The sequence below is a fragment of the Staurois parvus genome, unplaced genomic scaffold (genome assembly GCF_062004578.1).
Source record: "Staurois parvus isolate SC_StPar_1 unplaced genomic scaffold, SC_StPar_1.0 ptg000149l, whole genome shotgun sequence".
Taxonomy (NCBI): Eukaryota; Metazoa; Chordata; class Amphibia; order Anura; family Ranidae; genus Staurois; species Staurois parvus.
This window is the reverse complement of record NW_028317945.1, coordinates 8,395,199-8,526,218: the sequence shown is the minus strand read 5'-3', so window position 1 is coordinate 8,526,218 and position 131,020 is coordinate 8,395,199. Positions and strand designations below refer to the sequence as shown.

Here is a 131,020-nt window from a genome sequence, read left to right as displayed (position 1 = left end):
CTATTCCCTCCCTTTTCTTTCTTTTTTTTCCTTCCTTCCTTCCTTCCTTCCTCCACTCCCCTTACCTTTCTTCCTTCCCTCCCTTTTCTTCCTCCATCCATTCACTCCATCCCTCCCTAACTTCATCCCTTCCCTCCTTTTCCTTCATTTCTTCTTTCATCCATTTTTTCCTTCCTTCCTCCATCCATTTCCCTCCCTCCCTCCATCCCCTTCATTCATTCTTTCCTCCCACTCCTCCTTTCTTCTCTCCCTTCCTTCCTCCATCCCTCCCTTCATTCTTTCCTCCCACTCCTCCTTTCCTTCTCTCCCTTCCTTCCTCCATCCCTCCCTTCATTCTTTCCTCCACTCCTCCTTTCTTCTCTCCCTTCCTTCCTCCATCCCCTCCCTTCATTCTTTCCTCCCACTCAACCTTTCTTCCCTCCTCTTTCTTCATCCATTCCCTCTCTCCCTTTTTATTCCTTCATTCCTTCCTTCCTTCCTCCATCCATTTGATTTCTTTCCTTCATTCCTTCCTTCCTCCATCCATTCCCTCCCTCCTTTCTCCATCCATTCCCTCCCTTCCCTTCCTTCCTCCATCCCCTCCCTGCATTCTTTCCTCCCACCCATCCTTCCTTCCCTCCCATCCTCCCTTCCCTCCCCTTCCTTCCTCCATCCATTTCCTTCCTCCCTCCCTCCCACCCTCCCTTTTCTTTCTTCCTTCCTTCCCTCCATCCATTCCCTTCCTTCCAATATAAGGGGGTACAGGTTCTGTTTATTCATCCCAATTTAATGACAGCCCAACATATACTAGTGCTCCCTGTTCACTCCCTACTGACACTGTCCACTGCCCCCACAAAATCATTGTGAAAAAAATAATACAGAAATAAATTGTAAAAATAATTAAAAATTAAAAAATACAAATTTTAAAATTTCTGACACCCACACCTTTGCTCTACTGACACCATCCACTGGCCACCCAAAAGCATTTTGAAAAAAAATTATAAAAATAATAAAACATTAATTTGTTAAAAAAAATCATAAAATTGTAAAGAAAAATAAAATAATACTAATAAAAATGAAGAACTACAAACACCACCTACTGACACCATCCTAAACATATTACCCACTGTCATACACTCCACACTGTACATTCCCTATTTAACATTACCTCATTCTGCACTACTATCGCAGACACTATTTAACACACCCCTTTTGAGCCATGCCCAATTTTTTGTGCAATTTAAAACACACCCCTCCTCTCTCTCTCTCTCTCTCTCATCCCTCCTCTTTTTCACCCTCTCACTCCCCTCTATTTCAGTTCCCCCACATGGCAGCCATCTTTAAACCTGGAAGTGCCCAGTGGCTTCTACGGAAAGAAGCCAGGAACATTCATGCAGACTTTGCTGCAGTAAATATTTAAATGCCCCTTCTATGCAGCTGAGCTGCACTATGTAGGTAGGGTCTTTTCATAGACTTTTTTGAGTTTGGGCAAGGACACAGGGGCCCTATGATCCCCTATTGCCTGGGGGCCCCATGAGTTGTCAGTCTGCCCCTGATAGTAACCATAATGCACTGCCTTGCCTTTGAAATTAGGTCAGCGTGCCTAGAAAAGCCAATAAGGGGGCTTTGGATAAGCCAGCACCCTCACTATAAAATAGAGATTTCAAAGCAGCCAACTGACAATGCAGTTTAGCTGTCATAGGGAAAGTGTAGCAGGTACTGCTGATAATGTGCATAGGGAGAGATTAGTGAAGGGCTTGAAGGTATTGGCAGGTGTGATGAAAGTAGAGCTAAACCTTGTCATGTTGGTAGCAGATTGCTGTGTATCTTGTTTCTTTTTAATGCTGATGATGGCCCCGCTGCCTCTTTATGGCCTGTCCCTATCCACATGTACTACAGTGATAACAGGTTTCATGTGTTTTTCTTCACAGGGCATATTTCCTACTTGTTAGTTGCAATTGTTTTTTGCACATGCTTTTTTCTTTAAACAGACCTTGCAGAAAAATGGGAAGTCTTTTCTCTACTGAAAGCCCCCTGTCCCCAAGGTCAAATAGCTTGCTGATTTAAACATAAACCTGTTACTTAGGAAAAAAGAACTTATGATCTCAGCATCTAATGTTTCTAGGAGATGCAAGTGATATCACCATGCCCAACTGCTGCCCCCTGTGCTAGCTGAGCACTCAAAATCCTGTGAGAATGCACTTTTGATCCAGCAGCAGATACATTAAACACTCTGTGGTCCTGGGGCTAACAGTGGCCTTTACCTGTGAGCAGTGCAACCAAATGGATTAGATTGGCTATCCCCTCCAGTCCTCTGCAAACTGCCCCTGAACAAAATTCTTCCTCTCTGCTGTTCTGCACTATTTTCAAAACTGCCCCTCATTGGTAGCACACATAGATGGTCTGCCACCTCATTATCCACCCCCTCCTCATGTTGGAGTCCCCCGCAGTAAACACCTTAGCAGTATCTTTGCTGGGAGGTCACTTCCTCTTGCTGTTCCCTGCCTGATGTTCCTTGACTGCTGTGTGGCTGAAGCTTCCTCTTCCTCTATGGTCATGGCACTGTCTTCCTCATCCTTAATATTTGAAAAAAAAAAAGCTTGCCCATGACCTATAGCATTCTACTACAGTGAATCAGCAATTTTGATCAAATAATTTCGCCAACTCCTCATAGCTAATTCGCAGGGCTATGGTTGGATTGGTAGAAGAGGAGGAGGAAAAGGGCACATTAGCATCACTTGCAGACAACTGGCTTTGGCAGGATTAAAAAGAAAAGCTTTGACAGCCACTTAACCTCCCACTGTGTGGTGTGGTTATCTTGAATGGCTACTTTGAGGCAGATAAGCAAACATGCCCTGACTCTAGACAGCTTATCCCGACCACCACTTTGTGCTGCCACCTTGAATCTGCTCGCCACCTCCATGTGCACAACCTCTGCCTCTTACTTTAGACTTGCCAATCTTTTTTTTAATTAAAGGCATTGGCAAGCTTGCCCCTAATGATGTTATCTATGATGAAACGCATTGGGGGAGCTAGGATGCAAGAAAGCAGCCTGGTCAGTCAGTCTCCATATTGGATAGTAGAATGTGTACAAACAGACTAAGTAGACATTGGAGTCTATGTGAGTGATATACTGTGGTTTTAATAAAGTGATTTACAGATTGTACATTTTTGGGAATGATTCCCCTGTATTCTATGCCTGCATGTCATTCTGATCTACCGAGGAGAGGAGCATTATGAGCTGATCTGGTATACATCTGGTTTTGTTCAGTGGGGCCGCTCTGGGCTCAGAACAGCTGTGTTTTTTTACAGCGCAGTAGGTCCTCCCAGAGGTGCCTCATGCCATTCCATGGATACATCTGATATAACACCTGTATGACCACTTTAGCATGGGGGGGGTCATATTTTTCCGGTAAGAGACTTTGCAATCACAGCGGTGTGGTGGCAACAGATTTTACTCCTACATCTGGAGTTAATGCACCTTATGAGCACTTTTATGGATGGTGAATGCACTGCATAGTTGAATCTTAACCACATACCTGGTACGTCACTAGAATTCAAGTGGTTGTATCAAGATAACGCCTGCAACTGCCACCTGCAATTGCAGGCATCATCCTGGTACCGTTCGTTTTTTGTAATAGCAGTCAGAGTGGACATCTGCTCAATTGCTATTACAAGCAGTGGGTGCAGATGTCCCACCTCTCTCTCTGCCTTCTGGGATCTCCCTTCCCACTGGGAGTCACGATCACCCATGGTGGCTTTGTTTGACTCTGTGATATAGTAACTCAGAAGCTATGACCTTACATCATTTTCGGTTTACTCGGGAATCAACAGCGCCATTTTTAAAAAATAAAATCATTTAATCACACCGATCTTGGTGTGATTAAATGCTTTTAAGGGCAGAGAAGGGTCTTACTGACCCCAGATATCTTCATAAAAAGTACCTGTCACAAGGGATCCGCTCATGGATGGATGCTGGCAGCGTGTCTCCCCTCTACTAGCACCAACAGACACAAGTATGACAGGCACCGATGAGTGACAGATGGGCGGGCCACGACACATTTCCAAGGCTCCACCTCCTTTATCAAGCTGGTCTTTTTTTTTCTTCTAGGGAGTCTTTGGAGAGTTTTTTTTATAAGTGTGCTGGTCAGAGAGTAGCCTCTCTACTTCCCTAATATATTCTAACTTGTTTTGAATAATATCCCCCCCCCCCTCGTTTATCAGCTTGTTTGATAACTAGCTTTGTATTATCTGCTAGATATTCCAAAGCCAGTTGTTCCGACTTCCTAAGGTCATGATGACAAGAATGGGATTCACTCAGGGGCGGACTGACAACTCATGGGGCCCCCAGGCAATAGGGGATCATGGGGCCCCTGTGTTCTTGCCCACACCCAAAAAAGCCAATGAAAGGTAGCAGGGGCATCTCATGGGGCCCCCTACTGACCCCAGGCCCTCGGGCAGTGCCCGAGTGTGGAATGGTCAGTCCGCCCCTGGATTCACTACATAATTTGAGTAGGTCTGCATATGTGTCCTGATAGAATGTATCAATGTAAGATCATTTGGCATGAGTAGGATAAAAATGGGATGTTGGTTTTAGACCAGTGTGTACAATCAGAGCATTCAGAAAGAACACACTGGTCTGCTCCTCAGGACAAAGGCCTTCGGCCAGAAGACCCTCCAAGGTATCCAGAGCCATAAGCTCTTCTGAATTCAATATATTATTCTTATCACTAATAGATGGGTGGCCTAAATCATCCTGGTGGGTGTTCATGGAATAAAAACACTTTAAAGTAAGATTGCAGATGAATCTATTTAGATCTTTAAATAATACAAAATAATTGGGGAAGTTAGTGGGAACAAAATTTAAACCTTTTTTAAGAAGAGAATATTCTTCAGGGGTGAGTTCATGAGAAGATAAATTAAATATTTTTATTGTGTCTGGGGTGGTTCTACATGATGTTTCTTTCTTATGCTGCCCATCTCATCTCCCTCTTCTCTTAACTTTCTTTTTGTGACCTTGTCCTGTGGGTGACAGGGTGGGGTAAGGACTAAAAAAGGTTCTATATGGACAGGAACAGAAGAACCCTCACCAGTGATAATATCTGTGTTGGTGATGGAACTAGGAGAACTCCCAAATGAGATGGCAGGTGGTTTATGGGTAACACTGACATGGTCAGGTTCGAGAACAACATGGGGCTCTGTAACCCAAGATGTACAATCAACATGGAAGAGATGTGACTCCCCCTTGGGATGTACTTCCAGACTGGTATGATCACTTGCTAGCGAGGGAGGTGTATGATTACCAGCCTCCTGTGTAGAAATGTCTTCATGAACCATGGTGGAGGAAACTGACATGATAATGGAGGTAGGTGATACACTACTCTCAGAAGAATTAGGTAGTGAAGAAAATGCAGCTATGTAATCTTCCTATGCGTAACCAATGAAACACTGTAACGAATAGATAGGGGTACAGTACCCTCAGAATGATAAATTTTATTACATTTAGGAATAATTGAAGTAAAAGGGCCCTTCGTGTTGGAGGGCCTATTCCTAGGAGTATATCCAATTGCCTCTCAGGGGATCAGGAAGGAATTTTTTCCCCTGCAGGAGCAAATTGGATCATGCTTTTCTGAGGGGACTTTTTGCCTTCCTCTAGATCAGTGGTGGGCAACCTTTTTTTTCAACTGAGCCAAATCTCGCCAAAACCATGATTGAAATTTATTTTGAGAGCCACATTTTTAAAACTGAAAATACATCTCCCATATAGTAATTCATCCCCCATAGTGTAATTCATCCCCCATATAGTAATTCATCCCCCATATAGTAATTCATCCCCCATATAGTAATTCATCCCCCGTATAGTAATTCATCCCCCGTATAGTAATTCATCCCCCGTATAGTATTTCATCCCTCGTATAGTATTTCATCCCTCATATAGTATTTCATCCCCCCATATAGTATTTCATCCCTCATATAGTAATTCATCCCTCATATAGTATTTCATCCCTCATATAGTATTTCATCCCCTCATATAGTATTTCATCCCCCCATATAGTAATTCATCCCTCATATAGTATTTCATCCCCCCATATAGTAATTCATCCCTCATATAGTAATTCATCCCTCATATAGTATTTCATCCCTCATATAGTATTTCATCCCCCCATATAGTATTTCATCCCTCATATAGTAATTCATCCCTCATATAGTATTTCATCCCCCCATATAGTAATTCATCCCCCATAGTAATTCATCCCCCATATAGTATTTCATCCCCCATATAGTATTTCATCCCCCCATATAGTATTTCATCCCTCATATAGTATTTCATCCCTCATATAGTATTTCATCCCTCATATAGTAATTCATCCCCCATATAGTATTTCATCCCCCCATATAGTATTTCATCCCTCATATAGTATTTCATCCCTCATATAGTAATTCATCCCTCATATAGTATTTCATCCCCCACAGTACTATTCCCCCCCCCTTCTAGTAAGCCAAGTCCCCCGTGTCAATTCACTTACCTTTTGCGTTCCTCTCGCTGTCTTCCCGCGCCGTTCGGGTCTTCAGGGCGGACTGTGAGAGGAGCCTAGCTCCCCTCACGTTCGGCACGCTGCCCCGCCTACACACATCCTGACAGCCACATCCGCGGGCCGGATTAAAAGGTCCGCGCGGACTTTTGGGGCTGCCAACCGAGAGGAGGCAGGGGAGCGGCCGACCGAGAGGAGGGAGGGGAGCAGGCGCCCGGCACACAGAAGAGCCGCATTAGAGTGGGTAAAGAGCCGCATGTGGCTCGCGAGCCGCGGCTTGCCGACCACTGCTCTAGATCAACTGTGGGTATAGGATTATAACTTTTTTGTTTTTCATAATGGTTGAACTGGATGGACTTTTGTCTTTTTCAGCCAGACTAACTATGTAACTATATGTAACTATGATGTGTCACCCAGGTTAAAACCCTATCTAATTTATGATCTTCTAGATCTGTATCCAATTTTTTTACTTTTACAGCAATGGTTTTGTTCTCTTGGGTGATAATTGTATGAAGTAATGTGTCAAACCAAACAAAAGGATTGATGTTGTTCTATAGGATGATATGTCTTATCTAATAGCTTCCTATATCTCTGTTGTATCCACTTGATCCACTTTGCAGTGCAAAGTAAAATAGCTACTTGAAACAATAACAAGCCAGCCAAATTCAGCACTCATAGACTAGAATGAAAACAAATAGGTGTAAAACGCTAAAAACGCTGAAAAACTAGTATTTAACGTGACTTTACACAGCTAACGTTACCAGCGTTATTAAAATGCTCAGTGTGCATGGTACATGAAAACAAAAATTATATACTTAAATATAAACAGTGCAAAATACAGTACATTATAGTCCATAAAAGGATCTGCATCAGAGTGGGGCAGCTCATGGATGGATGTCAGTAGCATGTCTGCCCTCTACTACTGCCAACAGACACAAGTATGACAGCTTGATAAAGGAGGTGGTCATACTTGTATCTGTTGGTGGTAGTAGAGGGGAGGCACGCTGCCCGGCATCCATCCATGAGCGGATCCCTGTCTGTGCCTCACAGCTGATCACAGTTCACACCCACAAGCGGACCCTGTCGGAGTCTCACAGTGGATATCCATCCATCCTCATGGGAGAGAGCTGAATTTGCACGCCATCTTGATCTATTGAGCTGTTCACAGGTTGCTCCATGTAAGTGTGCTACATTAAAGTATTGTTGTTTTTATTACACATTCATCTGGTGCCCTGCTCTTTTCTTTTGTATGTCCATGAGGGATTCCCCATATCTTTGGCAAGGTGCTGCTGGAATTGTTTTTGTTTCACTCCATAGTGATCTAGCTGCCCCACTCTGATGCACTATAATATATTTTGTACTGTTTATATGTATTTATTCAATTTTTGTTTTGATTTACACCGATTTGTTTCCATTGCAGTCTATGAGCGCTGGATTTGGCTGGCTTGTTATTGTTTCAAGTAGCTATTTTACTTATTATTTGTGGATTTCATAACTTTTTATTCATATTTGAGTTTAAAAATGTGTTGTTTGCACTTTATGTATTGGCAATAGGCTAATAATTTATTTATTGATGTTTACCAATTGTTTTGTCATATGCACGAGAGCACGTTTATGTAGTGAACTTTACATGCAGTCATGTTTATTTTGATATTTTGTCACCACTTTTAATAACATTTCTGTTAGCACTTTGAGGTATTTATGTGTACGCACATATTTGCACTCATTAGTTAACTTCTCACTGGGTATTGCACTTGTTTTATCTAAGTTATGAGACTACTTAGCACCACACTATTAGGATTTTATTCATGATATGTCATGCATCAAGGTATTCTGTTGGCAGCTTCTCTTTCGGTTCTTGATCCAAGTGCTGATTTTCTTTGAATTGGGTTGCAATTTCTACCAAACACACACCTGTAATTTATATTTTGCATATTTTATGAATAATGGGATTGGGGGGATGGGAGGGAATTCGAAGGAATAGGAATCGGTTGTGATGTTTAGGTGTTTTTGTACACTTAAGATTTTATTAAACTTTTAGGACAAAGCAGTGTAATACTGTGAAATTTATGGCATTAGCTTTTTTTTTTTAAGGCTGCACTGGCACAAGCGTTTACCATGCTGCGAATTCCAGCAGCAAGAATTTACTGACAGGGATTATTCTAGCCAAAATGAAATAAAAAGTTTTGCAATTAGTTATACTTTAAGAATAATAATTCTTAATTGAACAAGACTGCTTCTTTTTAATGCTGTGATGTAGATGGCTTTGAGATGATTCATAGCAATTATGTAACTACTGCCTTTTATTCTCTAATCTCTCTAAACTCTAGCAACTAGGAAGAAATACACTAAGGCTAGCCATACATGTTGATGTTTCTGTTCTTCAGCTCAAAATCAGTGATTACTCCATCAACGCTAAACAGCATGGATGGAAGAATTTTCCCCACCAGCCATTGCATTCTGACAGCTGCTGCTCCTGTGGCTGCCAGAATACCTGAACAATGACTTCATTTTATCATCTGAGAATTTTCCACTGGGCTCCTTTACTTTTTTCAGACTGAAATTTGTCAAGCTAGGTGATGCCGACAGGAACCAATAACTGAAATTTGAGCTGTGTTTGGCCAGCATAACTGCTTGTTACACAGAGCACAGTCCGTTCTTCTTTCAGGCATTTTCAGTAATAAAGTCTAAAATGATATAACACTGGCCGAGCTGCCAGATAATTCTGTTTGTAAGTATAATCTGGCAATAATAATGGTATAGAAATTAAAGAATTTCATTTATTCTCACACTCAGAACACATGGGGAAAGCATAAAAACTTCAAGAAAATTTAAACAAACACAAGTCTTTATTTCCAACACTGATATTTTACAAAATAGACACAATTCAGTCCACAAATGTACCAAAAAAGCAAGCGACGTGAAGGATTTTAACAAATGAATAATAATGGTGAGCAAGACCTAAGCAAAGGTAGGTTGTCTGAATGTGGACTGAGACATATACTTGTCCCATCAACTGAAGGTTAAGGGAAACTTTAAGGCTAAAGCAAGATACATTTAGGATAGAAGGTGGGGGGTCCTGGGAGTGGTGAGACATGGCAGTGATATCTGATGTCACAGTGCATCAAAGTTGTAATTTCACAATACAGAACCACAGAGATTGCATGATTGCTCTTAATAGCCCCATGATGTTTGTCCTTGTACTTGGGAAAATCAAAGAAATTTTAGTAATGTCCATTAATAAACTAACTCCCATTAAGGGCTTACATCTTACAGCAGCAATCTTTAAAAATAAAAAAGTATTTATTTTATACTATATTTCTTTTTACTGTATATAAATATTTTCCCCATATAGTGTTAATATACCAACTAGTCTTCCATAATGGCTTGTACTTTTTATATATATATAAATATCTCTGTTTTGAAAGAAATCAAAGTGCGCTGTTGCTTGGAAAAAGGTTGTTGCTCACAGAGAATGAGCAGAACGCAGAAGTCTATATAAAAAATAAATACATATGTTTTCCCCATATCTGATCCTTCTGCTTTTATAAGGATTAGTAGGAGAGAAATGGCTTGTGCTATCAAAGTCTACTATTTGGGGGTATATTTAAAGGGACGGTAAACACATAATTATCTACTGTATGCTATATAACGGATAATAACATTTGCTGATATGTATGTAATGGCGGCAATGATGGAATCTTGCCAAGTTGAGTACTTAGAGTACTTCTTTCAGAGGGAGTATTAGCTCATGGTCAGCTGTTTTTAGGACTAAATCTCTTACTAAAATATCATATTTATCACAGTTATCTTGAAAACAAACCTGTATTCTTATCAAACCTCTGTAACAGCTGCTTACATCCAACAGCAGGCTCATCCAGGTTACTGCAGACAGCTTTTTCTTTTTCATAAGGTAGAATTCCAGGCTATACCTAGTTAATCTTATAAATGCTCTCCCCTCCTAACACCTATGCCGGCTAACCTCTGTAAGAAAGATGAATAGAACTGTTTTCAGGCCACTCCAGTCTAGTCACATGCTCTAGCTCCCCTGTTTCAGTATGCGGTGGCTGCAGCAGAGAAGAGGAACTGTTGACAACAGCTGCGACACAGGAGACTATGGGTGATGTCACTGCTCCTAGGCAATAGCAGTCATCAAGTGCCCTCTCCTCTGCAGCCACCACTTGTTGCCACAGGGGAGATCAGATGACCGGACTGGAGCAGCCTGAAAATAGGTAAATAAATATATAAATATATATATATATATATATATACAGTATATACAGTGGTGTTCAAAATAATAGCAGTGTGTTGAAAAAAGTGAATAAAGCTCAAAATCTTTCTAATAGCTTTTATTTCCATACACACAAATGCATTGGGAACACTACACATTCTATTACAAATCAAAACATGAAGAAAAATATATCAAATTTGTGTTGTTCCTCTAAAAGAATTGAAGAAAAGTGAATATTAGACTGTTCAAAAAAATAGCAGTGTTTGTATTCTTCTTTACAAACTCAAACATTCACTATATAAACTGAAAAATGTTTGAAGATTTTGCTTTCCTTTGAATCACTTAATTCATATTTAGTTGTATAACCACTGTTTCTGAGAACTGCTGTACATCTGTTGCATGGAGTCAACCAACTTCTGGCACCTGTGAACAGGTATTCCAGCCCAGGATGATTGGACTACATTCCACAGTTCTTCTCTATTTCTTGGTTTTGCCTCAGAAACTGCATTTTTGATGTCACCCCACAAGTTTTCTATTGGATTAAGATCCGGCGTTTGGGCTGGCCATTCCATAACGTCAATCTTGTTGATCTGGAACCAAGATGTTGCACGTTTACTAGTGTGTTTGGGGTCGTTGTCTTGTTGGAACACCCATTTCAAGGGCATTTCCTCTTCAGCATAAGGCAGCATGACCTCTTCATGTATTCTGATGTCTTCAAACTGATCCATGATCCCTGGTATGCGATAAATAGGCCCAACACCGTAGTATGAGAAACATCCCCATATCATGATGCTTGCGCAACCATGCTTCACTGTCTTCAGAGTGTACTGTGGCTTGAATTCAGTGTTTGGGGGTCATCTGACAAACTGTCTCCGGCCACTAGACCCAAAAAGAACAATCTTACTTTCATCAGTCCACAAAATGTTGCGCCATTTCTCTTTTAGGTCAGTCAATGTGCTCTTTGTCAAATTGTAACCTCTTCAGCACATGTCTTTTTTTCAACAGTGGGACTTTGCGGGGGATTCTTGCAGATAGCTTGGCTTCACATAGGCGTCTTCTAATTGTAACAGTACTCACAGGTAACTTTAGACCTTCTTTGAGCTGATAGTTGGCTGAGTCCTTGCTATTTTAGCTATTCTTCTATCCATTTGAATGGTAGTTTTTTGCTTTCTTCCACGTCTCTCAGGTTTTGGTTGCCATTTTAAAGCATTTGCGATCATTTTAGCGGAACAGCCTATCATTTTCTTCACTTCTTTATATGTTTTCCCCTCTCCAATCAACTTTTTAATCAAGGTACGCTGTTCTTCTGAACAATGTCTGAAACGACCCATTTTCCTCAGAATTTCAGAGAGAAATGCACTGTAACCAGCATGTACAATATTTGCTGCCTTCCTTCCTTAAATAAGGGCAATAATTGCCACCTCTTTTTCAAAGAATAAATGACCTCACTAATAGAACTCCACACTGCTATTATTTTGAACATGCTCCTTTCAATTAGTGATTCAATTACACAGAATCAGCAGCATGCATGTCATGACTGTTAGGTCTGTTGGATTTCTATTACTCTACTACACCTGTTGGTAAATTATTTGCCATGTAGAAATATCATTTCTACCAAAAACAGTGATTGATGAGGTTAGTGATGTCTGACTGCTATTATTTTGAACACAACTGTGTATATACTTTTTTTTTCCCTTACACAAGTTAGTCAGCGTAGGTGTTAGGAGGGTTGAAGGAGTACTTTTAAGATTAGTTAGATATAGCCTTGAATTCCACTTTAAGTGCTCTGTGCTTCACCTTAGATAATGGTGCTTGTGCTGCTTCCCCTCCTGCAACTCTGGATTGGTCAGTGAAGCCAATCATAGTGATGAGCAAGTACACAGGCATTGGGAGGTAGAACAGGCAGAGCCAAGCAATACATTTTTTTAGTGGAGGTTGAGATATGGACAATTTCTGGTTTTTAGGTTCTCGGGGCTCAGTGAACCCATTTTCTGGTGAAAGTGGATATTTGAAAGGTTTAATAAGAGTAAAGGTACAGTTTAAAGCAAACCTGTTGTAATAAAGTGCTCTGAACTAACAAAAGCATGGTGAAGCTGACAGCTTACTTTTCCTTTAGTGGGGTTTGGGACCCACTTCCTAGCTGTGGAAAATAGTCATTTCCTCTGCCCACATCCCACTTTGTTTTGCCCTGTGCCTTATCATCAAGTCATCAGAGATAGGCACTGCCACTATGGTGAGTAATGATGGCTATATAAAAAAGCCTCTAGGATAAAGTTTCTATTTTCATAGCCTCTTTGGTATGAGTCTGAGCTTTCAAATCATGCAATTATAGGTTTGTTCTGACAGCTTCTGCTGTCAGAGTTGTCCTGCATTAAGTTAGTTTAGCATATTTTTATTTACACATGGTTTGCTTTAAGTTTTGTAGAGCATGTGATCTGATTTTTAGTAATAGCACCTTTATTGTAATTTGTGTTTATTGGCTGTTATGAAAATGGCGAGCGAGCATTTAACAGATTAACCAACAGAAGCTAATCAGCTGAACTATGATTGGTTGCTCTTTGTGCTGTGCTTATTGAATAATGCCCTACAGAGTTTTCCCATCCTGCATACAGCTCAATGGCTTAAGGTGATAGGCTATACTGTGATCAACAACTGATAAGCTGCAGGAAATGTTTTTGAAAACCATGTAATTGTGAAGAGCAGTGCTGGAGAAGCAATATAAAATGCTGTTTAGGAACAAATAAACACTTGTGATATATGACATTTAAATAAAGATAGCCCCTCTATTTAGATCTGCTTTACAAAATCTGATGTATTAAACTGTAACACTGAAATGTATCTAGGTCACTTTTGTACCTTACTCTTCCTGAAAGTGCTAAGTAACCAACCATGATCTCCTGCTGGAAATGAAGACAAAGAATCTGTACATGTTTATGTAAAAATTTTCAAGTGACGGTATTAAGCAACTGCTAAACTCTTTTCATAGTAAAGTTGGTTGCAGACCCCAAACACAGACACACAGTGTTTTATGATTATCTTGTGATGATTAACACAAGCTGGTGCTGCTTTCACACCCACTGGTTGGGAAGCTGTGAAATCCTGCTATGGTGACACTGAGGGATAGATAGGGGATGTGGGAGATCCGGATGCTCATGTATATCTCAGTGACCCAAACGCTCCTCACAGCTTTCAAATGGACTCTTGGTTGCACCGCCAAAAATATCCACTTGGCGATCATCCCAATGGATGAGGTTTCCAGACAGAGGCATTGTGCAGTTTGCGATTCCTTCTATTTCACTGTTGGTCAGGACGCGATCCCACATATTGAACTGTGACACTTCTCCTACAAATGCCTGGGTAGCGTCAAATCGACCACCTACGGCATCCTGTACAGAAGAAAAAATGCTTCAGTATACTCAGTCTCAAACTCAGCCTACCAACAAAGATTCAGAATATCTTGCTGAAGTTGAAGTTATCATTTTAGGTAGAAAGAAGGAACACAGGTTGAATTAAATGGTGAAAATAAACTTAGAAACAATTAAAATGTTGTAGTAGCAGATACCTGTTCTTGTCCAAAAATGATGACTCCATTAGGTTTGATTGGGTGCCAGGCAGACAGGTTCTCATTTGATCCCTTCTTTTTCCCATCTTGGAAGGCTGTCCACATTCCATCTCTTGTAGTCCAGGCCACACAAATATGATGCCACATTCCATCTTTTAAGCTAACTGGTAGTTGAGTTACCTATTGGAAGTAAGAAAATATTTCACTTTCCCTGTGCCATGTGATTTTCATTGGATCATGTTCTCACATTAAGTTATAGTTTCACTTTTGTGGCTGAATTTTAGAAACCTCGCTATATGTTTATTATGTATTCCCAATAACACTGCATACCTAAAAATATTGGGCTGGCCACCCCATTGAAATCTTGCCTGGCCGCTGAGCTCCTATCCCTGTTCCCGCACTCAGGGCAGGGACAAAGTGAGGGGGCAGGGAGGCAGCCAGCAGCAGGGAACTAAATCAAAAAGTCAGAGAGAACTCACAGCGACAGAGTGGGGGAGGAGGTGTGGTCTGTGCTCCTCCTGTCAGAACAGCGATCTTCCATGTAGCAGGTTACATAGTTACATAGTTAGTCTGGCTGAAAAAAGACAAAAGTCCATCCAGTTCAACCATAGAAAAAAAAAAGTTATAATCCTATACCCACAGTTGATCCAGAGGAAGGCAAAAAAACCCCCAGCAAAGCATGATCCAATTTGCTCCTGCTGGGAAAAAAAATTCCTTCCTGATCCCCTGAGAGGCAATCAGATATTCCCTGAATCAACTTTACCTATAGGTGTTAGTATCCAGTTATATTCTGTGTATGTAAGAAACAATCCAGGCCTTTTTTTAAACAATCCACTGAGCTGGTCAGAACCAACTCTTGAGGGAGTCTATTCCACACTCCAAACCTTTCAGTGTTTGGAGATTAAATTTCTTTTCCTCCAGACGTAAAGAGTGCTCTGTGATGACCTCAGGGTGAATAGCTCTACACCAAGTTTACTATATGAACCACTGATGTATTTATATATGTTGATCATATCCCCCCTTAATCTCCTTTTCTCAAGAGAGAATAAATTCAGTTCCTCTAATCTTTCCTCATAGCTGATCTCCTCCATGTCTCTTATCAGTTTATTTGCCCTTCTCTGTACTTTCTCAAGTTCCCCAATGTTCTTTTTGTGAATTTGTGCCCTCTGTCCTGCTGACCCTCTGTACTCGGTCCTGCTGACCCCCTACTGACTCCTATACACTGCCCCGCTGACCATGCATCCTCTGCCCCTCTGACATTTTTACTGCACCTCCATATCAGACAGGCTAGATCCAGCCCTGCTTTAGGGTGATTTGGATACTGGCAAAAAAAAAGCAGGTGATAGAGGATCGCTAGATTGGACTGTGCATGGTTTGACTACCCGCCCCCAATCCACATTACGTGCTGCTGGGAGATGGGCAGCCCTTGGAGGACATAGGGGGTGGGTAATCAAACCATATGTGTACAGCCCGAAGAGCAATCCTGTATCATCTGCTGCATGGTGGATTGCTGTCATTACAGGAGGAGGAGAGCACAGCTCAGCACACCTCCTCTGGCTCTGTAGAGGATCTCCGCCTCTAACGTTTTGGGCGGGGGGGGGGGTTAGAACATGCAGGTGGGGAAGTGTACTGGGACCAATCATTTGTGCTTGGATTCAGATGAGAGGTTTGTGGAGGAGATGGGATGGGGGCTATTTGTGCTGAGAAGGGTAATTTTGGGGGGGATATTGTGCAGCTAGGAGGAGGAATGGGAGGGGTATGTGTTAGGAGGAGGGACAGGGGGATTTGTGCTAGGAGGGGCTGGGGGATTTTGATCAAGAGGGGGAATGGGGGGGGGGATTTAACTCTCTGTACCCTGTCCTGCTGATCCCCTGTCCTCCATCCTACTGACCTCCTGTCCTCCATCCTGCTGACCCCCTGTCCTCTGTCCTGCTGACCCTCTGTCCTCTGTCCTGCTGACCCCCTGTCCTCGGTCCTGCTGACCCCTACTGACTCCTATACACTGCCCCGCTGACCTTGCATCCTCTGCCCCTCTGACATTTTTTACTGCACCTCCATATCAGACAGGCTAGATCCGGCTCTGCTTTAGGGTGATTTGGACACTGGCAAACAAAAAGCCAATGGCCAGCCAAGTAAAATCCTTGCCACTTCCTTGATGTTTTAGTTGTTTGCTAGTTTCCTAGGAGTATGGGTGTCTTTACAGAAAAGCAAACCCATTCTTTGTAGACATTTTTACTTATATTAAGGCTATTTTTACTTATATTAAGGCTATTTTATCTTTGTTCAAGATTCTTAACCGCTTCCCCACCACCCTATAGCAGAATTACTGCTACAGGGCAGGAGGGCTGCTCAAAATCACGTATATACAGTATATATATATATATATATATATATATATATATATATACTGTCTTTTGTAGATGCTATAACTTTCACGTAAACCAATTAATTTACACGTATTGGGATTTTCTTTTAGCAAAGACATGTAGCAGAATACATTTTGGCCTAAATTTATAAATTTATGATGAAATTAGATTTTTTAAATTTTTTTACTGGATATGTTTTATAGCAAAAAGTAAAAAATATTGTTTTGTTTTTTCAAAATTTTTGGTCTTTTTTTGTTTATAGCTCAAAAAATAAAAAATGCAGAGGCAATCAACTACCGCTAAAAGAAATCTCTATTTGTGGGAAAAAAAGGACAAAGAGAGAGGAAGGAAGGGGAGGGAAAGAGAGAGGAAAGAAGGGGAAGGAAGGGAGGGAGGGGAGGGCGGAAAGGATGAAGGGAGGGGATGGCAGAAGCAAGAAAAGGAAGGGAGGAAATGGAGGAAGGAATGAAGGGAGGGAAGGAAGGAGGAAAAGGGAATGGATAGAGAAAGGAAGGGAAGAAAAGGAAAGGGGAGGGAAGGAGGGAAGGGTAACGGGAGGGGATGGAGGAAGGAAGAAAAGGGAGGGAGGGACTGGATGGAGGAAGGAATGAAGGAAAGGGAGGGAAGGAAGAAGGGGAGGGAGGAAGGAAGGAAATGAAAGGAGAGGAGGGAGGAAAGAAGGAAGTAAATGAAAGGAGAGGAGGGAGGAAAGAAGGAAGTAAATGAAAGGGGGGGAGGGAGGAAAGAAGGAAGTAAATGAAAGGAGGGGATGGAGGAAAGAATGAATAGAGGGGATGGAGGAAGGAATTAAGGGAGAAAGGAAGGAAGGATTGAAGGAAGGGGAGGGAGGGGGGAAGGAAGGATTGAAGGAAGTGGAGGGAGGGGGGAAGGAAAGAATGATTGAAGGATGAGGAGGGAGGGAATGAAAGAAGCGAGGGGATGGAGGAAGGAATGAAGGTAAGGAAGAAAAGGAATGGAGGGAATGGAGGAAGGAAGGAATGAAGAAACGGGAGGGAAGGAAGGAGGGGAGGGAAGAAGGAAGGAAGAAAAAAGAGGGAGGAAATGGATGAAGGAAGGAAGGAAGTAAGGACAGAAGGGGAAGGAAAGAAGGGGAAGGAAGGAAGGAAAGAAGGGGAGAGAGAGGGAGAAAAGGAGGAAAGCATGAAGGGAGGGGATGGAGGAAGGAAGAAAAGGGAGGGAGGGAATGACTGCCATCTCATAGTGACTAAGCCACTTCCAATGATATAACTTCTGCTTTTTCCGTAGCCTTCCTAGCGATCTGATTATGTCCATATTTCTGTGCTCATAGTGGTACATTTTTTTGCATGGAAATATGTAGTTTTTTTATTGTAGGTCTGAAATTTTTAGGAATAACTCACTGAAATCTGTCCGAACAAGAGTCTAGTAAACATTCTGGGTATGTTAAAATTTGAAACATGAAATCATAAATTATAATTTAATAAATAATCATAAAAAATAATACTATAATAAATGTAATTCAATAATATAATCAAACCAAAAACACTGAAATTTGAAATAGAGTGCCAGTTCACATATCACTGAGCAAAGTCGCAAAATCGTTTTCAGCGTCTGATGACAAATTTCCCCACGAATCATTATCACTCAATTCTGCAAGTGGTTCTGATTTACTATTGGTGTTCTCTAGCTGGTCTAAAACCGCTGTTGACCTAAAGGGATGCTTTTTGGATGCCATGGACTTTTCTCAGTTTCCAGGTAGAAAGAACAGTAAAAATGCCAGCAGGGCACAGGACAAAGCACTCGGGACAAAATGTATGTGAAATGGTTTGAAACAGTAATATTTTACTATGTGATTTTAGTGAATTTAGTGACTGTCACTTTTAAAATTTTAAAATTTCCCGCCAGTTCCGTCCCGTACGTCCTGACATCGCAGGGAACGGAACCAGGAAGACAGATGCCGGCATCGGCCGGAGGACATTGCCAGGGACACTGCAGGGGGGACATTGTGGGAGTGCAGGACAAGGTAAGTGAAGAAGAGATCCCGGAGCAGCACTGCAGGGTATTCCCTAGTGTAGCTCAAGGTTACCGCTTGTGGTGCTGAAACTTTATCCTAAGCTACACTCGGGAATACCTCCAGGGAGGTTAATTGTAACAGATTCTGAGTGCAAAGGGAGCAGTTCCCTGGGCCTTACCAGTTCATAATTAATCTTTGGTGTCAAACTGGTGGCCCTCCAGCTGTTGCAAAACTACAAGTCCCATCATGCCTCTGCCTTTGGGAGTCATGCTTGTAACTGTCAATCTTGCAATGCCTCATGCAACTTGTAGTTTGGCAACAGCAGGAGGGCCAGCAGTTTGACACTGGATTCTAGCAGCTCTGGAGCAGGCTGCAGCATTCCTTCTTACCTGACACAAACACCCATTCATTGGAATCTTCCCTAGCTCCCTAAGGTTTGGGTCTCTCTTCTGCCCTGTCCATGGAGGAGTTTTTTTCAGCTCTGCAGGATTTAATTACCAAAGTCTCTGTCATGATAGCTGAATCAGGGCACAGGGGCAGTAAGCAGACTTTTACATCCTTCAGAGTCTGTCTTTGACATTCTTGTAGCTGCAGTGGCCGCGGCACAATCAGCTGCAGATGAGAAGCCGCACTATTCTTTTTGGATGAATTAGTACCTGAGGGGAATCAGTCTGCTGTCTACTACATTTAAAGATACAATTTCGGTTCTTATTGATGCCGTGCCAAACATTTAAAACTGAAGCAACTTGTTTTTCCAACCACGGTTGTTACTAGTCTGAGTTTCCTTTTAGTTGCTACAAGCTTTCTAGTAACTTTGGTATTTGTAATATTGGATTACCTCTAACAAATGATGTATTCCTCTGAAATGCTTTACTGAGCAATAGCCCAAAGAGGAAGAGTTTAAAAAGTTGTGAGCTGTTCCCCTTTCTAAAAAGAGTCAACGACATTCACAAAAAGCAGAAATGTAGATTCATTCAGCAGGAGATGCTAATGGAACATCTGCTGTATTGTAACATTCACCACTCTAAACTCTAAGATAAACAAATCAGGCAGTTTCGAATGAGCCCCACAACCAGTGCCACTTGTTGCCTAAGTTGCCATCTACTGTAATTCACTGCACAGCATTGGATTCCTTCAATTTTATTCACTCTTTCTGCAACATTTTTTATAAATCTGCCAAATGTTGTGGGCGAATGTGCGTAGGTTTATAGATATTCCTCTAAGTTACATATGTACTAGAGATGTACAGTTGTAGGTCACATATGTACTGAAGCTTTCTGCCTTTCTTAAATGGGCAATGTATTCACTCTAGAACAGTGTTTCTCAACCTTTTTTGCTTTCGAGGAGCCCTTTGCAAAAAGTTTGAGAACTCAGGGAACCCCTGAAAAAATTTTTCAGATCTACAGCTCACAGAACATTAGTTCTGATCAGCGAGCTGTAGATGAAGAACATGGCTGGATGAGGAGGTGACATTCAGTGTATGGCAGCGCTGAATTCAAAGAGTGGGAGCAGAGAGTGGGAGCATGTGGCTGGATGAGACTGAATGTAGCAGAGGAGAGATCATAATAGCTCTATGTACATTTATGGCATAATAACAAAAAGCTAGCATCATCTCACATCTTGCTACATTCAGCCTGATCCAGCTTTGTGCTCCAGCTCTCTGCAGTCTTCATCACTACTGTTTTCTCCCATTTCTCTGAGGATTGCAGTGGGCAGCACAGTGGCTGTGGGCAGCACAGTGGCTAAATGGTTAATACTTCAGCCTGGCAGTATTAGGGTCATTGATTCAAATCCCAGCCACGGCACCTCCTGCCTGGAGTTTGCATGTTCTCCCTGTGCCTCTGGGTTTCCTCCGGGTACTCCGGTTTCCTCCCACACTCCAGAGACATGCTTAATTGGATCCTGTCTAAATTGGCCGTAGTATGTGTATGTATGAATGTGAGTTAGGGACCGTAGATTGTACGCCCCTTGAGGGTTAGGGAATGATGTGAATGTACAATATATATGTAAAGCGCTGCGTAAATTGACGGCGCTATATAAGTATCTGTAATAAATAAATAAGTAAATCTATCAGCCTTCTGGACCGGTGTTGCGCTTTCTTGATGATTTCTCCGTCTGGCTACCCTACTTTCTCTCCTCTGAACTACCTACTATCATTCTCGGAGATTTTAACATCCCTATTAATGTCAACAACCCGGCTATATCCCAACTCTTCAAACTAACCTCATCTTTTGCATTAACACAATGTATACAGTACTCCACTCTGATGGGAATACATTAGACCTTGTTTTCTGCCATCTTTGCACTCCCTACAACCTCACAAACACCCCCTTTCCTCTCTCTGATCACAATCTCATCACCTTCACAGTGTCCTCGTCTTCAAGCACCTATCCCTCCAAGCAGCAAACAATTACCCGCAGAAACCTTCACAACTTGAACCCTGCTCCTTTCCACTCTGCAACTGACCAACTCTATGACAGAATCTCTCCCCTATCCTGTCCTGACCTGGCCATTGCTGTCTACAACAGTTCACTTTCATCCACATTATACTCACTTGCTCCTCTAACAATAAAAAAAGCATCAGGCCCCGACCGTTACAACCTTGGCAGACTGACGACACCAGAAATCTTAAACGACATAGTAGTGCGCTGGAGCGATTGTGGCGTAAAACCAAATCCCAGCAAGCATTCACCCTATATAAATCTGCTTTTTAACATACAATTCCTTCCTTCATGCTGCCAAACAAGCCTACTTTGTCAGTCTTATTAATACCTTGTCATCCAGTCCTCGTCGTCTCTTCTATACTTTTAACTCTCTACTTTCTCCACCTCCACCCAGTACCTCACTCACTGCTCACGAGATTGCAAATCATTTCAAAAACAAGATTGACGCAATTCGTAGGGGCATCGCCAATGCACAGACATCCATCCCACTTAGCATACCTTATACTAAACCTCCCTCAACATTTTCCTCTTTTGACCTTGCTACTACCGAAGAGGTCACTAAGGTTTTCTCAGAAGCCCGTCTCACCACCTTCCCCCTGGATCCTGTCCCCTCACAACTACTACAGTCACCCTCTTCTTCCATCCTATGCTCCCTCACTCACATCTTCAATCTTTCCCTCTCTACTGGTGCCTTCCCCTCCCCTCTAAAGCATGCGCACATCACTCCCATACTTAAAATGCCCTCCCTGGAACCCACCAACATGAACAACTTAAGACCCATCTCCCTGCTGCCATTTACCTCTAAACTCCTAGAACGGTTAGTCTACAATCGCCTGGGCTCCCACCTCACCGACAACAACCTTCTTGACCCTTTACAGTCTGGCTTTCGCTCACTACACTCCACTGAAACTGCCCTACTAAAACTCACTAATGATCTACTAACTGATAAACCAATGGCCACTACTCCATACTCTTACTACTTGACCTCTCTGTGGCTTTTGATACCATTGACCATCCCCTCCTCCTCAAAAAACTCCACTCTCTTGGCCTCAGAGACTCTGCTCTCTCCTGGTTATCCTCCTACCTATCGCAGTGCTCTTTCAGCGTTACCTATAACGCTGCCTCCTCCTCTTCACTCCCTCTTTCTGTAGGGGTCCCTCAAGGTTCTGTCCTTGGACTCTTCTCCATCTACACCTCCTCCCTTGTTCACTTGATAAACTCCCATGGCTTTAAGTACCCTCTCTATGCTGATGACACACAAATCTATCTTTCTACCCCTCACCTCACCCCTTCAGTCTCCTCTCGCATTACTAAACTACTAAGTGACATATCGACATGGATGTCACTCCACTTCCTCAAACTCAATCTTTCCAAAACTGAGCTCTTAGTATTCCCCCCAGCCCGTGCCCCCTCCCCTGACTTCTCCATCAAGATCAATAACACAATCATCATTCCCTCCCCTCATGCCAGGGTACTAGGTGTAATCCTAGACTCCCATCTGTCCTTTCACCCCCAAATCCAATCACTGTCCAAATCTTGTAGACTTCACCTCCGCAACATCTCCAAGATACGTCCGTTCCTAACCTCGGAAACCACTAAGCAACTTATTCACTCCCTTGTTATATCTCGCCTTGACTATTGTAACTCCCTCATTGGCCTACCGAATCGCAGGCTATCCCCTCTTCAGTCTATCATGAATGCTGCTGCCAGACTCATCCACCTTACTAACCGTTCTGTATCTGACACCCCTCTCTTCCTATCCCTCCACTGGCTTCCCTTTGCTCAACGGATAAAATTCAAAACATTAACAATAACGTATAAAGCCATTTATAACTCTGCCCCAAATTACATCACCGATCTTGTCTCTAAATATCACCCAAACCGTACTCTCCGCTCCTCGCAAGACCTCCTGCTCTCTCTCCCTTGTCTCCTCCTCCCATGCTCATCTCCAGGACTTCTCCAGAGCTTCCCCCATCCTCTGGAACTCTCTACCCCAATTTATCATACTATCGCCTACTCTGCTCACTTTTAGGCGATCTCTGAAAATCTATCTCTTCAGGGAAGCCTATCCCGCCCTCAGCTAATAATGGAATCTTCTACTCTTCCAACCAGTCCATCACCCACAGTTACTACCTTTTGTACTACTAGCCCCTCCCTCCTAAATTGTAAGCTCCAAGTAGCAGGGCCCTCCTTTCCCTCTTGTATTGAACTGTATTGTTGCTGTATTGTCTCCCATTATATTGTAAAGCGCTGAGAAAACTGTTGGCGCTATATAAATCCTGTATAATAATAATAATAATACTGTCATACACTGGATTTCACCTACTGCCTCCTTTCTGCCCCTCCTCCAGCACTCTGCACCTCTAAGAAGATCTCACCTCTCAGATAGCCCCTTGCTCTGGCGGCGCTCTGCTTCCTCCTCCCTGCACTCTGCAATACTGCGGCTGTAACAGGATCTCTCCTCCTGATCCAGCCATGTGCTCCAGCGGCTAGTGGCTCTCTGCCCACCTCCTTCCACCACCCTTTGCACTTTGTGTCTCTGTAGCTGTAGGATCTCATCTCCCAATGCAAGCCACTTGCTCCTGCTCTGTGCTCAGCGCTGTCACAGAAAGCTGCCACCTCCTTCTTCTGCTCCCGCCCTCTGCACTACTCCTGGCCCCACCCTCTGACTTTATAGGGGCTGGAACTATAGAGAAGGCATCGGGTATCAATGTGCACTGACACTACTGACTGTCAGTGTGCATTGCGAACAATACTGGAAACAAGATTAGATGGTATACATCACCATAATGTTGTTTCACGGTGGAACCCCTGGGGACTTCTTGCGGAACCCCGGTTTAGAAACACTGCTCTAGAATAATGTAAAGCAACCTAAAGTTAAAAAAACTTAAACTGCCACTTGCATCCAACAGTAGGCACCTTCAAGTGCCCCAAATCCCAGTGTGCTATTCACACATCAACCCAGCTTTCATAATCTAGGGCCTTGCCCTGCCCTGCCCCCATCTTCTATGCCACACTAATAGCAAGTGAAATCTTTCTGATGGCCAGTTGTGAGACTCAGGTATATGGAGTGGGTACAACCAGATTCTCATTTAGGGAAACTGGGTCAATAGTTACATATCATAGTATCCAGTTTTCAGGATATTCAACCTAGGAAATGGGGTAACTACCCTAAATAAAAGTTTCTAAAGCTGAAGCCCAAGCACACAGCCTGTTACCTGCAAAAGGATATTTGTAGCATTTATTGAGACCTAGGAACCCCAATTAGGCAGCACAACTTGGTCAAGAACACACCTCAAATCGGATGACTACACAGTTATGGGCAACAGCACAGTAATAATCTGTTTCTTTTGCTAGTCTGCACTCTCCCCTCCTGTCAGCATGTTTATTTCCTCTTTCAGTCTGAGTTCTACTTTGCAGCGATATACGGGAGGCAGCTACCCAGATAAATTAAGGTACTAGCTGCAGTCAAAAATACATCTAAAGAGTTTAATGAATACATTACAACAATTATTTGTGTAACTTCTGCCAGAAATTCAGCTTTAATCTGACCAAAAATCAAAACATATATGGGTATCTTTTATGTCCCAAGGCCTTAGGAAATGTAGTGTAAAATGCTAACTTCAAATATGAATGGAAGAATGTGAACATAGATGATCTATAAGCGTTCCAAAAAACCGCTCCAAAAAAGGTGTATGCATTTTTTTTTTATATACTCAACACTTTGCGGTGTATTTATTAATGATTAGCTGGTGAAATTACCTAATAATAAATAGCAAAGCAATTTCTGGCAATATTTGGCCTATGTAACATATGACATTCACTGGGTAAATCTTATTAGTTCAATTCCTGCCAGGACAAATCTTCATAGATTCAATAGCAGCTATTTTCACCTTTGAAGGAATCGTTGTGGGAATGTTTTGAGCACATATTTCTAAATAACATGACAGTCCTTTCACTTTTGTTGCCGACATGCTTCCTCTGGTGTTTATATAAGGTTTCAGCTCTAGGAGGATTTATATAATTTTGTTAAATAAAAAATATTTTTAAAAACCCAACTACTAGCACCTGAGCCACCTTTTCCTGCAAGCCAGGCATGCTGATTTGTACCCCTATAGCAACGGAGCTATGAGCGTGCAGCTACCTTTCTATGTGCATTCCAGCCCGAATGCCTTTCTGCATTGGGCGGGCTTTTAGGAGGGTTTCCTCAAATATTCATAGTCCCTCCCTAAGCACCTCAGCCTGATGCTGACTGGCATTGTGTTTGTTAGCACCCTCAATGCCCAGAAAAGGGTGCTGGCAACTGGGTCTCATGTTCCACCTACCTGTACCCCCATGGGGAGAAAGTAGGTGTTCACCTCCTCCCAGGTGAATGGTTTTAGGGATCCCCTGGACCTCTAAATAATCCACTGATGTGTGCAGCTAAGAGAAAAATTTAAACATCACACAGAAAAAGTACTCTGTTATTGATTTTTTTTCAAAAATGTTAACTTTTCCATGTTACATTGAAGTCCAAAGGTGGACCTTCAGCAATGGCAAGAGTTTTGGGGAGCATGGTATCAACTTGTCACTCGCTTGCTATGGGGATACCTAGGAAAGGGAGGGGGATGCTGTTTTATTTTATAATTTTTTATTCATTCCTATATTCTGTTTTTTTACAGAAAAACATACCCCAAAAATGACCCATGGAAGTGCTGGAAAGACCCATGGAAAGCTTTAAAGAAAGCTTTAAAAATACACATTTCAAACCAGGGAATGGTTTGAATACTAGGCAAGGCAAAAATGGGTGAATGTTGGATGAATTTCAGAATAAATCTACTTTCCCTGAGTGAATCCCCTTTTAAAAAAAAAATGTTCATCAATAAATTTTTTATTGAGGTTTCAAGGCAAGGTCAAAAACAGTCAACTTTACAAAGATACAATTATACTTAGTAGAGCTCTCAGTTACAAAATGCAGCCAGTTGTTCCTTAATATTCAATAATACCAAGAAACAGAGATACAGTAAGTGTTCATAGCTTATCTGTTAAACCTTTTATCAATACGTGCAATAATCATGTTAAACTGATATATAGTTTCATTCAGAACCAACAATTAGCTATAAAACCAGTACAAATTGAAACATATATATGTTTGATTTGGATCATAGGGGCCAGGTCCTTGGCCAGCCTAAGAGGGCTCATAGTACAATCTATGATTCTAGGAGCTTATAATCAGCCAATCCATAGAATAGCTGCTATAAATTCAGTATGAATTACTGGATATCATTTACCAACCCAATTAAATTAGAAAACCGTTCCTTGAGAAACCAACAAATAATGACAGAAGAAAGCATAGAAAAGGGAAAAAGAAAACTAGAAAGAGGAGGAAGAGAGAAGTGTGATAGCAGGAAAGTCAGTGAATTGGTGTGTTTACTCTCATAAATAAGACATTAATAACAGCTGAGCTGATGCTAAGGATGCAGACCGTGTCTCGGTAACCATTTTCTCATATTCTCGTATTCTGTGGAATGTCGAAAGATGGTCCAGGCAGACCATGTCTTATGAAATTTATCAGTAGATTCCTGTGCAAGTCCAACCAATTCCTTCATATAAAATATGTTTTCTATTAAATTAAGCCATTCTTTGATGGAGGGAGGTTTTGAGGATTTCCAATGTCGTGGGATCAGAGTCTTAGCTGCAGTCAGAAGGAACTTGGTAAGTGAGCGTTTGTATTTCTTCATGGAACAATTAGAGATGTGAAGCAAACAGCAAAGTGGAGTCAACCTGTTGCTAAGAAGTTACTATCAAGGGACAGTCCCACCATATGTGTATTAGAGACCCTGTCACTTGATTACGCCAGCAAATATCTGAGGACTGTGGGAACCATTTCTTCAATTTAACAGGTGTTGCGTCCCATTGTGAAAGAAGCTTATACGAAGTCTCCTGAAACCGAGTACTAATGGAACACTTATGTGCAAAGACACATGCGTGTTTCCATTGGTCATCTGTATATGTAGTATGAAAAACTGTTTTCCAGTATGTCCTGAATCGGACCGGGTCCTCACTTTGTGTAGATTGAAGTCAGGTATACGTCATTGAAATTGATTTTTTGGTGGGCTTTCCTTTGATGCAAATAGATTCAAAAGGTGTTAAAGGTCCTAGGAATGAATTCTTGTTTACTGTGGTGTGGTGTGGATGTAACTATGTATTTGACGGTATGTCCAGTTTGTCATGTTCGCTGGTTTTATCAATTTTGTTAAATTTTCAAAAGAGTGTAATTTACCCTTTGTCAAGCACTGATAGACCTCTAAGTGTGTTTCATCTTGTAGTTTTAAATTAGCTGAAGAAGACATCCCAGGTAGAAAATCTGGGTTAAGTCCCAATGGAGTCAAAGGACCAGGGGAAGAGGATAAAATATTATCTTTAGCTAGAGCACTAAATATTTTGAGAGTCGTTCCTATCATTAGATGTTTTTTTAAGTTAGTTGGGCAAAGTTATAATGGTATCCATGGGGCAAATTTTACTGGGAAAGGGTCAAAATCCACTTCTAGCAATACCCAATCCTTATGTTTTGCATGACAGCGCCAATCTAGGATTCGTGTCAGCTGGGAGGCATAATAGTAATTTTTAAAATTTGGAAATCCTATCCCTTCACTTTGTTTACATTGTGTAAGTAGATGAAGATTTATTTTGTTTTTTTCCCGTTTATAAAATTTTTACATTGGTGAATCCTGTTTGCTGCTATTTTTTATGTCAGTTGGTTTTATTATAAACACATTTAAGGGTAAATTTGCTGTTGTGTTATGCCCAGGACTACAGTTACAGTATTTGCCCTTACCAAACATAATGTTCAAAATTTCCTGTTTGGTGACCAATATTATAAAATAGCGTTGTTTAAATAGTTAGCTGTATTTTGTTAGTCTTACCTTATCATTGATGAGAAGTTCCATGGGGTTGTGACCCCACTCCAGCAGTACAATCTCATTGGGTTGACCATGGACAGAATAAGAGAAAGGAGTGCCTGACCCTGAGGTTGTCTTGGATTTTAGCCACAGGCATATAGTGAAAGCATAGAGCTCTGGAAGAGTCTTTTTCATTCGTCCATACATATAGTTGGTACGTACTGAAAAGCTAAGCTTGAAGTTCTCTGGATGATAACCAGGGTAACCTAAAGTAAAATAAAGCAAACATACGTATATTTAAAGATTAAAACTATGTTAGTTAAAGTGTCCCTGTTGCTAGCTAGCAGACATGAGACTAGCATAATCCTGTAAAAGGTAAAGGTTTATACTTGCCTATTCAGCAGATGATGTGTTAAAGTGGTTCTAAAACCTTAACTTTTTTCACCTTAATGCATTCCCTGCATTAAGATAGAAAATGTTTAGGCATTAGTATCACCTCCTCACCTCCCTCCCCCCATATACTTACCTGAGCCTTTACTCGATCCGGTGTTGTGCCCATCTGTAGCACCTCTCCCCACTCTCACAGGCTTTGCTGAGGCAGAGGGAGTTATTGGCTCCCACTGCTGTCAGTCAAATCCTGTGACTGGGGAGCGGGGACACAGGCAGGGCTGCTCAGGACTGAGCTCCCAGGTGTACCGCCATAAGAAGCAGTTTCCTATGGTGGCACACTGAGAAGAGAAGGAGCCAGGAGTTCTGGCAGAGGACCCATGAAGATGAGGATCGGGACCACTCTGCAATTCTATTGCACAGAGCAGCTAAGTATAACATGTTTGCTATATATATATATATATATATATATATATATATATACACAGTGGGGATCGAAAGTTTGGGCACCCCAGCTAAAAATTTGTATTAATGTGCATAAAGAAGCCAAGGAAAGATGGAAAAATCTCCAAAAGGCATCAAATTACAGATTAGACATTCTTATAATATGTCAACAAAAGTTAGATTTTATTTCCATCATTTACACTTTCAAAATAACAGAAAACAAAAAAATGGCGTCTGCAAAAGTTTGGGCACCCTGCAGAGTTGATATCTTGTACTGCCCCCTTTGGCAAGTATCACAGCTTGTAAACGCTTTTTGTAGCCAGCCAAGAGTCTTTCAATTCTTGTTTGAGGTATATTTGCCCATTCTTCCTTACAAAAGTCTTCCAGTTCTTTGAGATTTCTGGGCTGTCTGTCACGCACTGCTCTTTTAAGGTCTATCCATAGATTTTCAATTATGTTGAGGTCAGGAGATTGTGAAGGTCATGGCAAAACCTTCAGTTTACGCCTCTTGATGTAATCCCCTGTGGATTTCAAGGTGTGTTTAGGATCATTATCCATTTGTAGAAGCCATCCTCTCTTTAACTTCAGCTTTTTCACAGATGGCATCAAGTTACCATCCAAAATTTGCTGAAATTTTATTGAATCCATTTTTCCTTCTACTCGTGAGATGTTCCCTGTGCCACTGGCTGCAACACAATCCCAAAGCATGATTGATCCAACCCCATGCTTAACAGTTGGACAGAGGTTCTTTTCATTAAATTCTGTGCCCCTTCTTCTCCAAACGTACCGTTGCTCATTCCAGCCAAAAAGTTCACTTTTAACCTCATCGGTCCACAGAACTTGTTTCCAAAATGCATCAGGCTTGTCTATATGTTCATTTGCAAAGTTCAAACAATGAATTTTGTGGTGAGGACGTAGAAGAGGTTTTCTTCTGATGACTCTTCCATGAAGACCATATTTGTACAAGTATCTCTTTATAGTGGAATAGTGTACCACAACTCCAGTGTCTGCCAGATCTTTCTGGAGGGATCGTGCAGTCAAACGTGGGTTTTGAATTGTTTTTCTCACAGTCCTGCGAGCTGTTCTGTCTGATATTTTTCTTGGTCTTCTAGATCTTGCTTTAACTTCCACTGTTCCTGATGACTGCCATTTCTTAATTACATTCCGAACAGAGGATATTGACATCTGAAAACGCTTTGCTATCTTCTTATAGCCTTCTCCAGCTTTGTGAGCGTCAACTATTTTCAGTTTCAGTTTTCTAGACAACTGCTTAGAAGAACCCATGGTGCTGATTGTTGGGGCAAGGTCAGATGAGTCTGGGCATTTAAAACCTTTGAGATTGACATCACCTGGTTCTCCCAGATGATGATTGAGAACAATCCATGACACTGGCAGGTCTCAGCTTGGCAAAGGGGGCAGTGTATGCTATAAATTCTGCAGGGTGCCCAAACTTTTGCAGACGCCATTTTTTTGTTTTCTGTTACTTTGAAAGTGTAAATGATGGAAATAAAATCTAACTTTTGTTGACATATAAGAATGTCTAATCTGTAATTTGATGCCTTTTGGAGATTTTTCCATCTTTCCTTGGCTTCTTTATGCACATTAATACAAATTTTTAGCTGGGGTGCCCAAACTTTAGATCCCCACTGTATGTATACATATATATATATATATATATATATATATATATATATTTCTTTATATTCACTTTAAATCAACTTTCCTCAACCTTTTCAACACAGAGGACCCCTTGAAATAACTTTCTGGTCTCAGGGAACCCCTGCTAAAAATTACTATATCAACAACTCATGATATAGTAGTGTGATGGTCAATGGGAAGAATTCTCCTTACACTTGTGGTTGTTGGGAAGAATTACCCTCTTACAGATAGCTAAAAAGATAAATTGTGTGTGGAAACTTATCTGAGAGACAGAAATTGCTCATTGCTCAAGGAACCCTGAGTTACACATGAGCCTGGTGCTGAATGGTCTTCAGCTATTTCTGTGACTTAACCTGACGTGCTGGTGGTCAACTGATCTGGTTTTTTTAACACCAGATTACACTTTTTTGATTTTCTGTTCCATAGTTCCCAACCCAGCACTTGTCTTTTTCCTAACACTGCTGTTGCCTGCATTGGTTCCTGTGCTTACAAATTTTCACAGCCTGACACTGCTACTTCCCATCTGTGCTACTGTCCAATGTCTTGTACTGCTGCTGCCTACCAGCATTCCTGGCCCAGTATCTGTCTCATTGCTGCTGTCTGCCTGTGTTTCTTTTTTTTTTCTTCTTCTTCTTCTTCTTCTTATTAATATTTTATTAAGTTTTACATTTTATCTATTCCATCAATTAAAGTTTCAACATAACTTATTCCAATATTTTACCCAACATACAAAAGATACAAACTCTCCCTCCCCCGCCCCCCACCTCCACCTCTCAGCAACATTTCTCTCTCTTTTGGAATCCTAGGGTATTCATATATTCTTCTATCTTATACAATTTCATTTAGTTTAACCTTCTTGAACCTACTTTTTCCATTTCTCACGAAAACACTCCACTTTATCCTCATCTATATGGTATAGTTCTTCCATCCTATATATCTGGTCTACCTTTTTAATCCAGTCCGATGTTCTTGGTGCTTCCTGTTCCATTCAGAATTTAGTAATCAAACCCTTTGCTGCATTAATATAGTGCAATAACCCAGAATTTTTATACCTTTAAACCGTTAACTCTGTTCCGTGAACGAGACATACCCCTGGCTCCTTTAAAATTTTTATCCCAGTTATTTCTTGTGTCAAGCGAAGTACTTCTTTCCAATATTTTTGGATTTTGTGGCACTCCCACCAAATGTGACCTACTGTGCCCTGTTCCCCACAACCCCTCCAACATAAAGGAGATTTATAACTATTTTATTTATGTACTATGTTTGGTGTCATATGCCACCTCACCAAGCATTTATAATTCATCTCCACCTCTTTCATGCTCGCATTACCGTGTGTTATCTTGTAAATCTTTTTTTTGTTTATCCTCCCCTATTTTTATTCCTAATTCTCTTTCTCATCTCTCCATACATGCGGGTACCATATCTGTTGTTAACTTAGTAAGAATTTTATATATTTTCGAAGTTCCATGTTTCCCATATCCCCGTGTACTAAAAAATTTTTCAAATGGGTTCCATTGTTCTTTTTTCCTTAGGAGCCTAGGAAGTTTTTCTATGAAATGTTTTATTTGTAGATACCGCCACTCATCTACTTTAATGAATAGCTCTCTCTTCTTCAATTCTACTAAGGGGCAAATTTCCACATCTTTCATTAGATCTTTTAATTGAGCATCTTATCCTTATCCATGCTTATCTATCTCCCTGCGATCTTTTCATTCCCCCGGTGGAAAAAAACCTGTGTTTACAATAGGCATCAACATAGAGTTAAATTCCCATCCCATCTGTTTGTGCATTGTGTCCCAAGCTCCCAAAGCAATTCTTGTGAATGCACTTGTACATTCTATCACTTCACGAACGTGAGGTGGCAACCATATTATCCTATCCAAATGTGTTTTGCTTAAAGTGTTTTCTATATTTATCCAACTTTTTCCCTGTGAGTTATGTGTCCAATCAAAAATTCGTGCTATCAAGACTGCATTATAATATCTTCTAAAATCAGGTACACCTAAACCCCCATTTTCTTTGTCTCTAGTTAGAACTTCATAGCCTATTCTGGGTTATTTCTCTATATGAACTTTAGCATAATTTTTTTATTCTCCTAAAATACAATCCAGGCATCTTGATTGGGATCATCTGGAATTTATATAAAATTTTTGGAACGATTACCGTTTTAATTAAATTTATTCGTCCTATCCACGATATACCACCTATCCCATGTTTTCTCATTTCATCTTTAATTTAATTTAATAATGAAATATAATTTTCTTTGTATATATTCTTCAAGGAGACTGCTAACTTTATTCCTAAGTATTTTAGTTCTTTTCCTTCCAAGAGAAAGAAAATTCCCTTTGCAAAGCCTTTCTCTCTCCTCTTTGAAGATTTATATTCAAGATTTCTGTTTTAGTTGGGTACTGGTACTCCTCTTATCCTTAGATTACATCTCCTATCCCTATTTTCTTGTTCCTATTTCCTATATAGCAGCTTTCTTTGTTCTTTTCTCATTTCTATCATCCGCTTTTCTAGTTTCAAAATAATTTGGGGCTGTTCTTCCACTTTTCCCTCTGTTTTTTCCACTCTTCCTATCATTTGCCCCAGGTCTTTCTGTATTATCGCCATCTCTTGTTTTATTGATTTTTCAAGATTTTGAAACATTTCTGCTATTTCTCTTTTGTTTGGCATTTGCAGTTCCTTTTCTTGTTCTATCGCCTCCACTCTTTCTCTCCTTTTTTGACTACTATTAGCCATTTCCAGGGATAGTCTGGGACTTTCTTCCATACTGATTTCCAACACAATCCTTTCATTTAATCCTTGTTGTCTTTCTGGGGTCAGGTTCCCCTGTGTGGGTATATATTTTTTAATTGTACCTGTTTGGGAACTATTGGGTCCACCTCCTTTGGCTATTTTGTTTTTCATGCCGTCATAAATTTGAATCACTTATCCAAACTCTGTGGGGAGGGTTAGTTATTGTACAGTACCAAATATCACTTTAAATTCTCCACCACCAGTCTCTTATTACTTTTTCTTCCTTACTTCTACTCCCCTGGGTAATCTCCCCCTATACATTCACTTTAAGTATAGTTCATTCATTTATTTCACGCAATACATTTCATTGCTCCTTCAGCTCTCACACCCTCCTGCCGTCCTCTCTTCCACATGGGGTGGCTTCCAGGTCTTCCTTTACTGGGCTGTGAGCTTGGTCTCTCCAGCCCCTCTGTCTTTATTGCTCCCTTACTTTTATTTTTAGGGGGAGATTCCCCTGCGGGGTTCCTTTCTTGGGGTTCTGTACTCCAGCTTGTCGGTGGGAGAGCCGGCGTCAACCTCTGCCTGGGAATGCCGGCCGGCTTCTCTTCCTCCCAGTACTCCCTTGCGGGAGGTCACGTGGCCACTTCTCTTACTCTGGGCTCCTAGCAACCTGCTGCCCCGGACAGAAAGCTCCAGCCGTCCCACAGCAGCGGTCCTTAGCCGCCCCGTTCTCCGCTCCGACCGACCCACTCCAACACGTCTCCTCATGCTCTGCATGTCCAGCAGGCACCCACTCACAGGTAGGGCTTAACGGGCACCTCTACCTTCATTGCAGGGCTCAATGAGGGACAGGCGGCTGCCTTATGGAGAGCGCGTTACATCGAGCTCTCCCTCACCGCCATGACCAGGCTTCTCCCCTCCTTGTCTGCCTGTGTTTCTGAGCTTGAACTTGTTCACTGCCTAATACTGCTACTGCCCACCTGTGTTCCTCACCTTGCCACTGTCCATTGTTGATGATGGTTTCTTGCTCCTAACCCTGCACCGTTCTCCTCTAGTACTGCTGTTCCCTGCTTGTTGAGCTCAACCTGTGTCATAACTGCACTACTGATACAGTTTGCCAGGCCCCAGTGCCCCTTCACTGCTTTCATTATCAGCTTTCACCACTACTAAGGAGACTTGAGAAGCAAGAGAAGCTGTTCTTCCACCAGGTACTTGACACCAATGTTTCTTTTAGATTTTCCTGTGACTCTCCACTAGTTTCAACTCTGACAGAAATTCCTACCTTGAGCCTGGGTTCACGTAAATGCGATATATCGCACTGCATTCCTGTGCAAATCACACAATTTGTGTGCGGTGCAATTGGAGCCATACATTTTGTATGGCTCTACTTGCACCGCACCAAAAACGTGCAGGACCCTTTTTTTTTTAGTCCGCACTAGAATCGGATCACATGAGTATTCACACCTATGCGATCCAAAATATCCCCATAAACAATGTATACAATATAACAAGAACAGACTGAGAAAAGAATCTGAACAAAAAAAGATACCAACATACAAAACAAACCTTACATATAACAAAAAGTAAATACGATACAGCAAAAGGTGAACACTCACTTCAACTTTAGTCCGCACTAGAATCGGATCACATGAATCGGATCTTTGTATGTAGAAATCTTTACACAGTTCTAAAAGCATTGTATTATTTTCTTTTTATTAACATAATTACTTTTGAAATTTATAAACACAGTTTTATTTTACATAGCAGCTATGGGAAATTGCTGAAATAAGGCCATTTTTCACACCATATTCTGAACATATGTCATATTTCAGTTTGTTTGACATCCTTTCTGTGCTTGATTTGAGGTTGTGTTTGCATTTGTGTCTTCGGCATTTCTAAAACAACCTAATGAAATAGAATTGCATTTTTGCTCTTGTGATGCTTTGAATAGAATATGTTTACTTAATATACAGTTTTAATTATCATTATTACATGACTTTCACCTTGTTCCAGTTCCGCAATGCGATTCTGCAGGATGCTCAGTTCCTTCTCTATGTCCTGCTTGTCTCTTTCACCTGAAGCCGTTGTTTGCTCCTTCTCTAGTTCTAGAAGTTTGGCTAGAAGTTGAGCCTCTAGCTCAAGCAACTTGGACTGTAGGGAGTCCCGTCCATAAAGAGGTGAAGGTGAAGTGGATGTTGGCGCAGTCAAATTGTGCACTCTCTGTTGGATTTCCAGCTACAAAAGACAGAAAAAAATGGTACAGAGCTAATACAATATACATAATATTGTCAAATCATGTAAATATCAAGAGCATTTTTGTCTGTGGCGCTGGTGCCTAGCTTGCAGCTTGGGGACCACATGCAAACTTTTGCCACATAATGTGCAGCCCTCAGGACTACTGCAAATAGTATTTTGGTTACTTAAAGTGGTAGTAAACTTTGCTTTGTTACTTTTACCTACATGAAGGCTTATAATAAAACTTACGGTACCTATAGGTAAAATTGTTATCTCCTAAACATTAACTTTTTAAGAGATATTCACAAGTTTTGCAAAAGATTCCTTTAATTTGCAGGGATTTTCTCTCACTTTCTATTGTGGCTGTGGGAAAAGAAGTGAAGGGAAATCTCCCCAATGGAAAAACCCTCCCTTACTCGTAATTCAAAATGAAAAAAAAAAGTTTTGACTATTGTTCTACTTTAAGACAGATCTATTCACCCAGGCTTATATCAAAAAAGTAGTCCAAAGGTATGCCATTAATAAGAATTTCAGTTTGCTGTGCATTATTTTATAACATTCTGCAGCCACTTGGATACACTAAAACATAAAAAAAAAAGTGAACTTAACCCTTTAATGGGAGTAAGGCATTTTATTCAATGATTCAGCTATTAAATTCAGGTGTTAATTTGACCTACTCAGCTATATGAAAGTTACATAATTTTGATTACCCACCCTTAGAAAAAAATTCTGTTGACATGCAGTATAGTCCAATCAAACTAAATGAACTTACCACTGGGATCTGAAAATACCTATACTGTATATCTGTTCAAGAAAAGCATGTTTTCTGAAATTATTTCTTTTAGAGCAACATGGCTTGAAATACAGACTAAAGCTTGGTAGTAATGGTGTGAGAAGTTTTATGTAGTAGTTTAAGGACTTCTACATATTTAAAAAAGGCAAGAATTTGACCCTTGGCAGATATTAATCTCAAACCAGGGTTGCCAACCACTGACAATTATTACTAACAAGATGTAGAGTATTTACTGATGGAACATTCTTTTTACTGACAGGCTAAAGAACACTGTGTGCACAATTATTAAGTAAGTGAGTATTTTGCCCAGATCATCATTTGTATGCATATTATCCAACTCCAAGCTATATAAACTATTAGGCAGCTTCTTTTCCTCAGGCAAAATGGACCAAAAAAAAAAGATTTAACTGACCCTGAAAAGTCAAAAATTGTAAAAAGTCTTTTAGAGGGATGCAGCACTCTTGAAATTGAAAGATATTGGGGTGTGATCACAGAACCATTAAATGTTTTGTTGCAAATAGTCAACAAGGTCACGAGAAAGAAATGAGTTGAGAAAGAAAGCTGTAAATTAACTGCCAAAGATATGAGAAGAATCAAACATGAAGCTGCCAGGAACCCATTATCCTCCAGTGGTGTCATATTCCAGAACTGCAACCTACCTGGAGTGCCCAGAAGTACAAGGTGTTCAGTGCTCAGGGACATGGCCAAGGTAAGGAAGGCTGAAACCCGACCAACACTGTACAAACAGTTGAAACGTCAAGACTGATCCAAGAAATATCTGAAGACAGATTTTCCAAAGGCCAAAGACCAAGAGCACTGTAGCTGTTCAATAATGAAATTAATTCTCAAAAAAACAACTTACCTAATAATTGTGCAGACAGTGTATATGCCAAATCAAATGTAGTGGCAGAAGGGGGAAGGGTAACAGGGGGGTAAGGTTAATATACAACATTGGCTAAAGCAATGGGAGGCAGAACAACTATTCCACAGAATTGTCTTCTATCCTCTGCTGGCTGGTCTGTGAAGCTGGAGATTTGCAAGATGTCAGCTGACATTGACTCTGGCTGTGCATATTGTCTCTTCAGGCTGTGGTGGGGGTATTTTTATGTAGTATACTCTAGTGTGCATAGTTAGGTAAATTTAGTTTTGGCTCACTAAGTAGCTGAAGTGAGCAAGAATTTGACCCTTGGCAGGGTCAAATTCTGTGGAGTTCAAGCTCAAGTCAGGCCTCTGTCGCCTCTCCCTGGTTCTGGAAGATTCCAGAAACCTCTAGAGGCTAGTGGGTGGAGGTACAGAGGCAGTGATCTGAATATTCATGGGAGTTTGACCAATCCCCAGGCAGGAGGCTGGCATGGTGGTAAGATCTGCCCATAAATATTGAAGAGCCTGGCTGGCAAAGGTTTATTGCTAGCTGCAGAATGGAGTGCTGAGAACCATGGGGCTAGGGACTCTGCTTTCAAGCAGGAGATGAGAAAGGAAGGAAGAAGAAAAGGGTTGATTAGAAGGATCTTCATCACCCTTCAGTCTCATCCAGGAGATGGTCTGTAATGCAAGGGAAGGACTTGAACAGCAGAAGACCTGAACAGCAGTTTTTACCGAGCAGCAGGATTTCAAGGGACAGTGTGAGTACCTCTACCATCGCCACCCAATGCCTATAGCAAAAAGGCAGCCAGGTGCAATACCCAGCTGAGAGGCAGCCAACCTTCACCCCTGCTTGGGATATTCTTGTGCTAATGTGCAAGTGCTGGGATCAGTTTTGGTAGTGCTTTACTAGTCTGTTGAAAGTAATTTCCCTGGGAAACAGAGTCTGGAGCTTGTGCCAAGGCAGTATAGTCACAGTGGTCCTCAATGTTTTTCTACACTTTTCACCCCCCAAAGCCAAGTGTAATATTCAGCTAGCTTACAGAGGGGAAGCATACTGTCATCCTTCATCCTTGCTTGAGGAATTCTTAGTTGAAGCCAGGTGTGCTGCTATTTTCTAGAGGACACAGAGCTCCTGCATAAAGTTGGGACTTTGCTATTTTCTACTATGGGGGCATAGAGCTCCTAAAATCATAAAGGATATTCACTACTGATCCATTGGGGACTGACATTACTACAGAGAGAGTACAGTCCAGGATCCATTTTTGCTGCAAGTTGTACATAGAGAAGTTGCTCCATAAGATATTGTTGAACTCACTTTGGGAATCCCATAACCTATTATCCCTATCCAAATGATAATAATAAAACATAAAAACAAGCACAAGAACTGTTTTTCTGACTACGAGTTCCTGCTAAAAATGCATGTTGCCTGGCTGTGCAAACAAAGAGGGACCCAAAATCCTTAGAGGGTAGAGTTACATTTACAATTGCTTGCTCCCATCTGTAAAAGCACGTGGACTGAAGCAAGAGTAAATGAATATTTTTACAAATGATTGCTCCTGTCCACATACTTTTAAGTGTAGAGAATAGCCAGCACTCCAACAATGTTCAGAATGACTGTTTCCTAAAGTCTCATATGAGCAAAACCACAAAGACTCTCTTTCTCAAGGTGACAGACAGAGACACACGTGTTAATTTACTAAAACTGGAGAGTGCAGAATCTGGTGCAGTTGTGTATGGTAGCCAATCAGCTTCTAACTTCAGCTTGTTCAACTAAGCTTTCACACAAAAAAAGGAAGCTGATTGGTGCAGAGTTGCCCCAGATTTAGTAAATCAATCCCACACTTTTTAGGAAGGGAGCAATTAGGCTATTATTTACAAACTGTTCATAAAAATATTCACACTTGGCAACTCTGTGCCTAACTTGTGCCATGGGCATTCAGGTATGCCATGTGAGAGCAAAACTGCTTTTTTTTGGCTAACTGTTCCATTTTTTCACAGATTTCCCCATTTCTTTTATGTCATCTGGATATATCTGGCTAAAACATTCCTAAGAGATTTAAAAGAACTTCAGCTGTTATTGAAGCTTAGAAAACTACAACAGATTACACAATGATTTCTAGAGAGTTGGCCTTTCATTAATCCACAATTAACTTAGATAGTTTAGAAATGGAAATAGCTAAGAAGCATCCGATAAAAACCAATGCAGTGACGCGATGTAGAAGCATGCATGTTTTTTACAATGTTTAAAATCTGGTAATAAGTATTATGTATCATTAATGAGCTTGCATAAGAAATATATAAAGTGTTACTAAACCCAGGACCCTGCATTCACTATATCCGGTCTCCCACAGTACCCAAAACCTGGCAATGTTGTGACTTCTGTCGGTGTCCAGTTGAACACTGGTTAAAGCTTGTAGGAGTTTTAATTCTCCTCTGAATGTCCAATGAGGCTGCATAACCTCTGACCCTCTGTCTGGATAGTGCTGATTGGCCCTGTGCTGATCCTATGCACTCTCCCAAGCAAGAAAAAAAAATACACACCAAACTGAGCATGTACAGCTTGCCCCAAGGCTCTGTACTATTAGCAGATGGATTGGGACAGTAGAAGGGGAGGATCAGAGAAAACAGGATCAAACAGCCTTTTTACACAATAAACCCCTTAGGTTCCACAGTGAGCATAATAAGCATGCTTTACTGCATATACAGACTAGTTTTACTGTTGTGGGTTTAGTAACACTTTAAGTTCTGCTCTACGAAAAAAGAAGCCATTGCTGCTTGTCAAAATAACAATCTCTGTAGCCAGAGGAAATAATAGTGGAAACTTGTGGACAGTGTTATAATTGGGGACAACACTGTATATCATCACTTAAAGCTCATCCCAACTGTTAAGATGGATGGAGGGATTATAAAGAAGGGGGTTAAAATTGAAATATCCTCCTGCGCTCAACTATGAAATTACCTAATAAATAGTCAGCTGCTATCACCTATACCTCAGGATGTGAAAATGCAACAAATCAGTGTATATACACACAAATATAGGTGAATAAATATACATTAATAAGCAATAATTAAAACGTGAGACTCCAATCTTTTAAATAATATAGAGTGACGTGCTTAAAACAGCAACACACTGTGCAAAAACAAGTGCCTGGTCTGCCAATAAAAATATAAACACACCAGGTTAAATGAAATATATACCCAAAATAGATATATATATACATAAATAATATTAACGTGAGACTCCAATCCTTGAAATAATACAAAGTGAGCCGTGCTTAAAAACAGCAACACACTGTGTAAAAAATGCCTGGTCTGCTAAAACAATATGTATACACACCAGGTAAAGTGAAATATATACCAAAAATTAGATATCCATTATTAATATATCAAGTGATAGGTGCAACAACACAAATAGAAAAAAATAAATAAACGACAATTGAATAAAATCGTTCAGTGTAAAAATCGATAGTGACCAGTCCAACAAAAAGTGCTTCAATCTTCAGTGCACACTATAAGTGCTCTCAGTGACACTCTTTGTGACTTATCCCACAGTGGCTAAAGTGCCTCCTCACCTCCTAACATCGACCCTTAAGGGCCACAACACCTTGGGTAATCCTCAAACCAGACGGCTTCCCACACTATGGCTCCACCGACTCCACTGACTCCAATCGGGCTCCGATTATAACTCAGCGCATCAAATATCCCTTTCACACAATAGGCTCAGGCATGCATGACAGGGGTAAAGAGAAAGACCTCCATAGTGTAATACCGCTTTATTAATGAAAAAACGCCAAATAAATGGACACTCACATTAAAATCCTATTAGTACAGCAGTTTGCCATGTGCTATGGGTGTACTAGGGGACTCGGGTGTACCAAGATGGCGTCTAAACCAGAAGTGCATCACCGCTGAAACAGGAAGTGTGTCACCGCACATGCTCTCTACGCGTTACATCACGATAGGACACGTGTCATCTTTTTTTAATAACAAACATGTCATACTTACCTGCTCTGCACAATGGTTTTGCACAGAGAACCCCTGATTCTCCTCTTCTGAGACCCCAAAGCCAGCACTCCTGGCTCCTCTTCTTGATTTGCTACCATAGAAAACTGCTTCCTATGGTGGCACATACAGTGAGGATCGAAAGTTTGGGCACCCCAGCTAAAAATTTGTATTAATGTGCATAAAGAAGCCAAGGAAAGATGGAAAAATCTCCAAAAGGCATCAAATTACAGATTAGACATTCTTATAATATGTCAACAAAAGTTAGATTTTAGTTCCATCATTTACACTTTCAAAATAACAGAAAACAAAAAAATGGCGTCTGCAAAAGTTTGGGCACCCTGCAGAGTTAATATCTTGTACTGCCCCCTTTGGCAAGTATCACAGCTTGTAAACGCTTTTTGTAGCCAGCCAAGAGTCTTTCAATTCTTGTTTGAGGTATCTTTGCCCATTCTTCCTTACAAAAGTCTTCCAGTTCTTTCAGATTTCTGGGCTGTCTGTCACGCACTGCTCTTTTAAGGTCCATCCATAGATTTTCAATTATGTTGAGGTCAGGAGATTGTGAAGGCCATGGCAAAACCTTCAGTTTATGCCTCTTGATGTAATCCCCCGTGGATTTCGAGGTGTGTTTAGGATCATTATCCATTTGTAGAAGCCATCCTCTCTTTAACTTCAGCTTTTTCACAGATGGCATCAAGTTACCATCCAAAATTTGCTGAAATTTTATTGAATCCATTTTTCCTTCTACTCGTGAGATGTTCCCTGTGCCACTGGCTGCAACACAACCCCAAAGCATGATTGATCCAACCCCATGCTTAACAGTTGGACAGAGGTTCTTTTCATTAAATTCTGTGCCCCTTCTTCTCCAAACGTACCTTTGCTCATTCCGGCCAAAAAGTTCAATTTTAACCTCATCGGTCCACAGAACTTGTTTCCAAAATGCATCAGGCTTGTCTATATGTTCATTTGCAAAGTTCAAACGATGATTTTTGTGGTGAGGACGTAGAAGAGGTTTTCTTCTGATGACTCTTCCATGAAGACCATATTTGTACAAGTATCTCTTTATAGTGAAATAGTGTACCACAACTCCAGTGTCTGCCAGATCTTTCTCGAGGGATCGTGCAGTCAAACGTGGGTTTTGAATTGTTTTTCTCACAATCCTGCGAGCTGTTCTGTCTGATATTTTTCTTGGTCTTCCAGATCTTGCTTTAACTTCCACTGTTCCTGATGACTGCCATTTCTTAATTACATTCCGAACAGAGGATATTGACATCTGAAAACGCTTTGCTATCTTCTTATAGCCTTCTCCAGCTTTGTGAGCGTCAACTATTTTCAGTTTCAGTTTTCTAGACAACTGCTTAGAAGAACCCATGGTGCTGATTGTTGGGGCAAGGTCAGATGAGTCTGGGCATTTAAAACCTTTGAGATTGACATCACCTGGTCTTCCCAGACGATGATTGAGAACAATCCATGACTCTGGCAGGTCTCAGCTTTGCAAAGGGGGCAGTGCATGCTATAAATTCTGCAGGGTGCCCAAACTTTTGCAGACGCCATTTTTTTTGTTTTCTGTTATTTTGAAAGTGTAAATGATGGAAATAAAATCTAACTTTTGTTGACATATTATAAGAATGTCTAATCTGTAATTTGATGCCTTTTGGAGATTTTTCCATCTTTCCTTGGCTTCTTTATGCACATTAATACAAATTTTTAGCTGGGGTGCCCAAACTTTCGATCCCCACTGTATGTAGGCTTGATCCCAAGCTGTCCATTGACACACACAGTGCGACTCGGCTGACCTAGGAGGTTGCTTCCTATGGTGGTACATATGTAGGCTTGATCCCAAGCTGTCCATTGACACACACAGTGCGACTGGGCCGCGCCCCCTGCTCCCTCCTCACTGGATTTGATTGACCGCAGCAGGAGCCACTGGCTCCTGGGCACAGTGCTGGATCAAGATCGGGATTAGGTAACTATTTGGAGGGGCTGGGGGAGATGACAATACAAGTTTTTTTACCTTAATGCAAGTAATGCGGAACCCCAAATATTACCATGACCTCAAAAAGAAACTCTAGATTCAACCCCATGAAGCAAACTACATGTTTTACAATGCTGTTAATGTGTCTGTTAAGATTGTATTTTTTTTTTTGCTTGCTGCGGTCTGATTTCAAGTCTTGAATTTGCAAATTAGCTCTATGGCAAATCAGACAACAGGGATAATCAAATAAGTTGTCAATATATAGGTCATGGTTTCTGTCCAAGAAGATGAAGAATTCCTGAATCACTACATCACTAGGACATGTTTTCCTATTAGTTCTGGAGATCATATACTTGCTTAATGCAGACCACCATCTAGTTGCTGAAGCTGAGATTCACTTCTTGAGGAAACAAATACTGTAGCTGCCTCAGACCAGTTTGCATTCATCTTTGGAAAAAGGGCTTGCTCACACCGCTGAGCTGAATTTCTCTGCACATGTGTGGTTTGAACAGGACACAGAAAATAATCGTCATGATGTGCAGAAAAATGAAGTTCAATGGACATGATGTGAACAAACCCCAAGAGAGGAAACAACACAGAAATGCTGCATGTTTAAATTCCTCTGCACCTCAGTGAATGTTAAATTATTTTGGACCCTACAAATGTTAAAGTGGTCCTAAAGGCTCAAGGATTTTTACCTTCATGTATGTATGAATGTATGCATGAATGTAAAAATCCTTAGGTGTTTGGCAGCCTACTAACCCCACCTAATACTTACATGAGCCCACTCTCGATTCAGCAATGTCCACGAGAGCCTCGGTTCTCTGGGGACTTTCACTCCTGATTGGCTGAGGCAGCAGTGGGAGCCATTAGCTCCTGCTGCTGTCAATCAAAGCCAGTGAACCAATTAGGAGAGGGGCAGGGCCAAACCGTGGCTCTGTGTGTGAATGGACACACAGAGCAGTGGCTCAGGAGCGTGCCTGCTCGGCTGCCCCCATAGCAATCTGCTTGCTATGGGGGCATCCGACAGATGAGAAGGGCCAGGAGTGCCGGTGGTGGACCTGGGCTGCTCTGTGCAAAACCATTGCACAGAGAATGCAAGTATGACATGTTTGTTATTAAAAAAAAAAAAACAAGACTTTAGAATCACTTTAAGTATTTTCACACTGAGCTATTATTTCCCTGAATCAGGGGTTCTTAAGCACGGATCCGTGGACCCCTAATTGGTCCATGGATGGGTTTCAGGGGGTCTATGAGGGTCAGATAAAAAAAATAACATTTGCATTCACTATATAACCCTCTCCCTTGTCTCAATCAATGGTTTCCCATTGAAAGAAATGAAAGAAAACACACCTTGTCACGGCTTATAGTGCCGACCGCCAAATGTCTCTTAACTCGTAGTTATTCCATGTTTACAATTTAAATTTGTATCATCGTTCTCTGCACAACTGCCATAATGTGCCACTCTATAATAGGAATGTTTTTTGTTAAGATTGTTTACTTTATTCAAAATTTGTGTATGTCCCGTATGCACGAGGCAATCAAAATTCAGATAAAGTACATACTGTATTGCATGCAAAGTTGTGAATATTTCTGGAGGGAGATCCATAGCTTTCAGAAAATTGTTAAAGGGGTCCCAAATCTACAATAAATTGTATTTTGTTAAGGGAGCAGTACATATAAAAAATGCTTCACCGACTTCTTTAATTTCTAACACTCATTTAAACCCTTAAAATTAATGCCTACCTTCAGTTTGGTGAAAGAATCGGTCAATTCTGATTTGCAGGATCCACCTGACTCAACCTGGTCTGTAAAAACAGTACTGTCTTGTTGGTGCTGAAAATAACTAATTGGCCTGGATGATCATTCAGGCAAGGAATTTAATGTTGTATCATTCCTTTGTATTCGTTGCATTCCCTATTCTTTGTATATCATTCCTTGTATTCCTTACATGTATCATTGTATCAAGAATTCTACTGCAGAATGTAAGAGACTGCCTGTGATTGTTAATCCAAAAATTGGATTATTTTAGGTTTGGCAAATTAGACATCAACTCTTAGGTAAATACTGGCATGATCTAAAACTCTCCCAAATGAAAACATGCATTAAAGTAACATTAAACCTGCTTTTTTAAAATTAAAATAACAAATATGGTATACTTACTTGCTCTGTGAAAAACCTTTGCACAGAGCAGGTAAGTATACCATGTTTGTTAATTTAATTTAAAAAAAAAAAAGAAGGTTTAATATTACTTTAATTCATGTTTTCATTTGGAAGATTTTGTCTGAATGGTATGATTTAGATCCCCAATTCTCCTCTTCTGGGGTCCCCTGCTGACAGTAGAGACTCCTCCACTTCGGCAAGTGCCCCCATGAAAAGCAGCTTTCAATGGGGTACCCCTGCTGGCTCCATCCTGAGCCATCCTGTCTTCATCTATTGACACAGACCATGCGGCTTGGCCCCATCCTTCCCCACTCCCTTGTCACATCATTTGATTGATAGCAGCGGGAGATGTGGGAGCCAATGTTCCCGCTGATATCAGTCTGCACAGTGAGAAACAATATACTACCCTTGTGCACATCACAGGATCGGATTGGGCTTAGGTAAGAATAAAGGTGGGGTGGGCTTGTGGTAATCCTGCAGCACCTTAAAGCGGAGTTCCACTCACGCTGTCAAAAAATAAAAGTCAGCAGCTACAAAAACTGTAGCTGCTGACTTTTAAAAAACTCCCTCGGTCCCGCTGTGTGTCCTCTGCAGCCCATTTTACCGGTCGTCTTCTCTCCCTGGGCACTGGCATCTTCAGTGTGGGCACTCGGCTGTGACAGTTTGTGGCCTCACAGCCAAGTGCCCACTGCGCATGCGTGAATAGCGCTGCGCTTCCTGAATGGTCCTGTAGTCTTCTGGGACCTGTCACTTGTCCCAAAAGACTACGGGGAGGTAGGAAGGGAGGACACCTTTCACTTCCGATTGTCTAGGCGATCGGAGCGGAAACCTGTCAAATTCGGGGAACCTGTCTTCCCCTTTTGGGTGGAGCTCTGCTTTAAGCACCTTAAGGCTTTAGAACCACTTTAAAGCTGTTTTCTATACAGCACTAGGCTGTAAAAATATGAATTAACAGCTATAAAAAGTGTTTGGCGGAACTAACCAATTACATACAGCAAATGACACCCCTAAGCTAAACAGCAAATGTAAATTTGATATCAAATATTAAAATAAATTTTACGTAGAGACAAGGAGATATCTTCCATATAGCTTTCTAATACAAGAAATCCACATTAGGTTTACTTGTCCTTTACTAATCAATTGCATATTATAATAAAATATATCACTCTGCTAATAACAGCAAATGTAGTTTGTACAAGTAATTTACCACAAGAAAGTGTATGTAAACCCTTTCACACTCATGTTCCGGGTCCAGTCTGAAAAACTGACAGGCAGACCCGATCGGATCATCCATAGCTCTATGGAGTGGTGGGTGTCAGCGGAAATCCGAGCCCATCCTGTATGCTAAAAACAGTTGGATTGGTGGGGTCATTTCCATCTGACCGCCCCATAGAAAACAGTGGGCTGTGTCTGTGTCCGCTCTGCATCAGCAGAGCAGACATAGACCTGTAGTCCCCTTGCTCAGCGGGGATAAGTAGAGATTCCCCGCTGAGTAAGCAGTTCTGCTGATGGGTCCGCCCCATCTGAAAGGGGCCTAAGTTTCTCTTCATAAAGGCTTTCTGATCAGGTCCACCTGTCAGTTTTTCAGTCAGACCTGATTAGAAGCTCTGAGTCTGTCCAGGTTCGGAAGGAATAGAAGGAAAAGGACTGCATCCTTTTTAATTTTTCCAGACTCAAATGTGACAGGTTAGAGGTAGCCTGATATATACAGACATTTAAATACAGTGACCCATAAAGTCATAGCAGGTCCTCCAACGTCCGTTGTCAAAATGTGTACAAAAAAAGAAAAGGCACAAAAATGACACCCATCCTAATCAGCACCAGTTCAGCAGGAGATCTGTTCATGGATTCTCTGCTGAATGGAGTGGACATGACCACGTGAAAGGACCCAACTAATATACTTATATATTTGCTTCCTTTTGGTTTGTTAAAGAGCAGGCTCTCTGAAATGTGTGACACAGCAGTGCCTACTCATAGGGCATAGTGAATAGATGTCACAGAATTCCAGGGAGTAAATATATGGGGATCTTCAAAATACAAGTTTACAAGATCGTTCAGAGTAATAGGAATTGGCTAGAAATTACTAATATACAATGTGGAAATAAATATAGGATTTTATATTTTGACATGCTATAAATCGACATATAATCCCATTGTATTATATACGATATGTGTTCAATATGTGATGATCGTGCCAAAAATCTTGTGACCTGATAACTTTCTAAGTCTCTGTCTGTGCTGATTGTTATTAGTTATTATTGTTCCCAGCTGCCTCTGTGGACTGCAACCCCCCCCCCCCATGTTACTTAAAGGAGTAGAGAGGGAGGTGTTCAGTAGTCATGTCCTAGGGTGACAATAAAGCTCCTCAATGAATACAGTAGGATGTGTGAGTCACCCTGGGACAGGAAGTGTATTCCTGGCAGGATCACCAAGTGGAGCTGAGCAAAATAAAAGCCAAAAAAATAAAACTGAATGCAGCCACCACATCTAGGGATCGGTAAGCTGCAATATTTGAATAAGCATTCTCTTAAAGTATAGCTCTAGTGTTGCTGAGAAAAACGATTCCCCTTTAGGTGATCTACAATGTAATTAAATTGCAAGGTTTTTTAACTTACATTGCAGATTCATTCTTTTCTGTGTTTTACAGAAATAGCTGTTTGCTTCACTAAATTCTCTTTCACATTTATGACCTCAAAAGTGTACCTTTGCTATAACACCTGAGCAAATCTTAATATCCTAATCAGCACATTTCTGTGGTGTCTGTATACCTTTAGACTAGAGCAGGTCCTATGGAGTATGTCATAAAAAGTCCTTATTGCAGGGAATGTTTAAAATGTACTTGTATCAGTAGTGTGTGGACTTCAAGTAGTTAAAACAAAACCATGGCTACAGCAGCAGTCGTAAGCCTGGTATTGTTTTCTCAGCCGACTCACAACTTTTAGTAAAAGTGAATTTTTTTATGGTATCGTGAAGATGCCCAGATTTTAACATGTAAAAAATGAAAAAATTGCTCTTGACACAAATTGGTTAATGTTACCTTAGGGAAAAATCTGCTTACTGCCATTTAAACGGTTTGAGTGTGAATACGGGTGAGGAAATTATGTGTTGCTACATGTTGGTCCCCCCTAGTCGGCAAAGCCCAGTGATGCTGTAGTGTTCACATACAGTAACATACATCTAAAAAATGTCAAATATATAATTTGTCAAATCTTTCAACTTCATCTGACGTTATTAGAATCCAGGAAGGACAACCTTTGAATCAATAAAGCAGAGTTCCACCCAAAAGGGGAAGTTCCACTTTTGGCACCTTTGGGGAGCGGGGGGGAGGGAGGACGGGTACCCGAATGTGACAGGTACCCTCTCCCACTCCCGCTGCGATCGCCTAGGCGTTCGGAAGTGGAAGTCGTCCTCCTACCCTCCCTCCCCGAAGTCTTGTGGGACATGTGACAGGTACGAGAAGACGACAGGGCCATTCAGTTAGTGCAGCGCTACACGTACATGAGCAGTGGGCACCACGCTGTGAAGCTGCAAGCTGTCACAGCTGAGTGCCCACACTGAAGATGCTGTCCTCCTGGAGTACAGGACGGCCGGTGAAAAGGGCTGCGGCGGGGATACGCGGGATCGTGGGACAGGTGAGTGCAGGGGCGGACTGACAACTCATGGGGCCCCCGGGCAATAGGGGATCATGGGGCCCCTGTGTCCTTGCCCATACAAAAAGCCTATGAAAAAGCCAATGAAAGATACCAGGGGCATCTCATGGGGCCCCCTACTGACCCCGGGCCCTCGGACAGTACCCTAGTGCTCGAATGGTCAGTCTTCCCCTGGGTGAGTGGCTGTTTTTTAAAAGTTAGCAGCTACAGTTTTTGTAGCTGCTGACTTTTATTTTTTTACAGAGTAAGTGGAACTCTGCTTTAAGCTTTAAGGCTGCATTTATACTATATCCAAGGGCAGACTGACCATTCGAGCACACGGGCACTGCCTGAGGGCCCGGGGACAGTAGGGGGCCCCATGAGATTCCCCTGGTACCTTTCATTGTTTTTTTCATAGGCTTTTTTGGGTGTGGGCGAGGACACGGGGGGCCCCATGATCCCCTATTGCCCCATGCGTTGTCAGTCCGCCCCTGACTATATCAGTGCGTGGACCAGCACAAAATAGCAGAATTTGTGCATATTCATGAAACATTTATTGTTAAAAATGCACAACAGACGCAGCGAAATGCGCGATTAAAAAACATGTTCAGGCCGAAGTTCAAGAAGGTGCAAGAGCTACTTTGCTGTGTTTGCTGCACATCAGGCAGCTCACTGAAATTAATGGGTTGCCCTATGCATGTAGCAAGACAACATGACAAAAATGTGCATATACTTGACATGTCATAGTGTGCACGGGGCCCAAGAGAACACAGTAACAGACCGCAGATCATTCTTTTTCAGCTGACTTAGAGCATGATAATAACTAGGGATGCACCGATACTAGAGCAGCTGACCTATTAGATGCCGTCAAGCCCCAACTGTCATTGCTGCAAGGAGAGAAAAGAAAGTGGCGTGGATTTCAAAATCCTCTCCACTTTCTCTCCTCTCCTACCACTGACACTCAGCATGGGATGCCTACAAGGAGGGTTCCCGCACCACTCTTGTGTGAACTCGGGCAATGACAAGCCTGGGTTCACACAGGAGCAGTGGGGAAACCACATATGATTTGAACAGGAATCATATTCCTGTCCAAATCGCATGCTATTTTTTAAATTTTGTATTGATGCATATAGCACTGTAAAGTATTAGTTTGTGGTATCAGGAGCATTTTCACGAGTATAAGTACTCATGAAAATACTCTGTATTGGCACCGATACCGGTATCGATACATCCCTATTGATAATGACTTCTAAAAATACATTCATATGTTACAGGATACATGACATTTTAGTTATAGTGTTTAGTTATACTTAAAAAAAAAAAAACAGCCATGTAAAGAGTGCTACTATACTTACTCAGCAGGTTTGTCCTAGAAGACAAAAGGTTGAGCTGCAGTGGTTTACCTAAGTTTTAGGAACATATATTTCCATTTTGACTGAGAGTCCACAAGCTATAGCATATCCTAATGGGATCCATCAAATAAAAAAAAGCTATATATATTATGTTTTTTGGATCTTGAAATCCTAAATGGTGTGCAGTTGGGTGGTGGTGGGATCAGCAAAAAGTCTACATTGTCCACACTCCACAGGGAGTTTGATATTCTAGCTACAATGTGCTGCTGTTCCTTCCAGGATGTTCAGGCATCAGGACCATGCAGAGTGTCAGCTGAAGACAGAGCACACAGACAGCTCCAGCTTGTTCATTTTTCTCCACATCTCCAGATGGCATACTCATTGTTGGCCTGTGAGAAATGTACATAGGCAAAGGTTTAACAGTAGACAGTAGGCCAGACAGAAATGTTGGCCCCTCTATACTCTCCTGGCAGTTCTCCTAATTCACTTCTGCAATCTGCTGGGTTTTAATCCATGTATTGGCTAGTAAACAATCCATGAAAAAGGCATACAGTCCTCCCTGAATAATATCAGCTCACCAAATCAAGCATACAAGCGCATTCACCATTAATTATTATTTCTGCTGTGTTCGACTTGTGTAGTTCTGGAGGAGCATGCATTTTTTTTTCTGTTTAAAAAGATAAATCTGCCAGCCTCCTGAGCACCCATGCTATTGATGCTGCCCACTCAAAAAAAGAAAATCACTTTGTTTTTTCTTTTTTACCATAAGCTTCCCTTTGCACTTGGCGTTACGGGACAGAGTTTCCTCATTGCAAGATTTACCCTTATTCTTGTTTTGGTAGCAACTCAAAATTCTCACTTTCCTAATGGGGACACAGACAGCAATGAAAACCTGGTAATGGTTATAACCCTATACTCTATGCAGATCTGAAAAAAAACAAGGTATTCCTTTAGTTATACTTTATCTAGTACAACTAGTGCATCCTTCCCGACAGTATTTTCCCATGAATATCATTGTTTATGTTCTTATTAACTGCCTCCCGCCCACCATATAAGGAAATGACGGGCGCAAGGTGGTTCTCTTGTTCTGGGAGGACGTCATATGATGTCCTCCCACTCTAACCGCGCGTGCATGGCTCCATGGGGGGCGCAGCGCAGTGATCGGTGGTGCGTTATGTCCCTCAGACACAGCGAATCACAGATCAACAGAAAGAGCCAAAGATGTCGGCTCTGTCATGTGATCAGCTGTGTCCAATCACAGCTGATCACATGTAAATAAGGAAATGCTGGTTATCGGCATTTCTCTTCTCACGAGCTGTCACGCTGACAGCTCGCGAGGAGAGGAGAGCCGGTAATCGGCATTCCTCAGAGGGGACATATACATGTATGTGCCCTGATGATCTGTGTAGCCCCATCAGTGACACCTGTCAGTGTTCATCAATGCCAGGTGTCAGTGCTCATCAATGCCACCTGCCAGTGCCCATCAGTCCCACATCAATGCCACATAGTGCCTACCAGTGCACATCAATGCCACATATCAGTGCCCATCTGAGCTGCCTTTCAGTGCCACCTATCAGTGCCAGTCAGTGCCACCTATCAATGCCAGTCAGTGCCACCTATCAGTGCTGCCAATCAGTGCCACCTATCAGTGCCAGTCAATGCCGCCTATCAGTGCCAGTCAGTGCCGCCTATCAGTGCTGCCTATCAGTGCCACCTAACAGTGCCAGTTAGTGCCGCCTATCAGTGCCATATATGAGTGCTGCCTTTCAGTACCCATCAGTGCCGCCTATCAGTGCCCATCAGTGCAGCCTATCAGTGCCCATCACTACAGCCTCATTAGCGCACATCAGTGAAGAAGAAAAATCACTTATTTACAAAATTTTATAACAGAAACTAAGAAAAAACTTATTTTTTTTCAAAATTTTCAGTTGTTTTTGGTTTGTTTAGCAAAAATAAAAAACCCAGAGGTGATTAAAAACCACCAAAAGAAAGCTCTATCTGTCTCAAAAAAAATGATAAAAATTTCATATGGGTACAGTGTTGCATGACCACGCAGCTGTCATTGAAAGTGTGATAGCGCTGAAAGCTTAAAATTTGTCTGGACAGGAAGGGGGTATACGTGCCCTGTAGGCAAGTGGTTAAAGGAGAGGTTGTTTTTTCTCATTTTTAAGAAATATTCCATGCATTTTAACCCTAAAAAAAGTGTACAGTGATTTTAGATATGGTAAATAATTTTGCCTCAATGGAGAGTACGGGGTCATATTTTTGCAGAGAGTTCCCTTATCTATAGCAATAAACTGTAGGTCCTAAATGTACTCCAGAGCGAGTGCATTAAATTAGACCTGAACTCAGATTTGCTATGTTATAGGGTGCATTTAGAAATGTGATTATCTATCTTTTGTTTAGAGTTCCTTCTATAATTCCTCCTATAGCCATGCTCTTCTTGGTATGTGAAGGTGTCTAAGCACTTTTCTGCCTACAGCCTCGTAGCTACATATCTGTAGTGTGAGATATACAATATGGCACTGCTGCCTCTGACTGCTAGTCTCAGGAGATTCTGGGATGTCACTACTATGCTGCTTTCCATTCTCTATCTGAAACGAGGAATAAAGCCTTTCGTTTACCAAGATGTCCACCTCCACACAGAGACACAATGCAGAACAAGGCACAGCAAGTCGGTAATGAGGAAAATGTCAGCTGCAGACCCACATGGAAGAAAAACATATTTGGAATATATTTTAAAAATATTCTTCCAAATATAATGACATATATTTGAAATGCTACAATTTTGGCCATATATTTCAAAATATATTTATATATATATGTATATATATATGTATGTATATATATATATATATACTGCACGTTGAAATGTGTTTTTATTAAAAAGTATATGAAAAATATTTGTAAAAATACATTTCAAATATACTGTATGTCTTTAAAAATACAAATCTACATTTTTGGAATAAGTTTACAAATATATGTAAAAATGTTAAAATGACTTTTTTATATGTTAAAAAAATCTGAAGAATATATTTAAAAAATATATATTTTTACAAATATTTTTCATAGTAAATTGTTTTTTGAGTACCACACAATTCTAATAACGTTATTCTAACAAAGTGTATCCCTGGTCCTAATGACTGCTGGCCAGTGTGGCCACTCACAAAACTCATGGTATTATATCCTGGAATGCAATGAATTCTGAAAATGGAGGACGTGTTAGTGAATGACAGGACCAGTCTCCTCCATTCACAGAATGCCTTGCATTTTTTGGGAAACAAAATGCTGCAAGTTATGTAAATAGCCAACAGGACAGGAATGGGAGCAGGAATGGTATAATCTTTTACAGGTGTAGCCTCTCATCCTCGTAGTGCCGCAAGATCTGAGCTATGGGGAGTATCCAGCACCACTAAGGGGAAGAATATGGTACTAACCAGCAGCCAACAGAACATAGAATACACTTAATTACAGGTACATTATTTCCGCTAGCACCTCCCAGCCCATTTAGAGGTTTCAAACACCAGGAGGAGGGCATTTTGGTCATGTGACCACCGTGATTGGCTGTCACAGCGGTCACATGATCAGAAAGCTCTTGATCACAGGTGGAGATCAGAAGCTTTCCATTACCCTTCGGTAACTGTGTTGAGAGCGCTCAGGACGCACGTTCTTGGCACAGCATTGTTTACACTTTGGTACACATATATTAAGGCCCACCCGCCGAGAGCCTGCATATATGCTTACTGCTGGCTGGAAGATGCTAAGCTGTTATTTTACTAGTCTTCAGTTTTATTTACAGCTGCTCTCACACCAAAAATGATATAAGAGGCTTGGGCTCCCAACCTTTACTTAAATTGACACTAAACTCTGGTTTATAAAAAACAAATGTATTCAAGTATGTATTCCTAACTCAAAAAGTACCTTCTATTGCTCTCAGCCTCTTCCAAACTCCTTTACTTTGCTGCTGGGATCTGACTTTGTTTTATAGGGGGCTACATTTGTTCTCTATGGTTCAACCATATGTAAGAATGTAGCCAAGCTCTCTTGCTCTCTCCAGAGATGGGCTAGGGAATATGGCATTTGTGGTGTACATAGAGCAGTGTACATGGCCACAATTAATGTGCACTGTTCTGTGGGACTGTATTGTGGCACCCATAAGCTCTGCAATGCAAACTACCATAGAGATCTTTAGGATTTGTATAGCAATCCTTTTTACTGGCTTCCTTTTTTTATTCCCACCACTAACTTGTGCTAAGCTTTTGTCCTTATTTTAATGTGCACTGCTTGTTACAAACAGTAAACACTTTATTGCACCCACACTGCAACAGTTAATAACTTGTTTTTGACTAGAGGAGTGGACAAACAGTTTTACTTACCTGATCCTCCACTCTGGCAAATGGTGCACCCCCATGATCCAGCAGTGGACTGTCCCATGGTATCATCATGTCCAATGCAGAGCTATGAACCCTGCTTTGGTCTTGATGACACCAGAACCCTAGACTGCTGGAGCACAGGTGTCAGGAATGCGGGTAAGACCAGAAGTGTGTGGACTGACACAGGGAAACGCAGGCTTCAGATATAGTAAATAATATAATTTATTAAGATTAACAATACAAACACAGTGCAAAACTAAACATAAACACAGTGCAAACAAACTGAACCAAACCTCCAACAGATAACAAACATACAATACAAGAGTAGTCAGACAGGCCGGGTCGGTAGCAAACGGGCAAACGGAGTACCAGGAGCAGGCGGGAGAGTGGTCAGGACTAGCCGAGGTCAGTACAGGCAGAGTTCAAGCAGAGTCAGGACAGAAGTAACAGGATCAGGAAACCAGGGCCAAGCAAACAGTACAACAAGGCACTGACTGCAGGTCTGGCCATCCCTTAAATACACCACCTGCAATCGGCCCCAGGTGGTGGCTAATTGCCGGAGTGAGCCTCTGGTTGTTGAGAGCACCCGCTGGCCAGTCCTGGTACTGCAACCCACAAGGCAGGTGAGTCCCACCACTATTGGCGGGTCCATTCCTGACAACAGGGGAGAAGAATCTGCTAGGATCAGTCTAGTTGGGGGAGGGGCATAGGATCGAGTAAGTAAATCCTTTTCTTTTGTTGTTCCCCTGGACCAAAATGAGAAGTCAACTCAAGCAGTGTAGGCACAAACCCGCTACAAGGGAAAATTTTTTAGTTACCTGTAGTTGGGCTTTAATCGTGATGGAAACAAAATTGCCTGTAATTCCTTTTTAGATGCTTCTGATAATGTCTTTCTACAAAAGTATAAATATAGAAGGCTGGACTAGATGTAATATTAAAAGTACAATAAATACAATTCTTACTAGGAAGAAGTATTTGCCCTGCTTTTTTTTTTTATTCTTTATTTACAAGTCATACAAAAATGATCTGGGCCTGCAGAGTCCAAAAACAATAAACGGTATGCGCAATGAGCAAGTTACACATACAAAAGTGAAAACATCAATAGTACCATCACAGAAGGGCTAGCATAGAGGACAGTTACAATAGGTAGATAATGCATATGTACTAAACTCTCAAACACCATAGCAGTGTAACCTACCTCATCCAGTGCCCTCAAACATAGATCTTGTATAACTTTTCAATATGGTCAGAGAAAGGCCAAGAAAGAAAGGAAAGGAAGAGAAAGAGAAGAAAGGTAGGGTTTGGGGAAAATTAAAAAAAGGAGGAGGGGTGATGAGGGGGGGTAAATAAAAAGTAAATAGTATGTGTTTGGCTTGAGTAAAACCAGGCCCAAGGAATTCTGTTGGGTTTGCTGGCATCACCACTAAGGGAAGAGCCAAAGATGTCACAGTTGGGAACCCAAAATATCCCGATATTCAGATAAATAAGTGAATTCAGTCCAATAAAATCACGTTTTGTGGAACCGTTCCTCTCTATCGTGTGCCACAGCCAAAAGATCTTCCATTTGCACTGCTTTTAACACTGCACTTAGTGGTTGTGATCTTTTCCCCATTAATGACTTGCCATGCCTTGTCTTACACTGTGTCTCTGTATGGAGGCAGCCATCTTGGTAGAGGCTTCAGAGAACAAGGACAGAAATCAGCTCAGGAGTGAAATCACTAAATCACACTTCAAATCTCCTGAGACTATCAGTCAGAGGCAGCAACGCCTGAGCACTCTCACTGCAGATATACAGCTCTGAGGTTGTAGGTTCAGAGGTGCCTAGACACCTTCACATACCAAGAAGTACAATTCCAGACATAATGTACATTTTTCAAAGTACTACATAGACACAATTAACATTTTACATTATTCCTATAACATAGGAAAGCTGCCTTTTTTTCCTGTTCAGATCCACTTTTTGTTTTCTGACACACTGTGTATCATAAACAATTACAATTAGTCTTTGTAAGCCTGTTGTATGTAGCAGCCTGTTTTTTGCTATAAATTTAGTCAGATATGAAAACCACATTTTCCAGACAGATCTTTAAAAGTCAGGATTGTTGCAATAAATAACATACATTCAGAGCCTATTTTTGATGGATAAATCTGTATACAATTGCATTATGCAGACATAAATGATTTAGGGCTACATTTACACAGAGATAGGTATCATCTCTGTAATTATATTTATTTGTAAAACAATACCACTAATCCTATTCATATCAGAAGGTTGCTAGAATCAATATTATGTATCATATATCATTTTTTTCATTTTATATTTTGGTATGAGAATGCAATTGACAATAAAAATGGCTGCAGCATTTGGCCAATATAATGAACGAATAACAGGATTATTTTATAATAGTACAGTTTAGGTTTGAACTGAAGGTACGGGGTCTGGTGGACACTAAGGCTGCTTTCACACCAATCTGCTGCAGTTTCTGGTGCAGCGCAGTGTACCCTCAGACTTCCATCATTGGATCAGGCAGTTTAGTGTGTTTTTCTGAAAGTGTGCCAAAAGTCCTGCAAGCAAGCCCCCCAACCCACCCCCCCGCTCCCCCAAGGTGCCAATCCTTAATGAGGCGCAGGGGACAAAGCCTTAAAGCGGAACTTCCCCTTCTGGGTGGAGCTCCGCTTTAATATCTATTCACTTTTCAATGTGCTGTATAGCAAAGTAGTTGTGTTATACCAGATCAGTTAATTTTGTTTTGTATAGCTGAAAGAATCTGCTATAAAAGCCACAAGAAGGAAGGAATAAGATGTATCACCATAAAACAAAGCGCTGAGTAATGCTTGTTACCTGCGCAGCAACACACAGCAATTGGCTTGATACTGCAGACAGTTATAATAATACCTATTAAAATACTGTTCATTGCATCTTTGTTGAATAAACCATTAACTGTCCAAGGTGTTTTTCTTAAAGCAGATCTAAACTCAATCAACAAAAAAACTTCATATAAACATTTTCTTTAATTCCAAATTACAGTTAATGTTTATACACAAAATGTATATTTGAAAGATGCCTTCAATCTATTCAGATCTGTAGCTTAGGATCCAGCCTCTGTAGGTGATCCAGCCTTGTTTAGACTCCAGACTATCCAGAGTATTGATATGCAGCTGATGGTGGTGCAAGTGAATGTAGATTACAAGAGGCCACAAAAAGACTGAAGAGAGATAACCAGCTCCGAGGTGCAAAAAAGGATGAAAAGAGGTGAAAAGAAAAAATTTTTTTTTAAACAAAAAAAAAAACCCATAATAGTTTTTTTGGATACACAGTGCTTTAGAAAACTAAACATTGTCCACTTAGGGTATTAATATTTTTTTTACAGTACCTAAAAAGGCTACTGACAGTTTGTTTAGCTCCTTTTCTCTGTGAGCAGTGCAAGGACAAGGTCATCCAGGGCCTAGGGCGAAGATGTCAAACTGCGCCCCCCCAGGTGGAGGGGTGAAACTAACAATAGCGTGCAGAGCAAAATGTATGTATTGTTTGTGGCGTATACTGATATAGTACCAATAGTTGTGGTATACTGCAGCAAACTCAAGAGTTTAACATATCAGTGCTCAAATATGGGGCTTTGAGTAGCGAAGAAAAAAAATGTCTCTGTGTCAGTGAAGTTACTGGAATGAAAAATGTCTCTGTGTCAGCTGTGATGCTAACAGGAACAATGGTGCTACATCAGTGTCAGTTGGAAAAAATACTGCGGCATCACTGGTGTCAGTCTGAGGAGAACCTTCAGCGGGAAGAAGGAGGGAAGGGGAGCTAGGCTCTGAAGGGTGCATGGAACGAAAGGGATCTAGGAGTATAAACTAATCCAATAGACACATTCCCTCATCTAGGTTTTTACTGCATCTCACAACTTTACAAACTGCACTCTCGCTCCCCAAAAAATAAATAATTACATCCAAGTTATATATACACATCTACTGTACTATGTATGGGAATACTTTGGAGTATTTTGTAACAAGCTTGCTGTTCCATATAGTCACAATATGAAATGGTTACATGTTTTTATGTCGATGCCCACATTTTCTATCTCGATGATGTTTTTAATAATGTTCACTAAAGCTATCATTTTTTATAAATTGTGTATAGAGTTTTGTTGGTATAGTGCCTAAAAAAGCCCCAATAGTTTCCTTTTGGTTAGGGTCTTGTTTTTCAGTGTATTTTCAATAAGGGGTGTGCCACTAGTAAAGTCTATTAACAAGGGTTGATAAATTATCCATATGGGTCTCTCTCTCCCTTTTTCTATGTAATTGCGTCTTATCATTTCTGCCCCTCTGAAAAATAATCTGTGGCAGATTATATTTTAGAGGGTGTTTGATAGGCAATGAGGAGGTAATATGTTTTAACCCACAGACCCACTGTGCTGCAGCTGTGTTCATTGCATGTAGTTGTAGCATGATCCTATTCCAATAAATTTTTGCCATGATGCAAGGCATCAGGCCATGGCATGTGTACAGCCCTGAGCAGCTACATCTCCTTGTTCAGGTGGATGGTTGAGGTGGCAGTAAAATTTCTAGCACCAGACCTCCTGTTTAACTCTACACTGGAAACCTGTAAAGACTTTTAAAGCGTCACCTATGGATAATTTAACGTACCATAGTTTGTTGACATTCCACGGGCATGTGCAATTGTAAAGCGTGACATGTTATCTATTATATATATATATATATATATATATATATATATATATATATAGTATATTGCCAAACGTATTGGGACACCTCTCCAAACCATTGGATTCAAGTGTTCCAATCACCTCCATGGCCACAGGTGTAGAAAATCAAGCACCTAGGCATGCAGACTGTTCTACAAACATTTGTGAAAGAATGGGTCGCTCTCAGGAGCTCAGTGAATTCAAGCGTGGTACCGTGATAGGTTGCCACCTGTGCAATAAGTCCATCCATGAAATTTGCTTGCTACTAAATATTCCACGGTCAACTGTTAGTGGTATTATAACTAATTGGATGCAACTGGGAACAACAGCAACTCAGCCAGAAAGTGGTAGCCCATGTAAAATGACAGAGCGGGGTCAGCGCATGCTGAAGCGCACAGGGCACAGAAGTCGATAGCTAAAGACCTCCAAACTTCATGTGTCCTTCAGATTAGCACAACAACAGTGCATAGAGAGCTTCATGGAATGGGTTTCCCCAACCGAGTAGCTGCATCCAAGCCTTACATCACCAAGTGCAATACAAAGCATCGGATGCAGTGGTGTAAAGCACGCCTCCACTGGGCTCTAGAGCAGTGGAGACATGTTCTCTAGAGTGACAAATCCCTCTTCTCTGTCTGGCAATATGATGGACATGTCTGGGTTTGGCGGTTGCCAGGAGAATGGTACTTGCCTGACTGCATTTTGCCAAGTGTAAAATTTGGTGGAGGGGGGATTATGGTGTGGGGTTGTTTTTCAGGGGTTGGGCTTGGCCCCTTAGTTCCAGTAAAGGGAACTCTTAAGGTGTCAGCATACCAAGAAATTTTGGACAATTTCATGCTCCCAACTTTGTGCGAATAGTTTGGGGATGGACCATTCCTGTTCCAACATGACTGCGCACCAGTGCACAAAACAAGGTCTATAAAGACATGGATGAGCGAGTTGGGGTGGAGGAACTTGACTGGCCTGCATGTGCTTCTGGAAGAATGGTCAAACATTCCCATAGAAACACTCCTAAGCCTTGTGGACAGCCTTCCCAGAATAGTTGAAGCTGTTATAGCTGCAAAGGGTGGGCCAACTCAATATTGAACCCTACGGACTAAGACTGGGATGCCATTAAATTTCATGTGCGTGTAAAGGCAGGCGTCCCAATACTTTTGGCAATATAGTGTATGTTTGTCGGATCTGACACATTACTTGACAAATTCACAGTATACTGAATCAGTCATAAAGCTTTCTTGAGAACTGGACTGATGAACTCCTTGGGGAGTGTGTGTGTGTGTGGGGGGGGGGGTTGTGATGGGGGGGGTGAACAGGTTAATTAGTTAGTGCCATTAGTCAGTAATGTGCAGCAGGAAGAGGTACTGCCACTTGTCACTGATGCATTAGTAACTGGTAGCAGTTAGTTAGCCCCTTTGCTTTGTATTAGTGGAACCAGTGTCAGTGTTAATTAACCCCTTTATGCTTCAGCAATTAATTAAAGATGAACTTTAATGGCATCCCAGTCTTAGTCCGTATTGAGTTGTCCCACCCTTTGCAGCTATAACAGCTTCAACTATTCTGGGAAGGCTGTCCACAAGGCTTAGGAGTGTGTCTATGGGAATATATACAGAAAAGGTGCAGCGCTAAAATCACAATAAAAACAAAATTAATCAAGTGGAACCGTAAAGTGCATCACATAAGCGCATTAAACTTGCGAATAAAATAAACAGCAAATCAGCAAGTAATGATAAAGCAATAATGTCCGTGGGTAAAAGTGATGATGGGTGCGCTACAAGTGCAAATAAAAATGATCAACAGATAGTATTATAGTACTGATATTCATGTGGACATACTATTTTATCTATTTTTAATATCGCACTAATTTTTACTAAAAATATACATTTAATAAACAGCTGCACAAATGTTGTGCAACATAGAAAAATGCAACTGCCACCATTTTACTCTTCAGGGCCTCTGCTTTCCAAAAATATAACATGTTTGGGGATTCTAAGTAATTTTCTAGCAAAACAATTCTGATTTTACCATGTGTATAAAAAATGTAAACATTGCCCCAGATATGAAGTGGTTAAATATGATTTAAGACAGAGTCTCTAGGCATAGGTTGCTGTAATATTGAAGCCTTACCTTTGAGGGATACGTATGTGTCCTGATTAGAGATGAGCGAAGAAATGAAAAATTCGATTCGGCTGATTCGGCGAATTCCAGTGTGAAATTCGATTCGATGCGAATTTCTCCGCTACGAAGATGACTTATTTAAAGGGTTTCTAGGCTTCAGAGAGCCTTTAAATTAGTGCAGAACACTGTACCTTTAATTTAAATGCCCTTGGAGATGAGGAAGGAGAAGGAGAAGGAGAAGGATGAGAAGAAGGAGAAGGAGAAGGATGAGAAGAAGGAGAAGGAGAAGGATGAGAAGAAGGAGAAGGATGAGAAGAAGGAGAAGGATGAGAAGAAGGAGAAGGAGAAGGATGAGAAGAAGGAGAAGGAGAAGGATGAGAAGAAGGAGAAGGAGAAGGATGAGAAGAAGGAGAAGGATGAGAAGAAGGAGAAGGATGAGAAGGAGAAGGATGAGAAGGAGAAGGATGAGAAGAAGAAGGCTGAGAATAAGGAGAAGGATGAGAAGAAGGAGAAGGAGAAGGATGAGAAGAAGGAGAAGGATGAGAAGAAGGAGAAGGAGAAGGATGAGAAGAAAGAGAAGGATGAGAAGGAGAAGGATGAGAAGAAGAAGGATGAGAAGAAGAAGGATGAGAAGAAGGAAAAGGATGAGAAGAAGAAGGATGAGAAGAAGGAGAAGGATGAGAAGAAGGAGAATGATGAGAAGAAGGAGAAGGATGATAAGAAGGAGAAGGAAGAGAAGAAGGAGAAGGAGAAGGATGAGAAGAAGGAGAAGGATGAGAAGAAGGAGAAGGATGAGAAGAAGGAGAAGGATGAGAAGAAGGAGAAGGATGAGAAGAAGGAGAAGGAGAAGGATGAGAAGAAGGAGAAGGATGAGAAGAAGAAGGATGAGAAGAAGGATGAGAAGAAGGAGGAGAAGGATGAGAAGAAGAAGGATGAGAAGAAGGAGAAGGATGAGAAGAAGGAGAAGGAAGAGAAGAAGGAGAAGGAGAAGGATGAGAAGAAGGAGAAGGAGAAGGATGAGAAGAAGGAGAAGGATGAGAAGAAGGAGAAGGATGAGAAGGAGAAGGAGAAGGATGAGAAGGAGAAGGAGAAGGATGAGAAGGAGAAGGATGAGAAGAAGGAGAAGGAGAAGGATGAGAAGAAGGAGAATGATGAGAAGAAGGAGAAGAAGGAGAAGGATGAGAAGAAGGAGAAGGATGAGAAGAAGGAGAAGGATGAGAAGAAGGAGAAGGAGAAGGATGAGAAGAAAAAGGATGAGGAGAAGGAGAAGGATGAGAAGAAGGAGAAGGATGAGAAGGAGAAGGAGAAGGATGAGAAGAAGGAGAAGGAGAAGGATGAGAAGAAGGAGAAGGATGAGAAGAAGGAGAAGGATGAGAAGGAGAAGGAGAAGGATGAGAAGGAGAAGGATGAGAAGAAGGAGAAGGAGAAGGATGAGAAGAAGGAGAAGGAGAAGGATGAGAAGAAGGAGAAGGATGAGAAGAAGGATGAGCAGAAGGAGAAGGATGAGAAGAAGGAGAAGGATGAGAAGAAGGAGAAGGATGAGAAGAAGGATGAGAAGAAGGATGAGAAGAAGGAGAAGGATGAGAAGAAGGACAGTTCTGTGACAGTTTCTGTCTATTTCTGACAGTTCTGGGACATTCACTCCATACAGCGGTTTCAACCGCTGTATGGAGGGAATGTTATAGAACTGTCAGAAATAGACTATTAATGACAGTTCTGGGACTGTCCTTCCATGCAGCGGTTGAAACATTGTATGTATTTGTTTCCATAAATGGATCCATTTATGGAAACAAATACATACAATGTTTCAACCGCTGCATGGAAGGACAGTCCCAGAACTGTCATTAATAGTCTATTTCTGACAGTTCCATGACATTCCCTCCATACAGCGGTTAAAACAGCTGTATGCAGTGAATGTCCCAGAACTGTCATAAATAGTCTATTTCTGATAGATCTGGGACATTCACTCCATACAGCTGTTTTAACCGCTGTATGGAGGGAATGTCATGGAACTGTCAGAAATAGACTATTAATGAGAGTTCTGGGACTGTCCTTCCATGCAGCGGTTGAAACATTGTATGTATTTGTTTCCATAAATGGATCCATTTATGGAAACAAATACATACAATGTTTCAACCGCTGCATTGAAGGACAGTCCCAGAACTGTCATTAATAGTCTATTTCTGACAGTTCCATGACATTCCCTCCATACAGCGGTTAAAACAGCTGTATGCAGTGAATGTCCCAGAACTGTCATAAATAGTCTATTTCTGATAGATCTGGAACATTCACTCCATACAGCTGTTTTAACCGCTGTATGGAGGGAATGTCATGGAACTGTCAGAAATAGACTATTAATGACAGTTGTGGGACTGTCCTTCCATACAGCGGTTGAAACATTGTATGTATTTGTTTCCATAAATGGATCCATTTATGGAAACAAATACATACAATGTTTCAACCGCTGCATGGAAGGACAGTCCCAGAACTGTCATTAATAGTCTATTTCTGACAGTTCCATGACATTCCCTCCATACAGCGGTTAAAACAGCTGTATGCAGTGAATGTCCCAGAACTGTCATAAATAGTCTATTTCTGATAGATCTGGGACATTCACTCCATACAGCTGTTTTAACCGCTGTATGGAGGGAATGTCATGGAACTGTCAGAAATAGACTATTAATGACAGTTCTGGGACTGTCCTTCCATGCAGCGGTTGAAACATTGTATGTATTTGTTTCCATAAATGGATCCATTTATGGAAACAAATACATACAATGTTTCAACCGCTGCATTGAAGGACAGTCCCAGAACTGTCATTAATAGTCTATTTCTGACAGTTCCATGACATTCCCTCCATACAGCGGTTAAAACAGCTGTATGCAGTGAATGTCCCAGAACTGTCATAAATAGTCTATTTCTGATAGATCTGGGACATTCACTCCATACAGCTGTTTTAACCGCTGTATGGAGGGAATGTCATGGAACTGTCAGAAATAGACTATTAATGACAGTTGTGGGACTGTCCTTCCATACAGCGGTTGAAACATTGTATGTATTTGTTTCCATAAATGGATCCATTTATGGAAACAAATACATACAATGTTTCAACCGCTGCATGGAAGGACAGTCCCAGAACTGTCATTAATAGTCTATTTCTGACAGTTCCATGACATTCCCTCCATACAGCGGTTAAAACAGCTGTATGCAGTGAATGTCCCAGAACTGTCATAAATAGTCTATTTCTGATAGATCTGGGACATTCACTCCATACAGCTGTTTTAACCGCTGTATGGAGGGAATGTCATGGAACTGTCAGAAATAGACTATTAATGACAGTTCTGGGACTGTCCTTCCATGCAGCGGTTGAAACATTGTATGTATTTGTTTCCATAAATGGATCCATTTATGGAAACAAATACATACAATGTTTCAACCGCTGCATTGAAGGACAGTCCCAGAACTGTCATTAATAGTCTATTTCTGACAGTTCCATGACATTCCCTCCATACAGCGGTTAAAACAGCTGTATGCAGTGAATGTCCCAGAACTGTCATAAATAGTCTATTTCTGATAGATCTGGGACATTCACTCCATACAGCTGTTTTAACCGCTGTATGGAGGGAATGTCATGGAACTGTCAGAAATAGACTATTAATGACAGTTGTGGGACTGTCCTTCCATACAGCGGTTGAAACATTGTATGTATTTGTTTCCATAAATGGATCCATTTATGGAAACAAATACATACAATGTTTCAACCGCTGCATGGAAGGACAGTCCCAGAACTGTCATTAATAGTCTATTTCTGACAGTTCCATGACATTCCCTCCATACAGCGGTTAAAACAGCTGTATGCAGTGAATGTCCCAGAACTGTCATAAATAGTCTATTTCTGATAGATCTGGGACATTCACTCCATACAGCTGTTTTAACCGCTGTATGGAGGGAATGTCATGGAACTGTCAGAAATAGACTATTAATGACAGTTGTGGGACTGTCCTTCCATACAGCGGTTGAAACATTGTATGTATTTGTTTCCATAAATGGATCCATTTATGGAAACAAATACATACAATGTTTCAACCGCTGCATTGAAGGACAGTCCCAGAACTGTCATTAATAGTCTATTTCTGACAGTTCCATGACATTCCCTCCATACAGCGGTTAAAACAGCTGTATGCAGTGAATGTCCCAGAACTGTCATAAATAGTCTATTTCTGACAGTTCTGGGACATTCACTCCATACAGCGGTTTCCGGCAAAAAGTGTATGTGCAGAGTTCCTCTATTCTGCAGATACACTTAGAGGAGCTCTGCAGATACACTTAGAGGAGCTCTGCACATACACTTTTTTCCGGTTTGGAATTATTCTTATTTTCATCCTACTTCTTCTTCTTCTTCTTCATCCTCATCCTCATCCTCTTCTTCTTCTGAGGATGAGGATGAAGAAGAAGAAGAAGAAGAAGAAGTAGGATGAAAATAAGATTAATTCCAAGCCGGCAAAAAGTGTATGTGCAGAGCTCCTCTAAGTGTATCTGCAGAGCTCCTCTAAGTGTATCTGCAGAATAGAGGAACTCTGCACATACACTTTTTGCCGGCTTGGAATTATTCTTCTTTTCATCCTACTTCTTCTTCTTCTTCTTCTTCATCCTCATCCTCAGAAGAAGAGGATGAGGATGAGGATGAGGATGAGGAAGAAGAAGAAGAATGAAAAGAAGAATAATTCCAAGCCGGCAAAAAGTGTATGTGCAGAGTTCCTCTATTTCTGACAGTTCTCTCACAGCTTCTTCACATGTACAGCGGTTGAAATATCTGTATCCTAAATGGAAACTAATAGATACAAATTGTATCTATTAGTTTCCATTTAGGATACAGATGTTTCAACCGCTGTACATGTGAAGAAGCTGTGAGAGAACTGTCAGAAATAGAGGAACTCTGCACATACACTTTTTGCCGGCTTGGAATTATTCTTCTTTTCATCCTACTTCTTCTTCTTCTTCTTCTTCTTCTTCTTCTTCTTCTTCTTCATCCTCATCCTCATCCTCTTCTTCTGAGGATGAAGAAGAAGAAGAAGTAGGATGAAAAGAAGAATAATTCCAAGCCGGCAAAAAGTGTATGTGCAGAGTTCCTCTATTTCTGACAGTTCTCTCACAACTTCTTCACATGTACAGTGGTTGAAACATCTGTATCCTAAATGTAAACTAATAGATACAATGTTTCAACCGCTAAACATGTGTTCCTTCTGTCAGAGAACTGTCAGAAATAGCGGAGCTCACTGCAGGGACACTTTTGCCGGCTGATCGGGAAATGTTCGATTCGCGCACCCGAAGTAGGCAAAATTTCGGTTTCGACACGAATCGAATATTTCCTGAAATTCGACTCGAATTCCGGTTCGCCTAGTTCGATTCGCTCATCTCTAGTCCTGATATTGACTTGTATTCTCTACCTGTCAGGGCATTGATGTCACTTTAATGTCAGGCTGAGTGGAGGCTGACCTGTCTCCTTCCTCATCTCAGGGCTGATAACTGTTACACTCTCTAGGCTGCTGGCTGAAGTTAAAACTGTCAATTAACAAAACCTTTACTTTTTGTTCATGTAATCCAAAGAACACCTTTTTTATATTACAATGTTTTTTTGTGTTTTATTTTTTCAGCACTGGGCTCAGGCAGGAAATGAATGGAAGAAGAGTGTGTTACATGTAACAGTGTTACATGTACTGACTACTGAAATAGATTTTTTTTCCCACAATTTAAGGCCATGAATACAATTATTTGATTGCTATAGACTACCCCACTGCATCAGTAAATGTACCTTAAAGTGAATCTCCAGCCACAACCATTCTTTATAGAACAAAGATACAGACAAAAACATTGATATGTGAATGTATTATGATTTGCATTAAATCTTTTCCTGTATTAGCCTACTTCCTTATTGTGAGGATCAGTAGTCCCCAAAGTACTTCCCACTGGTGGCTGTAAAACCAGCCCCTGCAGTGAGAAGGGCTTTCTCATTGCAAGATGAAGGAAGGTGGATGCTGACTTCAATCTATTATAGGAACTATTAGGTAGAGTGATCTCCTGCCCAGGGAAGCCTGTATAGTCCCAACCATCATGTAACAATGAGGAGGGGCATGAAGCCATCAAGGTAAATACCACTGAACACCATTGATGGGGCTCTATATTCCTTCCACTGGCAAATGAGCACCAATGGCAGGACTCCATTAACCCCACTGAACACCAAAGATGGGGCACTATATTTATCCCACTAACCACTGATACCAATGAAAGTGCATCATTTCTCTCGCTGACTCCTGATACCAATGAGGGGACACTTGTTCTCTCACTGATGTAGGGAAATTTATTAATCCTTCAGACCACTGACACAGGGGCATTTATTACTTCAATAAACCAATTATGCTGCTGCATTTATTATTACCTCTGGCCACAATGCAGGGGCATTTATTACTCCCACTGACACCAGAGAATTTATTCTTCTTACTGATGCAGAGGAAGTTATTGCTGATCCCCGATGCAAGGATATTTATTACTTTCATTGACATCTGGGTATTTTAGTTTCCTACTAACCTCTGTTACTGGCACATTTTATACTCCTACTAGCCACAGTCTGGCCCCCACACAATCTGATGGACAGTGAACTGGCCCTTTGTTTAAAATGTTTGAGGGCCCCTGATGTGGATAAATATGTGCAAAAATGCTCTCTCAATACTGTCAGTACTGTGAGCTGCATTTATAATGAGGATCTTTATAGTGATTGCACATTTATATATTATGCATTCTTTAACAGATATGCATATATATGTGTTTTTGCAATGCTTTGGTGTATATTGACACTTACAAAACATAGCCTTCTCTTTGACAATTGCTCTCTGTATTACAGCCAGTGATAGGAAGCACACATACTGTATGTATTAAAAGCACTGTTTTTTAACAATCATCTTTAACAGTTTAATGAACTACTGTATATACATTATAGATTAGCCTTTGTTTGTTCCAAGCCAATAAATGTGCAGTAAACTAGTACTTGAGAGGTTAGCCTTTGTTTGGCTTCAGTCCATAAAAATGTGCATGAAGTAGCAGCTGATCAGACAAGACTAAACTCTGAGAGCAGAGCATCTGTAATAGGTTTTCTGTGAGCAATGTAAGACTGAGATTAATGTCACATGTGACACACAAGCACTGATTGAGAATAACTGTTTTATCTATACTGTCTTTACACAGAGCACCTAAACAGCTTTTTGGTTGATAGCCAAGGGACCTTATTTCTTTTGTTTTAAAAAATGATTCAGCTGCTGACATCCCCTATGCACTTATTAAATGGTATTCTATGCAACCAAACATTACATAGGCTTATATGGTCTATTCATAAGTCTAACAGCCAATGCTAATGAGACAGAGGTCTACACAGTGCTGGCAGCTCAGCAGAGCATTACACACCAGTAATAAGCCACACAGATGACTTGTGACTCCAATACTGCTTAAATATTAAAAGGATAAGAAGGCAGAGAGAGGCGGATGCTGTGTGGGAGGGAGTGCTTATGAAAAAAAAAAAACATGGGTTGAAGACACGTTTTTACAAACACCCTGTTGTAAATGATTCAACAATTAAAGAATGAAGCATAGTATATTTATTAGCGAATAAACTGAAGGTAGTCCACTGCTCATTTGCTGTTTTTATCTATTTTTGGATTTGGATGGATGCTTATGATTTCGTGCTTTCACTGGCTTCTCATTCCCTTTGGGGACACCAGAGAAGAGATCGCTTCACTGAAGGCCTCATCTCTCATTTCCCCAACAATGGGTTCTCAATCTCCTTATTGTTTCAATCCTGCTAAACTATTCATGCTGTAATAAAGATGAAAAAAAAACAGAGCTGGAGCTAAAACTCAAATTTGAACAATATATAACTATAGAGAGAAGAAGCTTCTGGGTTTTTCCACCCATTGACATCTTTTAAGGCTGTTGACCAGTCTTTGCTGGTAAAATTTTCCTGGTGGGGAAAAATGCATCTGGTACATGCAAGATGCATTAGAGGGTGAGATGCTTCCTCTCCCTTTTCTCTCTCTTTTCTCTTTAATCATATTATTATATGTGTAGCCACACCGCATTATAAGTAGAGATGAGCGAATTTTTCAAAAATTTGATTCGGCTGATTCGGCGAATTCCAGGAAGAAATTCGATTCGATGCGAATTAATTCGCTACGAAGTTAACTTATAAAAAGGGTTTCTAGGCTTCAGAGAGCCTTTAAATTAGTGCAGAACACTGTACCTTTAATTTAAATGCCCTTGGAGATGAGGAAGGAGAAGGAGAAGGATGAGAAGAAGGAGAAGGAGAAGGATGAGAAGAAGGAGAAGGATGAGAAGAAGGAGAAGGAGAAGGAGGAGAAGGAGAAGGATGAGAAGAAGGAGAAGGAGAAGGATGAGAAGAAGGAGAAGGATGAGAAGAAGGAGAAGGATGAGAAGAAGGATGAGAAGAAGGATGAGAAGAAGGAGAAGGAGAAGGAGAAGGAGGAGAAGGAGAAGGATGAGAAGAAGGATGAGAAGAAGGAGAAGGATGAGAAGAAGGATGAGAAGAAGAAGAAGGATGAGAAGAAGGAGAAGGAGAAGGATGAGAAGAAGGATGAGAAGAAGGATGAGAAGAAGGATGAGAAGATGGAGAAGGATGAGAAGAAGGACAGTTCTGTGACAGTTTCTGTCTATTTCTGACAGTTCTGTGACATTCACTCCATACAGCGGTTTCAACCGCTGTATGGAGGGAATGTCCCAGAACTGTCAGAAATAGTCTATTTCTGACAGTTCTGGGACATGTATGGAGTGAATGTCCCAGAACTGTCAGAAATAGTCTATTTCTGACAGTTGTGGGACATTCACTCCATACAGCGGTTGAAACATTGTATCTATTTGTTTCCATAAATGGATCCATTTATGGAATCAAATAGATACAATGTTTCAACCGCTGTATGGAGGGAATGTCCCAGAACTGTCAGAAATAGTCTATTTCTGACAGTTGTGGGACATTCACTCCATACAGCGGTTTCAACCGCTGTATGGAGGGAATGTCCCAGAACTGTCATAAATAGTCTATTTCTGACAGTTGTGGGACATTCACTCCATACAGCGGTTTCAACCGCTGTATGGAGGGAATGTCCCAGAACTGTCCGAAATAGTCTATTTCTGACAGTTGTGGGACATTCACTCCATACAGCGGTTTCAACCGCTGTATGGAGGGAATGTCCCAGAACTGTCAGAAATAGTCTATTTCTGACAGTTCTGGGACATTCCCTCCATACAGCGGTTGAAACATTGTATCTATTTGTTTCCATAAATGGATCCATTTATGGAAACAAATAGATAAAATGTTTCAACCGCTGTATGGAGGGAATGTCCCAGAACTGTCATAAATAGTCTATTTCTGACAGTTGTGGGACATTCACTCCATACAGTGGTTTCAACCGCTGTATGGAGGGAATGTCCCAGAACTGTCATAAATAGTCTATTTCTGACAGTTCTGGGACATTCACTCCATACAGCGGTTGAAACATTGTATCTATTTGTTTCCATAAATGGATCCATGGATGAGGATGAAGAAGAAGAAGTAGGATGAAAATAAGAATAATTCCAAGCCGGCAAAAAGTGTATGTGCAGAGTTCCTCTATTCTGCAGATACACTTAGAGGAGCTCTGCAGATACACTTAGAGGAGCTCTGCACATACACTTTTTGCCGGCTTGGAATTATTCTTATTTTCATCCTACTTCTTCTTCTTCTTCTTCTTCTTCATCCTCATCCTCTTCTTCTTCTTCTGAGGATGAGGATGAGGATGAAGAAGAAGAAGAAGTAGGATGAAAATAAGATTAATCCCAAGCCGGCAAAAAGTGTATGTGCAGAGCTCCTCTAAGTGTATCTGCAGAGCTCCTCTAAGTGTATCTGCAGAATAGAGGAACTCTGCACATACACTTTTTGCCGGCTTGGAATTATTCTTATTTTCATCCTACTTCTTCTTCTTCATCCTCATCCTCTTCTTCTTCTGAGGATGAGGATGAAGAAGAAGAAGAAGTAGGATGAAAATAAGATTAATTCCAAGCCGGCAAAAAGTGTATGTGCAGAGCTCCTCTAAGTGTATCTGCAGAGCTCCTCTAAGTGTATCTGCAGAATAGAGGAACTCTGCACATACACTTTTTGCCGGCTTGGAATTATTCTTATTTTCATCCTACTTCTTCTTCTTCTTCATCATCCTCATCCTCATCCTCTTCTTCTTCTTCTGAGGATGAGGATGAAGAAGAAGAAGAAGAAGTAGGATGAAAATAAGATTAATTCCAAGCCGGCAAAAAGTGTATGTGCAGAGCTCCTCTAAGTGTATCTGCAGAGCTCCTCTAAGTGTATCTGCAGAATAGAGGAACTCTGCACATACACTTTTTGCCGGCTTGGAATTATTCTTATTTTCATCCTACTTCTTCTTCTTCTTCTTCATCCTCATCCTCTTCTTCTTCTGAGGATGAGGATGAAGAAGAAGAAGAAGAAGAAGTAGGATGAAAATAAGATTAATTCCAAGCCGGCAAAAAGTGTATGTGCAGAGCTCCTCTAAGTGTATCTGCAGAGCTCCTCTAAGTGTATCTGCAGAATAGAGGAACTCTGCACATACACTTTTTGCCGGCTTGGAATTATTCTTATTTTCATCCTACTTCTTCTTCTTCTTCTTCATCCTCATCCTCATCCTCTTCTTCTTCTTCTGAGGATGAGGATGAGGATGAAGAAGAAGAAGTAGGATGAAAATAAGATTAATTCCAAGCCGGCAAAAAGTGTATGTGCAGAGCTCCTCTAAGTGTATCTGCAGAGCTCCTCTAAGTGTATCTGCAGAATAGAGGAACTCTGCACATACACTTTTTGCCGGCTTGGAATTATTCTTATTTTCATCCTACTTCTTCTTCTTCTTCTTCCTCATCCTCATCCTCTTCTTCTTCTGAGGATGAGGATGAGGATGAAGAAGTAGAAGAAGAAGAAGAAGTAGGATGAAAATAAGAATTCCAAACCGGCAAAAAGTGTATGTGCAGAGTTCCTCTATTTCTGACAGTTCTCTGACAGCTTCTTCACATGTACAGCGGTTGAAACATCTGTATCCTAAATGGAAACTAATAGATACAATGTTTCAACCGCTGTACATGTGTTCCTTCTGTCAGAGAACTGTCAGAAATAGCGGAGCTCTCTGCAGGGACACTTTTGCCGGCTGATCGGGAAAAATCCAATTCGCGCACCTGAAGTAGGCAAATATTCGGATTCGACGCGAATCGAATTTTTCCTGAAATTCGTATCGAATTCCGGTTCACCTGGTTCGATTCGCTCATCTCTAATTATAAGTAGCAAAAGTAAAAATCTTCTTTTCACTGCCTTTGCACAATAGCAAGTCAGTTACTCCACCCTGTCAAGCCAGGTTTTGTCCATTGAACCTTCATGAGGCTTTAGAAAGATAGCAGCACCCAAGTCAGGAGCATGCTTAACCTACACATCCTAGCTGCTATGGATGAATAGCCATAACTTCTTTTGTGCAAAGGAGAAGGGTTAGGAACCCTGTCAAGTTTTCTTTTCTGTCTCCCCACTGGGGAGATTAAGTTGCTCTATTTGTTCTGTTGGCTATCCAAACAGAAAATGATGGGGAATTCAAAATGTTACAGTTGCCCCCAAACAGAAATAGAAACATAATTTTCCAAAGGTGAATCCCGTTTTGTGTACAACTATCTAAGGGGGGAATTGTCCTTATTTTGTAGAGATTTCCGCTCAATTCCTGTTCCATCTCAATGACAGGAAGTGAAAGGAATTTTGCAAACTGGGAAGGTAAAAAATAAACTGACAGGGGTTTAGTTTTGGTTATACATAAACTATAATTGACTTGCTATATTTCAGTGCACATAATTTTGAACCATGGCTCCTGGCTGCAGTAATATTAAGATGAGAGGTAAAGAAGGAAGGAGGAACCTGAACCCCTTTAAACACAGTCCCCCTTAGTTTCCTGGAGGCGTTTCCATGATTGACTTATTATCATACTGATACATTATCTGTGCTCAGTGCATAAATACATAAAGTGCATTGATCATACCAGTATCTGAGCTATTGTCCTCCATGTAATTATATAGATGACTTCTTATCATCCCACATAATCATTTTCAATTAGAAATGACAGTTAACCATTTTCTCTGCAGCTTCAGATAGTGGTGAAATCATGTATCAGTGTTCTTCTATGCACACATATTAGTGCTGTATCATATTTTATTTGATAGCAATGACATCATATCCTCCCAGTGCATATAAAAACAAAGAAACTATTATCTTCTGTCATTTGCAATGGTGTATCTTTGTGTGTATGTGTGGGAGAAAGAGGGCTGCTTTCGTTATGAAACATGAAGGATAAGGACCCCAAAGCAGTAGGCTCCTTTTTACATAAAAGGTAAATCTTGTTAAACGCTAAACACCAGATATGTAAAAACATAATTATAATGCAGTTCTGCATTCATTAAAAAAAGCTTTAAAAGTATTTTTACATTTCAATACATTTTTATTAAAAGGAATTTTTATAAACAATATTCTGAGACACAAATAAGGTTCAAACATATGGGAGTACACATTCTGGCATAGGAAACATAGGCAAAATCTTGGTGCAAGATTTTACGTGTGGTGTGAGTGTGACAGTCCCCCAGCATAGCTATATAGTAATTGGGAGGGTACACATTGCCCAGTCCACACTGAGAGTCTTTCAACAGCTAACCTGGAACATCCCTGAAGAAACATTGCATAGTTACATAGTTAGTCTTGCTGAAAAAAGACAAAAGTCCATCCAGTTCAACCATAGAAAAAAAAGTTATAATCCTATACCCACATTAGAGCCACAATGGGGGAAACCACCATCAGGTATCCACCCTGCAGTCTTGCTTCTAGTCAAATAAGATATATCACAGAGAAAAGAAAATGGAAAGTAGAGAATAGCTGAGAAAAAAGGATGGAAAGGAGGAGACTATGAGAAGTGTGAAGGGAAGGATGGGGAATGAGAAAGGAAATTGGAGTTGGGACATCACGAATGACTTCATGTGAGAAAAATTGAGGTCCAAAGATTCAAAATTAGTTTTTTTACATTATCATGGAGAATGGCTGCCAACTTTATGTTGAACATAGATTATGATATTTTGTTTAACCTGTTTAACAGTCAGGGTACCAGACCTCCAGTCTCTCTCTAAAGTCTGTTTGTCAGCTGTCAAGATAAAAGTCAGAAGTCTAAATTGGTCAAAAGTGTAGTTAGGTGGTGTAAGATTCAATAGAGCTTCATACTGATTCTTAGGGATACTAGAACCTAGAGCAGTATAAACTAACTGGTAGACCCTGATTCAAAAATGTTTGATTCTAGGACAGGCTCACCATACAGTATCTGTACTAAAGTTCCAGTTGTTCCACAACTCAAAAACAATGGTCCAAGATGCCTTGGATGAATTTGGCCAGTCTATAGGGTACCGTATGCCATCTAAACAATAATTTACAGTTGGCCTCATTAAAAGATGACTTCTGCGATACAGTGAACAATCAAGTCCCAAATCTGGGCTCATTGTTGTCAAGGAAACCATCCAAATCTTTTTCTCATTAGGAAACATAAGGCAGAGGACTCACAAAGTCACCTTCCAAAAGAGAAGTTTAGAGTGAGGATATACGGTAATACCCTTTGAGAGGGGATCGTGCAAACATATGTGTTCAAAATGTGTGAGTGTTAAAGGTAAAGCTGTGTGTTTTAAAACAGATTGCACATAATTTTGAATTTGAAGATATTGAAACATCTCCATAGAAGAAATATGATGAGAGGGCTGTAGCAAAAATAAACTTAGCATATTGCTCCTAATCTACAAGTCATACACTTGACGGAAACCTGCTTTAGTCCACCACTAGAATCTTCTTGATTTTTCTTATCATAGGGGAAAGAAGAATTGTTAGAGAGTTGCAAGAGGTGTACAGTATGTGTCTGTATTAGCCTCTTTGAGTTTTTCAAAGATTCCCAGATTTTTAGTAAATGCGTTAGCACCAGGCGAGTAATATGTTGCCAATAACTGTGTCCATAGAATTGCGTCTATAGCCATACATGCAACCAGGTAGGCTTTATTACTGACCCATAATAGAGTATTAGAGGATGTAGGACAGGAAGTTTGATGGGCAATTTGTGATGCTCAGTAGTGGTTGATAATATTATTATATGCAGAATCACCAGTTCCCTTTAAACTTGAACCAAAATGGAACTGCATAGATTTTATCAGACTAGACTCCTGCCATATAAGCCACAAACATGCCTGCTGAATTGATCATAAACTATGCAATGGTATATAAACAGGAAGAACCCTAAAAGGTACACCTATTTAAGAAGCAATGTCATTTTCAGGGCAACAATCCTTCCCAGCCAAGATATGTGATACTTCTTCCAAGAATCAAGAATGGATGTCGTTTGTCTCAGAAGTGATTCCTAATTGGCTGCATATAAAGTCTCATAGGAGGGTGTGATGTAAACTACATATAAAGGGAAGATGAGAATGCACCCAATGATATTGAAAATTATCCTTAAAGAATATGTAAGCCCAACATTTGATATTCCTGATATGTACCTGCTCTACCATGTACTTGTATGAAAACGTATCCTGTTTTTTTTAGCAGTGCTTCCTTTGTGTAAAATCCTTCCTGCCGGTCCCTATGCTTTCCTATTAAAAACAACTACACTTGGTATGAGAGTACAGTATGGTCAGTTCTCTAGCTGTGCTGGGAACTCAATGTGCTCTCCTCCAAAGATCAGTCTTCTCCTGACACACCCTCCCTGAACAACCTTTCATTGGGAAGATCAATGTTCTGCTGTTTCTCCGCCCCTAGCTCTAATGCAGCTGAGAACAGAGATTACGTATTCTTATAAGAGTGGGAGAAAAGGGTTTTTTTTTCTATCTGTATACAAATGTTTTGGCATTCATTTCCATTGAAACTGAGTGGGTTGTTTTACAAGGTGAGGGTTTATAATCACTTTAAGTGATTGGACTTGGTCGACTCCAAGAGTAATATTCAAGGCAATGGATTTTGAGATGTTTGCATAAAGCCCTGAGCACTCTGGATAAGAGAGCAACAGAGACACATTTGGACAGCAGCATTGTCAATCTGGAGTAAGGGTAGTGTTAGATGGACTAGCAGATTTAGATACTAACAAATTGAAGCCAAACTCCAGCTAACATTTTTTAACCACTAGCCTACTGGGCACTTATACTCCCTTCCTACCCAGGCAAATTTCCAGCTTTCAGCGTTGTCACACTTTGAATGACAATTGTGCGTTCATGCAACACTGTACCCATATGAAATTTTTATCATTTTTTTTGTGACAGATAGAGCTTTATTTTGGTGGTATTTAATCACATTGGGGTTTTTTATTTTTTCTTAAACAAACCAAAAACCACTGAAAATTTGGGGGAAAAAAAGTATTTTCTTAGTTTTTGTTATAAAATTTTGTAAATAAGTGATTTTTCTCCTTCACTGATGTGCGCTAATGAGGCTGCAGTGATGGGCACTGATAGGCTGCACTGATGGACACTGATAGGTGGCACTGATGGGCACTGATGAGGAGGCACTGGTAGGTGGCACTGATGGGCATTGACAAGCATCACTGATGGGCACTGAAAGGCAGCACTGATACATGGCACTGATATATGGCACTGATATATGGCACTGTTAGGCGGCACTGACTGACACTGTTAGGCGGCACTGACTGGCACTGATAGGTGGCACTGATGCACACTGACTGGCACTGATAGGTGGCACTGACTGGCACTGATAGGTGGCACTGATTGGCAGCACTGATAGGTGGTACTGATTGGCATTGATAGGTGGCGCTGACTGGCACTGATGGATGACACTGAAAGGCAGCTCAGATGGGCACTGATATGTGGCATTGATGTGCACTGGTATGCACTGATATGTGGCATTGATCTGGCACGTGGCACTGATCGGCACTGATGGACTTTGACAGGTGGCACTGCTGGGGCTACACTGATCATCAGGGCACACTGATCATCAGTGCCCTGATGATCAGTGTACATGTCCCCTCCGAGGAATGCCATCTACCGGCTCTCCTCTCCTCTTGAGCTGTCAGCGTGACAGCTTGAGAGGAGAGAAATGCCGATAACCGGCATTTCCCTGTTTACATGTGATCAGCCGTGATTGGACATGACCGAGCCGACATCTTCAGCTCTTTCCGTGATCGGTGATCCGCTGTGTCCGAGGGACACAGAGCACCACCGATCGCCGCGCTGCGCGCTCCCTGAGCCGCGCATGCGCGGTGAGAATGGGAGGACATCATATGACGTCCTCTCAGAACGAGAGAACCACTTTGCACCCGTCATTGGACTATATGATGGGCGGGAGGTGGTTAAGCAGTTACAGAAAACAGTTTTGTTCCTTTTGGGATAAAAGTTTCCCATAATTAAAAACTGATCATTGTAAGCACTCCTGTCAGTGGTAAATGGTTTGTCTCAACCCTCTAACTGCTATATCTGCAGGACAGTGAGGTCAGTTTAAAAACAACTGACTTACTGGCAGGATTACCAGGTGGAAAAGAAAGAAAGAAAGAAAGAAAGAAAGAAAGAATGCAGCCATCACATTGGTAAGCTGCAATATAATAAATGTTTGCTTTTGGGCTTAAACTTGCTGAACTCCTCCACTCTTCCTACCACTCCATCCCCTACAGCTTTCTCCTCCTGTGCCACCATCCCCTCCCTCCTAGATTGTAAGCTCGAAAGAGCAGGGCCCTCAATCCCCTCATGTTTTGCATTATATTGTATTGTTATTGTTCTGTCCCCCATTGTAATGTACAGCGCTGAGCGAACTATTGGCGCTTTATAAATACTGTATAATAATAATAATACAGCCTTAAGCACAGGCTTATTATTTTGGAAACATAGTGGGTAAACATGATTCAAACTCCTGCTGCAAAGCTGAACAAAATGAACTACATACTGAACTGGAATGGTACATTCTGTATAACTACACTGTATGTATCCATAATATAACTGATTATTTTGTATCCACACAACATCTAGTAATTCATCCAACACGCTGAATATACAGATTTTTCCAACCTACTAAAAACATTTGATTAGAAAAAAATTATTAATGTGTTTGTAAACTCCAAATATATTTTTCTGGATGCTTGGCATAATTGTCTCACTGCACACAGATTTGAAAGATATTTATTATTTTGTGAATCTATTGCAAAGTTTCTTACCTGTCAGTAATAGCATTTCTTGTAAGGCTGCTAACAATAACTCCCTTTCTTACATTCAGCAATATTACTGTCAGTGTGCCATGGGTAACTCCTTTAGTTGGCCTTTGGGCTGTCTATCCGATCTGATAGGCAGCTCAATAGTAAACTGAAGTGCACATGCCAAGCTGACAATGCTGCTTCTAATTGCAAGACAGTGGATTAGCACTGTCAGCTTGCAGCAACAAGTGCTGTTAGTGACAGGATCTCTAGGTAAGATTTACAAAAATCATTTGCTTAAGAAAACGGTATGCAATGAGGCATGTAAAATTGATGTCTGGGTTAACATAAAGTTTAACCTGAGGTCCATGTAATCCATCCACAGCACACATAGACTGTCTCTCAGGGTCAGTAGGAGAGCAGTGGGAAGTTTATAATCTGAAGTTTTTCCACTCATTTCACACTTCAAAGACATGTTGGTAGGTTATTTGGCTCCAGTCTAAACTGGCCCTAGTATGTGTATGAATGTGAGTTAGGGACCTTAGATTGTACACTCCTTGAGGGCAGGGACTGATGTGAAAGTACAATATATATGTAAAGCACTGCGTAAATTGCACGTGCTATATAAATGCCAATAATACTACTACTACTGCTAATAATAATAATAATATTCTTATCAATACAAGTTAATGTTTTACATTGTTTGTATGCTTTTGTAACATGTACAAGGGAGCTGTTAAAACAATTGTGCCTTGGTTATCCTGTTTGCCTGAAGAAAATAGACCATTGCAGTCTCTAATGACATGATGCCTTCCAAATGCTTTTGGTAGTCAGAAGCCACATGATCTAATGCTGACCATACACTTACAGACTTCTAAGAGGTTCTTTTAACAGATTCCTAAATTCATGCTACACAGCACAGATGGACTAATTTCCCCCTGCAGCTATTGTATTTTGGCAGCCAGCCCCGCCAGCTGTCAAAATACCCAAACAGTGACTGCATCTCATTGGATACAGGCTCTGTTCGGTCAGCAGATTTCTGCATGGCTCTTTCAATTTTTCATTTGCAGGATGTCAAGAAGGTTGTGGGCGGCCACTGAGCAAAGTTTGGACAACTTTAGTCCATGCAAGACTGATTATAAGTGTAGGTTTTCATTCAAGTATTTTTTTCTTCAAATAGTATTGTGATTTGTGATTATACCAATAAATGCCCAGTTCATTCCTTTGAAGTTTAATTTTAATGACAGGTCCACATTAAGGCTGTTACAGATGGGCAGGTTTCTTATGAGTGTTATCCATAGATCACACAATAGAGTTATTTGCTGCCTTTCTTACCAATCACCACGGCAACAAACCTGTTGCAATCGTTATTTCAGACTTGGATTACATTTTTTTTAATGTATACACAGCATTTTTTAAACTAAAATAGGACATAACCTGCACAAATTTTCAAGAAAATAAATACGGCAAGGGCTTTGCAAAACTGCAATGATTTGTAGCAGTGCAAATAGTCAATGGAGTACATGTGGTTGTTAAAGTAAAAAAAAAACAACACTTTTAGGGCACTTTTACACTTGCTTCATAATGTGGGATTTGACATACTTTTTTTTTAAGCGTTCTGATGGCCAATCAAAGTGCCTGTCACTAAATAAAATGGTTACCCTACAGTCATATTCACACTGTTGTGTTTTCTTTGGTTCAAAAATTATACCCCATGTCCCTTTCTTGGTGCTTCAAAGCATCTCCAAAGCCTCCATGGAAATCTATGACAATGCTCTCTAACAGCACCTTCAGCTTTTGAGAGGCTTTTAGCCAGAGTTAGCTTTGCTTTGTTTTGAATGTATTGCAGGTATGAGATATCCCAGGATGCACTGGAAAACCAACAAGCGAACAAGAAAGACGTCATCAGCAGTCACTTCAGATTCATGTGCATATTATCTGGAGGGGTCTGGTGCAGATGTCACAACTGGTGTGCAGTGTAAGGCAGCAAGAAGGGGAGCTGAGTCTGGACTGCAGTGGAGAAACAAGTAGACGGCACACGTGGTGTGCAACATGGGAACGCTATAGAGGAAGGTGAGCGGGGACCAGAGAGAGAGGACTGAGCAGAAGAGGATCTGCAGAGCTGGCAGACCGGAGCAGGAGAAACTAGCTGTCACACGTGGTGCACAGCATGGAAGCAACAAAGTAGGAGGTAAGTGGGGACTGGAGACAGAGGAGGATCAGCAAACCAGAAGATCAGCAGAGCAGGGGGTTACTACTGAGTGGGAGATCAGCAGAGTTAGGGGTACTACTGAGACGGGGACCTGCTGAATGAGGGTAATATCACAAACACAAAAAAGCAAGTTGAAGCGGTAAGTGGTTTAATGTGTGTTAAAGTGTAAACGAGCCCTAAATGTTTATTTTATATTGTGGATATATTGCTAATGAAAAAATCTGAACAATGAGACTGCCCATTTCATATATCAAACAGATACAGATGAGTAAGTGCTGAAATGTAGGCTATTGTTTATGAATGCTTTGGAGGTTTAAAAGAATAAAATTGTCTGGGAATTCAAAATAGCTCTGTGGAAACGTGATAAAATTATAATGGCTCACTAAATGAAGACAGAGAAACCGCTGAGGCCCATTAGAATTACAATGTACCACAAAATGCATTTTCTTGTACATTTGGGTGCAGAACCTGGTACATTACTGAAACCTCCGGAGGTGTTTTAATAATGAGAAAAAAAGGGCTTTTATCCTAAACAGGAAGACTAATGCTGGTCATACACTAGTAGATCTTTGAACAAATGTTTGTATGAACAAATTAGGATATTCGATGACATGATGAATGTCTTTTAAACGTTTGCTTTTACCATTTAGATTTGGAGCGAATGGGCCTTCCTGAATGAAAATCACATTCACTGTTAGAAATGTGTTTGAGAAAAGTTCCATCCTACTTCTTCCAATTTTCTTGTTACTGCAGTCCAAAATAAATGTTGATTTAGTAGGGTCACTACTAATCATTAGAAGATCAAAGAAATGTTCTTTGAATTAAAATTTTCAAACAAAATTCTGCTAGTGCATGGCTAGCTTAAACCTGCCTTGTTTTAAAGAGAACTAGTAACTTCCCTAATGTTTAGAGTCTACGTGTATGGTTTATATTCTGTGCTTTGGCTGAATATGACTGCATGTCAAAGTTGCTGTGACAGTCTGGTAAGTATATATTGATACATCAGTCTTATGTGTGGCCAGTTTCCTCCACAGTGCAGTAAGCAAAGTGAGCACAGTCCTATGTATTCTTTTTAGCTGCATACTGTACTGCTTTAGAAATGGGGGAGAGGATGAAAGATAAGGATTCAGTAGATTCAAAGGCTGCGGTGACTACATTATTGTTAACCAATTGCTGTCCATCAAACATAAAATAGATACATAAAACTGTCCTGGATGCCAGCGATTATAAGCTTGGTATCATTTTTACAGCTGAAGATCAGCTGTTTAGTAAAAGTGATCTGGGCAGCCCTATAGCCAACAGATCACTTTTACTGTTGCAAAAAAGACTCCCCCACCACCACCCATGGGCGCTCCTGGCGTCTCACATTCCTCCGGAGTGCCCAGGACAGCAGTGAACAGAGGATAACAAGCTACACAGAAGATTAAGGAACATCTGCTCCCTGATCTCCCCTATATGAACCCTGAAGTGATAACAATTTAAGCACTTATGGTTTCAGAGCTGTCATTCCTTGGAGTGCTGGGGTGACATTGTGGATCTAATAGACCCCTGATGTCTCCATAACACTGCCTTTTTTAAACAAGGGTGTCCAAGCACCCTGGGGTGCCTTCAGGTATTCTCAAGGATGCCTTGTCAAAATGCCTAAAAATAGCATAAATATTGTATACAAGCTGGGGGGTGGGTAAATCCTGCCTTTCAGTTACACTAAGCCACAGGTTTTCATTGTGCACCATGATAACATTCCTGCCACTGGCATCCTAAAAGCCAATGATGTCATCAGTTAACAAAGAGGAACATCGGATGCCTGCACAGCATTCTTGTTTGCCCCTCCTCTGCCCCTCTCCATCAGCACTGGGGTCATATTAGCTGAGGGAGAGTGAGGGAGAGAAACCAAGAGAAAAGAAACACTGGAATAACAGCAAGTAACAGTGAGCAAAGGTGTAATGACTTTGGAAGAATAAGTCACCTCTTGCATTGGGGGTCCTTTGTGTGTGGATGTTGCTGCATTATGTAAAACTATTAGTTTAGTTTCTGACATTTTAGATGAGATGCCTTGAGTTTGTGCAGAATTTTAATGGGTGCCTTGGTTGAAATATGGTTGAGAAACACTGCTGTAAAGAGTACCTGTCACCTGCCCAAAGCTACCACAAAGAACAGGTTAGCCCCCTTGTGATAGCAGATACAAATGCAAGTGTTGGTCCCACACAGTGATCGCACCATGAGTGAGAGCTATAATTCTAGGGCCATAATTCATAGTTAACTCCAAACCAATAACATTTAAAAGCTTAAAAGCCTCACCTATGAAAAATGTTAGCTACTGTATTTGGTTGCCATTTCATGGGCATGTGCAACTTTTAGTCTTGATGTATTTGGCATCTATTTTCCACATAACATCATCTTTTATACTTTGCCAAAAACTTGGGTATTATATTGTGTTTTTGTGCACTAAAATTCATTTTGGTGTATTTTTTTCCTGAAAAGGCCATAAAGAGTACCTGTCACCTGCTCAAAGCTACCACATAAAGAGCAGGTTAGGCCCCTTGTGATAGCAAATACAAATGCAAGTGTTGGTCCCACACAGCGATCGCACCATGAATGAGAGCTATAATTTTAGGGCCATAATTCATAGTTAACTCCAAACCTATAACCTTTAAAAATTTAAAAGCCTCACCTATGAAAAATTCTAGCTACTGTATTTGGTTGCCATTTCATGGGCATTTGCAACTTTGATTCTTGACATGTTTGGCATCTATTTTTGACATAACATCATCTTTTATACTTTGCCAAAAACTTGTGTATTATTTTGTGTTTGTGTGCACTAAAAATTCATTTTAGTGTATATTTTTCCTGAAAATGTGCCTTTGAACTGCGCAAATAAGCTGCAAGTGACATATTAAACGTTTGGTGTTCTGTTTAAAGCTTCTCTTTTCTCTCATGTGAACATGGTTGAATGAGCTTTTTAAATTGAATTTATTTATTTGTGCCAGCATAAAATGCACACAAAGACACAAATAATGTTAGCGTTAAACATACATGTAGCAAATATTTTTTTTTCACTGTGCCTATACAATCTTTGTCCTGAAAGCCTGGATAGATGGAGTCTATGCAGAGATCTTTAGAGAACTTCATTAGAAAATATCACCTGCCAAGACTTTAAAAAGAGTGAATACTGAAGAGGACAGTATTTTACTCAGAGGAAAATGATGTGCAGTGGCATCATATTTTATTCTATGCTGGGTTTTCTTTCTGGCCATCGGAAAAAAACACCAAAATGCTAGTTCCAATGAGTGGCAGCAAATAGCATTTCTTCTCCAATGTTGCATTGCTTATTGTTATTTGGTACCGGTATAACTGGTAAAATGCCTTGACAGCTCTGATAATTTAATATCTTATTGAATATCATCTAATTCTGGTATATCTTATACAACGGGGTATTTAACAAATTCCAGAGATTTCTGAAGAGTAACATTTGGGGGCAGTCTTCACACGCTTTTTGTCTGACATTTGAGAACAGTAATGGTCCAAGGAATCTATCTGTAAAGACAGATGGCAGATCTGCCTGAAGATACAGTCAGAGTAGGAAGATTCATGCCAGGTTAGTCATTCTTTATACACATATGATGTTTATTTTACTAAAAGATGTTGGATTAAACTTGCTCACTCTCAATTTTTAAAAGAGTAACTACACTCTGATCTGGAGACATATCATAGACAAATGTGCCAAGCTGATTAAAGTGATATTAAGAGATTAAATTAATATTAAAGGCAATTTCTAAAAACAAAACAAAAAACAAACATGTCATACGTACCGGCTCTGTGGAGTGGGTTTGCACAAAGCAACCCTGATCCTCCTCTTTTCCGGTCCCCTGCTGGCACTCCTGGTCCTTCCCACCTGTCTAATGCCCCCAGAGCAAGCAGCTTGCTATGGGGGCACCCAAGCAAGCAGGCTGTCTCCCGAGCCACTGCTCTGTGTGTCCATTCACACACAGAGTTGTGGCTCTGCCCATCCCCTCTCCCTTCATTGGCTCACTGGCTGTGATTGACAATGACTGCCGCTGCTGTCTCAGTCAATAAAGAGGGAGAGTTATGGGAGAGCTGAGGCTCTTGCGCACATTGCTGTATCGCAATGGGGCTCAGGTAAGTATTAGGGGGACTGGAGAAGCTGCTGCACACAGAATTTTTTTTTCGCATAGAATGGATGAAGGCAAAAAACTTTGAGCCTTTACAACCCCTTTAATATACAGTCTTCTGCGAGGGTGCCCTGTGCATTCTCCATTCAGTCCTACAAAGGGTTCATTTATCACTGGAGTACAGAAATCCATAGAACTGCATGAGGTCCTTTCTCGGAAGATTATATTTATCAGCTTTGCAGTGTTGTATGTGATTTGTTAGTGGATCGAGGTGCAGTTATTCATTATCAATTGATAGTGATAAAGTTTAAAGCATAACAAAAGGCAAAACTTTTTTTTTAGTTTTGGATAGAGTGAAGAGGGATTAGAACACCTGTTGGGTTTTTAAATTGCTGTCTATGTCCCCATTAGGAGATTCACCCTATCTGTTTGTCCTGTTTACCATTATCACTGAAAGTCCCAAATTTTGGGGTTGTCACTAGAACTTGAAAAGGTGGAAAATTTTCCAATGGGAACACCAGTTTTGGTGACCCTAATGACAACCAAGGATGTCCTCACTTTGGAGGGATTTCTTCTCCCTTCCTGTTTTAGCTATGGGATAGAAAGTGAAGGGAAATCATCTTAATGGGACACAGATGGAAAAGAAAAAAAATACTTGCAGGGGGTATAACTCTCCCTTACTCTATCCAAAATGAGAGAAAAAAGTTTTGCCTATAGTTCTACTTTTATTTATAAGTCCATTCAGCTCAGAAGGATCTGACATGCAGTTTTATGGCTGTTTCATGGACCTGTCTGGCAGGAAGGGCTGGTGGAACATAAATCTATAAAATAAGTGTAACTATGCCAAGGCTGCAGCTACAATTTATGTTAAAGAGAATCTTTAATTTTGCTCATTCAGAGCAAACCCCCACCTGCTCATACTCACCTTTGCCTCACTGCCCCCATCTTTGTATCATTGCTCTGTAGTTGCCCATGGTAGTTACCCAGTGTGCCCAGGCATTGGGGAAGATGCAACCTCCTCATTTTATGCAGTGTTTGGGCCTAAGCAATAAATTGCCAGGCAGAAACACTGTCACTTGAGGGAGAGGAGGAAACAATTAACCTTGTGTAAATTCGATCATGGAGCTTACACAGGGTTTTGACTTTCAGCACCAATAGAAGAATGGAGGGGTAGTAGATAAATAGGAAGATGAGTATTAGTGGGTGGGGGGATGTTCTTTCAAAGTGATAGTAAAGCCACTTAGTTAATTTTTACCCACAGGTAAGCTTATAATAAAACTTACCTCCTACAGGTAAAATGAATATCACCTAAACGTGCACCATTTAGAAGATATTCGGGGGGGTTTTAGAGTCAATGCATCCGCTGTGAAGGAACGCCACACCTGTGCCATTCCATAAGAGCACTGTGCCATGTCCTGAGACTCCACTACACATGCGTGGGACTGATGTCATCGTGACTCAGCCAATCAGATGGCTGAAGCTCGGAATCGGGAAGGAAGATCGGGAGAAGATGGAACCCTCTACAGTGGTGACAGCATGCTGCTGGAGGGCTTTTTTTAAGGTATGTTTTACATAATGAGCTAGTATGCGATGCATACTAGCACATTATACCTTTACATTGCAGGGGATTTTTTTTTTTTTTGGATGTGGTTTACTACCGCTTTAACAGAAGCTGCCACTTTTCCATAAATGAAGAAAGTGACTGAGTCTCCTCTTTTTTAGTGCTAGGAAGGAAGAAATGTTTATGTTTTATGCTTTTATTTCACTTTCACACAGCAGCTATTCACTTTATATAGTTTATGTAAAGTTAAAGTGTTTGTTTTTATTGTTAGTGTTATTTGCTTATTACTCCTTACTACTTTGTCCTCATCAACCTTGACTGAATTTATAAAACACATTCCCCATCTGCAGTGGTTGATTCATTTACCAAACTGAACCACATTTGCTGCATCTGTAAATATCTTAATTTCCCATTTTTCAATAGCAAATGCACTGTATCGGTAACATTTCTGATATTTACCGTAGAGTCAATGCTATATTCGCCATCAGTAACCTGTTTTTAAATAGAAAATTATTGTTTCTGTAAGTGAATTAGTATTGATCCAGTGCTCTTGATCCCTCTCCATCCACACTTACTGCACTGCAAATAAGAATTGAGCTTAAAGTGGTGATAAACTTCAGACATAAAATATGAACAAAGCATATTCCACTATGATGCGTACTTGTCTCAATTAAGAGCACCAAGTGTAATTTCTGTCTGCTGCTTCATTCCTCTGCTATCAGCATGAATCACTACTGACAAGTTTTCCTGACACGAAGTGATGAAAAGGTGACAGGGGAGGGATCTCCAGCAGATTGACAGCCTCAGCTCTGTCCCTGTGTGCTGTGTGCAGGGGGGTGTGCCTTTTCCCTCCAATCAGCTCTCAGAGCTCTCCTCACTCAGTTCTGTAGAGTGTAATTTCAGCTTTCTGTTCTTTTGTTTCCTGAATACTCAGACATGCTTTATACATTCTGCACTTTGAATGGCTGTAGAGAAGAGAAGATTGCAGATAGTCAGGTGCACCTTATGTAATAGGATTTGATTCACCTCTGTGTATCACCTGGGGCCAGTCATTTTACAGAGTATAAATAAGGGTTTACAACCATTTTATATTGACACTGTTTGATAATGTTCTTCTCCACAAATAGATTATACACATTCACTACTTAATGGCCCTGTAAGCTGGGTAGCAGCCTAGGACCAGACACAGGGTCTACCTATACTATATTTCAATCATGGATCTGCTTCTTTGAATGGGATATCATTTTACAGTAGACCTATCAGAACCAAATTTTAATTCTGTCAGTCCAGAGCTATGAAACACACATCAGGCTCTTTATTCAGTTGTAAACTAGATCTAAACATTGCCTATCCCAACAAAGGGTTAATGATGGAAATCCTGGGCTTCTGTTTTATATGTTAATGAGGGAAAGCTCAGTGTGTCCCTCTTTGTCAGTAGGGACAGGTTGAGTTTCCTCTCATTTCAAATTGGCCAGAGAAACTGACAGTCCGCCAAAGGCCCATTTCAAACAAATGCATAGAAAAGTAAGATGTGTGTGTGTATATATATATATATATATATATATATATAAAAATAATTAGTTAATGTTATTATTGTTAGGTATGCTGTGTGAATAGGAACACATAAGCATACAGTCAAAATTTACTACAAAAGTGGAAATACACTTTGAAGCTTTGCTAGTGAGATTTTTACTTACAGTCCAGCTGAAATCAACTCTAAGCAAAGCAAGATGTTGACATTATTAGCTTTAATTAACAATGCAGAAAGCTAGGGGCAAAGTACATCATTCCATAACAGGTAATCAGCCATCATTTTTCATTGTTCTGACATCTCTAAATAGCTGAAATCTGATTGTTATCTGGTAGTGGACTGTGCACATTGTCATTGCTCTCTGCAGCTTGGATGGTTAATAAAGTGTGCACTGCATATAATTATATATTGGACATATATGAAGAAAACATAAAATCTATATTTTTTATACCACAAACTCATTTTCCCCTCAGATCTATGTACTGTATATATTATTCAATATGGTTCTCTTCAGCCTCTGTCAATTCCTTAGCAGGATGACTGCCTATTAGAAAGACAGTACTCAGCATCATTTTACTCAATCGATTCTCCAGGTTGTAATGGAAAGAGAACTGTGTCCCTGAGAAACAGGAAGTCTTCCCATAGGAGAATCAAGATTGAGGAGACGTGTTAATGAGATGGCATAGTGAGCTTGCTGGAGGGGGGCAGGAAATGGGATGTGGAATTAATTATTGATTAATGCATAATTTACAGATGTTTATCAGATAGTGATAATAAGAGATACAGCTAGTAACCAATTAGAGATTCTTTAGCTGTGGATTATATTTGTTAATAGTTGAGATGCCTTAGGACATCAAAAGCACACAGCAGCTATCTCATATTTTACTAAACTAAACCAATTTAGGAATAATTCTTTTGAACAGTATGTATTATCACTTTTGTATTGTTAAATAAGCCCCTTCAAGTAGACGACTATTTATAACTAGCTCAACCTAATAAACTCAGCAGTATCAGATACTATTTTTTCTCTATGTTTTAATTGAAGTGGCTTGAAGTAATAGGAAAATAAATCTGTACTATTACCATTGTTTTACTTGAAGCTTACCTGAAACATGCATAATGCACATTCTCGTCCTTCTGCAATACTACTTAATATGCCACCAATACTGACACTAAGATTGATTTGTGAGTCTGAAATAATCATCTCCTGGGTTATAGTAAGAGATCAGCAGATGTATAAATTAGACAAATCTGGCAAACCTCATCTTTTTCAGTGATTTGGGAATTATCAGTTCACTTCACTATATGCATGCAGGTTTGTTCAACCTGTGGATAAATCCAGGCAATCATAATTTATGAATTGCATTATGCTCTGCACATTGGACAAATTTTCACTTGCATATTCAGGCAAAATGAAAATTCATGAATCAATTGAAAATATGAGATTGTTCATAGGCTATTTCATTACTCCCTAAAAATGTATGTCTGTGCAGAAATTTGATTTGCTAGAGTCATCCTGTTCAACATCATCAGTTTTCTTATCTATAGTTATATTATGTACTCTCATCAAATTTCTGTCCTGTATAAGTCACAGTTTCTTTATATAACTGTATGTATTTCTTGTACATCTACAAATACAGGTATGTTATATTAAGTGTTTATAGCCAGGCTTGAAACATGCATAGTAGACAAATGAATGGGCAGTTTTGCTTTGTGTCTGCCTGTTCACTGGGACAGACTTTGTGTCTTCTGCATATATAGGGGATGCCCATTACACTGTCTACAAAAATAATCTTTCCCCTTACCATATAATTTCCTTATACTTCAGCTAAAGTGAACATAGTACTTCTACCATGTTAAATCAAGTACTGGGTTCCTTGGTTTCAGCTTAGGTCCATTACACCAAAAGACAGACAGGGGAAACAATTCCATCTCTCTTTGATAATGAGCCAGGAGAATGAATGGATCTGCTACCACACTAACTTGCTGTAGTTCATTCAGCTCCTTTATTTCACTACAATTTCATAGGAGCACAGAATTCAAGAAATGTATACTTAACACCAGGTTTTATATATGGAGGAAGAAACAAATCATAGTCAGTGTAGCACACATTTGCTAGAGAATGAGAATGACCCTGGTTTTGTTATTCATGTATGTAATAGATAGATAGATAGATAGATAGATAGATAGATAGATAGATAGATAGATAGATAGCCAGATAGATAGATTGGATGATAGATGATTTATAGACGATAGATAGGTTGGTAGAGAAATAGATAGACTGGATGATAGATGATTTATTGATAGAAAGAATGATGGATAGATAGATAGATAGATAGATAGATAGATAGATAGATAGATAGATAGATAGACCTGTTATATGTGTATGTAATAAAAAAAAATAAATGTCCAATATAAAATTATAGATCGATAGACAGATAAATAGAAATATTGGACAATAGATGATAGATAGATAGATAGATAGAACAATAAATGATTTATAGATAGAAAGGACGATAGATAGATAGATAGATAGATAGATAGATAGATAGATAGATAGATTGGATGATAGATGATTTATAGACGATAGATAGGACGGTAGAGAAATAGATAGACTGGATGATAGATGATTTATTGATAGAAAGAATGATGGATAGATAGATAGATAGATAGATAGATAGATAGATAGATAGACAGACCTGTTATATGTGTATGTAATAAAAAAAATAAATGTCCAATATAAAATTATAGATCGATAGACAGATAAATAGAAATATTGGAAAATAGATGATTGATAGATAGATAGATAGATAGATAGATAGATAGATAGATAGATAGATAGATAGATAGATAGATTGGACTATGGATAAGCAGTTATCATTATAGTAATGTTTAATCCTTAACAACACTTATTATAAGCACAGTTATTTTCTTCTGATAATATATATAATTATTGTTGGTGAAAATGTTTAATTTAATTTTTTTTTAACATGATTTTGTAACTGAAGAACCTTTATAGGCCCTCCAGTACCTCCCTTTGTATAATAAACAGGTCTGAGTAATTAGAGATGTAACCATTAGTAAAGTGATGGGGATGAATCTCTGACACTGTCATGTCTACACCTATTACTAGCATTCATTCATCTCTCTTCTCTGTGTGTATGACTGACATCCAGGATAGATGGTCTGCCATGGATTTTTTATGAATACACAACTCAGCATGGTATCATCAAACCACCTTCTCCATGCAATCCACATAGTGACACCCTACGTCTGCCCATTTCTCACCCCACACATCATGGTTCATTACTAGTAGAGACTCCGTTTTTCTGCTCACCTCAATCTTTTCAATGCGATCTTTCAGCGTCCTCACCGCCTCCTCCAATTCCTGCACCGCCTGTGGGGAGTCGAGGGGCAGATCTCCCATGGCTCCTTCCTTGGGACCCCATCCATCACTCCCCTCTTGGAAGCCCTTCTCCAGGCCGTTCTCGCAGCGGCTCAGCTTCCCGGTGAGCTCCCGGATGGCCTCCTGGTCGGTGTGGATCTGCTTCTTCTGCTGCAGCACGGTCTGCCGGAGCTGCTCGGCGGTGTTCTGTAGGGCGAGGAGCTCTTCTCCGACTGGCTGGGGGGAATCTCTCTGCACATCGGAGGGGCACTCCATGGCTAGGGGGGTGCAGATGAGTCTGCTGAAGCTGGGGGCAGACTGGCTCTTGGATCCGGGGAGCTCCAGGAAGGCGTCCTTCGATCCGTAGAGAGTCTTGACACCATGGAGAGCTCCCAGGCTCTTCTCATTGGGAGCGGCTGGAGCCGACTCATTCTCAGCACCAAGGACAGGTCCCTTGGCGGCGGGGTGGACGCTGGCTATAATGCATATGATGGCACCCAGGAATGCAAGCATTCCTGCCACCAGTAAGACGGCCAGAAACTTCAGGGTGACAGATACACGGGGACGAGCTAGCTAAGAAAGGAGGCTTCCACCCCGGGACCTGATGGAGCTGAACGGAGAGACGAAGATCCCTCACTGGCCGGTGTGCATAGAGCACCAGATGGAGAGAGGAGCGATCACACCGAACCCAATCTATACAATGCTCAGCCGCTGCTTGGTCTCTGACTTAGGAAGGGAGGAGAGGGCTAGACGTCATTACTCCCTCCCCACCCCCACTTTCATTTTTTTTGTTATTTCTCTAGTGAGTTAGCACGGTTTCTTTTAACCCCTAACTCCTCCATCAGGCTTGGTGTTCAGGGAATGTGATATTTATAGAGATACCATTAGGAATGACATGCATCAAATACACAGCAAGCTGATTTATGCATCATCATCATCATTATCATTATCATCCTATTTTATTGACACACTATTTAAATACACAATAGATTTTAACACACAATACAAATATATTGATGATCTGTTGCAGCATTTTTCAACAAGTGCAGGAAGACGTTTAATGTTGCATAGATTTCTTTGACATTTCAAATGTTAGATACCTTGACAACCCAAAGGCTGTGTGTACATTTAAACCAATATTGAAGGCGTGTTGTCAGCTTCTTAAAGTGGAACTTTTTAAAGTGTATTTTTAGTCAAAATTTAAAATCATATATTAAAGTGCTACCTATCCCAGAAGCAAACATTGATTATATTGCAGCATATCACAGTGGATACATGGTTAGCACTTCTGCCTGACAGTACTTGGGTCGTTGGTCCGAATTCCAACCATGGCACCACCTGCATGGAGTTTGCATGTTCTCCCTGTGCCTGCGTGGGTTTTCCTCCAGGTACTCTGGTTTCCTCCAACACTCCAAAGACATGCTGGTAAGTTAATTGGATCCTATCCAAATTGACCCTAGTATGTGTATGTATGAATGTGAGTTAGGGACCTTAAGTTGTACACCCCTTGAGGGTTAAGGACTGATGTGAATGTACAATATATATATATATATATATATACATATATATATATATATATATATATATATATATATAGCACTGCATAAATTGACACCGTTATATGTCTTTTTTAGGTTTTCAGTCTTTTATTTTCACTTGGTGATCCTGCCAGTAAGTCTGTTGATTTTCAACAGAACAAGAGATGTAGCAGTTAGAGCAGTGATTTTCTGAGTCATGGAACCCTTTAAGAATATGATGAAGGATATGGACCCCCTCCCCAGAGATATTCACATAAACACCAGTTTGCATGCAGTTAATATATGTACTTTATTTTTTGGAAATTAGATTGCCTCATACATATATGACGTACGCAAGATGATTGAAATACAATCATCTTGTGGAAATTAAACAAAAAAATTTTAATTCTACTCAAATCTACTACTACTACTACTACAGTTGCAAGAAAAAGTATGTGAACCCCTTGGGATTACGTGGAGTTTTGCATGAATTGGGCATAAAATGTGCTCTGAACATCATCTAAGTCACAACAATAGAAGAACACAGTCTGCTGAACATAATACTTAGAGATGAGCGAATCGAACTTGGCGAAGTGGAATTCGTTTAGAATATTAGGAAAAATTCGATTCGCATCGAATCCGAATTTTAGCCAACTTCGGATGCACGAATCGAATTTTCCCCGATCAGCCGGCAAAAGTGTCACTGCAGAGAGCTCCGCTATTTCTGACAGTTCTCTGACAGTTCTGACAGTTCATTTACAGCGGTTGAAACATTGTATCTATTTGTTTCCATTTAGGATACAGATGTTTTTATTCGGAAATAAATAGATACAATGTTTCAACCGCTGTAAATGAACTGTCAGAACTGTCAGAGAACTGTCAGAAATAGCGGAGCTCTCTGCAGATACACTTTTTGCTGTACTGGAATTCTTCTTCTTTTCATTCTTCTTCTTCTTTTCATTCTTCTTCTTCTTTTCATTCTTCTTCTTCTTCTTCTTCTTCTTCTTTTCATTCTTCTTTTCATTCTTCTTTTTCTTTTCATTCTTCTTCTTCTTCTTTTCATTCTTCTTTTCATTCTTCTTCTTTTCATTCTTCTTCTTCTTCTTTTCATTCTTCTTCTTCTTCTTTTCATTCTTCTTCTTCTTCTTTTCATTCTTCTTTTCATTCTTCTTCTTTTCATTCTTCTTTTCATTCTTCTCATTCTTCTTTTAATTCTTCTTTTCATTCTTCTTCTCATTCTTCTTTTCATTCTTCTTCTTTTCATTCTTCTTCTTCTTCTTTTCATTCTTCTTCTTCTTTTCATTCTTCTTCTTCTTCTTTTCATTCTTCTTCTTCTTTTCATTCTTCTTTTCATTCTTCTTCTTTTCATTCTTCTTCTTCTTCTTTTCATTCTTCTTTTCATTCTTCTTCTTCTTTTCATTCTTCTTCTTTTCATTCTTCTTCTTCTTCTTTTCATTCTTCTTCTTCTTCTTTTCATTCTTCTTCTTCTTCTTTTCATTCTTCTTTTCATTCTTCTTCTTCTTATTTTCATTCTTCTTCTTTTCATTCTTCTTTTCATTCTTCTCATTCTTCTTTTAATTCTTCTTTTCATTCTTCTTCTCATTCTTCTTTTCATTCTTCTTCTTTTCATTCTTCTTCTTCTTCTTTTCATTCTTCTTCTTCTTCTTTTCATTCTTCTTCTTCTTTTCATTCTTCTTTTCATTCTTCTTCTTTTCATTCTTCTTTTCATTCTTCTTTTCATTCTTCTTCTTTTCATTCTTCTTCTTCTTTTCATTCTTCCTCTTCTTCTTTTCATTCTTCTTCTTCTTCTTCTTTTCATTCTTCTTTTCATTCTTCTTCTTCTTCTTTTCATTCTTCTTCTTCTTTTCATTCTTCTTTTCATTCTTCTTCTTCTTCTTTTCATTCTTCTTCTTCTTCTTTTCATTCTTCTTCTTCTTCTTCTTTTCATTCTTCTTTTCATTCTTCTTTTCATTCTTCCTCTCATTCTTCTTTTCATTCTTCTTCTTCTTCTTTTCATTCTTCTTCTTCTTCTTTTCATTCTTCTTCTTTTCATTCTTCTTCTTTTCATTCTTCTTCTTCTTCTTTTCATTCTTCTTTTCATTCTTCTTCTTCTTTTCATTCTTCTTCTTCTTCTTTTCATTCTTCTTCTTTTTTTCATTCTTCTTCTTTTCATTCTTCTTTTCATTCTTCTTCTTCTTCTTTTCATACTTCTTCTTCTTCTTCTTTTCATTCTTCTTCTTCTTCTTTTCATTCTTCATCTTCTTCTTTTCATTCTTCTTTTCATTCTTCTTCTTTTCATTCTTCTTCTTCTTCTTTTCATTCTTCTTTTCATTCTTCTTCTTCTTCTTTTCATTCTTCTTCTTCTTCTTTTCATTCTTCTCATTCTTCTTTTCATTCTTCTTCCTCTTCTTCTTTTCATTCTTCTTCTTCTTCTTTTCATTCTTCTTCTTCTTCTTTTCATTCTTCTTCTTTTCATTCTTCTTCTTCTTCTTTTCATTCTTCTTTTCATTCTTCTTCTTCTTCTTTTCATTCTTCTTCTTCTTTTCATTCTTCTTCTTCTTCTTTTCATTCTTCTTTTCATTCTTCTTCTTCTTCTTCTTTTCATTCTTCTTTTCATTCTTCTTCTTCTTCTTCTTCTTTGTCGTGCCCCGTGACTGCCCAAATGAGTGAAGTGTGCGGTGATTCTAAGATCAACGGCACTCATCTGCATGTCATACTGACTGACAGTATTATTTCTCTTCCCCAGCAGACTCCAAGGGCATTTAAATTAAAGGTACAGTGTTCTGCACTAATATAAAGGCTCTCTGAAGCCTAGAAACCCTTTAAATAAGTTAAATTCGCGGCGAATAAATTTGCATCGAATCGAATTTCTCCCGCAAATTCGGCGAATCAGCCGAATCGAATTTTTGAATAATTCGCTCATCTCTAATAATACTACACAAACATTAGATGTTGCCATGGTTTAAATGCACATAACATGTAAACATTCACAGTGCAGGGAGGAAAAAGTGTGTGAACCTTTGGACTTAATAACTGGTTGACCCTTCTTTGGCAGCAATAACCCCAACCAAACGTTTCCTGTAGTTGCAGATCAGACCTGCACAATGATCTGGAGTAATTTTGGACCACTCCTCTTCACAAAACTGTTTCAGTGTAGCAATATTCTTGGGATGTCTGGTGTGAATTGCTCTCTTAAGGTCATGCCACAGCATTTCAATCGGGTTGAGGTCAGGACTCTGACTGGGCCACTCCAGAAGGTGTATTCTGTGCTGTTGCAGCCATTGTTTTGTTGAATTACTTGTATGCTTTGGGTTATTGTCCTGTTGCATCACCCATCCTCTGCGGAGCTTCAGTTGGCGGACAGATGGTCGTACATTTTCCTGCAAAATGTCTTGATAAACTCTGGAATACATTTTCCCATCAATGACAACAATCTGTCCAGGCCCTGAGGCAGCAAAGCAGCCCCAAACCATGATGCTCCCTCCGCCATGTTTTACAGTGGGGATGAGGTTTTGATGTTGGTGTGCTGTGCCTTTTTTTCTCCACACATAGTGTTGTGTGTTCTTCCCAAACAACTCAATCTTGGTTTCATCTGTCCACAGTATATTTTGCCAGTAGTGCTGTGGAACATCCAGGTGCTCTTTTGCAAACTTCAAACGTGCTGCCATATTCTTTTTGGACAGCAATGGCTTCCTCCGTGGTATCCTCCCATGTACTCCATTCTTGTTTAATGTTTTCCTTATTGTAGATGTGTCAACAAAAATGTTAGCATGTGCCAGAGATTTCTGTAGGTCTTTAGCTGACACTCTGGGATTCTTCTTTACCTCATGCAGCATTCTGCGCTGTGCTCTTGCAGTCATTTTTACAGGACGACCATGCCTAGGGAGAGTAGCAACAGTGCTAAACTTTCTCCATTTGTAGACAGTCTGTCTTACCGCGGACACATGAACATCAAGGCTTTTGGAGATACTTTTGTAACCCTTTACAGCTTCATGCAAGTCAACAATTCTTGATCGTAGGTCTTCTGAGAGCTCTTTTCTGAGAGGCATGGTTCACATCAGACAGTGCTTGTTGAAACCAGTAAACCCAAAACAGGTGTGTGTTTTTTAAGGGCAGGACAGCTGTCAGCAACACATCCAATATCATCACACTGATTGGAGTCAAGGTTGGCTCACTCCTGGCTCCAATTAGCTCTGGGAGAAGTCATTAAGCTAGGGCCTCACATACTTTTTCCTCCCTGCACTGTGAATGTTTACATGCTATGTGCAATTAAACCATGGCAACATCTAATGTTTGTGTAGTATTATGTTCAGCAGACTGTGTTCTTCTATTGTTGTGACTTAGATGACGTTCAGAGCACATTTTATGCCCAATTCATGCAAAACGCCACATAATCCCAAGGGGTTCACATACTTTTTCTTGCAACTGTACTACTACTGCTATGTGAAAATGAGAACAAGAAAGGGATTAGCTCAGCTTTAAAGAAGACTTTTACCCCAACTATATTACCCACTGCCCCTCTTACATGCCCCTACCTTAAAGTATAAATAAAGGCAAAACGTTTTGGGGGGTTTTGGACAGTGTGGAGAAGGATTAGAACACCTATTAGGTTTTTAATGCTACCTCTGCCCCCCTTTAAGGAGATTCACCCTCTCTATTCCTGTTTACCATTATCATTAAAAGAGAATGTAAAAGAAATGTTGGGCTATCTCCAGAAAAGTAATAGAGGGAAAATCTTCCAATGGGGACACTATTTCTGGTGACCTGGGGGTCCCCAAGGATTTCTCTCAATTTGCAGGGATTTTATCTCACTTCCTGTTCTGACTATGGGACAGGATGTACAGTGGGGATCAAAAGTTTGGGCACCCCAGCTAAAAATTTGTATTAATGTGCATAAAGAAGCCAAGGAAAGATGGAAAAATCTCCAAAAGGCATCAAATTACAGATTAGACATTCTTATAATATGTCAACAAAAGTTAGATTTTATTTCCATCATTTACACTTTCAAAATAACAGAAAACAAAAAAATGGCGTCTGCAAAAGTTTGGGCACCCTGCAGAATTTATAGCATACACTGCCCCCTTTGCAAAGCTGAGACCTGCCAGTGTCATGGATTGTTCTTAATCATCGTCTGGGAAGACCAGGTGATGTCAATCTCAAAGGTTTTAAATGCCCAGACTCATCTGACCTTGCCCCAACAATCAGCACCATAGGTTCTTCTAAGCAGTTGTCTAGAAAACTGAAACTGAAAATAGTTGACGCTCACAAAGCTGGAGAAGGCTATAAGAAGATAGCAAAGCGTTTTCAAATGTCAATATCCTCTGTTCGGAATGTAATTAAGAAATGGCAGTCATCAGGAACAGTGGAAGTTAAAGCAAGATCTGGAAGACCAAGAAAAATATCAGACAGAACAGCTCGCAGGATTGTGAGAAAAACAATTCAAAACCCACGTTTGACTGCACGATCCCTCCAGAAAGATCTGGCAGACACTGGAGTTGTGGTACACTATTCCACTATAAAGAGATAATTGTACAAATATGGTCTTGATGGAAGAGTCATCAGAAGAAAACCTCTTCTACGTCCTCACCGCAAAAATCATCGTTTGAACTTTGCAAATGAACATATAGACAAGCCTGATGCATTTTGGAAACAAGTTCTGTGGACCAATGAGGTTAAAATTGAACTTTTTGGCCAGAATGAGCAAAGGTACGTTTGGAGAAGAAGGGGCACAGAATTTAATGAAAAGAACCTCTGTCCAACTGTTAAGCATGGGGTTGGATCAATCATGCTTTGGGGTTGTGTTGCAGCCAGTGGCACAGGGAACATCTCACGAGTAGAAGGAAAAATGGATTCAATAAAATTTCAGCAAATTTTGGCTGGCTACAAAAAGCGTTTACAAGCTGTGATACTTGCCAAAGGGGGCAGTACAAGATATTAACTCTGCAGGGTGCCCAAATTTTTGCAGACACCATTTTTTTGTTTTCTGTTTTTTTGAAAATGTAAATGATGGAAATAAAATCTAACTTTTGTTGACATATTATAAGAATGTCTAATCTGTAATTTCATGCCTTTTGGAGATTTTTCCATCTTTCCTTGGCTTCTTTATGCACATTAATACAAATTTTTAGCTGGGGTGCCCAAACTTTTGATCCCCACTGGGTAAATCTCCCCAATCGGTTGCAGATGGCAAAAAATAAACTGACAGGGCTTATAAACCTCCATTAATCTATTCAAAATGAAGTAAAACAGTTTTGCCTATAGTACTACCTTAAAAGATCCAGTGCATGCTCCCTGCAGTATGCCTGAACATGCTCCCTTTCCACATTTCACCCTACTCCCCAAGAACCTCCTTCTGTATGCGCTGTGACATTTGTTTGCATTCACAAGCTATAGAGTCAGAAGTCTGACAAGGGGTTTGAGATGCATACCATACAGAACATCAAAGAGGTAATAGGGTCAATATGAGGCTCTGCAGAGTAGGACCAAGCATATGTTTGAAACTTAGTGCAAGTCTCTGAACCCCACCCGTCATCTCTAGTAGCATCCTTGACCAGGTAGGTGCCTCATCCCCAGTTGCCGGAATAAATATAAAAATTGTCACCCAATTACCCCCATGCCAAGCATCTCAATGCTAGCTTGGCAACATTGCTGGCTTTACAATTGATATCATACCAGCTGCCATGCTGTTTTGCATCTGGTATGCCTGGGGAACAGGAGCAACAGTGGGCCAGAGATTCTAGCATGTCTTCAGGAAAAGAGGTGACTGACCCCAGACCATTCTCTGCCAGGCAAGATTGTGTGTAAAAGCAGGACCAACTTGCTGTCTGCCCTTCACCAGGGAAAGTTCACATATACCCAGTGAGTGTTTGCTGAAGAAAAATGCCAGCTTGACATTAGCCATGCTGCAGAAGCTGCCCTTGCAGCAACACCAAGGACTTGAGGTCCTCTGCTGCAGGCAGTTTGTGGTGAATGGGCTCAGTCATGCTGAAGTGCCTGTGCAAGGCTGTTAAGATTTAGGTCATGCAGGAGAGTACCCATTACTGGTTTGCCACCCTTTCAAATCAGTAATACAAGGGGAAAATAGCAGATTTCAGGATGCCATGTCAGAGGAAATAAAAATGTGCCACTTGGAAGAGATGCTGCAGAAGAACCAGGGAGGAACAAGAACAAGCTCCTTTTTCATGGCCAACAAGCCTTGGATCCGCAGGTCACTGAAAGGAGGAACAGCAGCGGTGGTGGCCACCTCAATGATGCTTTTAAGTGGCATGACTGGCCACTGGCAGCTGTCATCTGCGGTCCCTAAACCAAATGATCTTGGGCTTCAGGGCAAACATGAACAACCTTCGAACTGAGAACCTTATGGACCAGGTATCCAGGCTTGACCACTGACCAGGATTTGCTCAGTGCACGTTTGAGTTGTTGGTTTGCCCTGTCATGTACTGTCAGTTTTAATTTGACCAGCTAATTAAAAAACAAAATTGTCCTGGATCAGTGAAGAGAACTAAACTCTTACAGCTGATGCTAGAAACTACATTTTTGTTTGAAATCTGGCTCCCCAAAAATTATTATACCTTACACCATTACCATCACCTGCCCTCATTACTGGCCTGCCACCATGACCAACTCCTGCAGTCTTCACAAGATCTTTCCACGGCCACTGTCCTGACATCATTACCATCTCCAGGCACCATTACTAGCTCCTTCCACTGTTTCTGGCCTGTGAACATTATCAGTGTCTGTCAACACTGCTGGTCCCCCACCATTAATAGGTCTTTCCACCGCTGCTGGCATGACACCATTACCAGCTTCTGCCACAAATGCTGGTCTTCCACGATTATCTTTTACAGACACCATTATTACTTTCTTCCACTGCTCCTGGTCTGCCATCATTACCAGCTCCTGTCACCATTACCATTTCCTTTTGCCTCTGCTGGCCTACTACCATTACCATCCTGTGCTGCCTCTACTGCCCTATTACTGTGTGTTACTAGTGCTCTGGTACTGTAAATGTGGCACAAATAATTTTTATGCAGCTGAGCTTCAATTGTAAAATGTGATTTTGTTTTTTAGCAGGGTCATTCCTGCCTTTCACATTTCCATTTTAGTCTGGTTATTTGGCACTGTAAAAGTGCCACACGTAATGTTTCTGTGACAGGGCTCAGCTGGAAAATGTATAGTGTTTGCTGAAGAATACATCATGTTCTGGAAATCAAAAATATTTTTGGCTATTTTCCCTCTGAAATAGTGCACTCTGATTGTAGTTTCTTGATTAATACTTGCTTCATCTCTCCCATAGTAACGATGACCTAGTATAAATGCTTACTTACTGGGAATGGAGTCAGTACAATATTTTGCTGGCTTTTGTTTCTGTGAAAACAAAACAAAACATTGTAATATAATTTTTTTAAATTAAAAGTTGACTATTGTCCCTCCTGTTTAAGACGTGGCCTATTTTAAATGTTTAAAAACTTTTTATTGCATCTTTACAGTATTTATTTCTTTATTCTGTGAAATATATCTACTTTATTTTGGATTTATGGGCTGAAAAGCTGCATGCTATGTTCCCTTTTGAAAATGCAGCCTACCTGAAATGTTTCAGGTGGTTGTAAACCCTTACATATACCCAGTGAAGTGACTGGTATCCAGTGATACACAGAGATTAAACAAATCCTCCTACAGAAGTTATATCTGTTGATCTGCAGTCTTCACTTCTCTACATCTATTCAAAGTCCAGAATTTATAAAGCTTGTCTGAGAGTTCAGAAGAAAGGGGGCAAAGAGCTGACGTTACACTCTGTAGAGCTCAGTGAGGAGAGCTCTGAGAGCTGATTGGAGGCCAAGGACACACACCTCCTCCGCACAGCACACAGAAACAGAGCCAAGATTGTCAATCTACTTGAGATCCCTCTCCTATCACCTTTTTTCTCTTGATGTCAGGAAAACATGCCAGAAGTGACTCATAATAGCAGAAGAACAAAGCAGCAGACAGAAAAGATACTTAAAGGAAAAGTTAACCTTTCATAACATGTTACATGTTACACACATATTGAGGGTGTAACATTAACATGTAAAACATGTAATGAATGGAGACCGACCCCCGCTCCCCTACTTTGAAGATCCTTTCCTCTTGCTAGCTAAAGAAAAAAGAAAAAAACACAACCATATGGGGCTCTGTGAATGAGAATGAGTCCCAACATCTTTAGTGGCTGTCAGCTTGTAACTCTCAATGGACTACCACGGTACTGTTGAGTGCCCTGGTAGTTCATTGAACCTTCCTGTCAGTATATCTGCTTACTTGTACATCCCGTACGGGCAAGCAGATATATTGACAGGTCTGCAGAAGACCTGCATGGCACCAGTGATCTGCAGATCGCTGGTGCAATGCTTTACAGGTTCCTGCAACAAAAAAATAATAGATGCACATTTTTTTACCTGCAAAAAAATGTGCATTTATTAGTTGTCAAAAGATGAACTTATCCTTTAATGCTCCTAATTGAGACAGATGCACACTATAAAGGGATATGCTTTCTTCAAATTTCATGTCTGAGATTTACAGCCACTATAAATACAGTCTATGGAGTCTTGGCAGTATAGATTCCTTTATTCTGTGAACTATATATACATTAATGTACATTGTCTACTAAATAGCTGTATTCTGTGCATCAGTTTGAAAATGTGGCCTTCTGAAGTATTTGAATACTGCCTATGGAACCTGTACAGTATTTCTTCATTTTTTCTGTGAAATATTTACACTTTAATGTGCATTTTTGGACAGAAAAAGATGCATGCTGTGTGTTCTGAAAATTCTGCTTTCTGCCAACTGTTTAAACAGTTAAAGTGTAATTAAACACATGTAATTCAGTGTATTGCAGCTTTTTGTAGGCTTTTTTCCATTTATTTCACCCGGTTATCCAGCCAGTATGCTTCCTGTCTTGGAGTGTCTGCATTCTGTATGAAGTAGTAAAGCAGATTCCCTTGGACAGCAGCATTGTCAGTCTGGGGGAGGGTAGTGTTATACTTGCAGATTTAGATGGACTCGATAAACACACTGAAACTGCAGCTAATATTTTATAAGCAGTTACAGCAAACTGCTTGTGGGATGAAGGTTTTACATAAATTAATAAAAGATGACCATGGTAAGCAGCCCTGTCAGTGTTAATTGGTTTTCCTCAACTCTCCAACTGCTACTTTGTCTGGACAACTTGGTTATTAAGTGAGTTGTAAAATAACAGACTTACTGATTGGATCATCAGGTGAAAATAAAAGAAAAAGGAAATTTAATGTAGTCACTACATCTAAGAATTGGTGCGCTTCAATTTAATGAGTTTTGGTTTTGGGTTTATTAGCACTTTATCTACCAGCCTGTATTACCCCTGCATTATCAAGTCATTTTTCAGTTTTCAGTGCTATGATACTTTGTCAGTTATACGGTCATGTAACACAGTATGTTCTATCTCTCCAATCTAAGCATTAAAAGTGTGATCTCTGTAACTTACAGTTGTGATGAGATAGCGATAACTCCAATCTTAGCTGAATATCACAGGCAGTGACTCAATACAGAAGACATCTTGTAGATCTTGTGAAGTTTATTCCATAAACTGAGAGAATCTTACAACAATGAATATCTGATAGGTCAAAAGATCATAATGTGACCTGCTTCATGACATGAGCCTAGAAGCTGCAATGCCTTACTGGGTAAAGGGGTGGACTATCTATGCAGCATTAACTAAACCAAAGGAAATGGAAGAGCAGAGACAAAATACAGAGAACACTTAAAGGCATATGACAGTCATGTGAAACATGACACTCCCCTGTCAAAATCTATGATTTCTATTATAACAAACTTTAGTCCAATATAAGAAATGAAGATTCTTTCCAGGAACATCTGCAAAACAAGAGGGAAGGGAAGGGAAGAACAAAGGAAAACAATGCAAACATTTAGCATAATACTTGAGGGGTTGGTCTTGAAAGCCCAGGCTGAGACATGGAAATCCATATTCAGAGGGGAAGGCAGCAACATGCACGATTCCTTCTTACCTCCCTTTAAATCAAGTTGACTTGTTTTCCTCTTTGGGCAAAAGAAGTACTAGTTCCTTTATAGGCCTGAAGTAAAGGTGTGCAGAACCTTCTTTCATGGTGGATATAGCTAAGATGTGTCCCGAAAGGCAGTAGTAGGTACTGCACGACTGCCAAGGTCAGCAGGGTTGAGGCTAGTGGGAACATAGTGCCATTGTTCAGGCGTAGAGAACTTCCTTATGCGTTCCACTCTGTTGCCAACATACAAGTAGAACTGTCTTGTGCACTTGTATATATCCTAGCACTATTTTGCTGTCTGTATAAAAGTCAAAGGAGTCTATTTCAACATCTGTTTCAAGTTCTATAAGCTCAGCAATTTCCACAGCTAACACAGCTGCACAAAGTTCAAGCCTTGGAATAGTATGGGCAGGTTTTGATGTGAGCTTGGTCTTGCCCATGATAAATTCTACACCCACTTCACTGCTGAGATCCATAGCTCCAAGATAAGACACTGCAGCAATGGCTTCATTGGATGCATCAGAGAAGACATGAATCTCACTTCTGGTGGAATTCTTTAAGGATGCTTGGGTGTAAGAGCATGGTATCTGGAGTTCTAATGCTTTTAGAGACTGTTTCCAGGATTCCTACTTTTGTTTTTTCTCCTTGGGTAAGGGGGTATCCCAGTCTGAGCTTTCAGAAGTAAGTTGTCTCAGCAGTATCTTACCCTGAATGGTGAGAGGTGTAATGAAACCTAATGATCCCACTGATAGACCCGCCTGATTGGTATAGGTCCCTGAGATTGCAGTCGGCCCTGGATTCGGGATCTGAAGACAGCACAATGGACTGGCAAGGCCAATTCCATCATAGGCATCGGCTGGTCCCATCGACTCTTCCAAGACTCCCCACAGGGGGCTCTATGGCCGCTTCCAGCCCAAGAGCCTCTCCTGCGCACAGAAAGCCACGGCAAGAGATCTAACTGTCCTTGTTCCACACACACTCCTGCCACTCCTGTGCAATCTTTACCAGGTGCCTGCAGTTTGCCCCTATTCCTCACATTCCACCACCATTTCGTTCCAAGAGTCTCGGTTGCTCATCTATCTCCTTTTTGTTGTTCATTGGACTTCCATTTTTCTCAATATACTACTTGCTGGCCTATGATCCAGGGGTCAGACCCACAGTCACTGACCGGTAGACATCCGACGGGCCTCTCTCCCTCATCTCTGCCCTAACAGAAGGTGAGCATGATCTATACTACAGTCGGCTATTCCTCCATGGCCAAAGACCAAATTCTCAGCCCTCTCTCAGCTGCTGTTTTTAAGCATGCCGGATCCCCCAGCAGGCCCTTCGCCTCCAAATAGCTTACGATCCGCTCCACAAACTAAACTCGCACGCATCCTAACCTAATGACGGCCTGCTGGTCGATTGTCCTCCATTAGCCTAGTCTTCTCTGCATCCCCAGAGCCTCATCCTGCCACATTTGAAGACGTCCTGCTATCTCTGAAGACATGTCCAGACGAATTCTGCTCTTCTTCTACTCGCTTCAGATTGCTCTGAACAGCCTGATTCTTCAGAAGAAACTCCAGCTGACGCAGTACAGTATATAATTAATATGGGACTGTGATGGATGCCTTGTGCATCGCTCGGAGGGTGGATGGGGGAGACGGGGAGACTGTGTGCTAGGAATTTATTGAAGTCTAAAGGGGATTGATGCAGATATTACTGTACTAGGTTTCTGTTTTTGTGAACGAGCATCACCTTTCCCTGCCCCCTATTAGACCATCCTGTTTGGATTTGTCGTCCTCTTCCTGGTCTATCTCAGGGTATTGACCTTGCTGAGGAGGTAAATTCGGGGGTCCTCGCACTACCGATACTCCCCCCAATGCCCTCCCCCCACCTCCCTGTTCCCCCCGTCTTCTCTGGTAAGCGAGAGGTAATGCTCGTCCCCTTCGGTACTATAGGGGCCTTAGATAACTTATTTTTACCTTTACATATATTCCTAGGCCTTTTTCATTTTCATTGGTACAATGTCTGGCTTTGATCCTAGGAAGATATGATTGTTACTACATATTAAATGAGGGCTCAATGTTGTTGTTGTCTGTTTTTGCATTCATGTTCACTTGTATTGATTATGTTAACCGGTTATATCTCTGCTCCTTGTTAGGGGATACTTGTAATACTCGCTACGGCCTTCCGCAATTACGCCAAATGACATGTCTCCCTTACTTGCCCTGATATCGTCTCAATATAATCTGATTTTTTACACATATTGGTCTCCACCGCACCTTGATACTTTAGGTACATATCGAATAGGGGTATTCCCTGATTGGATTTTGACCACTCATAGTATACCCCTGTCCCAGCCTACTCATTTGTGTCCCCTGCAGGTCACACATCCTGCTACTTTCCAGAGACGATCGGAGACCTATCCTACATATTATGCCCACGGGAATATTCTGCACCATAGGCCACTGTCGAACCCCTCCTCTCCAAACCCTACTTTTCCATTTTTATCTCATTATAACGTAGTTACCAGCCGGCGGTTGTTATCTTCTTGGTTAGTCTACTTCGTTCCCCACACAGTGAGCTGTGAGCTCTGTGAGCTCTTACTGAACCTTTTTACAGCGCTTATTACTATCCCAACTTCTTCATTTCTCTTTCCTCCCCCTTGCGTTCTTCTCTTATCTCTCTGATTCTTCCCCTCTTTCCTAGTTTCTTCCTTCCTCACGTGGAATAGTGGGACTCTTCCTCAAGCCGTTCACCCTTACCATCTCTTCCTCTCGTTTCATTTTTCCTCTTGGGAGTATTCCTATTTCTTCTCATTCCCCCCCCCCCCCTATTTTTTTTTTCTTTCTCCCTCTTTCCTCTTCCCCACTCCCCCTACCCCCAGTGCACTACGTCATCAGATTTACGCAATACCGATTTGTAATCATGCCTTCCTCCACCTCCGTTTCGAAACCTTTGTCCTTGATAACCCTTTCACTAAATACCAAGGGTCTGAACACACCCGAACAGCATTCTATGCTGCTCTCCTATCTGCATAAACAGAAAGCGGATGTAGTCTTCCTTCAAGAGACGCACTTTCACCAAGATTCCATTCCCAAGCTTTTCAACTTCTATTTCGTCACAGTTCTTCACGCCACTAACCCCTTGGCCAAATCGAAGGGGGTAGCTATTTTATTCGCTAGACATCTCCCGTTCACTATTTCTGACTCCCTTGCAGATCCTGAGGGCAGGTATCTGTTTATAAAGGGCTCCTTTGCCAATAGACCCATCACATTTGCTAATGTTTATGCTCCCAACACCAAACAGGTCTCTTTCATGCGCTCAATCACTACTGCCCTAGCTGCTTTCCAATCAGGTGTATTGATATTGGGGGGTGATTTGAATGTCCCATTAAGCCCATTGTTGGACTCCTCCTCAGGAAGCTCCTTTTTACCTTTCAAGGCCCTTAAGCAAATACGCATACAATTACAACACTTGCAATTGCACGACTCCTAGAGAACCCTCTACCCTACTGTGAAGGACTACACATTTTACTCCTCACCACATAATAAATACTCTAGGCTAGATTCTTTTTTTCTGTCGCAATCGGACCTCCCACTCCTCCATGCTGCCTCCATAGAACTGATGGTTCTTTCCGATCACCACCCCATCACCATGACTTTACGGTTCCCAGATAAATACACATGCTCGAAATTTTGGCGCCTAGATGCTTCCCTTCTGGCGGATTTCACGATCGAACAAGAGATCCACTCCAATCTGACTGAATACTTTTCCTTAAATTGCTCACCAGACACCTCTCCCCTCACGCAGTGGGAGGCCCATAAGTGTGTTATCCGTGGCATTCTCATAGCTATTGCGATGAAGCGTAAAAGAGATAGACAAGAGCGCTTGAAACTCCTCACAGATAAGATCTATTCTTTGGAGAGAGCACATAAGCGGTCTCTGGCTGTGTCGACCTTATCCGAACTCACGAACACACGCACAAAACTTCTTACAGAACTGGGCAAGGTAGTGAAAAAAAGGTATATTCTCTCACAAAAGCTATATTATGAATTTGCTAATAAGAGCAGGAAGTTTCTTGCCAGAGCTCTCCGTGAGAAACGATCCAGTATGACGGTGCATAAAATCAGAGGTTCCGATGGTACTATGGCCACATCTAACCCTGACATTGCCTCCCATTTTGAACATTTTTACAAATCCTTATACAACCTCCCTCCGGAACGTCCCCCTCTGCTTACGGACAAATCCAGGGCTTCCTTGATTTCTGAATTCCTCCATCTCCACGGTCCGACAGCTCTATCGGAGGAATTGGTCAACTCTCTGGAAAAAGATCTGACTCTGAATGAGCTGCAGTGTGCTTTAAAGCAGATGAAACCTGGTAAGAGCCCGGGTCCTGATGGTTTCTCAGTAGCCTATTAGAAATCTTTCCTAGATATCCTGGGTGTTCCCTTCCTTTCCGCTTTTAATACTTTCTCTCAATCCCCCCAGCCACAAAATTGACTTTTAGAAGCTCATATCACAGTTATCCCCAAAGGCTATAAAGACAACACCCAGGTTTCTAATTACAGACCTATTTCCCTGCTGAATGTGGACATTAAATTATTTGCAAAGATTCTTGCTAATAGACTCCTCCCCCTGCTTCCCTCCTTGATCAACTTAGATCAAGTGGGATTTATCCCTGGCAGGGAAGAAAGGGACAACACCATTAAAGCCCTTAACCTCCACCATTGGCTTCATAAATCTAATACTCCCAGTTTTTTCCATTCCCTGGATGCAGAAAAGGCCTTTGATAGGATCACATGGGATTATTTGAAGGCGTCCTTGGTGGCAACGGGTTTGGGGGAGAAGATGCTTAACTTTATAATGACCCTATACTCTGGCCCAACTGCTCGAGTCCGTTTTAACGTGCACTTGTCAAACTCCTTTCACCTAGGGAACGGAACGCGTCAGGGTTGCCCCCTCTCCCCGCTCTTGTTTGTCTTATCCCTTGAGCCCCTACTACGGAAAATTCGCTCCAATTATGATATCAAAGGGATCAAGGTATTGGACAAAGAATATAAGCTTGCTGCTTATGCGGACGATATCCTCTTCTTCCTTGCTGATCCTCATACCACTTTGCCAAACCTACTGAAAGATTTTGCCTTCTTTTGATTCTTGTCGAATTTTAAAATCAACTTCTCCAAGTCCTTCACCCTCAACATCACCCTTCCCCCTGAACTAGTTTCAATGGGAGAGGGAATCCCTGTCCTATCTTGGCGTGCAGTTTACCCGCAACCTTGACAACCTTTACGCAAAAAATTTCCTTCCTGCTCTTCGTTCTATCCAAGAGGATCTCAATAAATGGCATCGTCCTTGCTTCTCATGGTTTGGAGGGGCAGCGATAATTAAAATGAACATACTTCCCTGCCTCCTCTACCTCTTTCAAACACTGCCAATCCATCTACCTCTTGCTTTTTTTACTTCTTGCAAACAACTGTGCTCCTTATTCCTATGGAACCATAAGCATCCGCGCAACGCTTTCTCCCAACTGACCCTTTCTAAACTTAGTGGTGGAATTGGACTCCCTGACCTTCACCGTTACTATTGGGCATGTCACCTTTCCCGTATAGTGGATTGGCACGTCCACAGTGCCTCTAAAGACTGGGTCCACCTAGAAAACGCCTTCTCACCCTTACCCCTGGCATCGATCCCATGGCTTCTACTGAAGCATACGCCTCAAGTCCTTCTCACTCACCCTTTGGTGGGGCCCACTTGTAAATCTGCATTCATCGCCGAATCACCTAATCTCCTAACCTCCATGCGTCTCAATCCTGACTTCCACCCCGGAATGCACAAAGACTTCTTGACCAAACACTGGCCACATGACCAGATTTTAGTTAAACACTTTCTCCACAAAGGCAAGGTGAAATCATTCCACGAACTGCTTGAAAGCCTGGGTATCTGCAAATTCCCTTTCTGGGCCTATTTACAGATTAGACACTTCCTGCTTTCACATAAACCTCCTCATAACTGGACCCGTCCTCTTACCCCTTTTGAATCTATATGCTCTAAAGCTGAACCACGTAAGCATCTGATATCGGAGATCTACCCCCTCCTTGTCGAGAGCAGGGCCTATAGCTCTCTACTCTCATGCCGTGCTTGGAACAGAGACTTGGGAGATAATCTGACGGACTCAGACTGGGACCTAATATTTATGTATTCCCATAAAGGTTCCCTTAATGTCTCAACACAGGAAAACGGATACAAACTGGCCTCTAGATGGTACCGAACCCCCTCGAGAATCTCTCATTTCAATCCCTCCTTTCCCAACATCTGTTGGAGATGTGGGACTTCAGATGGGTCATTGCACCACATCTGGTGGTCCTGTCCGAGCATTCAACCATTCTGGCAGGAGGTCCATAGGCTTGTGGAGTCCGTAACTACCTTGCCCTTAGCCCTGTCTCCAGCTCAGTTCATTCTCCATCATTCCTCCCTTCCTAGGGGACAGTACTTTAAATCTTTAGCCATGCATATGGTCAATGCAGCCAGACTCTGTCTTCCTGTTCTATGGGGCTCCACCGGCCCTCCCTCTATACGTGACTGGGTGATCCGTGTGGGTAAAATGGCGGAAATGGAAGAACTGATTGCGACTGCACTTGACACCCCTACTAAATTCTCCCATATCTGGGCTTGCTGGACTCACTTCATAACTACCCCTACATACCAATCCCTCATGGACCAAGCAGTTTGATTTAATTCAGTCCTCCCATTGGTGATACTCCATTACACTCGATTCTATGGAAGGCAACATACTCACCCTCAGTGTTTTATTCCCAACTGCTCAACATTGGTGATAGTTCAATTCATAATCTCATACACTTATGACCTTCCATATCGACAAGGTTGCAAACCCCCCCGTTTACCCCCCTCCCCTTTTTTTTTCTTTTTTTTCTCTCTTTCTCTTTCTTCTCTCTCTTCTTTCCCTTTTCTCACATGCTCTTATACATTTTGGATACTCTCCCAGAGAACAATAGGCATACTAATACCATAAATCGCATTACTTTCATTAGCGGCCCTAATGACAATTTAAGTTTGCTTTTAGATACCTCTATCATCATAAGAGCATGGCTTGCCTGAGTATTACAAGTATATCCTTGTCGTAGCCTAGTATATCAACGTTACACAAATTTTTGTACTCCGCTTCTTGCTTTTTCATTGTATGCAATGCCAAATGTTTTATCTAAGCTTCATTTGCATATCTTTTCTGTTATTCTGTATTTCATCAATAAACTTTTACGGAACAAAAAAAAAGAAACCTAATGGATCATAAATGCTCTTCACTGTAGACAAAACTCCTCGCTTTGTGAAGGGCTTGTCACAGATTGATGCTTGAAATGTGAATGTGTCTTGTTTAACAATCCAAAGCGATCCAAGACTGCATTGTGTAACAGAAAGGGCAGATCCTAGTTGGAATTTCTTCACACTGACAGCATGATTATCTGAAGGAAAGGCTATCATGACCTTGTCGCTGTTAGAGATGATTTTGTGAAGTCTGAGGTTTGCAGTGGCAAGCATGTTCTGGGTTCTAGTAAGAAGATCAATAGCTTCTTCTTCATCGGGCAGAGATTTGAGTCCGTTGTCTACATAGAAATTCCTTTCGACGAACTGTCTTGCATCAGATCCAAATTCTTTCTCACCCTCTTGAGCTGTTTTCCTCAGTCCATAAATTGCCACTGCAGGAGAAGGACTGTTACCGAAAACATGTACCTTCATTCAGTAGTCTATGACTTCATCGCTGACATCATTACTGCGGTACCATCGGAACCTGAGGAAGTTTCTGTAGTCTTCACGAACGATGAAACAGTGGAACTTCTGCTGAATGTCAGCCATAACAGCAATTGGCTGTTGTCTGAATTGAAGTAAAACTCCTATGAGATTGTTGTTCAGATTAGGCCCAGTGAGAAGATTGTCATTGAGGGAGATGCATTCAGGACGAGCACTTGAGTCAAAGACCACCCTAATCTGATCAGGCTTGCAAGGATGGTAGACACCAAAGCATGGTAGGTACCAACATTCCTCTCCTTCCGTAAGAGGAGGTGCAGGCTCAGCATGATCTCTCTCAAACACCTTCTGCATAAAGTCCACAAAGTGCTTTTTCATATCAGGCTTCTGGTTCAAACTGCGATATAAAGAAACAAACCGTGATTCTTCGTGTACCCTATTGTTTGGTAGTCTCTTTTTTTGGGTACAAAATGGTAGAGGTGCTACCCAACTGTTGGAATCATCTTGGTAGAACTCTTTACTCATGGTTTTCAAGAATTCTTTGTCTTCTATGGCAGCTGCCAACTCATTGTCTTTAGTGGTTAACTCGATCACTGTGTTGCCGATGTTGTCATCCCAGAGATTAAGAGCTTTCTTATTGTCTTGTATGATGTGCTGTTGTGCACCTTTTTCAAACAGTGTTTCTTTCACAATATATATTTATGTGGTCGTTGTGCAGAACAAGTTGTTCGCCCATTTGACAGGACATGTGTTTTAAGGGAAGAGACTGAGTAGGACCTCCTGTCCTTGTCTAGGCAGACATTGCCTATGATGACCCATCCTAGGTCCAGACACTGAGCATATGGTGCATTGTGTGGACCATTGATTTGATGACGAACTTTATGCACCCTTAGGATGTTTCGACTGAGTATGCAGCCTGAGCCTCCATTTCTGCTTTCTAATATGAGGCCTGAGCCTCCATTTCTGCTTTTTTATATGCTGCCTGAGCCTCAATTTCTGCTTTCTTATGTGCAGCCTGAGCCTCCATTTCTGCTTTCTTTTGGGCGAAAGCATCAGCATGGGCTTTTATTAGTTGTTGGCTGAGTGTAGAACACCTTGATTGTAGGGATTTGGAAGATCTTGAGGAGCGTCTAGTAGACGCAGAGCGATAAGATCTGGATTCATGGAGTTATGTTATTCTCACTGCCTCTGTTTTTGTTCGCACCACTAAATTGTCTCTTTCAAGATTGAGCTCCTCAAAACGCATTAATTCTTCCAATGACCTTTGAGTGTTGTACCGCTTTAACAGAGCAATATATTTAACACACAATCTTTGATCATTCTCACAAGCAACATTCAATTGCTGGATAGCGCCCTCTAGTTTTATTGGCTCATGAGATTGTTGGGAGAGAGCAGACATGCATTTAACAGTATTAGACCATAAGTCATTAATGTTAGACAACAGTTCTTACTTCTCAGCATTAAGATTCTCTTGCACCTTCCAGCTTGGTTTTGTTAAGCGGTTTTCTCTATTGTATGATTCAGGGTTTAAGTCGTGCTCCGGATGCAGCTGTGATTGTGGTTGTATATTAGCTTCCCCAGACTGTATATTACTTTCCTTAAACATCATGTTAGCAAGGAGAGGGGTTGATAGAAAGTTTACAGAGAAATGTATACATTTTTCTGTGGGTGAGCTCAGGTTTCCTAGGCAATGGTTGCAGAAAAGTTTTCTTTTACTTTCTTTAACCACTTGAGCTCCTGAGGATTTACCCCCCTTAATGACCAGGCCTCTTTTTGCTACTCGGCGCTGCACTAATTCAACTGATAATTGCGCGGTCATGCAATGCTGCACCTAACCGAAATTTACATCCTTTTTTTCACACAAATAGAGCTTTCTTTCGGTGGTATTTGATCACCTGTGTGCTTTTTATTTTTCACGCTATAAACAAAAAAAACCAAATATTTTGAAGAAAAACGATATTTTTTACTTTCAGCTATAAAAAATATATAGTAAACTCAAAGTTAGTTAAAAATTTAGGCCAAAATGTATTCTGCTACATGTTTTTGGTAAAAAAAATCCCAATAAGTGTATATTGATTGCTTTGTGTGAAAGTTATAGCGTCTACAAACTATGGTATAGATCAGGGGTGGGCAAACTTTTTGACTTGAGGGCCGCAATGGGTTCATATATTGGACCCGGGGGCCGGACCAAGAGTAGATGAATGATGTGTATGTTTCAGCCATAGTAAGTATAGTAATATTCCCCCATAGTAAGCATAGTAATTAATCCCCCATATAGTAATTCATCCCCCATAGTAATTCATCCCCCATATAGTAATTCATCCCCCATAGTAATTCATCCCCCATAGTAATTCATCCCCCATATAGTAATTCATCCCCCATAGTAATTCATCCCCCATAGTAATTCGTCCCCCATAGTAATTCATCCCCCATATAGTAATTCATCCCCCAAAGTAATTCATCCCCCATATAGTAATTCATCCCCCATAGTAATTCATCCCCCATAGTAATTCATCCCCTATAGTAATTAATCCCCCATATAGTAATTCATCCCCCATAGTAATTCATCCCCCATATAGTAATTCATCCCCCATAGTAATTCATCCCCCATATAGTAATTCATCCCCCATAGTAATTCATCCCCCATATTAAGTCCCCAAGTCCCCCGTGTCAATTCACTTACCTTAGCTCCGCGCGTTCCTCTCGCCGTGTTCCCGTGCCGTTCCGGTGTAGCATGAAAATCTGTCTCCTATGAGGATCTGTCCCCCTCGACGTATCTGCGCATGTGCCAGTTTCAGGCATTAGCAGCCGATCGGCGATCTCCGGCACATGCGCAGATACGTCGAGGGGGACAGATCCTCATAGGAGACAGATTTTCATGCTACACCGGTCTTCAGGGCGGACTGTGAGAGGAGCCTAGCAGGAGCCTAGCTCCGCGGGCTGGATTAAAAGGTCCGCCGGGCCGTATATGGCCCGCGGGCCGTAGTTTGCCCATTGCTGGTATAGATACTGCAATTTACGAAATTTTTTTGCTATACAGCGCTGTGCTAGTTTAACGGACAATTGCGCAGTCATGCAATACGGTTCATAAATGAAATTTATGTCCTTTTTTTAACACAAATAGAGCATTCTTTTGGTGGTATTTGATCACCTGAGCACTTTTTATTTTTGGCGCTATAACCATAAAAATTTTGAAGAAAATTTAAAAAAAAAAAAAAAAACAATATTTTCTCATTTTGGTCATAAAAAATATCTAAAATAACTAAAATTACATCATAAATTTAGGCCAAAATGTATTCTGCTACATGTTTTTGGTTAAAAAAATCCCAATAAGTGTATATTGATTGCTTTTTGTGAAAGTTATAGCGTCTACAAACTATGGTATAGATAATGGAATTTACATAGCTTTTACTTTCTGACTGCCCATTACATTTCTTGAGGTGCTAAAATACCAGAATAGTTCAAACACCCTCAAATGACCCCTTTTCGGAAATTAGACACCCTAAGCTATCTGCTGAGAGGCATATTGAGTCCATGGAAGATTTATTTTTTTTCCACAAGTTTCTCGAAAATGACAAAAACCTTTTTTTTTTTTACACGAAGTTGTCATTTAAATTATTTATTTCTCGCACAAGCCATGGGTATATGTGGAATTACACCCCAAAATACATTCTGCTATTTCTACTCAGTATGGGGATACCACATGTGTGAGACTTTTTGGGAGCCTAGCCACATACAGGAGTCTGAAATCCAATGACCGTTTTGAAAGCCTGAAGGTGCGTAACTTCCTCATTACACTTCCTCACTACCTATCACAGTTTCGAAGGCCCTGACATGCCAGGATAGCCCCAAACCCCCCCAAATGACCCCTTTCTGGAAAGTAGACACCCCAAGGAATTTAAAAAAAGGCATGGTGAGTATTTTGCAGATTTTATTTTTTCTCACAAGGTTTTTAAATATAAAAAAAGTAGAGAAAATATGTTTTTGTTTTTTTTCTTCATTTTCCAAAAACTTGTAGCAACAAATGAGATCTGCAAAATACTTACTGTGCTTTTTATCAAATTCCTTGGGGTGTCTACTTTCCAAAAAGGGGTAATTTTGGGGGGTTAGGTGCTATCCTGGCATTTCATGGCCTCCGAAACTGTGATAGGTAGTCTGGAAGTGTAATGAGGAAATAAAGCCCTTTAAAAGCCTGAAGGTGCTTATTGGATTTTGGGGTCCTGTACTTGGCTAGACTGCCAAAAAGTCTCTCACATGTGGTACCCTTATACTCGGGAGAAGTAGCAAAATGTTTGGGGAGTAATTCCACATATAACCATGGCATGTGTGAGCAGTAAATCATTTAAGTGACAATTTTGTGTAAAAAAAAAATATATATTTATTTTTGTCATTTTCCAAAAACTTGTGGTAAAAAAATAAATTCTTCTATTGATTCAACATTCCTCTCAGCAAATAGTTTGGGGTGACTACTTTCCAGAAAGGGGTCATTTTGGGGGGTGGGGGCGTTTTATGCCCAGCATTAGAAGTTTATGCCACACATCATTCACTCTTCTAACCACCTGAAGATCAAGCCTTTTTGTTCACATGAAAAAAATCAGTATTATTTGCTAGGAAATTAATTTAAACCCCCAAACATTATATATTTTTTTTAAAGCAGACACCCTAGTGAATAAAATGGTGGGTACTACAATTTTTTATGGCACATAGTACTCGCGCAGCGATTTTTCAAATGCAATTTTTAAAACAAAAATACACTTTTCTTACTTTTAATGCACAAAAACACAATATATTGGCCAATTGTTTGGTAAAATATAAAAGATAATGGTATGCCGAGTAAATAGATACCAAACATGACATGCTTTAAAACTGCGCATGCCCCGTTCAATGGCGACAAACTGCAAACATTTTTAATATCCATAGGCAGTGCTTTAAAAGCCACCATTTTAGATTTACAAAGGAGGTCTAGTGTTAGAATTACTGCCCTTGATCTGACGTTCACGGCAATACCTCACATGCATGGTGCAACCGCTGTTTACATAACGGCACAGGGTCAAGGCTTGTGCACACAGGTGTGCGCGCATGGGAGGGGCAATTTTTTTATTTTTAGTTATTTTGATTTTTTTCAAATTATTTTTACATTGTACCTTTCATTTTTTTTCATTTTTTTTTATCACTTTTAATGCAATAACAGGGAATGCAAATAACCCCAATAACTTCAATGGGCATTGTCATATATTTTTTTTGAGAAATCTGGGGTCTATCAGACTCTAGATATCTCCTCTGCCCTTACATTATCTAATTAAACCAAAATCGGTGTGATCAGATGCTTTCCCAATTTACAAATGGCACTGTTTATATCCTGCGAAACTGAAGTGATGAAATGCTTGTAGCTTCCGAATTCTTAGACTATAGAGATGATTGGCACCACTCTGGTCTCCAATCAGCTCTATGGTCAGCTGGCAGAAACACTGGCTGCATTCTCAGGTTACCCTGATGGCACGGGACTGCCTGAGAAGGCCGTGGAAGGCAGCGGGGGAGGGGGGACATCATCTCCCACTGCTTGTAAAAGCAATCTTGCAGCTAATTAGCCACTAGGATTGCTTTTACATGAAAGCCGATCACCGGCTGAAAAAAAACGACACCAGGATGATGCCTGCAGCTGTAGGCATCATCCTGGTATAACCATTCAAATCCAGTGATGTACCAGTACATCGCTGGTCCTTGTTGGTTATATATGCTATGTTCTTTTTTTTTTTTGTATGCAGCCAGTGGACTGAATGAAAAAATGAGAAGAAATCTCTGCCAGAAAAAGTGTGTGGTATGCCCACCATTAGAATATACCACCCTGCATCCACCCACTTCTAATGGTGGGCACACATTAAGTCACACTTTTACACAAGTGCCAGTTCCAAGATTGAATAAATGTCTAAATAGTGGCACGCTTGAATAAAAATTGTCCACGTATAAGTGGTACCCCATATGGAGAAACGATGACACCAAGTCCCAAACTATCTTGCCACTGCTCCCCATGTAGTCTGGGCATCCGGGCGGGCTCCACGTGACTATCTTTTCCCTCGTAAATCCGAAACTTATAAGTATAGCCTGTTGTCCTCTCACAGGTCTTCTACATCTTGACCCCATATCTGGCACGCTTGCAGGAGAGAAATTGTTTGAATGCAAGGCGGCCAGAAAAATTAATAAGGTAATCATCAACGCAGATGTTTTGCTGGGGATTATAGACATCTGCAAATTTTAGGTTAAGGTGATTTGCGAGGGGCTGAATTTTGTGGAGCCGGTCAAATTCAGGGTTACCCCGAGGATGACAGAGTGTATTGTTGCTGAAATGCATAAAACACATTATACTCTCATATCTATGCCTGGCCATGGCAGCAGAGAACACGGCATATGATGAATCGGGACTAATACAACCGCAATTCATTTCTTTTAGTAATGCCCATGTTGAGGGTTAGGCCCAAAAAAAAATGTAAATTTGAAAACCGTAATGAGTTTCCATGCATATGGTCTGGCAAAGTTTGAATTTGGGTTGGCAGCAATAAATTGTTGTGCATATAAACTGCTTTGATCCACAATCAACGCATACAGATATTCCGTGAAAAACAGCTCCAAAAATCAAGGAGGTATGTGAAAGACCAGGATGTACTAGACCGCTGGTGTCGCCAGTTCACCAAAAGGTAGCGTGGCACTACTACTGGCACCCTGCTGCATATGAGAATAATCAAAATTTACCAGCAAGTGCTAACAGAGATAAGGCCTGATTCTGCGAACACTGTGGTTTTGTGTGCAATGTATCAAGTGACAGTGACCTACTGACACTGCACTTGCTGGGGGAGAAGGGGGGGTAAGCGTGGGGGCTAAACGCAGGTGTTGGCAAGTGCCGGGGCTGATCCCGCTAACGCTGCATTTTTGGGGACGCTATACTAATGTGAACGCTGGTAAAGTGCTGACCTGATTAAAGATATTGACCCGTTCAGACACTATACTGGCAATGGAGGTTTATTGTACATGAGCGTGCTCCTGGCAATCAAGGGGTTAAATGTGATGACTGGTGTACTGACGGGCAATCTGACGCTATCTGGGAGGTCCGTGAAAACCACAGGAGCACGAATCACATATATATATATGTGATTTTGCGTACCCATGCCGCCCTGTAGCAGCATTCTGCTGTAGGGTGGTCAGGAAGCGGTTACAGAAGAGGTTTGTGTTACGGCGCTGCATTACTTTAACTGACAATTGTGCGGTCAAGCAACACTGCACCCAAATTAAATTTACATCCTTTTTCTCCCACAAATTGAGCTTTCTTTCGGTGGTATTTGATCGCCTGTGCGTTTTTAATTTTTTGCACTATAAAAAAAAAGGCTGACAATTTTGAGAAAAAAAAACAATATTTTGGACTTTTTGCTATAAAACATGTCCAGTAAAAAAAAAAAAAATCAAATTTTGTCACAAATTTCATCCAAAATGCATTCTGCGACATGTCTTTGCTAAAAAAAATCCCAATACGTGTAAATTAATTGGTTTAAATTAAAGTTATAGCGTTTCCAAATGACGGGAAAGATACTGGGATTTTAAATTTTTTTTATACTAATAATGGCGGCGATCAGCGCCATATGGCGGCGATCAGCGACTTATGGCAGGACTGCGGGACTGCGGTAGACATTTTGACACTAGGGGGGAACTGACATCCCCAGTGACACCAATACAGTGATCAGTGAAAAAAAAACCCACTGACACTGTACTAATGGCACTGGGAAGGAAGGGGTTAACATTTTTGTTCACTGAAAGGGTTAGGGGAGTGTTTTACTAGGGGGCGGGGGTGTGTGCTGGATGGGGGCAGGCTGATCGAGAGAGAGAAATTCTTCTCTCCCTGTTCAGCTTGTCAGGGGAACTGACAGATAGCAGGGCTGTGTGTAAACAATGCAGCCCTGCTCTCTGTCGGCGATCACCGCTAATCCCGGGGAAATGGCCGGTAATCACCGGCCGTGACCCGGTGGCTGACACCCGCTGCTGACACCCGCGGGACAGGTAGGGCGGGCGCGCGCCTCACGCACGCCCCCTACCTGTTTTGCAAAACTACGTTTTAAAACGTGGTTTTGCCCAGCCGTGCCGCCCTGCGACCGTTTTAATGCGGTGGCTGGTCGGCAAGTGCTTAAGATTTCACAGACAAGCCATGTGCTAATGTATACAGATGCAGTGTATAAACTTGCAGTTGTAAGACATTCACATCAATAATTTGACCTGACAACGATGAGTGTTATGCTGAGATATACTTGCAGACATGTACAGGCTTGTGTAGAGATGGCTGCACTCTGTTAGCTGTCCATATAACATCTCACTGTGTATCCAAAGCTAGCAAGGTTCCTATGAAGACACTTCACTGATCTTTTGAAGCTAGCAAGGATCCTATGAAGACATTTCACTGATCTTTTGACTGTTCTGTCTCTCCAATCTAAGCATTGAAAGTGTGATCTCTGTAACTTACAGTTGTGATGAGATAGCGATAACTCCAATGTTAGTTGAATATCACAGGCAGTGACTCAATACAGAAGACATCTTGTAGATCTTGTGAAGTTTATTCCATAAACTGAGAGAATCTTACAACAATGAACATCTGATAGATCAAAAGATCATAATGTGACCTGCTTCATAACATGAGGATAGAAGCTGCAATGCCTTACTGGGAAAAGGGGTGGGCTATCTATACAGCATTAACTAAACCAAAGGAGATGGAGGAGCAGATACAAAATACAGAGAACACTTAAAGGCATATGACAGTCATGTGAAACATAACACAGTACCAAAATAAATGTTATATAATTTTTTGCAACAGATAGCTCTTTATTTTGGTAGTATTTAATAAGCAATGTTTTTATTTTTTTTTACTATATAAAGGAAAAAAACCTACTCCCCTTACTTTACAAAAATGAAAGGAAAATACAAACATCCCCAAATGGACCTCTTTGGAAAGTAAGGCAATCCCTTTTTTTATTTCTTTTTTTGGAAATGAGAAGCATGTTGAGGGTATTGAAACTTGGAGCTTGGTACTGGTGCGCTAGATACAGAGCATTCAGGTCATACACAAACCTTTATGAAGGGGTTAATATTCTTATCACATACAGTGGGAGTATGGTAATTAAGGAGTTAATGTGCAGGACAAGGGAGATGAAAGGTTTCTATACAGGTCTCATAGAGAAGCAAACTGTAAATCAGAATGGAAGCGTAGTGAAAGGGTTAAAAAAATCCTTATCTGCTGATGTTGTGTCTATGCTGCTATCACAGGAACTAATGAATGAGTCATTTATTCATTACTTGTGGTTTCTCCCCTTCCTCTCTTTTAAGAGGAAGGGGAGGGCACACAGGTGAAAAAACAATTGTGTGTACATAGAGTACGTAATATATGTGATTGGCTACTTCTATGACCAAACACCGGAATCAGAAGGTGCAGAACCATTAGAATTGGCTCTGTGTTTGGGAACATAGCTGCCTGAGACAACTTAGTTCACTGGCATTAACAGACAGAACAACCGCCCGAAGGCTATTTTTAGAGTGATTTTTAAAAATGTCCCCCCACAAATAGATGTCCACCTCCTTGCCATTTTTTCACAATATGGAATTAGTTGAACACTGTTTATGGATTCTCACCAAGTTTCTGCTTGACGAGTGCCACTGCGTAGTCACCTAAGTTACTAATTCATAGCTTCACTAATACCATCAGAAAAGAGGAAAGGTCTCAATCAGCTGATGGGAGGAGTGTTCAATATAGTCCAATATAGTTTCTATATCATATAGAGAGACTGTTGGAGCTTTACTATCAAATATAGATTGCTGATTGTTCACCATAATAAGACCTATGTAACATGTCTATACATCATGCTCTTGCATAAATGTAGGACTTACAAACAAAATGTTAGTGAGTAATTAAAGGCTAAGTACACCTATTAGGAATATGTTACTTATTACACCTGCTTCCCACCCCCAGAGCCCTTCCTGTCACAGCGTGTGAGTGTACTTCTTCCCCACAGCCAATGTTACAATTAAAATCAGTGTACTCATAGTCTACTGAGACTTCCCCCAGCTTTCTAACTGAAAGCCCATACAGAGATATGGGCAGAGAGCTGGAGGACATTGCACCTGTGATGCACTGACCACAAGTACAATGTTTGGCAGGCTCATGTGGAAAAAATATGTGCATATGTGCATTTATTGTGTTTTCTTAAAGGTGAACTTATCCTTGAGAATCTGAGGCTACTCACATGCTATGGAATAATTCAAGCTAATCACATCATCATAGACAATTAAATAAATAAATAGAATCTTGCGCGCTGCTACGGATCACAAAGCTAGTACACGTGATAAAAACTATGTAATACCCAAATCCAATCTAGCCGTTAGGCATAAATACCCTCTCTTTTATCAGGTGAAATAAAAAAATAGAGAAAAAAGTGCAGCACTACATAGCATAAAACTAAAAACATGATATTATTTACAAATATCTGGGGTAGCGATGGACGCAAAATTTGCGCTTAGCATAGATAACCTTTACATGGCCCAATGGGAGGAGGAAGTGGTTCTTAAGAAATGTTCCCCACAGCTTAGCCTTTATCGCAGATTTATTGATGACCTGATTATACTGTGGGATGGGAGCTTACAGAACTTGGAAGTTATACTGGAAAACATGAATATTAACAATAGGAATATTAAGGTTACGTGGGAGTCCAATAAGACTCTGATATATTTTTTGGATCTGAAGCTTACCAAGGATGAGCGCGGTTTTAAAACCAAAACCCTTTTCAAAAATACGGACAGAAAATCTTACATACCGAGTCATAGTTGTCATCATAGGCCTTGGCTTGTCAATGTTCCGAGGGGCCAGTTTATGAGATTAAAAAGAAATTGTTGTAAGGAGGAAGACTTTATACATCAGTCACATGTGCTGACGCATAGGTTTATGGAAAAGGGATATGATCGACATATTATTGAATTAGAAAGAGAGAAGGTGAGATGCCTTGATAGAAATTCTCTGCTGGCAGATAAAGATAAAAGTACGGTGGATAAGATCACGCAAAGTATATCAGTTATTTTGGATTTCAATGTCCAATTTAAACAAGTGGAGCATATACAGTGGGGATCAAAAGTTTGAACACCCCAGCTAAAAATTTGTATTAATGTGCATAAAGAAGCCAAGGAAAGATGGAAAAATCTCCAAAAGGCATCAAATTACAGATTAGACATTCTTATAATATGTCAACAAAAGTTAGATTTTATTTCCATCATTTACACAGTTTGGGCACCCTGCAGAATTTATAGCATGCACTGCCCCCTTTGCAAAGCTGAGACCTGCCAGTGTCATGGATTGTTCTCAATCATCGTCTGGGAAGACCAGGTGATGTCAATCTCAAAGATTTTAAATGCCCAGACTCATCTGACCTTGCCCCAACAATCAGCACCATGGGTTCTTCTAAGCAGTTGTCTAGAAAACTGAAACTGAAAATAGTTGACGCTCACAAAGCTGGAGAAGGCTATAAGAAGATAGCAAAGCATTTTCAGATGTCAATATCCTCTGTTCGGAATGTAATTAAGAAATGGCAGTCATCAAGAACAGTGGAAGTTAAAGCAACATCTGGAAGACCAAGAAAAATATCACACAGAACAGCTTGCAGGATTGTGAGAAAAACAATTCAAAACCCACGCTTGACTACACGATCCCTCCAGAAAGATCTGGCAGACACTGGAGTTGTGGTACACTATTCCACTATAAAGAGATACTTGTACAAATATGGTCTTCATGGAAGAGTCATCAGAAGAAAACCTCTTCTACGTCTTCACCACAAAAATCATCGTTTGAACTTTGCAAATGAACATATAGACAAGCCTGATGCATTTTGGAAACAAGTTCTGTGGACCGATGAGGTTAAAATTGAACTTTTTGGCCGGAATGAGCAAAGGTACGTTTGGAGAAGAAGGGGCACAGAATTTAATGAAAAGAACCTCTGTCCAACTGTTAAGCATGAGGTTGGATCAATCATGCTTTGGGGTTGTGTTGCAGCCAGTGGCACAGGGAACATCTCACGAGTAGAAGGAAAAATGTATTCAATAAAATTTCAACAAATTTTGGATGGTAACTTGATGCCATCTGTGAAAAAGCTGAAGTTAAAGAGAGGATGGCTTCTACAAATGGATAATGATCCTAAACACACCTCGAAATCCACGGGGGATTACATCAAGAGGTGTAAACTGAAGGTTTTGCCATGGCCTTCACAATCTCCTGACCTCAACATAATTGAAAATCTATGGATAGACCTTAAAAGAGCAGTGCGGACAGACAGCCCAGAAATCTCAAAGAACTGGAAGACTTTTGTAAGGAAGAATGGGCAAAGATACCTCAAACAAGAATTGAAAAACTCTTGGCTGGCTACAAAAAGCGTTTACAAGCTGTGATACTTGCCAAAGGGGGCAGTACAAGATATTAACTCTGCAGGGTGCCCAAACTTTTGCAGACGCCATTTTTTTGTTTTCTGTTATTTTGAAAGTGTAAATGATGGAAATAAAATCTAACTAATAAATCTTATAAGAATGTCTAATCTGTAATTTGATGCCTTTTGGAGATTTTTCCATCTTTCCTTGGCTTCTTTATGCACATTAATACAAATTTTTAGCTGGGGTGCCCAAAATTTCGATCCCCACTGTAATTGAACAATATTAGCCTATACTTAAACTAGATAAACATTTAAATTCTGTTCTCTCAGATATACCTAGGTTTATATATAAAAAGGCCCCCACTCTGAGGGACAAATTGGTGCGTACTGTAGTGGATCCCCCCAAGAAATCTGTTTTTTATTTTTTTAAGGGTAAAGGTTTTTTTGCTTGTAGCCAGTGTTACAGTTGCACCAGGGTTAAAGCAGAGCTCCACCCAAAAGAGGAAGTTCCATTTTAAGCCTTTGTCTCCCGCTCCCCATTAAGGATTGGCACTTTTGGGGAGCAGGTATCTGAATTTGACAGGTACCCGCTCCCATTTCCGCTGTGATCGCCTAGGTGATCGGAAGCGGAAGTTGTCCTCCCCCTCCCTCCCCATAGTCTTCTGGGACACGTGACAGGTTCCAGAAGACTACAGGGCCATTCACAAAGCTTAGTGCTTCTCAAGCATGCACAGTGGGAACCCGGCTGTGAAGCTGCAAGCTGTCACAGCTGGGTGCCCACACTGAAGATGCCGGCGCCAGGGAGAGAAGACGGCCGCTGAAACCAGCGGTGGTGAGGACACCGCTGGACCAAGGGACAGGTAAGTGTTTGTATTTTAAAATCAGCAGCTACAGTTTTTGTAGCTGCTGACTTTTATTTTTTTCAGGTGGAACTCCACTTTAAGAATAATAATAAAAGAAGAACATCTTTCATTAGTTCTGCGACAGGCAAGAAGTATTTGATTTAAGATTTTGTATCTTGTGATATTAAAAGAAAGGATGAAGGAACATGTTCACAACATTAGTAAGGGATTTCCCAAACAAACACAATAAGGATTGTTCAGGTTTAGAATTTTGGGGAATTGAGTCCTATAAACATAATTGGAGGGGTGATAATAAGATCAGAGAGTTAGGTAAAAGGGAGTCCTTCTGGATCCATAAGCTTAAGACTCTTGCCCCAAGAGTTTTTCTTGATGGTTTATTATGTATACTCCATGCTATCGAAGGGCTTTACGTTTATCAATGCCACTATGTTTGTAGGAAGATCAGCATTGTCTAGTAATCTGTGCTAGCTAGTGACATACATTCATTCTAAATTCGTATATGTTAAAATATAGGACCTGGGTATTTTCTCTGTGAGACTTGGTCCAATTGTAATACAGCTTTTACCACTTCAAAATGGTGTGCCCTAATTGTCTATAACAAAATGGCTCTGGGGTCTATATACATATATATGCTTGTACGGCATCGCACGGCCCAATCAGATCCCCTTGAAAAAGTCACAAGATCAGTGACGAAACGTGTTGGGGAGGAGCTTTTGGATGACATCACGACGCAACTAGGAGCCGGTATTATCATACTGGTGGCACGCATCCTTTCCTGAGGACGGAAATCGGAAGACACTCTGGTAATACACAGAGGGCCCTTGTGACAGTGGTGTCCCACGTTTTCTGTTTCATATTGTTCCATGATTGGAAGATATACCGCTGATACATGTTAACTGTATTGAGCTGACTCCAGCAGCACAGCTTCTTGAGATTGCGGAGGTTTAGTGGAGGCTTGTTATACTTGGCTCATGTAAGTGTGCATTTGGATATGCTATATTGTTAATAAAAGTTTTAAGTTTTTACGCACTGTGTGGAGCTCTTTTATTTATGAGGTATATTGCTGAAGAGGGATGTACTTGGAGTGAGATAGCTACATCCATTTATTCATCAAGTTGATCAGTGTCCATTGGGGGACCAAAAGTGCAGTTAGACCAAACATACAGTATATGTGAGGTTACACTGCTGGAGGTGAGCAGACATCTGGTGGAGGAATTGAGCACTTTTTTGGTTGAAGCGCTTGGTGATCACGGTAGAAAGAATATTTAGAAGAATTTTGTTTGGACTTTCACATTTATTCATCATGTTTTGTTTTTAGTTTTATACTATGCAGTGCTGCACTTTTTTCACTATTTTTTGATTTCACTTTATCATAGACAATGGCCATCTCAGACAGTCCAGCGCCTACATAGATGGATAGGAAACCATATGTTACAATGATAGTTCTTTTGGGGTGATCCCAAGGGAGCTGTGGCAATCCCAGGATACCATTCGATAGTCCTGGACCCCCAGATGATATGGTCCAAAAAGTGACATGTCCCATGGACAGAACCGGAGTGACAGCTGGGTTAAGGTACCTTGGTGCTGTTCATAGAGTAACGGAGCAACAGTTCCATAGCTGTAGTTACAAAACCCCAGTGAGATGTAACATTAAAATTCTGAGGTTCCCAAGCAAGCTCCATCTCAGTAACCACCCCGGCCCATGTCCCACCAAAAGAAGAACATAGTCCCAAAATAATTATGTGGCAGGACAATGGGCCTTCAAAGCAACTCCTAGTAAAGTTGGCAGGTATTCCTACAGGCCCTAGCCGCTATACAGTTCTATGTGAACGTGAGCAGGACCCAATGAAACACTAGAGTGCCCAGGCTAGATGGAAGTCCGGATGGGCACAGAAGGCAACTAGTGACCAGATCCTTCTAGATAACATACAAACACAAAAAACATAGAGTTCTCCAGGCATTGGTTCTCCTATAGCCCCAAGTCTGTTATAAAGATAGCAGTTTAATGTAACAAAGAAATTATTAGTTACATTAATTGATACGTAAATGCAATTCATGTTGAATTAAAGTGACATTGAGAGTGTTCAGATTAAAAATAGAGTATACAGTTGCAAGAAAAAGTATGTGAACCCCTTGGGATTATGTGGCGTTTTGCATGAATTGGGCATAAAATGTGCTCTGAACGTCATCTAAGTCACAACAATAGAAGAACACAGTCTGCTGAACATAATACTACACAAACATTAGATGTTGCCATGGTTTAATTGCACATAACATGTAAACATTCACAGTGCAGGGAGGAAAAAGTATGTGAGGCCCTAGCTTAATGACTTCTCCCAGAGCTAATTGGAGCCAGGAGTGAGCCAACCTTGACTCCAATCAGTGTGATGATATTGGATGTGTTGCTGACAGCTGTCCTGTCCTTAAAAAACACACACCTGTTTTGGGTTTACTGGTTTCAAGAAGCACTGTCTGATGTGAACCATGCCTTGCAGAAAAAAGCTGGAAAGGGCTACAAAAGTATCTCCAAAAGCTTTGATGTTCATGTGTCCACGGTAAGAGAGACTGTCTACAAATGGAGAAAGTTTAGCACTGTTGCTACTCTCCCTAGGCGTGGTCGTCCTGTAAAAATGACTGCAAGAGCACAGCGCAGAATGCTGCATGAGGTAAAGAAGAATCCCAGAGTGTCAGCTAAAGACCTACAGAAATCTCTGGCACATGCTAACATTTTTGTTGACACATCTACAATAACGAAAACATTAAGCAAGAATGGAGTACATGGGAGGACACCACGGAGGAAGCCATTGCTGTCCAAAAAGAATATTGCAGCACGTTTGAAGTTTGCAAAAGAGCACCCGGATGTTCCACAGCACTACTGGCAAAATATACTGTGGATAGATGAAACCAAGATTGAGTTGTTTGGGAAGAACACAAAACACTATGTGTGGAGAAAAAAAGGCACAGCACACCAACATCAAAACCTCATCCCCAGTGTAAAATATGGCAGAGGGAGTATCATGGTTTGGGGCTGCTTTGCTGCCTCAGAGTCTGGACGGATTGTTGTCATTGATGGGAAAATGAATTCCAGAGTTTATTAAGACATTTTGCAGGAAAACGTACGACCATCTGTCCGCCAACTGAAGCTCCACAGAGGATGGGTGATGCAACAGGACAATGACCCAAAGCATACAAGTAATTCAACAAAACAATGGCTGCAACAGCACAGAATATGCCTTCTGGAGTGGCCCAGTCATGACCTCAACCCGATTGAAATGCTGTGGCATGACCTTAAGAGAGCAATTCACACCAAACATCCCAAGAATATTGCTACACTGAAACAGTTTTGTGAAGAGGAGTGGTCCAAAATTACTCCAGATCGTTGTGCAGGTCTGATCTGCAACTACAGGAAACGTTTGGTTGAGGTTATTGCTGCCAAAGGAGGGTCAACCAGTTATTAAGTCCAAAGGTTCACATACTTTTTCCTCCCTGCACTGTGAATGTTTACATGTTATGTGCAATTAAACCATGGCAACATCTAATGTTTGTGTAGCATTATGTTCAGCAGACTGTGTTCTTCTATTGTTGTGACTTAGGTGACGTTCAGAGCACATTTTATGCCCAATTCATGCAAAACTCCACGTAATCCCATGGGGTTCACATACTTTTTCTTGCAACTGTATGTTTGTAAACTGAGCTCAAACTTCAGTCAGCAAAGTGTACATGACAGTGTGTCAGCTACCCAATTTCCTTGGAATGTATGTGCAAAGTTAGGCAGCAATTATTACTTTTTTTATGCTGAAATGAAAGAATATTAGAGGTTTCTGATCTATTTTGAAATGTTATGAAAGATAAACCTCTTGTAATTTTCATCTATATATTTTGTATAATTAAAGATACAAAACAATTGAATCATTTTCTATATGTGCATTATTATACTGTAGATGAAAGTGAACAATAGTTTCCAGTATTATGGAAAAAGAAAAAAACATTGTAGCTGTAATTGTTTTAATAGGACTTAAAACTGGCCATACACTAGATTGTTTGCCAGAAAATTCTCATCAGTACATTCAATAGCATGATGTATATTATTCCAAATACTTAAAAAAATTGCTTTTAACATTCAATTTTGGAGTGAATGGACTTTCTTAAATGAAAAGCACATTCATACCTTAGATTGTACGCCCTTTGACGGTTAGGGACTAGAGATGAGCGAAGTATTCAAAAATTCGATTCGACTGATTCGGCGAATTCGTGGACAATATTCGATTCGAGTCGAATATATTCGCTGTGAATTTAACTTAAAAAAGGGTGTTTCTAGGCTTCAGAGAGACTTAATATTAGTGCAGAACACTGTACCTTTAATTTAAATGCCCTTGGAGTCTGCTGGGGAAGAGAAATAATACTGTCAGTCAGTATGACATGCAGATGAGTGCCGTCGATCTTAGAATCACCGCACACTTCACTCATTTGGCCAGTCACGGGGCCAAAACCAGTGTTTGGAGCCACAGTGTGGCGGTGGAGGCAGCAGCAATGGGAGGCCATACAGCAACCTATGACAAAATGGAAACCAGCAGGAGTGTGAGGAGACCTCAAAGTGGCACATGGCAGAGTGGGAGCAATGGGAGGCGGTACAGGGACCCATGTCACACTGTGGACCCAGCAGCAGCGTGACCAGGCGGTACGGGGGCCCATGGCAGATTTGGGGCCTGGCAGCACCTATGGGAGGCCTGTAATCTGCCAGCAACCTATGACAAAATGGAAAACAGCAGGAGTGTGAGGAGACCTCAAAGTGGCACATGGCAGAGTGGGAGCAATGGGAGGCGGTATAGGGACCCATGTCACACTGTGGACCCAGCAGCAGCGTGACCAGGCGGTACGGAGGCCCATGGCAGATTACAGGCCTGGCAGCAGCAATGGGAGGCCCGTAATCTGTCAGCAGCCTATGACAAAAAATGGAACACACCAGCAGTGTGTGAGGAGACCTGAAAGTGGCACATGGCAGAGTGTGGCGATGGAGACAGTAGCAATGGGAGGCCGTACAGGGACCCATGAGAGACTCTGGACCTGGCAGTAGCATGAGGAGGCGGTATAGGGGCCCATGGCAGATTAGGGGCCTGGCAGCAGCTATAGGAGGCCCGTAATCTGCCAGCACCCTATGACAAAAAATTCAACACATCAGCAGTGTGTGAGGAGACCTGAAAGTGGCACATGGCAGAGTGTGGCGATGGAGACAGCAGCAATGGGAGGCCGTACAGGGACCCATGAGAGACTCTGGACCTGGCAGCAGCATGAGGAGGCGGTATAGGGGCCCATGGCAGATTAGGGGCCTGGCAGCAGCTATGGGAGGCCCGTAATCTGCCAGCACCCTATGTCAAAAAATTCAACACACCAGCAGTGTGAGGAGACCTGAAAGTGGCACATGGCAGAGTGTGGCGATGGAGACAGCAGCAATGGGAGGCCGTACAGGGACCCATGACACACTCTGGACCTGGCAGCAGCATGAAGAGGTGGTACAGGGGCCCATGGCAGATTACGGGCCTGGCAGCAGCAATGGGAGGCCCGTAATCTGCCAGCACCCTATGTCAAAAAATTCAACACACCAGCAGTGTGAGGAGACCTGAAAGTGGCACATGGCAGAGTGTGGCGATGGAGACAGCAGCAATGGGAGGCCGTACAGGGACCCATGACAGACTCTGGACTTGGCAGCAGCATGAGGAGGCGGTACGGGGGCCCATGGCAGATTACGGGCCTGGCAGCAGCAATGGGAGGCCCGTAATCTGCCAGCACCCTATGTCAAAAAATTCAACACACCAGCAGTGTGTGAGGAGACCTGAAAGTGGCACATGGCAGAGTGTGGCGATGGAGACAGCAGCAATGGGAGGCCGTACAGGGACCCATGAGAGACTCTGGACCAGGCAGCAGCAT

The 131,020-nt window shown here is 40.9% G+C and overlaps 1 protein-coding gene across 1 annotated transcript; it reads right to left on the bottom strand.

Annotated features, from left to right (window-relative positions):
• Window positions 1-9,342: 9,342 nt before the first annotated feature.
• On the bottom strand, window positions 9,343-92,221 carry NPTXR (neuronal pentraxin receptor). Its single transcript, XM_089674294.1, has 5 exons — window positions 91,455-92,221; window positions 35,222-35,453; window positions 28,014-28,255; window positions 14,306-14,485; window positions 9,343-14,129 (listed from the first exon to the last, which is right to left on the bottom strand). The coding sequence occupies exons 1-5, from the start codon at window positions 92,013-92,015 to the stop codon at window positions 13,905-13,907; spliced, it is 1,440 nt and encodes a 479-aa protein (XP_089530420.1). The 5' UTR covers window positions 92,016-92,221; the 3' UTR covers window positions 9,343-13,904.
• Between the last annotated feature and the right edge of the window lie 38,799 nt (window positions 92,222-131,020).

Bases quoted from the DNA above. Each gene is read 5' to 3' on its own strand.
- NPTXR (XM_089674294.1), bottom strand. From the start codon at position 92,015: ATGCTTGCATTCCTGGGTGCCATCATATGCATTATAGCCAGCGTCCAC. The intron at 28,256-35,221 runs GTGAAAGTCATG...ATTTTACTTTAG, and splicing joins CATTGCGGAACTGGAACAAG to GTTACCCTGGTTATCATCCA. The intron at 14,486-28,013 runs GTAAGACTAACA...TACTTCCAATAG, and splicing joins AACTTCTCATCAATGATAAG to GTAACTCAACTACCAGTTAG.